This window comes from Phoenix dactylifera, chromosome 12 (genome assembly GCF_009389715.1).
Source record: "Phoenix dactylifera cultivar Barhee BC4 chromosome 12, palm_55x_up_171113_PBpolish2nd_filt_p, whole genome shotgun sequence".
In the NCBI taxonomy this organism is placed as follows: domain Eukaryota; kingdom Viridiplantae; phylum Streptophyta; class Magnoliopsida; order Arecales; family Arecaceae; genus Phoenix; species Phoenix dactylifera.
In genome coordinates this window covers 2920996-3058641 of record NC_052403.1, presented here as the reverse complement: position 1 = coordinate 3058641, position 137646 = coordinate 2920996, and the positions used below count along the sequence as shown (strand labels likewise).

At 39.6% G+C, this 137646-nt stretch overlaps 9 protein-coding genes, 1 non-coding gene and 4 pseudogenes across 15 annotated transcripts; 9 read left to right on the top strand and 5 right to left on the bottom strand.

Moving 5' to 3' along the window:
• Nucleotides 1-5382: 5382 nt before the first annotated feature.
• LOC103705042 lies at nucleotides 5383-10269 on the bottom strand (annotated as a pseudogene).
• A 3399-nt stretch (nucleotides 10270-13668) lies between these two features.
• On the bottom strand, nucleotides 13669-18961 carry LOC103705043 (annotated as a pseudogene).
• Nucleotides 18962-26624: 7663 nt separating this feature from the next.
• On the top strand, nucleotides 26625-36990 carry LOC103705044 (hydroxymethylglutaryl-CoA lyase, mitochondrial-like). 3 transcript variants are annotated; one of them, XM_026803849.2, is made up of 10 exons: nucleotides 26625-27037; nucleotides 28232-28265; nucleotides 28383-28556; nucleotides 30606-30783; nucleotides 32157-32336; nucleotides 34510-34590; nucleotides 34683-34846; nucleotides 35197-35333; nucleotides 36281-36396; nucleotides 36480-36990. In XM_026803849.2, the coding sequence occupies exons 3-10, from the start codon at nucleotides 28390-28392 to the stop codon at nucleotides 36726-36728; spliced, it is 1272 nt and encodes a 423-aa protein (XP_026659650.1). In that variant the 5' UTR covers nucleotides 26625-27037; nucleotides 28232-28265; nucleotides 28383-28389; the 3' UTR covers nucleotides 36729-36990. The 3 variants fall into 3 exon arrangements, with proteins under 3 accessions (XP_026659650.1, XP_026659649.1, XP_026659647.1); XM_026803848.2 differs by lacking the exon at nucleotides 28232-28265; XM_026803846.2 differs by lacking the exons at nucleotides 26625-27037; nucleotides 28232-28265 and having other exon boundaries at nucleotides 28279-28556.
• A 1779-nt stretch (nucleotides 36991-38769) lies between these two features.
• On the top strand, nucleotides 38770-44076 carry LOC103705046 (10 kDa chaperonin, mitochondrial-like). Its single transcript, XM_008788637.3, has 3 exons — nucleotides 38770-39023; nucleotides 42754-42893; nucleotides 43631-44076. Exons 1-3 carry the CDS (start codon nucleotides 38919-38921, stop codon nucleotides 43677-43679), a joined length of 294 nt encoding a protein of 97 aa, XP_008786859.1. The 5' UTR covers nucleotides 38770-38918; the 3' UTR covers nucleotides 43680-44076.
• Nucleotides 44077-47565: 3489 nt separating this feature from the next.
• Nucleotides 47566-59540, top strand: LOC103705047 (stomatal closure-related actin-binding protein 1-like). 3 transcript variants are annotated; one of them, XM_008788639.4, is made up of 13 exons: nucleotides 47566-47750; nucleotides 48655-48957; nucleotides 49281-49409; nucleotides 50187-50279; nucleotides 50844-50984; nucleotides 51236-51304; nucleotides 51529-51612; nucleotides 52135-52309; nucleotides 55309-55425; nucleotides 55806-55864; nucleotides 57764-57898; nucleotides 58887-59036; nucleotides 59256-59540. In XM_008788639.4, the coding sequence occupies exons 2-13, from the start codon at nucleotides 48676-48678 to the stop codon at nucleotides 59301-59303; spliced, it is 1482 nt and encodes a 493-aa protein (XP_008786861.2). In that variant the 5' UTR covers nucleotides 47566-47750; nucleotides 48655-48675; the 3' UTR covers nucleotides 59304-59540. The 3 variants fall into 3 exon arrangements, with proteins under 3 accessions (XP_008786861.2, XP_026659651.2, XP_008786860.2); XM_008788638.4 differs by lacking the exon at nucleotides 47566-47750 and adding an exon at nucleotides 47762-48128; XM_026803850.2 differs by lacking the exons at nucleotides 47566-47750; nucleotides 58887-59036 and adding an exon at nucleotides 47758-48128.
• A 1716-nt stretch (nucleotides 59541-61256) lies between these two features.
• Nucleotides 61257-73994, bottom strand: LOC103705048 (gamma carbonic anhydrase 1, mitochondrial-like). The gene is made up of 5 exons (XM_008788640.4): nucleotides 73763-73994; nucleotides 68658-68801; nucleotides 63166-63291; nucleotides 62719-62870; nucleotides 61257-61893 (listed from the first exon to the last, which is right to left on the bottom strand). Exons 1-5 carry the CDS (start codon nucleotides 73875-73877, stop codon nucleotides 61612-61614), a joined length of 819 nt encoding a protein of 272 aa, XP_008786862.1. The 5' UTR covers nucleotides 73878-73994; the 3' UTR covers nucleotides 61257-61611.
• A 3211-nt stretch (nucleotides 73995-77205) lies between these two features.
• LOC103705102 (G2/mitotic-specific cyclin S13-7-like) lies at nucleotides 77206-80435 on the top strand. 2 transcript variants are annotated; one of them, XM_039132304.1, is made up of 10 exons: nucleotides 77206-77479; nucleotides 78096-78204; nucleotides 78290-78325; nucleotides 78421-78475; nucleotides 78571-78798; nucleotides 78889-79017; nucleotides 79134-79382; nucleotides 79475-79633; nucleotides 79731-79909; nucleotides 79998-80435. In XM_039132304.1, the coding sequence occupies exons 1-10, from the start codon at nucleotides 77437-77439 to the stop codon at nucleotides 80152-80154; spliced, it is 1344 nt and encodes a 447-aa protein (XP_038988232.1). In that variant the 5' UTR covers nucleotides 77206-77436; the 3' UTR covers nucleotides 80155-80435. The 2 variants fall into 2 exon arrangements, with proteins under 2 accessions (XP_038988232.1, XP_038988230.1); XM_039132302.1 differs by having other exon boundaries at nucleotides 77207-77479; nucleotides 78418-78475.
• A 1072-nt stretch (nucleotides 80436-81507) lies between these two features.
• On the top strand, nucleotides 81508-81579 carry TRNAQ-UUG. The gene has a single exon. It is a non-coding gene; the product is annotated as a tRNA-Gln (tRNA).
• Nucleotides 81580-86170: 4591 nt separating this feature from the next.
• Nucleotides 86171-88298, top strand: LOC120112779 (alanine and glycine-rich protein-like). Its single transcript, XM_039132664.1, has 2 exons — nucleotides 86171-86590; nucleotides 88206-88298. The coding sequence occupies exons 1-2, from the start codon at nucleotides 86171-86173 to the stop codon at nucleotides 88296-88298; spliced, it is 513 nt and encodes a 170-aa protein (XP_038988592.1).
• Nucleotides 88299-88987: 689 nt separating this feature from the next.
• LOC103705103 (UDP-glycosyltransferase 87A2-like) lies at nucleotides 88988-98936 on the bottom strand. Its single transcript, XM_039132668.1, has 2 exons — nucleotides 98217-98936; nucleotides 88988-89986 (listed from the first exon to the last, which is right to left on the bottom strand). The coding sequence occupies exons 1-2, from the start codon at nucleotides 98245-98247 to the stop codon at nucleotides 89109-89111; spliced, it is 909 nt and encodes a 302-aa protein (XP_038988596.1). The 5' UTR covers nucleotides 98248-98936; the 3' UTR covers nucleotides 88988-89108.
• A 4523-nt stretch (nucleotides 98937-103459) lies between these two features.
• On the top strand, nucleotides 103460-105187 carry LOC120112711 (annotated as a pseudogene).
• A 6882-nt stretch (nucleotides 105188-112069) lies between these two features.
• Nucleotides 112070-116966, bottom strand: LOC103705051 (annotated as a pseudogene).
• Nucleotides 116967-120838: 3872 nt separating this feature from the next.
• LOC103705052 (F-box/kelch-repeat protein At5g26960-like) lies at nucleotides 120839-122759 on the top strand. The gene is given in 3 exon segments (XM_008788644.4): nucleotides 120839-121215; nucleotides 121218-121462; nucleotides 121465-122759. Coding segments are annotated over 3 exon segments (1215 nt in total). The 5' UTR covers nucleotides 120839-121064; the 3' UTR covers nucleotides 122284-122759.
• Nucleotides 122760-133760: 11001 nt separating this feature from the next.
• LOC103705104 (putative RING-H2 finger protein ATL69) lies at nucleotides 133761-136654 on the top strand. Its single transcript, XM_008788718.4, has one exon. The coding sequence runs from the start codon at nucleotides 133819-133821 to the stop codon at nucleotides 134347-134349; it is 531 nt and encodes a 176-aa protein (XP_008786940.1). The 5' UTR covers nucleotides 133761-133818; the 3' UTR covers nucleotides 134350-136654.
• The last annotated feature ends 992 nt before the right edge of the window (nucleotides 136655-137646 follow it).

Below are 137646 nucleotides of genomic sequence, written 5' to 3'. Positions count from 1 at the left end.
AATTTTTTTTCTCATGGACATATAACAATGCACACGGGACTGATTTATTTATCTTTCTGGAAACCTGTATGCAACAAGATGATGTGCTCTGCCATTGTCATTTATCTATAGTTAACTAAATATGTAAAAATTATTTTTTCAAACATATATCTAAGCATCAGCTTTTTTTTTTTTTTTAAGGTATGTACAAGTAGGTAGCCTAAGGTCCGCACCATGAGAGAATACCAGCTTTGGTTTTGGACCTCTGCAGGTAGTGGCCTACATGGGCCATAAGCTTAGTACAAATTGCATATGGTTGGTGGCAGGCTGCTGTGTGATCCTATTGAAACTTTTGAATATCCTTAGCTCAGTCTAGGTCATGTTGCATCTCTATTCGCAGAGCATCCTCACGATTTTGAAAGGGTGGTGCAATTTGGCAGGTCTGGAGTAAACTGGGCACGAGTAGTCCAAGGTTCAACATGGTTCAAGAGCAGTTTTCGCTTGAGGCCAGCTGGTTTAGCCTACATGGCATGATATGAGTTCTTGGCTTGTGCAAATGGTATAAAGCTACGGAGTCACAACCATATGCTGATACAAAATGTGCAAGGTTATCAGTTGGTTATCTGTATTGCCATCCTATCCTATCCTGGTAGCTCTCTTCCTAGCTTGGACGGCCTAAGAAGGAGGATTTTTACTCTTGGGACGTTCAGAGCTGCACATATTTTCAGAGAGGCAAACAAGTCCGCGGATTAGGTAGCTTTCTTCGTGGCCAAACACTTGGGTTGTATTATTTGTTATTCGGCCTAGTCAGTTCTTTCCCGGTTACGTGATGTATTATATTATATGCTGATGCTAATGATTATATTTATGCTAGGGCTATGCTGCCTAAACTTGAGAGAGAGAGAAAGAGAGAGATGCTTGCTGATCATCATGATGCTTTAACAAGACAATGTGATCCTCTATGACTAATGTCAGGTGTTTGCTATGTCACTAAAATATGCATGCTTGCTAAGAAAACGATGCCGTGAGATCCATTCTTGGATGGATGATTAAAGGAGTCAGTTTTTTAATCGCAGTACATCGAAATCGTACTGAAAATTTTGTTAATATCTCAAATATCACTTGCTCCAGTCGCGCCATTTTCTTCTTTTGCCAAACATTTGGACATGTCCACTGTCAAGCTTGATCTGCTGCAATTCACCATCTTCTGATGATCGTAAACTTCGTAAGTTTCAGTTAAGAAATGCAGTGCAGCTCTCTGTAGACAACATAGACTCTCGCACACAACAATTTAGGCATAACAATTTAGGCTAAATGGGCAAGAGCAGGCCCACCTCAGGCCTTAGGTAAGGCCTGGTTCAGTTTTCGGTTTTTTTTCTTCTCCATCTTTCTTCTTCTTCTTCTTCTTCTTCTTCTTCTTCTTCTTCTTCATATTTTTACTCTTGCACTGGTGAAGCCCTAGGGGGATAGTAGGATTGAACCAGATCTCTTGCTTGTTTTATTATTAAAAGTATCTGATGCCATATTACTAAAAGTATGAATGCCTAGAGACATTTTGGGCCTGAATTCGGCTTCTGAGAATTGGTTTCAAACCAGGAGGGGGCACAGCCTTGAGTTGTAAATTCCGGCCCAGATAGGCTTTGAACAGATAGGAACATTGCTGGTGCGGCTCGGCTCGGCCCAAGACAGCGCATAACCAAATCTTGTATTGCCAACATTAAAACGATTTCTAGGGAATTTTATTAAGGATATTTCAAAATGTCAAACAGATTGTGTCAAATAGATTATATATAATCACGTTGACTAGTTCCACAAGCAAACAAGTATACACATATAATCCAGTTCAATTCTCCTTAATTAGGCTTCTCTACAAGTGATCAATATAAAGGCAGGCCTAAGGGCGCCGAAGGATTGTTCCAAGTGATTGTTTTTCGCTTGACCGTAGTTTTGAAACTATACAATTAGGCTTTCTATAAGCAATTTTCATATATGATTTGCTTAAATATTTCAAAATAATGTTTTATATGCACCAATTTCTAGCTATGATGTCCCCCAAGATAGTATCTTTCTAGATTACGATAAAGTTGGTACAAATTTTCCTACCAGTAGTCTAGTGCAAAGTTTCATGCTAATAGCCCCTTGATTGCAAAAACTTGTTTGGTTAGGGACGTAAACCGAAAGCTGCAAGGATTGAGATTGCAATCCTTATTACTTGATCTTCACACTGATTTTAAAAGAAATGAGGCAATCCCTTGATCCCAACACTAGTTGAGAGCACAATTTTACTGCATGGTGCCTCTTTTTGATGACATTAATTTTCACACAATTACAAACAAGCAGTTAGGGTAGATGATTTGGTGGCCAAGTTTAGTATACCTCAGGGTGAATTTTCTCATGAGCCCATAGCTATCCTAGTGAACCAGTGATATCAGCCTATCTTTTTCAGTTTTAGTCCCTTTTTTATTTTTTTTGGGTGCGCGAGAGAAATGTTAACTTATTTTCGGAGAAATGGAAAGTTGGTGAAGCTTTTAAAAGACGATATATGATTTGTCCAGAATTTACCCAATATTCAGTAAATAAGAGACCAGAATATCAACTTATCCGGTGGCCATACAATTAAGTCCTACTGCCTTAAGAATTAGTTAAGTTTATGAATATAATTAATAAGTCCATGTAAGATATTAAAATAAAGTTCCCAATAACTCGGAACAACGCAGTATGTATCCACAAGTATGTTAGAATAAATCATTTCATATTGGCCAATTTCAGACCAGATGGACTTGAGCATTAATCTTAGTTTCCAGACATTTGGACCTTGACTGGTCTTATTCCGTGACTGGTCTTATTCCCCAATATTTTTGACCCTGCTACAATCTCTTCAATAAAATCTTTGGTCCATGTCTCTCGTGCCGGTCCATATATTTTTTTTTCTTTTTTTTCTTTTTGCTAAAGAAAAGCGATAGGGGGGGAGGAAGGGACAAGCCCACCCCCGCGTAGCAGCCCCACTGGGCCCCCACCCCGCCAGGAGAATGTTCGATGTGGGCAGAAATGGCCGTATATTAGAATAAATCATTTCATATTGGCCAATTTCAGACCAGATGGACTTGAGCATTAATCTTAGTTTCCAGATATTTGGACCTTGACTGGTCTTATTCCCCAATATTTTTGACCCTGCTACAATCTCTTCAATAAAACCTTTGGTCCATGTCTCTCGTACCGGTCCATATATTTTTTTTTCTTCTCCTATGAAATGAGATTTCCCTCCTGTATCTTAAATAATAATAACAACAACAACAACAACAACAAAGCAGGAGCCAACAATAATATTAATAATAATAACAAAATTGAAAAAAAAATCAGGTTAAGTTTGAGCTCAGTGCCATTCTTGGACTGATTTGGACAGAGATAGCTCATGAGACTTACTGAGCTCACGGCAACGGACCCCCATTGGCCACCCTATAAGCATTACGCGATGCTGACATTATCATAAAGAGAAGGACAAAAAGCTTGGCACGAGACATAGCTCGAACTCAAAGGAGGACAAAGCAGCTTTAACCACCCACCACCACACACCCCACTGTAGCGACCAACAAACATCCCTCCATGAAACTGTGCTCGATCTCCTCTTCTTTCATCCTTCTGCCTTCTTCCTCCCACGCAGATAATCATTGCTCTCAAGCGTGCACGTCAAAAAGCCTCGGCTCTTTTTAGATTTCACCCTCCCCTTCCCTACCTTGGATAAAAAGTGAAAAACTATGATAAAAGCTAGCTAAAAAGAATATTATGAATGCGTAAAAGGAGGGGGAGAAGGACTGCAGAAGGAATGGAAAAAGAAGTGCCCACGCCTGGGGGCACACACGGCCAAATGGAGGAAAGCCTCCATCTTTTGTCTGGCTTTCTCTGGCTCACGCATGATTGCGGCCTCTGACACCGGTCCGGCACGCGCGCCGGGCCCGTTGCACGCCTTCGTCCGGCGGGCTCGGGGGAAGGGAGGTGGTCCCTCGCAAATAGAGGAGAGATGGTCGCCATTGGTGCACTACGTGTTCATCACAAGACACTCCCCCATGAGGGTCTCATGATCACCCGAAACCTCCTTGTATATACTAATATATTGTTCATAAGTCCCTTATTTTTTCGTCTGTGCACTGCTTCATAAGTTACAAACTGCATGGTTTTTCTACAAGTCGTTCATTCTTGTAAATATTTGGATTTTCTTTGGACAAATATATTTGGAGATTTAAAATACTATCACAGCTGTGATCTCTTCCATGCCTACTGGCCATTTCTATAGTTCCATTACTTTAATACTCCTAGCTACCTTGCTTTTTTAGTGTGTGCGCGTTTGTATTGTGTGTTTAACCGAGCTAAACATGAGCTATAATCACATGGACAGCTTAGGAGTAGAGGAGTCGGAATATAATTAGATTTCTCTTTCTACCACCAGCTGAGAACCCATGGTTTTGTTGGGATGCTGTTCTTGAAGGCTGCCGGTATCAGGTTTCCAGTGGTGGAAGAATCTTAAAGGAGAAAATTGTATGGGAGAATGAGAATATCCACCAAGCAAAAGCTATCAAAAGCCAAGCCAATCCACTGTTTGCTGCACGCCCGAATCGTTGGTTGCAGCTCTAGCTCCTGTTACTGCACTAGTGCCGATCTCTTCCCCTCAGCAAGTCCTTTTACTGTACCGAAATCTTTTTACACAGATTACAAGCAGTATTGTTGTGGAAATCAGCCATACGAAGCTTGCCTTGCCATCCATCCAAAGAGCCCAGAATACCATAGAAAACCAGCTTTAGGACCATCCGGAATATCCTATACTCTAAAGTTAAAAACTTAATTAACCACAGCTTCTCTTCCATCCCTATTCTTAAGTCTCTCCCTCACTTCCTTTGCAACCTAAATGGATGCTACCAAGAACTCAAAAAGCTCCTCCTTATACCCGTAATATTTCAAGATAGTCTAAACAAACAATTTGAGAAATCGAGGTGGATAAGATCCTTTCCACCAAAATGTTCGTGGGACTTGCCGTCATCCAACTCTCAAATATTTTGCATCGATCACACTCTTCTGATGTGATATACATTTCAAATCCCTCCTCTTTCTTATGAAAGAGCAAAAAGTAAGGAGAACATAGATCAGTATCAAAAACAATAAGTACTCCATGCGGATATAAAAAGCTAGCAATACATGCGCATGGCCATGTGATGATAGACTATATTATCTCCCATTTGTGTAGTTTCCGAAAACTAATCTTTAATCTACATACTCTTGCTTGATCAACTACTAGCGGCAGTTTCTCTGCATATCTGTTATTACAGTAAATTGAATAGGGTATAGCGGAAGTCATTCCTTCCTTCGCACCTGCTCCAAAACGTGACACTCCACAACAAACCCTAAGAGTCAGCCAGCCAGTCAGAGAGGGCGGAAGGCTCCAAATCCAAACACAAAGCCAAAAAAACAAAATATCACCACCACAGGGAAGAAGGAGGGTCCTCAGGCCAAACTCCGGTCCTGGACACGCCGCCGTTTGGACCTGTCGTCGGAGACTGGCTGGTCCACCAGAGCCTTGAGAGCATCCCTCAGGAAGGCACCACCGGAACCCTCGCCATCCTCCGCCTCCTCCTCGTCATACTCTTCTTTCTCTCTGGCAACGACCAGCACGTTGCGCACCCTCCCACCAAGCGTCGCAATCTCAGCTCTCAGAGTCTTGAGGCGGAGGGACCGAAGGGTCTCTATGAGCTCAGGCAGCAGATCAGACCGGTCCTCGCAGCACAGCGAGGCCTCGAACACTGACCCTTGACCATTGGAGCTGGAGGAGGGTAAGAACAACGATCTCGTCGTTTTCAGTGGGGAAGAGCTGGTTTCTCTGTGATTTCGGCTGTCTGCTGCTTTAAATCTCTAACGCGTTCTACTGCCTTTGCCAAAAGGGACGCTTTGTCTGTCTATGGAGGAAGCATAAAACATAATTGAAGACAAACAGAAGGAATGGAACATAACCCTAACCTTAAATAAAGAAAAGTAGAAGGGTAAAGCAACTTCAAATAGTTCACAGTAAAGAACTCATAGGCTCCATCAAACCCCACTTATCCCTATTAAGCTAGTTCGCTTCAAAAACCCTAATCCCTTGTCAACTGGTTCTGATGCAAAAGGAAAAAGTTTGTTCCGCCTTGGAATCAATCCTAAAATCACATTATAGTTAAAAGGAATTATATGAAACCCTAGCAAGCGACTTTCCCAAACCCTAACCCTAGAAAGTTCTTCATCAATCCTTAACAAGTAAGAAGGCCATAGTTCTACCACGACAAACTCTATCAAGTGTCAGTGTATGACAACTTCTCCAGATACGAAAACAAACTGAATATCATGTCACTGCACGAAATCCATCCAAATGTTTTCTTTACAAGATACTGCGTATTTTTAGAAGCTAAGCATGAGTTAAATAAAAACAAGTAGAAATTAATTTGTATCCCTAAGTCTAACCAGCCTTAATAAATTCTGAAGGAGGAGAGAGAGAGGAACAGTCTGGTGCAATTTCTAGAACAACCTTGGGGTCGCAGGCAAGAATGGTCCGAAGACGATCGAGGTGGGGACTTGATCCTCTCCCTCGCCGCTTCTCGGCCTCACCGGTGGTTCCGGGACTGCGTGAGGCCCGATCCGATGATGCATCACCAGCCGCTGCCAGCTGCCCATCTCCATGGGGTAGAACGAGCCCATGAAAGTAACCCGGGCATGGCCACGGGGCCCGCCGCTCTCCTCCGGGGTTGCCGCCCGTCCCGGGCTAACCGACCAAGCTCCGGTACATGCTGGAGCGTCTCCTCCCCGATCAAAAGTGGACACAGCGAGGGAATCCTAGGGAGGGCATGTGGTCTGACCGAGAAGGGAATATGTGCCGTGAGTGCGGGTGTCCCACTTTGCTGTGTTTCTTCGGCACGAGAGAGGACGAGTGGACCGCTATTAGAAGCGCACTCGAACGAAGAAAGAGATAGGCGAATGGGATGCCGCTGGATGAATGCTTTGTATGGGGGACACTGAATGTGGTGTGGATTTAGTGTGGAATCTGGACATGAAAGTTGTTCGCATTGAAGTGGTGTCTGCCGTTTGGTGTGGGCTGACGTGGCATACATGTGAGGGTAGTGATAGGTTGTACACGATTGACGAATTGCTACATGAGTGTATGAGCTAATGTACTGTAGTGGAGAGTTGTTGAGTTCATATATTCGCTGCGGTTGGTCTCGGCACTGGATTGTGGTTATTGGCTGTGTTACAAAGTTAAAGCTGGCTGGACAAGTTAGGCAAGATTCGTCAAATTGGTCCAAGAATCTTATACCGGCCAACAATCGAATTGATATAATAGCAGATATACTATGCCATTCCGGGTATACCGAAATAAGAATTGGGAGGGTGGGAAGGAGAAGGAGAGGAATGGAGGGGAGAGGAGAAAGAGGAAGAGAGATAGAGGGAAGAGAGAGAGAGAGAGAGAGAGAGAGAGGGAGGGGAGTAGAGGGTGAGTAGCTCAGCCGTCGATGGGGGACCTTCGACGATCTCAGGATCTAGCGAATGGAACTGAGAGAGAGTAGAAGTGAGAGGAGAGAGAGAGACTGAAATTTTTAAAGGCGTTGATGGTGAAGATTGAAGAGCTCCGGATTATCAATGGAAATGAGAGAGGGAGAAGGGAGATAGGGAAGAGAGACTCACTGTAAGAAAGGTCATTATTATTGGCATCATATGTCATTGTCATCGTCAAATTATTGAGGATGCTTGGCTTCAAACAAGGAGTTTTGAACAAGGTTTGAACGACTAAGAGAATATTAGGGCTTTGAAGAGCGCCTCTTATAACCCAATCAACTGTTGACTGTACTAGTATCCAATTAGTCTAGTTCGATACCTAGAAGATATATTGGGCATTAGCATATTACAATTAATTAATGTGGTAGATTACGGGTAGTTTGGTGCTACTGTGAGTGGTCATTCAAGTTTTCTCTTTTGATATTTGTGGTATAAAATTTAGACATATATTTTCCTAATTCATGACATTTAAATCTGAATGGTAAAATTGTATGGGACTTACCCAAGTTGATAGTTTCTTTTTTTTTCTTTCTTTTCTCTTATGGGTTGCTAGACAAATTTTTATGAATGTTTTTCATAACATCACTTAAAGAAAAATATTTATCAATTTTATGAGTTTTACTTAAATACAATAATTTTGCACAATATTATCTATCATAACTTATGTAGTGACCAAAATTTTGTGAAGCTGAAGTCTAACTTTGCTTGGTTGTGTTGATAGGCTCTGTAAGTCAATATCTAGTAGGGATTCTCATTATGTAACCATGTATTGTACATATGCGTATGTGTGTACAGAATTATAATAAAAAAGTAAGAAGAAAATAAAAAGAACGGTTCCCAAAACTATCAAATTTAAATGAAAGTTGCAAAAAAAAAGGGAAAAAATTAAGTTCATCTACTAAAAAAAAGGTTGTACTTTTTCCCCTGATCACCATTTTTTTTTCAAAATATTGTATTTTGCCAATAAGATTATTAATTTGGCATGATGCACAGGAGACAACTTTCAAGCATACTTCTTTTTTTATGTTTTAAACTTGTAGATTTTTTTTTGATAATATGATGGGATTGCCATGATCGGGGTTTTAGTCTTAGATGTACATATGGAGAGAAATATCAAAATTGAGATAGGGCTAGATCCTATTAGATTGTATTCAATGGTTTAATATCTCATCCAACAATTTGAAATTTGAATTTCATATGTCTAAAATTCTTTTATCCCACATGTATGATTACAAGTCTATAGGAAAGAATTTACAAAAAGTGATTTTTCATGAGATTTGTTAATGATTTATTTGAAATTAGTGAAAGGAACATGACTCAATTAAACCTAAACGATGAATAACAATGAATGCGCTTATAATGCATATGAGAGAAGTGGAAGGCATATGGACTTTATCAATCTCATTAGAGCAACAACAATGGAGGAGGTGAAGTGTAACATAGTACTCTATGGTTGCATCAGATTAGAGAATTGCATCCAGCTTTCACCATTAAACTAGGACGCGCTTCTTCTTATTACATCTTGATATTTACTTATCATTTTAATTGACAATATCACCCCACCTTTAACCATAGTAAACTAAGAGAATCTCTATGCATGCACAAAAAAATCCTCATTAGAAGCTGGTACATGGCATGTACATCACTTCAAGACTAATAACAGCTCAGACTTACCTCTTTCTAAGGAGGCTAGATCGAAATATAATTGAATGTCGCATACTCGGATGCTGGGATATTTTAGGGCTCAGAATGTTACCGCCGGCCGCCCACATGAGCCTCGTTCGCCATATACGTACCCGTATATATCCCTAGCTTTGAGAACTCTCATCTCCTAATAAGGATGCTCCGGATTTTAATCCCCTGAGATGATTTCAGAGATTCCAGATGATGGTCAATGTCAATGAAGCTATGTTGCATACAAACATGCATTAGATGGTGTAGATGCCGACAATAATTGAAAGGATGCATGTGTAGATGACATCACGATCAAAAATATGCTGATGTGCTGGCCATCTGATTATTTAGCTCATGAGCTGATTATGGTGTCTAAAACTGTAACCCTTTATTAAAAATTTATTTTTTTTAAAAAACAAACTTTTGGTATACTCTTTAGAGCATAATTTGCATGGGTATTGAAAAGGCTTACCGACTACTTCTATGCAACCATCACAAGACAATTTCTCATGCAAACTTTGTTTTAATACAAGATGATTATAAATTTGTAAGAATTGTCATCAATTTCAATACATCAAACTATATAGGACAATCCATAATTATCAAAGATTATACCATTAGATATGCTGTGAGCCTGTGACTACCTTAAAAGCACCTTCTATAGCAATGGCCCATGACAGCTTTTATCCAAAAATTTACCATAAAATCTTCATCTATGTGTATGCACGTGAACTTTTTAAATATTATAAAGTTTGGCACTAAATCATTGTTGTTAGAATGATAGCCATTTTATCAATTTTAACTTTAAACATATTATCCTGTACTTTTAAGTTTAAAATTGTACATTTATATTTATTGTAATGACCTACAAAGATTTCAATTGATGGCTGCCAGCATGAGCAACTTTTAAATTCTATCTCAAATTTGCTCAACCATTCATGATTTCAATTTAGAAATTTGTAGATCCTTCCATTTAATGTGGTTCATTTTGGAGAGCTTAACGGTAACAGATGCAGTGGAAATGGTTTCATCCTGAAATTCCATCGCCATGTTTTTCATGAATTTTTTAAACTAATATATATGATATATTTTAGCACTACGGAGGGTTCAAATTCTTCGAGCATTCATTGGTCAAGTGCTTCCAAATAACCATGCTTGGCCATCTACTGAAGCTTCCAAATATGATATATTAGATTCTTTTGAACACATCTCGACATGAGGGAATTTTTGACATGCATCAAGACTACTTTGGTATCTGGCATGAGGTAAAAAAAAAAAAAAGAGGATTAGGAACTCCTTGCTTTTTTTTTTCTTTCGCTTTGTTTCCTTAAATGAACAGTTACGTGGCGCCCCCGCTCCCCATTATATAACTTACTTATAAGGCATATATGCTAGTTTATTTCTAACATCTCATTTCTGCAGCAAGCACTTCATAGAGGTGATTCAAGAGGATCGTCCGATGTGGACTACTTTGCCCACTACGAGTAAGGCTAACTAGAGTCCAGGAGCAAAATCCACCCCATCGAAAAATTGAATTGTAGGTTAAACTTTCGGAGACCATAACTTGGTCATATGACGTTCAAATGAGCTGAATTTTTTCTAAATCAGATTTTTTTTGAGATCTACGACATGATCGTTTGAGCCATAAAACGGGTCGATCAAATCGAAAGTTTTCTTTTTGGATAAGATTTTGATCTTACATAACTCTTTATTCGAGAAGAATTAGGCGAAATGACAGAAGGTAGAGTTGATGTAAAAGTGACTTTATTTTAGAAAAGAGAATCTTAGGATTAGGAATAGGAATCTGCCCAAATTGTGTAAGGACGGATCTCATCATTATAAATAGAGGCTATGTACATCGATTTTTTTTTATGATCGATGAAAGAAAATGGGACTTAAGTCCTACTTTCGAAATTTTTTCTATCTTCTTCCTGTTCTCTTTCAAGAGATTCGAGTTAAGCTGACTGAAGGAAACCTTTCTTCTTTCCTGTCAGATTAAGAGGAGCCTATGCAGATGATGCATTCTGCCATTCACGGAGCAGGAGGTGGTTACCAAAAAAATAAAAAGGAGCTGGCATTGGGTGTCAGGAAACATTTTTCTGTCATTCAAGGAGCCCAGCTTGCTCTATTAAACAAGAATCAACATGAACAATTAGAATATATTAATTAGAGTAATTGTCCATTTTATGAATAAAAAGTGGTGATATTTGTTGGTGTTAATTTTGTTGTTTCTTGAAGAATAAAATTAAAACGATTGTTACGGTTTTACTACAATAAACGAGTTAAACAGGTTGGATCATAACCCATCCATAAACTACCCCCTCGTTGCTAGATCTTGTATAAAATGAATGTTTGGCCAACAATAAGAAGGAATCTCTCTCTCTCTCTCTCTCTCTCTCTCTCTCTATGGACGAAGACATGACAGGCACGCATGCATAGATTTTGCAAATGCCACATAGCTATCAAATTTGGAACAAGCATGCTCAACGACACTTACGACAGATTGAGATACTACAGTTGCTAAATTTGTACATTCCAGATAAAGTTTTTAGGGTGAATCTATCTTGTAATCTTTGGTATTGTCCAATTGCAATTGATAAAACGTTGGTCTTGATTGAAGACAGGGTTCCGCTCTGCTATGAGTGCAATAACTTTTTTGAGGAAAGATGTTATCCAATGCACCTGAGCCTGCCCAACTGTGGTCTGTTCTCAGTTGTCAGCAGTTTGTGAGACATGTTGGATTGTATGAGGTGAGGTTTGCTTGGTCCAAAGTGTTGCATGCTGATGCTGAGATCTCTCACCTCGCATTTCAGGGATTCCAAATGATCTCTTGTGGACATGCATTGATATATAGCGTAGCTGGTGTAGAAGTTGGCAGAAATTGAAAGGATTCATGTCTTTATAGATGGCAAAGAACTGAATGGATTCGTGTGTGGATGGCATGATGATGCAAAATATGGCTCAAGGGCTGGTTTTAGCTTCTCAAACTGCAAGCCTTTTCCAAAGATATCAAATGCTTAACAACAAGGCCTCTAAGTAATTCCATGCAGCCACAAGTGGATCCCTGCACCATTTTGCTCAAAAAGGCCAGTTCTACATAACCAATACAAGATAATGGATAACTTCTCATATATTTAACTTCATAAGGAGAATATGCTTTTTGTTAGTATGGTAATGCCACGGCTGCCTTAATGACACTTTCAGCAGCCATGGCCCATGCTGGCTTCTACATGAAAATTTACTATGTTTTCAAACTTACAGCTTTATTTTTTGGTAGGAGAAACTCCAAGATTCTTAGTGCAACATTTTATACTGAAATATGCATGTTTGTAGGTATATATGTTTGTATGTAAACTAATCTGGATATTAAACAAATTGATATTAAATCATTGTTATTCTTTTGGTAAAAAAGATCATTATTATTTAAAAACAATATTCCTCTGCACCTTTTAGCTTTACAACTGTCCATTATATTCACTATGATGACCTACAATGATTTCAATCTATAGCTGTCAGCCTGGGCTACTTTCATATTCAGTTTCAAACTGATTCAACTATTCATGATTTCAGTTTAGAAATTTGTAGACCCCTCTAGTACAAGGATTTCATTTCCACTCAAGCGTCCTTCAATGATATTCTATCTATAGCTTCCTGTGGATATTCTCCTGGAAAGCCCTCCATGTCATTGTTTATTGAATCCTAAAATGCGCCGCAGATGGATAGAAGTCCCCCAGTTTGATCTTCATAGAATCCAGATACGCCATCTCGATATCGGGCTTCATGCCGGAAAATATTTCTCCTTTCTCTGACCCCCGGGTCAGACAATACCTTTGTGAACGGTCTATTCATCTGATAGACCTGCATATACTTCAGTTACAGCAGATATAATAGATTCAGAGATTGGTCGGAACTAAGAAAACTCAAAGTTATGGGAACTTGGTGCTGGTGTTTACACATGGCTACTCAAATTATCAAAGAAACTGTTTCCTGCCTCTGTTTAAGATGCAGGCTTCGGCATCAGTTGGTCTGGTAACTATCACAACAATTCAGGTGGTCCAGTTCTAAAAGTATTCTCGACACGAATCAATGGACACATATAACTAAAGCTTACATCACCTTCGAGCAGTGAAAATTCCAGGGTGAAATTCATATTGGATCAAAACAATGATCAGTTACTAATATGGCCTTTTTACATTCTTATTCATATAGAAGACTGAAACACAAGCTGCTTTCAAATAAAATAAATTCAGGGGTTCAAAGCCTGATCGTGTAAACTATGTAAGCCACTAGTCCCTAAATTGAAACTTATTTTTCGCCAAAAAATTTAGATACCAAAACCTCATCTATCCCAGTCAGACTAGGGAATGCTAAACTACAAAATGGTCAAAAATCTTTACAGAATCCTTTTGAACTTGGTTGTCTCGAAAAATACAGCAAGTCTTTTGAGTTCTAGAGTCCCAGCAATATGTAGTAAACTAGCGTGATGGGGATTGCGATCAGCATTCCAAAGATAACCCTGAAAGCATTAAGCATTGTATCAGAACTAAATATTATTGAGTATTGACATTCAGAGACATGCTGGTGGGGACACCAATGAGCCAGCATCACTTTGGCTTGACTGCTAGTCCACATTTCTTGAGTCGTCCAGTTTTTTTTTTTTCTCTAGTTATTTATTTAAGTCAGTTCCATCAGTGCATGTCAGTCCAATCACCCAATGTGAGTCCAGTCAAAAAATTTATGTCAAGTCCAAAAGGCCATGTCTTCATTAAAATCCATCACAAGATGTGCAACTAGCTTCTTCCCAAGGTATTCTTCCACAGGTGGTTCTTCCCAACACTTCAAAGCATTGATTCCTCCGAAGCAGCAAACCAGCTGAAGGAAGTTTCCTGATCTTCTTCCTTTCCGATGCCATCCTGCGATCTCTTGGAAACTGGCCACAGGTCCACCTCTTTCCAAAGATTTCCAAGGTTCCAACATCAAAGAACTCCCAAGCAAGCTGATTCCAAGGACTACTCTTCCCCTTTCCGAGGCACTTCCAGCAAGTCACCCATCCCATTGAGTTCTCCCATGCAACGCTGCCAACTATGCTTTGAAAACCAAAGAGTAATCTAGGAATTGAATCCCGAATGAATGCTGTAAAAATCAAAAATGAGTCCTTGTAATGCCTATAAAAAGGGCTTGATATTATGAATGAAGGACAGAAGCTGTTTGACGAATTGCCTGAGAGAGTTTGGTTTCCAAACCCAAGAACCTACCTTCCTTCCTTCTCTAAAAATCTTTCTCTTCTAAGTGAACGCGTCCTCCCCTGACTTCCGCGATTTCCTCCAGCGCAGGCGGCGCTCATCCTCCGGCTCCCCATTCTCTCTTCCGGACTCCTTCCCGATCCGACGATTCGTCGTCCGGATTATTTATCCTTTAAATAGATTATCCTTTTTTTTTTCCTTACATCCTACCACCTCAATTAACCCAGGTCTTCTGTTTCAGATCCTGTCGGTTTCCTCATCCGTCTCGACGAAGGACGACCCGTCCGCGAACTAGGACCCTGGACTTGCCTCCCTCTTCCAGGACCTTTCTCAAGCATCGTGTCCGTGTGATCCTTCCACCAAAATTCTAAGCAAGTCGTTATTGGGTTCAGTTTAAGTTTCCAAATTTTTATGCTTAACACGGGAAATTAAAAGTAGATCAACGTGCCCTAATCACGTGTTGATTTCCTAATCAACACCGATCCTTCTTTTAAAATTATTAAAGGAACTGATCAATCGTCGGTAGTTTCTTTCAGTCAATTCGATTTTAATATAATCATCTGATAGCTGGTAGATTTGAGTTTGCTAATAGTTTATGAATTGGATTGCTGAAATCTAATTAAAAAAAAAGAAATTTTTAGATCGCATGCATTGATCCTGTTCCGCATCACATGCCAATTACAGAGTGCTTCAACAAGTAGTCGCTGTTCAAGCAGTTTAAGAACTGTGATTCAAAACTCAGACTGGCGAATGAATTTCTCATGCATGAAACGATCAGATCTAATAAGGCCAGCGCCACCAACCAATGCCGCTCAATTAAGACAGGAGTCTGTAGACAGCACAAGAGTGCATTGACTTCATGTCCTTAAAAAGCTCATTTGGCATTGTCTCGTTTCTTGTATTTCCTTGTTGAAAATGGACAGAAGTAGTAGAACATTGTGTGGAAGGAATTGTTAAATCATAGAACCGAGGAAGCATTTCAGCTCTGCCATCAAATAAGTAAGCCTCCGAATTGGATGATAGTTTAGGAAATGGAATAAGTTTATACAAAGTTCCAATGGTTTGCTCCATACATTTGATATTTTCAAGTGTATCATGATAGTGTATTCTTAAGCATGTTCCTAAGAAAAAACCCTTAAATACATGAGAAGGTAAACAAAGAATCGAAGGTAGAGTCTGTACCCTGTGCTTATAATATCAGGATGCACGTTGTACTCCTTGGCAAACACGAATGGAACAATTCCTAGAGGAAGAGCTGCCTGTGATTAAAAATGACAATTTTATTAGAGCAGCAACCATCTTTAATCAAGTCACTAGTACCAACTACAGCCAACCAAATAGCTAGAAGCATGTAAAGAAAATTTTAACCAGTCAAAATTTCTTGGTTAGTCTCTGCCGCTTAGCAGCGAAATGTTAAAAGTCACTTCCATGCTCATCTTAGTTTCTTTCGCACCAAAGAATACAAAGACAAAGGACACGATTGAGTTAGACCAGACCTCTAACATTACTTTGATGTTTTCCGACTCAATGCTTCGCTCTTCAAATATGCAATGTTTGTGTTGATTTTGTTTACCTGTACAATTGCGATATGTAAGAGCACCCCTCTAAGTCCAACAGAAACTGAGGCTGCAGCCATGACAGCCGGGCCAGCAACAAATCTGACAGCCATTGCAAATGCGGCAACTGACTTGCCACAGGCAATAATCCTTGGTTGCAATGCCATAAATAAACCTGCAGTAATAAAACCAAGTTCCTTAATACAAGTTTCAGAATAAAGAGGTGGATTGGAAATTGAACAGATATCTTCAGTCATTAAGGATCATGGTTAGGGATAAAACTGAAGTTAGCATACTACAAGTTAGAAACTTGACATACCAAGACTGAACATGGCCATTCCAAGCCCTGCATCGGAGAGTATGGAGATTGAACGAGCAATAACTGCAGGCATTTCAATATACCACCTGCAAAATGTAACAATGAGATTCTAAGATTCCTGCATGATCTCTCTCTCTATTTCTCGCTTTTTGAGGTTACGCTATTTTGGAATGACCAAACCTGAAAGAGACTAGGGACCAGATGAGACCAATAAGGCTGGGGTAGATGTTTGGATTTCTAATTAACTTTCGCCAGACCATGATCAAAATAAGCCTGGTCATCGCAGTGGCAGGTGGCATGGAAGTCGGTTTGATTTCAACATCAGCCTCAGATTCTGGGAGGAGCTCAGTAGGCCCATCCTCATCTAAGGTCAGAGAAATGAAGATTAGTAGCCAGCATAAGGTGGCCAAATAGAAATTGTAAAGTCTATAGAGATAAAAATTGCCACCACGCTGCTTTAGGCAATGAAAATAAGCAACATTGGCGGGGATGCCTTTTTATCTTTTTGTTGGGTGAAGTGCTCAAGCCTTTACAAATTTACAACCATTTTCAGTGTTGTCAGGTTCAGAAGGTAACATACATCATGGTTATTGAGAAACCACATCTAATATACAGTAAATAGTGAGATGGATTCAACAGTATGGTAATTTCCGAGATAAACATAGAGCAAATTTTATGTAACTTTGAATGCAGATATTTATGTCCACCTTGAAAAATAACCAAGAAGCAGCACTACATACATTGTGGCTTCCTTTACTATAGAAAATAACAAGATATCCTATTACCATCATAACAGAACAACATAATACCAACACACCAAAACACACAAGGATATCTATCTACTTTACCACGTAACAGAAGGCCAAGGGTAATGCATACTAATAAACCAAAAGAAATCATATCTATCTATCCATCTATCTATTTACCAGATGATCTTACTAATAACCATAAACCATGATCTATATATCTATCTATTTTATCAATCAGTAACAGCAGGAAGGTCTATGCAATACCAATTAACCAGATGATCTATCTATCTATCTATCTAATCTATTTATCATATGATCTTACTAAAAACTAGATGATAGATTAATCGAATCTACTGCAATCAATGCATCTAAACTAAGAAGCAAAACTACATACATGTTGATTCCATTTCTACAGAAATAAACATGACATTTATCATCAGCAACAAAAAGGAAGGGTCCACAGATGAAAGAGAAAGCACCATGCATGCATGCATGTACGTCTATATCTTCAACAGGATAAAACATAAAAGTAGAACATAAACCAGAACCAGCAAGTACTCGCCTTTTGGGTGAGCAGCTCCTCCGTGCTCATTTCCAAATCTACCCCTCTAAACACACATGAATCCCTCCATTCGACGCCGGCGAGGCGCTGGAGCTCCAAACAAACATGCTGCAAATCCTTGCCCCCTTCCGCGCCGTTCACCTTCTTCTTTGCAACCCCCCGGCGAGAGGCTGCTCGGCGTCCGGCACCCCATTCCCGTTCGGAATGCCCGCCGCCGATGCTCTGCTCGTCGAAAGCCCCACTCCCAAAATTAGAATGCCCTGAGCTCACTCCACCGGCATTCCTCCCGTTCACCATTGAATAGAAATCAGTGTGATCCAACCTAGACCCCCCGGCGTCGGAATTGTCGATGACTGAAGCGAACTATATATCGGCATTTGATAGATTCGGACGGCCAGCGTGTGATGGGCACGCTGGAATTCGTCCCGCCGGGAGCATATCTCCGAGCGCGAGCTGGCGGACTTCCTCACCGTGACGTGGAGCTTGCATCGTCTCCGACCTCGGCCTCGGTCTGCAGCAGCTCCTTGCCGTCGAGCGAGATGACGTCGGAGGCCACCCGGAAGAAAACTATGGACCCGGCGGTGTGGGAACTCCTCAATGATCAGAAGCTTAGCTCCCCTGTACTCGAACAAGAAGAGCATCAATGTGTACCAAATTATGCATTGGAGAACAACGCATTTGGACCATTAGGGTCCCCGAGGCCGGGCCGTACATTGCTTCCAATAAGGGAATGCCCACCACCAGAGTGTTTGGAAGTGTGGGCAAGCGAGAACAGAGTCACGGCCCACTCCAAGCAGCCCCGGAGCTAGTTCTAGTCCAAATGGTCAAGACGTGGGACGATGAGCTTCTGGAGGATGTCGGCGACCATGAAGCGGTAGTTCATGGCGTAGGCGTCGTTGGTGGAGATAACGTGGAACGAGAGGAGGGGGACGGCAAAGAGCGCGACGAAGCGGTTGATGCCGGAGCACTGGTCTGGGCTAAAGATCCTCCACCACTTGACAGAACATAGGCCAGGACCATGGCGACGTGCGAACAGAGCGGGACTATCGCTTTGAGGATGTCGTGGAGATCGGCAGTTGTGATCATCTTGGAAGAGGAGTTGGAGAAGAGAATGAGCTCTTTATTTGGCTTTGGAAAACAGAGCAAACAGAGCAAAACAGCAGCAACAGAGGCAAATGCAAATGAGAGCTATCTCAAATGGGTTCTGATATCAAAAGAAGAAGAAGACGACGAAGAGAGGAGCAACAGAGCTGGGTTTGCTTCACAAGTCCCTCGAGGCCCGGAAGAGAGCGAGGGAGAAAAGGCAAAAACCTAGGACGAGGCCCGCCGGTCTGAATTGGAATGAAAGGCGGCTTTTCCAATGGCATTAACACCAGTGAGTTGGTGGTCAATGTGAATGAAAAGAGAAACAAAAATCAGCTTGAAGGCTGCACCAAGCCACCTAATATCCAGCAAAAAAGATCAGAGAAATGAGTTTGCTTTGCGATAACGAGGGACACAGTTTTCTGATGTATGAGATGGATGGCTATTAATAAAAAGAAACTTTATTCCATTCTACGTAATAGTTTTTTTTTTTTTAAAAAAAAAATCAACTCTAACAGGTAGGAATTAAACATTTGTGTATCCCACATAATTTTTTTTTTATAAAATATGGAGATATCATTCTCATGAAAAAGTCATGTTTTTATTTTTTTTTTAAAAAATCCAACTAAATATGAAGTTTTTTCTGTTTTTTATTAACTTTTTTTTTCCCGCAAACTAAATAAGTCCCTTGGTCCTTGAGGGCAAAATTAATGGGAACTATATCCAATATTTTGAAGACCGAATTCAGATAATTCTAGCTTTTAAGATCGGAATGAGTCCGAATTAGGTTTTTTTGGTTAGCATGAGGTTTAGTAAAACAATTTGCTCCTCGATAAATAATTAGGATTGAGTGCTTTAATGGCTAAAGATATGAGCCATCTTGTGTAATTCTTTGCCTACAACTCGTTTTCCATTAAAAATATCTCAAATTAAGTAGCAAATAGATATCTCCATTTTTGATAATGTGTTTATACCGAAATTCACAAACAATCACCTCCAGCAGGGAAATGGTAGAGGTCACAACATGTTGTTACCAAACCCAACTACACCCTGAATCCCACACAAACACTTATAGGTTTCGAGAGAAATAAAAAACTATGTTTTTGTCTTGTTGAAAAAAGTTAAATATAGTTGGATTTTTCATGGTTATGTTTCCTTAAAATTGTTAGGATAAATCTCATTTCCTATCGGATGCTTCGCCTTTCTTGTTAGTATTGACCGTACTTAAAAAGATCAAAGTAGATCTTGAAACATTTGACGTATGTGAGATGATCGATAGCTGTGACCCCATGAGAGCATATGTAATGCATGTAAGAGAACTCTAATCCCCATCTAATTAGAGATTCTTACTAATGCTTTGATGAATACACTCTCATGGCCGCTGTAACTCTTCTTTCTTTAAAAGAAGCTTAAGAATTTAGGTGTTCTTTACATGAGTGGTGGAATAGATGTCCAATAGCTAGAGAAGATCCAAACTCAAAAATTTAACCTAGATCCTTGCCATGATGAGTTGTTCTTGTTTCATGATATAACATGACTCATATTTGCATTAAAAATAATACAAGATAGTCTTGCATAATTAAGATGAACTAATCTATGTCATTTATAACCACCAACTTACATTCCATTGTCAATGTTACCGATCATTATAGCACAGAGTTACAAGGGGTTTGGTTTGGCTACAAGCTTGAATTGATATGGATCATACACAAACCATCTTTTGGTGTATATAGATCAACCAATTTATTCTTAGCAGACGTAGTTTTTGAATTCATTCGTGTCATTTCTAATCAAGTTCGGCGGATCTAATTGGATTGATTATTTTCACTAGATGTCAAGATCCATACATGACTAAGATGAAGCTTTGAAACCTATATTGCGCTGGTACTCGAATCAAATTTGATAGAGGTCAGGTCAAGGTCCCACTTGCATCTCCAATCTATTAGACGTGTAATGCCAATCTGAATTCATCATACAGATAATGCATGCAACATGAATGCTTAATGTTCATCATTACTTGATGAAAGCCCAACTGCTCTATCATGTTTCCAAGTGGCCCATCCAAGCCTACCCTTAATGTGTTTGACTCACCATAGTCTAAATCCAACCCTTAATAATCAAGGCTAATAAAGCCAAGGACTATTAACATTTGACAGCCCTAGCTAGGGGGCAGTACATGCCTGAAAGAATGTAACCATGCTTGCATGCTTCAAACTTCAAGACAGAGAGCTTGCATGTATCCGTTGGATCCAGACTCCAACCACAACTTACTCCCCCAACTCCTCACACAAATGGAAAAGAAAAAGAGAAAGTCGGGGGTCTCCAAACCATCCACTCTCAGAGGACGTCCGATGGTTACTGCAGAAGTGTGACATCTTTCAGATTGTGCATATATTTCGGAAGACGAACAGAGCTGTTGATGATCGCCTCCTTCGCTGCTCATCATTCTAGCAGATATTATCTGTATCCGATGTGTACATGTCCCTCATTGCTGTGGAGTATTTTGTCCTTTAATTCAGTAGGCAACACTCACACGAGACTAGTGTGAGCTGCCGGTGTAAATAAAAAAATTAAATCTCCTTTTCAATCTTTTCTATCTTTTAATTATGAGGTGACTGCTGGAATGGGAGAGGATGGAAGCCATTATTTTTGGGTGCCTTTTTTTTTGATGAAAAATTAGTTTTTTTTATACCATAAATAAAATATAAATAAAAGAATAGAAGAAAATAATTAATTTTTTTCCTTTAAATGGTTTGCTGCAGCTGTTTCTTTCCTGTAGTCTCAACAAATAAAACGAAAACCCTCCATCGAATGTAACCTTTCCGCCTTCTCCCAATCGCAAGGTTTTGTATCATTAATAACTTTAACCAAGGACATATAACTCCTTAATACATTAAAATGGTATAAATTAAATTTTTAAAGAAATTATTAAGATTAGATATTAAAATGGTCTAAATTAACGAGGGCATAACAGCTTGAGTTAAAGATGGAGGCTATATTATCGTTTAGACTTTTTAAAAATGTTTTTTTTTTTGTTAAACTTTTTTAAAATGTTTGATATACTGATATGGAAGCCCACAAAAAATAGTCTTTACACTGCAAAGCCTTATCATAAATTCATTAATAATGGTGGGGCTATGTGCCATTTCTACATTCCAATTTGACCTGGAAAGGGAAAGATATTTTTTTGGCTAGCTCTGAAGGCAAACTTCATGCACAGAAAGTACTTGCTAAAAAAGGGCTGGGCAATATATAGTTCAGAAAAATCAACAAGACTGCATGTAGTTTAAAACTAATCCATCATCTATAACAACACTATCATGACAGCAGGAGCAACTTATGCAGATTTTTTTTTTTTTTTTTGGCTAAAACGGAAGTATCATACATAATGTGTATGGATACACCTAAAAAAATCAAAAAGTAATACATCACGAAGAGCACTAAGTAACTCCGCCTCGCCCACCCATAGGTGGTCTCCAAAGTGATCAGCAACAAATAAAGCCATCCAATTCGTGGCCCCATTAGCCTTCCTGAACACATACCTCGCATGGATCACCATCTCGTCACAAACCATGGTCCGGATGTCTCTCAGCAGCGGGTGGTAATCGCCAACCTACCCAATGCCTGTAGGATCCACCTAATGACTGTCGTAGAGTCAACCTTCAAGAGGACCTCTCACCTCAGCAAAGCATGCCGAAATATAGCTTAATCCAACCAAGCTGCTCTCAACTTCGCCGCTGGCACAGTGGTGTCGAACAAGTGGCAGCCCCTGGCCGCAATTACTTTAGAATCCGGGCTCCTGATAACGAAGCCCACACTCCACACCTATCATCCTGTAAGATGCATCGGTCGAAGTTGACCTTATGAACTTTTCTTTTGTTTTTTTTCAAGAAACAAACCATGTGGCAGTGGATATGTGCAATCCAACTTCTGGCATATTTAAAAAAAATGGTGGGTAAAACACCAATTACTTGCCAAAATTTTGTTTTCCGTTTCCTTCCATCGTGGTGCCTAGAAAGATGCTGAGGATCCTGAAGGACAGCAATATCCGCATCTTGGTCAGGAATGCTCTCTGTGGCATCACCAAAAGGTGGAATGCTCCTTGCATCTATGGAGAACTGCATGATAGTAAAAGCAAGACAAAATTTTCTGTCAAATAATGACAAGAATCAAAAAGCAAGTATCTAAAGGAATGCTTGTGGCTTGAATCCTAACTTGGAGAAATTCCATCAGCAACTTTCTGGCTACTGCTGTCGATTATTGATGATCTTTTAATCCTGATGTCTAATGCATAACTTTTACCTTTGTGTAGACGCTCTCAAAACTAACAAGTGAATTAAGTGAGAAGACATTCGATCTTGAGGTACGTGCAAATTCTGCCTTCTAGTAAATGCACTGTTTTTTCTTTACATTCATTGCTGATATTCATTTCACTTTTTATGGGTTTGTTTTTAAAAGATCATGTCTGCACTACAGGTGAAGGTGAGATTGGATAATGGCATTACCGATTTTGTTTCTTTTCAGGGTTAAGATGCCTCATTCTTACAAGCTTGATCAACTTTATGCAGATATCTGAAATTGCTGAACTTCAGGATGCTATTTCAATGCTAAGACAGCAACTCAGTTCTTTATCAGACAAAGGCTACAGAAGAGAGAATAGTGCGATTAGTGCATCTTTGGTTGAATCGTCTAAGTGGTGGATCCTTGACTGCAGTACCCGCCGGCCTTGGGGTCGGCCCCTCCCGAGAACTCCGTCGCCCTCCCTTGATTGCGGGAGAAGATGGGGAAGGGAAAGCTTCGGGAAGGAGATGAAAAGAAGGAGAAGAAGTTTCGGGAAGAAAAAAGAAGAAGAAGAGAAGGAAAAGAGAGAGAAATGGTGAACTGGTCAGTGGAACTAACTCATCCAAAGAAACTTGTTTTGATGAAAATACTCCAAGTACCACAGGCTTGTCTCATGTGTTTTCTAATGAGGTACATGAGGAAAGTAATAAAGAGTCATCCCTAAACAGTGGAATAAGGAATTTTTATGTATAAGTGATTTCCAAAGGCACGTACGTGTTCGAGCCCTCTTATTTTCAGATTCTTGGCATGATCAACGAAGTTTGAGATTTAACCAGTTCATTTTTCTTAATACTAGTGATTTATTACTACCTAATTTAGTTAATTCATCCGATGAAGCAGGTTAAAAAAGCAGTAGCAGTAAGATTCTATTTAGAGCATATATGTTTGAATATTTCTATAGAATTTGGCTAAAAATTCTGAAGGATTCGTAGGTTGGACTGCTTATTTAATTATGCTTCTATCAACCAAACACTTTCCATCCCAAATCTTATGGAAAGAAAAAAATCTTTATGGATCTCCTTTTTTCATGCAGTCCAAAGGATGGAATTTAGATAGGCTCTTAAAAGATGCAAGGCATATGGGTCATAGGTTCGACTTATGCAAGATTTTTAATATAGTTCTATAGAAACATCCAAACAGATACTCAGATATATTTTATTTTTTTTAATTTATCAGAAATTAATAATAGCATTGGTTATCTTGAAGATAGAATTATTATACATCGAAACTTAATATAAAATCAGTCGCCATCATATTACCACGTCATGGGACACGAACACCTTGATAAGAAGTTTGATGCACTGCTGCACTTATAAAATGAGATTATGGACCATTAGAAGACAATATCCTCAAGAATTCATGGTACTTTTGACTAGAATGTGACTAGATGCAGTTAGTAGAATAATATCTAAATAATTAATTAACATTAAAAAAAATGCAGAATATGAGTGGAAGTCCGAGTCACCCATTGCACTAACCAAAAAGAGTCTATATACATCATTCTTGCAACTCATTTGGTGAAAGTTTAACACTCCTACATGCCCTCATAGATGAGAGTGGTTCTTATTCTTTTTGTTAGAGCAAAAAAATGGGCTGCATTCCGTCACGAGGTATTATCCGTTTTAGAGAGTCCTCCCAATCTTTTTAGGATGGAAGATACCTCTCACGACTTTGTCCAAAAGGCATTTTGCGAGGAAAAAAAAATGAAGACCCTTTATAAGCATAATTCTTTTCACTACTCAAGCGGTATGGGACAAAAGATTTGTGGCCCCTTTACACCCTTAATATTTTTTTTATTTCAAAAATTTGGCTTATTATTACCCTTTATGCTACCCAAATGTTTTCATTAGTTGTAAGTGTTGCTCTTGTCTATTTTAATGCCAAGTCACTGCCTAATGTTTTCAGCGAGCACTTATGATGTCATTCAAGTTTTCCCTCAATGACCCACCAGCTCATCCGACCCGAGACAAACAGGTACGGATTTAGTATAAATAAATTTTGGTCATAATCGCCGGACTTGCTTTGATCTATTTACTAAATGGGCTGACTTCAGGTTTAGAGTCCACATCATAAAATACTGAAATATATTATTCATGTTAAGGTTAGTAGTATTTTTTTTTGGGAATCTGTGACATCACAGGATGTATAAGTGTATAAAAGATAAAATCATTATAATAATATAACGTTTGACTCACGTGTATGACAATTTATTTTTTTGGCAATGCGGTGATATATTAGATGATGAAATAATCTAATAAGTTAGCATGATCCAATCTATTTATATTCGAAACGATGAATCAATTCCAAAACAGAATGTATCTTTCTTATATTTATCCATCAATTATATTAAGGAAAACCATTTTGAATTATGTATAATATAAAATATAAAAAATAAAATAGAAAGAGAAAAAGTTAAGGGGTAGAAAATATTGTAGAACTTTCGTGGTACAGCAAAGATGATGCAGGCATGGCATGATTTAATCGCTGGGCAATGTTAGTTTACCAAACACACCTAATAATTAGATATTCTTTGATGCATGGATTATCTAATCATTAAATAATCAATGTAAGTTTAGTTTTAAGAGTTGTTTAGTTTGTGGCTCATGTTATGTTATATGTCCCAATTGGATGGGATTAGTTGTCACTAGACTTTTCCTTTTTGGTTGCCTGGCCCATGTCTATCACTTAGTCTTGACCAAAATCTAGCCTCCGCTAACAAGAAATTGAGCATCGGTCCAAAGTTAGGTCTATTGTAAATTTTGGATTACACATAGTTTGAGATCTTTTAGACCTCTTCCAACTATTCCCAACTAATTCTCTAGCTTATTTGTATACATGTACCGTATCAACTTTCGTTGTACATCCTTCAATTTCTAAATTCATGTTATATAAATATTTTTAACTTAATAGATAAAATAAAAATAATTATATATTAAAATATGCTTGCCTATTGAAACTTGACTCTAAATGAAGTAAAACTTTTCAATTACCAGTTCTCGCTGCATTCAGTTGAATTGTCTTACACGAACTCTTCAAATAATAAAAAAAAAAGTCCCATGTGTGTTATGACTGATCTTCACATGTTGTGACTGAATGGTATCTCTTTCTTTCTTATTATCGAGAAATTATTGCCTACATTACGTGCACTAGCATGCTATACATGTAATCAATAGTGATAGGCAATTTATATAATAGTGCATTGAGATATGTGTTTGGTGATCTGAGGCTTACAAAAATTAGCATTGTAGGTGTAGGTAATAATTTCTCCACGTTGTCCAGTTTCAGGTCTCTTTTGGCCCATTAATAATACTCCACGTGTGCCCACTCCAGGCGTATCAACTACGTCAATCAGTAGCCGTCCATCGGTCAGATCAAACGATTCCATAGCTCCATCAGATAAACGGTTGGATTGGGCATCCCAGATTAAATTAATTAAATTAAAATCGGGAGGGTCCCAATTCCTCGTCATGTTCCGAGGCACGCGATCACCGACGCGGCTGCCCACCCAACTGTAAAATACGTGCCAACCCCACGCGTCTCCGTCTTTCTTTTGTGGTGGCGATTTTTTCTTTTAGGCGGCCGAACGCAGGGAAAAACGATCAAAGGAAAGGCACCTGTATCTCTCCCTCTCTCTTTGTGGTGGCGATTTTTTTATTTTATTCGGACAAACGCCGCGAAAACAGGAAAAAGGGAAAGACGACGGACCGCTCAGCTAACTTCCTTCGTTTGCGCGTTTACGCCACCTTCCCCTCTCCCCAACCAACCCACCCATTCAGACCCATCCAATCCCAAACACTCGCTTTGATTCCAAGAAATTCAAAATCAACTGGTCGGTCAATTTCTGTTGGTCTTCTGGATCCCTAATTTGAATTTGGGGGAAAAAAATTAAAACCCCAGATCTCCTCCCCTGTATTCATTCCCATTCGGATCGATCGGTTTGTTTGTAGAGCTCCTCTCGATTTCAGGTCGGCTGATTTTTTTTTTTTTTTTCCGTTTTCTTTTTCTCTTTTGGTTTTGATCGCCTTTTGTTGAATTGAGTTTTGAGGGTTAGCCCTCTTCTGTCGATGTTTTCGAACTTGATTATAGGGCTTGTCATGTTTCTTGGCTAATAATTTCAGCTTTTATCGCATGTTTGTTGTTTTCTTTTCTTAATCGATCACTATTACCTGTTAATTTAAGTTGATTGCTGGGAATATCATGGGAGGATGTATTTAGCTCATTTTCTGCTGAAATGGCTGATTGTGCAGTGCCTTCCTTCTTTTGCTGAGTTATGTTTTAAGTTCCCTTCGGTTCTTGATGTCGGTTCGGATGAGCATGTTCGTGTAATTAGATCTGTGGAAGTTAAGTTGTTGGACCAATGCATGTGATCTGTTTGGGTTACTGAATTCTCATATTTCACTTGTGTCTTTGCCGACTTCATTACTTGTGTTCTTTGTAATTAGTGGTAGCTTTGAATTGTAAGTTTAGCACATCGTTGTTCAATGTGTAGAATAGGCAAATTAATCTTGTACTAGCAAATTTGGCCATAAGATATCATGTGTGTTCAATGTTTGTATATAGTGTAACTTAAACTGACAATAAGGAGTAAATCGGTGTGTAGTGGTACCGAGCTGTATGAACTTTTGCACAAGTCAGTGCCTTGTGATATGCAGGATATTGCAGCATACATGCGTGCCCAATTTCAGACTAAAGTGACTCAACTTGTATTACTCTTTATGAGTCGTGATGTCGTTGAATACACTTAACTGGCCTATAATAATAGCCATAACAGTTTCCTTCAAAGAGATGAGATTGACTGTAGTAAAAGTGGCTGTTGAGTTGTTCATCGAACTTTACATTGTGGGCATCAAACTCAAAGTATTATAATCAAGCCTAAATATGAAAATGTGGTCATGCTTTATCTTCTTAATGTTCTCCGGTTATATGTTGTAGTAATGTGTCTTGCATCTCTCTTTGAGAAACTTCAGCTAGGATTAACATAGTTTCTTAAGATGCCTTATTTTTCCGTGTCAGTGAGGACCAATCCATTGATTTGTGAACCATCTAGTTTGATATATATACTGCTGTCACTTTTATGGGTGCTATCACATTTTTGTTTGTGCATGTAAAAGTTGGAAATAGTTGTTACTTCTCATGTGATCTGTTTGCACGATGATCAGGTACTTGAACTTTTGCATATTGCTAATTACTGAGGTGTGTTTCTCTGTACTGCACTGATATAATGCGGACATCAAGCATTTTGTCAAAATATTCATGGTGGACTACCTGCTTATCACGTGCATTTATTCCAATTTCCTTTTCGATATCCAGTTCCAGAATGTCCAGCTTAGAGGAGCCGATAGGTCTCGACAACCTGCCAAACTTGAACTATGTTGGAAGGCTTCAAAGGTGCAGTTCTAGTGGTTGCAGGCCTATATTAGATGAAACAGAAATTGGTAATTGCTTGAGTGAAGGCAGAGAATGCAGCTCTTCTAACAGCTGCGAGTAAGTTTTTCTTCTTTGTGCTTGAATTTGTCATTGATCATCTAGTAATATCTTTTGAGTTTTTTTGATTGTTAATATTTCCATTATTAGCTATTTTGTGAGCAATTTAATGCTTCTATAGTAAAATCTTTATTTTCTTATCATGCCTGCCTATTTATCTGCTTTCATTTCTATACCACAACCCGTCCTCCTCTCCCCCCCCCCCCACCACAATCATTGACATTATAAATTCCAATAATCAGATGATCTTCATGGTTTAATCTTCCATTTTTCTGGCATTCAAGCCTATCGTATGGATATAACTTGTTGAAATAATGCCCGAATGGTTCAAGAAACTCTCGAACAAGATTGATTTATGTTGCCTTAATAGCTGATGATGATCTAGCAATCAGTGGAAGTGGAAAAGACATGATCTACACCTGGACATGTGAAAAAAAAAAGAGAGACAAGATGAACAAGTAAGTTGCCAAGAGAAATATACGTTTCTTTTCATTTAGAAAAGATCTTCTTTAGTGTAATTGTTTGCACTAAAATCATTTCTAATATTGTGTAATAAGGTTGTCGTCCTAAAAATGACCTGGTCTTCTTACACATGAACCTTCGTTCAGGAGGCTTCTGGCTTCGTGCATAGATAAATTTGAAATTCAATTCTAGAGAAACAAAATATGAAGGATCAAAATCTTTGGCATTTCGTTAACTGTTTGATTATATAAATTTGTAGTAACACTACAATTCAAGTTTTCATAGCTGAATAGTTGGCAAAAGGTTTGATGGTTTTTGTTTATGGTTATGGTTGATTAATCTTCCTACAATTGGGTTCAATCTTTAATTTCAGTGCTATCCTCAGTGATAGGTGAGGAGCAAGTGTTAGAATATAACACTAAAAGGTAATCCACTAGTGAAAGTGTACCTAAATTATGCACTGTAGTAGACTATAGCCCTCGCTTATAATTTAACATGACCCACTCTATGAAATTTGTATTTATTCAACACAAGTAGTACAACAAATATTTCAATACCTCCCTTCTCAAAAATAAGAAAATAATACTCATATTAGAAGTAGTTAGAAGTGCAAAGTTTGTGAATTGTGATCTAACTAAAAGACTAGATGCATGACAAGAAAATAAAGATAGTTCAGCAAGAGTGGCAGGTGAATTGCTTATTGGTCTCCACGTGCTTTACATACTTGTATATATAATTTTTAATTCTCATCGATTTGGATAGTTCTTTGGTCGCCATGACAGAATTATGGGACCAGATGATGTAATGCCCCAAATTGGAGAGATCAAGTAAATAAAAGGATTTATTACAGGGCAAGAGTTTCACCATACATGTTCTTGAAATTGTACGTTATGATAATTTGTTTCCTGCTTTTTTAGGAGATCAGATTGTCTCTGTAAAAGATGCAGAATCAAGTAGTAAATGCCAACTTACTGAATCTTTTAGCCAATTGCTTCTGGTAAAGTCACAGAACTCTAACTAGGATTTGGATAAGAAGTTAACAAAGTGATGGTGCCGCAGAATTCGTGATCAATCTATTAGAGAAGTAAAGTCTGTGAACTGGGGAATGTGGCTTTTCATACAATGGTCTGGAATAAAGAGATGCTCAGTGGAACTTGACCCTGTGACCAACTCCTAGGAAATGTAATGGAGATAACTTGTTCTCAAGGAGGGTTCCCACTTGGCAATCCATTAGAAGATCGGTGTTACCAGATATTCATGTTATTTCTCTCTCTCGATGGTTACTACAACTTGTTTGTTCTTGATTCTAACTTAGCTTCTGATCAAGTCACATTGGTGCTGTAAAAACACCTAAAACAGATGAAACATCGAATAGCTTGATTGTTTTTTTTGACAATATTGATGTTGCAGTTTTTATATGGTCATTTTTAGTAAAACTTGTTAATATTATCTGTTTTACTCTTTCAGTACCATAATTTGCATTTTTGTTTATTTATTTTTTGATTCCTGCTTTCCATATATTTGGTTCCATTTTAGCTTATGTTTCTAAAAAGGTCATATGTTGTATGTTTTTCATTCTCCTTGCAGGGAAGAATATGCCTGGAGAAGGCAGCCAAAGGATAAGTTTTGCAGAGATCCCTTAATTTTGAAAGCCACACGTAGAAGTCGAATAGTCTTTGACTCTGTTTGTGATTCATGGCATATGCAAGATCATTGCTATTGTTCATCTTGCAATGACACGCAAATAAGAGGTCTAGCAAACAAGGTGACTTATAATATTCCTTTTCTTTTGACTGTCAAAAGGTTCAATTGATTTCGAGCTTTTTATCAATATATTAATTAATAATTATTCTGTAGTTGCTGGGAAGTGTTATGATTCAGAAAACATGGGCACACTTGCACGCACATGACACATGAAAGGCGTGTACTAATATTGGTGAAGTTGTAACATACATAGGGTGTAAAGAGAGGACCTTATGTCTACTGCAAATTCAATGTTAAAGTTTGAAAAATGTACATTTGAACGATTGGATGTGAGATACATACACATGCACAGGGTGCAATTGTAGTAAGGGTTGAAACATGTAAATCTAAATCATTGGATGTGATTGAGGCCCACAATGTACAAAAAGTCACATTGTCTGGAGACTTCTACCCTATGCATCAAATCAATAAAAAATCAACATGCATAATTATGATAGTAAGACTATATATGAGAGGTCTTGATGCATGGGCAAGAGGCCTCCAAAATGTGTGATTTTTCGTGCATAGGCATTTTAGGCCTTACACAAGACATCCAGTGGTTTCATGCAATTTACAACCCACAAAACTAAATTCTGTAGTTGGGTGTAAAGTTATCTCTTTATCCAGTGTGTCAGCCATATCATTCTACTTACCGCTGTTAAAAAAGTTGCCCCTTCCATACTTGAGTTGTTCGAGTATATTTCTGCTGTTGTGCTAAACTTTCTATGATGTCTTTTCAAGATATATTCTTGAATTCTTCTTCCCATTAATAGTAGTTAAGTAATAGAGTGACAATGAATAAGCTTCTATAAATTGTAGAAGATGCAATTTTCTGACCTTATGTCTTTCTAAGTGTTCCTCTTGAGATTTATTAAATGAGATGTCTGGCAATTGATAGCAACAAGACTTCAGACGTGATTCATTACCAATAAGAAATTGCCTTTGGCTACTATGATGGGAAATCTAGAATTGCTATGTTTATTTTTTTTTTTGGATGGAACCGTTGAACTAACTACCTTTGGGGAAGATGTATAAAAAATTTATGTGAATCTCAAGAAATAAAACTTTAAGTGTACTGCTTATTATTGACCATGGTTTGGATAATACCTACAAAAAATAAATTTGAGAAAATGTTATACTTTTCAAATTGGTTCAAACAATCTGCATTTATAAAAAACTTGTCCTTGCTTCAGAATTTTATTTTTTCCCTCTATTTTGTATATTCTTCTTTATTTATTTATTTATGTATTTGTTTATATGTTTTTGTAATGCAGCTGCAATGTTTTCACTATGTAATGTGGAAATTTTTGATATTGATTTTATCTTCATGCTTGCTTGTTATTTCTAATTTTATACAATGGGGCATCATTTGATTGTTTAAGATGGCACCTGCAGTTTTTAAGAGGTCTGCCAAAATTTGTAAAGATAGTGGAAGTTGGCCCAAGAGATGGTTTACAAAATGAAAAGACCATTATACCCACGTCTGTCAAGATTGAACTGATACAGAGGTTGGTGTCCTCTGGATTATCTGTCGTAGAGGCTACAAGTTTTGTCTCTCCAAAATGGGTACCACAGGTAATTTCAGTTCTTGTCTCGTCATTACGTGGGCTGCTTTTTATATTCCTTGAAATCCAGTATATTCATTTGCTTATCCTCTCCTATAGAATAATGTTGTTGAATAAGTTAAAATAAAATTCTTTGAGTTTGTTATATGTTTGGACCTACAGTTCACTGAATTTCAGTGGGGGAGGTGTCGGTGGTTGAGGCCTTGAGAGTTTGAGGTTACTGAAGAAACCAGCAAAGTTGGGGAAAGTTTGTTGGGTAGTGATTTGAAGGAAGAAGGTGGAATGAACCATAGAAATAGGGATGGCATCAATTACCAAAGTGCGTGAATATCAGAAGTTAGACCTCAATCAACGGCTTAAGTTAGTAAATGTTTCACCAGTTAGATGTCTTGGTTAAGATACATTTGCTTGTACATCAAATTGTTTATAACTTAGTATTAAATAAATAAATAGATACAAATGATAGATTTTCTTTTATAAACACTAAATAATAACTAGTTATATGTGTGTGTATATTATTGAGCTCAGTTGAGTTGAATAGAGAGTTTTGTGTTGCAAGCTAAATTCCCAGGCTGGAGCTTGTCTTATTTCCTTGTTGAGGAAAATTTTGTGCTGAACCCAAACTGGTTACAGATACCTTGCTTGAATCAGTCCTAAATATTTGGAAGTGCTCTAAGTGATTGCAGATTTACATACTCTTTGGAAATTGTTGCGTGGGATAGAGGAATAATTTGATCCATTTTCTGTTGCTGTCAACAGGGGCTATATTTCTCTATATAACTTAGATGAGCAAGAAAGATGCCTCTTTTACATGGGAATTTTGGGAGCCAAGTGGTAGAATGCTGTCAATTGTGCATTGTTTCTCCACTAACATGACAAATAGTCCTATATAAACAATTACGGTTGGTCAATAAGTCTAATTCATGAAAAAACAATGTTTAATCATGAGAGACTAAATTTTGGACTAATGTTACACCTTGTTTTCAATTTCATTGCTGATCAAACATGTAAATTTTTGAATAATAAAGGCATTTTATTGCAGGAGTCTACATCAAGAAAGTTGCAGGTTGCTTGTTAGACTGTATATAAGGAAGTGACAGAGTAGCGGGATAAATATGGCTTTGGCTATTCTAGTTTTAACTTGGGTGGCTATTTAGTGATAGATGAGCAATATTGCTATGTAACAGGCAAACCTTGGCAACTCAACAGGATGTTCACAATCCAATGCGGCAACCCAACAATGAAGATTTGCCACAATATGTCCTCATCTTCCATAATTGTACTTTGAAATCATGTAAGGACCATAAACATGTAAACCATACAGCAATTCAATATTTCACATCCCACACCCTCCACCACATATACTAGGATCTTCATTAGCACTTTGCAAATTCTGTTTGGTGATCTCTTCAAGCAGGATATATCTTAAGCCAATACAGGCCTCAGCCTTTGATGCATGAAGATATCAAGACATGTATTTTTGGGGTCGAGTGTTTATGGTAGCATTAACAAGAACCTAAACTTTGGCATGTGGAAAATGGAATTTTGTGCTGAACCTGAAGCTGCCTTTAACTTGAAATATGAAGATTAGAGTTCTGTGACAAAGTTAACGTGGGAGGTTGGAGGCTGATATAGGGAGTAGATCAATTCTGATTTGTGTTTGAATGATCCAGCATCACCCTTTGGGTTGCATGCCAACAGCCAAAGTTTGTTAAGTCTGCCACCAAACAATTATGGAGAAGTGCATTGTCTAACTTATCCGCATGCTATGCCTAAGAAGATGATTTTGCGATGGCATTTATCAAACTTTTCATAAAAGCAATGAGGAACCACTTAAACACTTAAGCATTGATTGCTTAACTAGCAATCCATCAGTTAAAATCCAAACTGCCCACTATAGTTTTTTGCTAATTGTAATATTGAGATGGACTCCTAAGCTGAGAATCCAAAATAGTAAATTAAACTTTATGTCCTTTTTGTCCGGGGGGGGCAGGGGGGTGGTGAGGGCTAGCATGAGCTACTTTACAATATACAAAACTCAGGCTTTTCTTGTAAGTGTTTTTGGGGAGTTCTGAATAGCATGTTTGGCTGTTCTAATAACCTCGGTCGAATTATTTGTCAACTTCAATTGCAAATTCTACCTCTTGGATAATTGTGTTATTAATTTAATTTTTGACTTATAGCTGGCAGATTCAAAGGATGTCATGAAAGCAATTCAAGATGTAGAAGGTGCACAACTTCCTGTTTTAACTCCCAACCTTAAAGTAAGTCTTATTGTTAAAAATCTGAATCTAATAATATACTTGCTCGGTCATTATCAGTGGAAAAGTTGATGGTTATGTATCATATGTTTCAGGGATTTGAGGCAGCTGTTGCATCAGGTGCAAAGGAAGTAGCTATTTTTGCATCAGCTTCCGAGTCCTTTTCATTGTCAAACATCAATTGTAGCATAGAAGAGAGCCTTAACCGTTATCGCGATGTCACCCTCGCTGCAAGAAGACTTTCAATTCCTGTTCGTGGGTAGGTTTTACTTACTAATTTACTATGGTTCCATGTTAAATAATGAGGCATGGATGTAAATCAATATGGATTGCGGTGTCAGATCATGATTTTAAGCATAAGAATTCTGTCCAATCAGTTTGCTTAATCAAAATCAATATTTATTGGTCTTTTGAGCTACACAAATGTCAAAAAGGTGTCCAATCTATTCTATAATGCTACATATCTTATTCTGCAAAATTTTTGCAATTAAATTCATGTATCTATACTGCAAATTATTGTTTAAACATCTAACTAAAAGTAGTAGCACCTGAAGACTATAAATTTTAGTACAATTACCGACTTTTAAGTAATCAATTTTAAATTGATAGGTATGTGTCATGTGTTATCGGATGTCCAGTAGAAGGATCTGTGCTTCCATCAAAGGTGGCATATGTGGCGAAAGAGCTTTATGACATGGGCTGCTACGAGATTTCACTTGGTGATACAATTGGAGTTGGTACTCCAGGTAAGACTTGGGCTTTCGCTCAATCATAATTGTGCGCACATTGCAACCATGACAAAGATCTATAAATAATATTGGTAGTCTAGTAGTATGAGTGCATTTCGGTGTGCAGAATTGTTAGTACCATTCTATCTCAACTCATTCTATAAATAATGGATGATTTTTTGGTTATTTTTGTGTTTTTTTTTTTTTGAGTTGTGGGGTGGGGCTAGGTCCCCTAGGTCCAAATTTTAGGGAAAACACCATATTAAGAACTGAACCCAGGACTTCCTCCGTTTGGAGGAGGGGTGCGACCATTGTGCCATTGCCCACTTCACTTGGAAAAATTCTATATTAACAACATAACGTAAATGATCACACAAAAATGGAAATTTGGAGAGCTTCAACAGATTTGGAGCATATAAACATATGTAATTCCTTGTGAGAAGGTAGATGCCATAATGAGAACAACAAAAGTGAGTGAAAGTTTCATAACAAGAAATAGGTCAGTCTCTCCAATAGCATGATTAAGGAGTTATCGGAGGAGATTGTGTGCAAAGCAATAGCATTCTATTCAGAATGCTCATGCACAGAATATGATAGTTATGATCTCCACTTTAGCACTTGAGATTGAGGCCTAACATATATGTAACATAGTGCAGATTTGCTGTTAGCAATATTAAAGGCTCTAGTGTGGCCTGGGCCCCATTTCTTATGAGTTACGACAAAAGAAACTTTATGAAAAAGAATTTTGCAGATCAATTACGTCAGATCTCTATATAGTTTACCTCTATACAGTCTTGGACCAATTAGATACTGATTTTGAAAAATCAAACGATTCTCTCGTGCCTCCAGTCTCCACAAGAAAAATCATTACCAGAGATGGTCGCTGATTAGGTGTTGCTAGTGAGACATTATTGTTTGTATCTTTTAACTTTCCTATAATAACACTATTCCCTTTTGTTGTGTAGGCACTGTAGTTCCAATGCTTGAGGCTGTCATGTCTGTCATTCCTGTAGAGAAGCTTGCTGTCCATTTTCATGATACATATGGCCAGTCTCTCCCAAATATTCTGGTCTCCCTCCAAGTAGGTGACTTCTTTCGATGCTTAGCCATAAAACCAGGTTTAATTGGCTCTTCATTTGAGCAGCTTACCTTTCATTCTTACAGATGGGTATCAGCACAGTGGATTCATCGGTTGCGGGGCTGGGAGGTTGCCCCTATGCAAAGGGTGCTTCGGGAAATGTCGCTACTGAGGACGTCGTCTACATGCTCCATGGGCTAGGCATAAAGACCAATGTGGACCTGAGCAAACTAATGGCTGCTGGTGACTTCATCTGCAAGCATTTGGGGCGTCAGTCTGGGTCGAAAACTGCCATTGCTCTGAGCCGGATTACTGCAGATGCATCTAAGATATAATGTAGAATGGTACAGGAGGATCCATCAATTATCTAATTTAATATGGTCTCTATGTTCTTAGTAAAATAAAGTCGAGTCATCTCATGGGCAGGCAAGCTTCATTTAATATGTTCTGTATACAAATTAAAATAAATGCAACTCGAGATCTGAAGGTTCCTGTTGTTGATAGCAGGATACTTCTATGCATCTTCAGCTTGCAAACTTTGGGTTGAAATGCTTGCTAGAATCACAGAATGGGAGTCAAAATATACTACTGTTTCCAGAATGACCTGTTTCGGAAAAATTAGGATTCAGGTTATGAATTTCTCATTAGCAACATAAATTTTGGAATCTTCAAGATAAGGGTCCCGAGAATGAGTAAATGCATGTGTTGGGTGTGTTATGCAATCCAACTGGTTTTTCAAGTGTAATATGCAAATTCATCAGATCATATCTGTTCATATCTGTTGCCTTGATGCAAGTACTTTGTTGATCAACTAAAAGCCCATCTAGTGGAAGGCAGCCATCAGCAAGCTGAGGTTCTAATGAGGAACAAATTGTGATTATAGTTAAAAGCCATCATACGTGTTTCATCATCCATGAGAAGGCCAAAATTTGGATACCAAGCTAACAACCATCATTCTCCTTAGAATTTATCACAACCCATGTTCTTCTTTAAAAAGACTAGCTAGAATGTGTTATTTGAGTTTCTTGACCCTATATAAATATTTAAGATTTACTCAGTACATAGTCAATGTGGGACTAAACATATGCTTACATGGATCCTCGTAGAATTCATATTATATATTTGCCCGATGCTTCTCAAGGGACTACATGTTTCATGTTTTCATGAAGAGAATGCCTAAGCCATTGGGCAAATATGTTCTATTGTATATCAATTTTATTTCTTTTGATAACCTCTCTAATTTTTTGTTTAAAAATTTTATTTAACATATCAAATTCAATAAGTTTTCTGTTCATCTTCTACCAAGCTAGTTTAGAAAAGCTCTTCCTTATCTTTATGCTGTCATATAAGCCAAACTCGGGTTGTTTGTGAGTTGCTCTCTTTGAACTACCTGTGCATATGTATAATCTTAATCCTAGCACTATAATTTTTTTTTTAATTTATGATATCTCCATTTAGAATTCTTCAATGGATGATACCCACTATTGGATCTCAACAAGATCTACAACACTTCGCTCAAAGTATCTATTTTTCAAAAAATAGTAATCAACTAATTTTAATTTTTTTAGATAAAAATTGTTTAAATTTTTCTATATCCGAAAATATTTAGCGGCCATGTTTTATGACTAGTAATAAAAAATATCTCGATAAGTCATGTTCAAAGGTAATCACAAGAAATTAGAAAAGTAAAACTCAATCATGTTGCTCCCAAGTGCCCTTTTTTTACTCTCTTCCTAAGATGCCTGCCAATTATACATAATAAATTATTAAAAATAATTTCAATACTAATAAGTAGAAGATAAGTGTACAAATATAAATATTTCACTTGTGTGCATCCATCCACACATACGATGAGTAATGCCCACTAATTAGGGGTTGCAATTGAATCAGTTCAAATTAGATAAGGATCAGATCAAAAATTCGTTAACTCGAATCTGAACTATTTATTGAACAGATTAAAAATTCAGATCTGAATCTAATATGTTTATTAAACATATAATCTGATTCATTTATTAAACATGCCAGGTTCGATTAAATAGTTTAAACACATTAAGTAGATCAAATGAAATAAAATAATAAATAGATTTTAACTAGTTTAAACAAATTAAACATGTTTTAAATAGGTTAAATGAGTAGTGTTTTCACCCGATGAAATCATTAAATAGATCAAAATAAGTTAAATAGGGTAAAAAAAATGGGCGTAGATGGTTCATCATTTATAATCTAAATGTCTTTATATTAAATCTGGATCTGTTTAAAGCAGATCGTTTTTTTTTTTTTTTCCCACAAAAGCAGATCGTTCGTGGGTACTTACTTTACCGAGTTTTAGCCCCGGTCGCCGAAATCAGCAATTGTTCGAGAATGTTCCTCTTTTCCGATTTCTAATTCTAATGAGGCCTTTCCAGAACCTTCTTAAAACCCCTTCCTCGCCCAAAAAACCTCTCCTCAAGCCCTAAACGTCCCCCATCGCCGTACCCCAGGGCCATCCACACTTCAAGAAACCACCGCTCGATCCTCCATTGCCCATGGCCAAGCGTCTCATTCCTTCCCTTAATCGCGTTCTTGTTGAGAAGATCGTTCCCCCTTCCAAGACTAATGCTGGAATTCTTCTCCCTGAGAAGACCACCAAGGTGTCATTTTTGGACCCTTTTCTTCTCGTAAAGAATCAGATAATCTATCTTTTCTGCCTCTGGATCTTGTTTGAACTGATTTTTTTGGGGATTTTTCATGCGATTTGTGGTGAATTACACCCTTGGAGCCCTAGTTTGTGCTCCAATAGTGAACAGGCCACTCTTTTATGTTTATCCTGTGCTGTTTCTATTTTCAGTAATTGATTCTGTGTTGGTTGGCTTGCTTGGCACTTCAATAGCATTTGATTAGTTTTTCGTGTGCTCTATGGATCGGTTTATGGCTCCTACCTGTGGTTTATGGGGTTGTAACATTAAAGGGCAATTCTTTACTTTTCATGGTGAGCACATGAGGATGTGGTAGGGAATCCAACGGTCCTATGTTTGCAACCTTGTCAAGAATGCTCGAATCGGCTGCTACTGAATTTGGCACCGTGACAATATGGTGCTTATTGTCACTCAGTTGCAATTGTATCTGGATGTTGGTTTGAAGGTTTCAGCATTTTCTTTTTTTAGGTACACTGTGTTAGTTGGTTGTTACGCATAGGCAATTGCTAGTTCATGGTTTTATTATCCTCCCTTTATTTTCTTTTCTATTTTTTCCTTATTGTTATTTCTTTTGAAAGCTGGGCGCTTTCTACTTTGCTAAATGGGTATTTTAGATTGCTTTGCTCGACACGTAAAACACTTGAATACTCTCTGAAAATCCCAATACTTATTCTTTTAAATTCTTACTAGATAACCATTTGGCATATCAAAATCTTGGTTTCTTGATGATTTAAGAAACATCGACACCATGACAAATCACAATTCTTGTTGGTATATCATATTCTGGTGCTTCGCACTTCTATCAAAAGATGTCAAGCCCAACAAGATTTTCAATCAAGAAACTGGAGAATGGAAAACTATACACATGTAAAATTTTCAACAATATTATCACGCCATTTTTTCAATGGTTGCACATTGTTGGTCTGGACTCTGGAGGCCTTGGCCTTGACTCCTACATTGAAGCAATCAACTGGTGCGTGTTTTGAAAAAAAGTCAATGGTAGCAGATATGTTCAATAATTTCTTGTCAGTTTTTAATGTTTAACTTTTATTTCTTAATTGACATTTCATAATTTTTTGAGGTGATAAAAATACCTTTCTAACTTAAAGGATGTCTTCAACCACCTCTAAATTGTTGGTTCTTTGGTTTCTTATTTATTTAATAATGATCTTTTCTTCTGTAGATGCCTTAAAGCTGTGTTGGTTTGTGGTTCCGAAGGGTGATACAGTAAGGATAAGATATTTGTAATATAATCATACTGTCTTGGCTGCTGCTTGCTTTATAGTCCATTGTATAGCTTTGAGATAGGGATCCTGGTGCATGATTATTATAGTTGGGGAGATTTTTAGAAAATGAGAATTTTGAGGGGATTGCTTCCCTGTAGGATCTACTGTGGGTTATCTAACTCCTTGAAGGTTGACTTGATTTTTTGATACTTATTCTTCGTATCAACCAGTACAGTTACCAAGCCTCAGTCATGCCTTTATAAGATGCTTTGGATGATTGTTGATATAACATTCCTAAAATACCCTGAGTGGGTTGTAGTGGAAAATCCTGGAATTTTAGAAGCACCTTCTTTTTTTTTTTCCTTTTAAAATTTCATGAGAATCGAGTCTGTAGGATTTGATTGAGAGCATTGTTATAGTGGTGGGCATGCATGGAGAGGGATATTTTTTTAAAAAAATATTAGTTATGAGGTTAGCAAATTTGGATAGTCAGATGCTGCTTTATGTCATTTGTTCCTTTCTTTTGGGATGTGTGCACATGTGCATGCATGCTTTTTGGGGAGCTTATTTCATGTTGGAAGATACTGCAGGTGTTGGGATTGGAGGATCCTAAGAGCCATGGCAAAAGGGTAATGGCATTGGGAACCTTTTGGCACTCAAAACCCCTTCCTCAACATACATATGCACAAATAGAATGTGCTTCTGAGAATTGCCAATACTTTTATCTTTTGGGAGCATTATTCTTGTTTCTCTCTCAATAGAGAGACAAGAGAGTCAATTGAGTTTTCTTACAGATGATTGCATGCCATCCTTTCCATCAAGGTTCTAAAAGCTGGTTTTGTTCTCTTCATAGAATTTCAATTTTGGCAATTTTCTTGGTTTTGGCAGTTTGACTTCGCGATTTGTAATTTTGGTCAGAAAAGTTAATAGAGATAAAAATAGAAAAAATAAGAAAAAAGTTAAGGAAAGTTATTTCATAGCCAAGAAAAGTTATTGCACATTATTTTATTATGTTTTAGTTATCTAGGATTATTATTTGTGTAGTTTGGTAGTTTCAGACTAAGTTAATTTAAAGTTTGATGCATTAGATATCTTATGCTTTAATAATTTCCTATGTTTTCCCCATTTTTTAAAATTTCATCCTATAAGCGTATTTCTATATTTCATTTTAATAACCATGTAAGAAAGAAAAAAAATTCTGTCTAAGCACATCTTATTCTATTTCATTTTATTAACACATCTGAGCAAGAAAAGCATCATTTAAGCATGTCTTATTCGAAGCCATTTGCCATGTAATCATTTTTCATTCTATTTTTATTTCAAGAATCTAAGCTTGAAAAAGAATCAGAGTAAAAACCCATTTTATTTCATTATCTCATTTAATGTATCAATTTTTTCATAGGAAAGAGAAAAAAAAACTCATCTAAGCAAGAAAAGGAAGAGTTACAGGAACACGCATTGCTTTCTAATTTGTTAAAGCACATCATGATTATACCACTATAATAACAACGATTGGCCAAAAATAATGTAGATCAGATTATTAGAGCCTTTCGGTATATGCTATTACATACTATCGACAAATTTTAGAAAATGTTGTATGATATTAAGCATATATAGTTGTTAAAAAAAGTAAGTTCAGTCAGTTCTGGCCAAAATTGACAGAAACAAAAATTTCAAATACCATCAAATAAATTATAAAGTTTGGAGAGTGTCCCTTGCCCTAATTTTAACACTGTTTAATACTCCAAAGGTCTATACTACCACCAAAATGCCAACAAGAATCTGATTTTATGCACCTGCTGTCTTAGCTTCTTCTACCCTACTGTGTGGCCCATAACTCCGAGAATTTAGATAAGTATTTTATAAAGAATCAAACCAGGCTTAAAAAATGCTGCTAGACTCTCAATTTGCTTGTTTTTCTGCAGTGACCCAACTCTAGTGTTCCCTAGAACATGACCTACATTGGAAATGAGAAACCCTTACAAGATAGTATGAGGTGCATCAAGGAAGACTCAACCACATCCCAGATGCACTTCTCTTGCAGTTCTTCCCTGCATTCCCTAAGCTGACTTACAGCTGCTTTCCCTGATGCAAAGAACTATCTTGAATGCAGGTTAATCTTGTTTGATGATGAAAGTGCCTTCTTATTAAGGTCCTTCTAACCATCCTATTTAAGTTGGTTCCATTATTGTCTGACACGGCTAGGCTATTGGGTAAATATGCTATTTTTGGTTAATATGAATTCAATTAGGCTGTCATATCATCATCTGTGAAAATGTAATTTATTGTAGTCTTGCTATTACGGAACATATATCCTGAACTTGTTTTTGTCAATGTTTTTTTTTTTTTTTAAATTGCAACATTTTTCATCATTTTCTCAATGTAGATTTGAATGGACATGCTCACTATTATTTAATTGATCATTTTTAATTTGTTTATCTTTTTACCTTTTGTTTTAGTTGAATTCTGGAAAAGTTGTAGCAGTAGGCCCTGGTGCACGTGATAGGGATGGGAATGTTATCCCTGTTTCCGTGAAGGAAGGAGACATGGTCCTTTTACCTGAGTATGGAGGAACTGAAGTAAAACTGGGCGACAAGGAGTAAGCTCGTTTTTTTTTCTCCATCCTTTTCTTTTACATTTTAATCCCAAGCAGATGTATATATCAGAAATGTGGCTTCATATTAGTTACAAGATTTATCTGTGATTGGTTGATGGATTTGTGTTTTGTTGGGTTACACACATAGATCAATCATATCGGCAGTTTTGGAGACTATGGGCACCATCCTTCTGTATTGGTTTTTGGGCAGGGCTTGCAGTCTTTTTCATTTTTTTCTTCTCGGTCCTCCTCTCTCTCTTAATCCCTCCGTGAATGTTTATTGAAGTTTTTCTTCACTATTGATCAATAAAATATAGAAATATGTTTGTATATTTAATTTTCTGCTGCTATGATGAGAGAAACCCACTTTTGCTTTTAACTTTATGTTCGTGAAGACAAAGGCTTTTTGCGAGTTTGCTTAGGCCCTTTTTTTCACACAATTGTATTATACACAATTGTGTTTTTTCCCTGCAAACTTACTGTATATCTTTTTCTTTGTTTAAGGTTTAAGACATTGCATTGATTCATAATGCATAGTGTAAGCTGAACTAATTGCTAAACAACTTTACAATTTGGTTTCTCCCAGTTATATTAGCTTTTGAAGTAATAATGCATTTGGCTAGTTCTTAGATTTCTTTTCTTCTTTTCCTGTCTTTATTTATGCTGCAATGAAAATTGTAGCCTACTATAACTCTTCATTCCGATGCCAATGACCACTAATTTTGTTTATTTCATTTCAGGTATCATCTGTTCAGGGATGACGACATACTGGGAACACTCCATGAATGATTCATATTATTAGCTTTATATTCTAGCTGTCAAAGTGAGTGAGATGTATCATGCTTGGACCAGGAAAAGGCCTCTTAAAAGCAAAATTTTGAGAATGTTCTCAGTCATTCGTGTCATTTTGATGCACAAAACTAAATGCATGCATTGAGAGAATTAATAAGGAATTGCCAGTCGAAGTGGATCTTTGTTATCTACATTAACTTTAATATTAGAATCAGCTACCTATGGAAAGTAGTAGTAGTTCATATTGTTGGTAAATGTGTGCAGTTGGATGAACTTTTTCAATGCCTGGGGAGGATTTGACCCTCTTATCTGTATTCTGTAGTTTGTTGACATGCATGAACCTGGCTAAGTCTATCATTTGAATTAAGATTCGCCGTCTTGGTATTGGATTTCATACTGTTGTCATACTTGCATAGTATTGATATGGTATAATATGGATTTTTTTGACGTATTGATATTCGATATGCCGTCCGTATTGGATATTGATATCGAATCATTATGGTTTGTGTATGTTTTGTACCATCTGTTTTGGGCCGGTATGGCATATTTTAATTTGAATGTTTTTTTAGAACTGTGAATTGCTATTAGCATTGCCTTTGCGCATCGGTATCAAGGTGTCATTTTCAAAGTAGCACGGCTTTAGGAGGTTCTGCTGTCCGCATCCTGCATGAATTTCCTTTAGCCTGTGTTTGAGAGTATTGCTGTTTTGATGATTCCTTGTTTTGCGTTACCATCGATTTGCTGTCTGCCTAGCTGTGTCTTGCCCTTCAAATATGTCAATGATTCTTTATCTCCACAAGGTGTTGGCCATAATGTCGCAGTGAACTAGGGCTCTATCACAAGGTCGCACACCTTGGCTTGGACATGAGATATTTCCAGTTTTAGTCATGTATCTTGTTGTGCGAGATAATTATTGGTGGGTGTATGTGGGGGTGTGATTGAGCTGTGCTAGACGAAACATGGGCCTGATCAATCGTGTTTGAAACTAATATCGAGCTTGAACTTTGAGTTCAAGTGAGCTCATTTTGAGCTAAAATTTAAATTAAATGGGACATGAGTTTGGGTGCCGCCTTGATGTGAGCTTGGATCAAGTTTGACTCAAGAATCCAAGCCAATGGAACTTTTTCCCTGTCTTAGGTAAATCACGTTGGCCCATAAATCATTCGAGAACGTTATCGCATGGCAGCATCATGCTCTGAGACTCTGAGTCATGCTGGCTGCAACCTAGCTCTTGCTGGTCCATGCCATTATAAGTGTTTTAACTTTTAGATTCGCAAGATTTTTTCTTATCCATTGAAATAGTTTTTTTGGAAGCTAATTTTTGAGAATATGTTGCTCGAAAAAATAATTTTAGTATATTTGATTGACCATCATTTCAAAATGGTTTATATTTAGTTGAGCATTTATTTTTTTAAAAAAATTATACAAAATATCTATTATACACATAATAAGAGAAAAATGTTATTTCTGAATTTTGAAGACTTAAAAGTAGTTTTGAAAAAAAAAATCTCAATTTCTAACCGGCAGAAAAATAGATTTTTTATATTTTTAATGAATTTTTTTATAAAATATGAGAATTTTATTTGTATGAAAAAAAGTTTTTTTAAATTCTTTTGTTGACCATTTTTTTATTTATTTTTTCGTTGCTTATGTCAGTTGTGGTAAAGTTGTCTTCTTCCCTGTGGCCAAGGTGGGGGCTTATGATCAGGTCCTACTGCTTGAGTATCCTAGAAGTCTAATAACTAGGAGTCCTGCCTCTGATCCATGCATCTCATCAAACTCTCGGACCATATATCTTATTGCCTGGTCTCATCACCAGAATATGGGACCATATCTAGCTCTCATGAATCCTAACTCCACACAGTTGCACTCTTTTTTTTTTTTTTTGGTACAATCAGTTGCACTCCTTGGGGGGTTCAATTGACCTAAGGCTTTAAACAAATGTTGCTAACATCAAATATCATTCTCATGTATCAAAAAAATTTAAAAAATAACATACTTGGAGCATCTTCTTCTAAGTAATTTGCTAAGGACTAGCTACTTCGAAGCTTGAAGCCATCCCGGAATCTAGAAAAGTAGTCTAGTTGATTCTCCGCTATCTTTCAATTATGGCCAAGATGAGGACGAGCCCATCTGCAGTGCGGCAAAAAGCAGCAACTATTCATTTGGATTGCGAACAAACAAACATGCTTGTGATGCCATAATATGAGAAGGTGATGCAAGGATTCCATGGGGAAAAAGATTGAGCTAGAGGCAACTGCAAAAAAAGATATGACTTCGTTAATAATTTAGGGAGAAGTTAATCATTGCTATCCTTGGGTTTGAACCAAGGATAGCAATGATCTGACTAAAAGGTTAATAATTTTTGAAAAATCTATTAGATTTGAAATGACTTGGTTTACTAGCTAGGTTAGTTGGCATTTGGTACCATCTTAAATATTACGCATGTACTTTTTTTTTTTCAAATAAAGAGAGATTATTTAGCGGGAAGTTATCCTTTACACCACATTGACAACATCGCGGTGCACCTTGTCAATCATCTATCTTGAATTATTTTTCTGCTCACCTCATTTTCGATTATGCTTATCGTATATTGCTGATATGGTGCATGCGGTGCAGGATATAATTTTTCTCATTTAGAGATGCATTTAAACAAAAAAAAGTCTCTTTTATTTATTTATTAAATTAGAATGCGTGCTCGAAAAAACTATGCGGCAGGCGAAGCGGGCCAAGTGGCTCGGCCGTGGGTGGCGCCGCCAGGACCCCATTTGTGGTCTTATTCTGGTTCTACACGGATGGCCACCGAAAGGCAGTTTGGTAGTTGTCATGAGACCAAAAAGCATACATGGCTCGGTTCACTGTCCATCTCCATGGTGAATGAGTTCCCAAAATTGTCCTCGCCCTGTTTGAGTTGAACTTCGAAGCGTGGAATCGGCATCTCCCTCTATTCCAGCCACTAGCTAATAATTGGGAGAATAGCACGTATGGCCACTTTTATGTGCATGAAACGTCCTCAAATACAAATGGCCATTCTCCTTGCATGAATTCATGTCACACCTAGCCTTGGTTTAATATAGTGTACGTTACAAATTCCCCTTTTTTTCACATTTTTATGGGCCTTGGATGTTATAAACCTATGACAATCATTGTAGCAAATTTACAGATTCCTAATCCTTATATATTTATTTTTATTTTTTTGTTATTTTCTACTATATATATAAATATATATCCTTTGCTTGTTTCCACCCTCCTCAAAAAAATACCACTCAAGGGAGACCCTGTGCCTAGAAGAGAGGGAATTATCTAGTACACTTCAGAATTTATTATTCTTTGATTTTTTTATATGTATTCGTGCCCAATATATATAATATATCCATTTCAGCACAAAAAAAAAATACAAAGAAAAAAATTCTTCTTAATGCCTACACGTGTAAGAAAAATTCAAAAATCAACTATATTGAACTATTAACTATTGTTCTGATATTTTCACCCCTCAATCAATTAAAATATTATTTTAATTTATAAATAGCAATAATATTTTTTATTTTTTAAATAGTCGTACAATCATTTTTTATTTTTTAATCAACATTGATTGTCAAAATAAGCAGCAATTAATTCGCCCCGAGATATAGAAAAATAGGTATAGATATAGGTAATTTATCCAATACAAGGACATAATAGTGTAAGACCAAAAAAAAAAAAATCCAGGTGTCTGAAAATCAAAATCTATATATAAAATAAATAATAAAAAATATATTTACTCAAATATCTTAGAAGACATCCAAGTAGATGAGACATGTGGATTTGAGCTGAGAAAGAATACAAATAAGCCGGAGTTGTAATAAATCCAAAACTCAACCAGGCCGGCAACCAACCTGATCCGGTCGGCCGTAACTGAAACGGCATATCCCGCCGCCACTTCAAACTCCGCCGTACGATCAAGATCGCAGCCCTGTCGACGACCAACCGTACACGTTGGGGAACCCTAATGGCATCCCCCGCAGTACAGGGAAACCAGGAGGGCATTCAATTCCTGTCCGACTCCAGCGAATCCAAACGCGTTGCTAGGTCGGCCCCGCCCCAAAGATGCGAAAAGAATTAAGCGAAGCTTCTTTTCCTTCTCTCTCTGACCTCTTGATTTGAAAAGTGCAGTCCACCCCACCGAACTCACCAAAGAAAGAAAAAGAAAAAAAAAAAATCTCCTTTCTCGTTTGTCGAATTCCCTCGCAACCCTTTCGATTCCTTCTTTGATTCAAAGTGGAAGGAAAGAAAGTGGAATCAGGAGCAAAAGGAGAAAAATTTGAACTTTTGAAGCGTCTTGAGGATTCTTGTTTTCTTTCTTTCTTTCTTTTTTTAAATATTGCGAGCTAGGGTTTCTTCTCGTAGTTTTTGATTCCAATCCGTGTTTGGTTCGAGTTTGCTCCACTCTTCTGGCGCTTCTAATCGGTAAGTTTGAGCTGCGATCGAGCTCGATTGGTGCACCTTTTTCTTCATGATCTCATTTAAAATTAATTGGTTTTTGAGCGTTTCGGGAGGCGTTGACACGTTGTAGTTGAAGGATTATTAAGTTTTGGTTTGAATTTATGTTTACCGAAATTAATTTATTAGATGAGTTCGATTAATCTTGACGTGTAGAAGTAAAACTTTTAACGCAATTCGTTAAAATTTGCATTTTTTTATTCATGTTTGTTGTTATTTTGCACGAACATCTTCTTGTTCTTCTGGGTTCGTTTAATCGTTTTTACTGCCAGAAACAGAAGGAATTGCTATTGGATTAATTAAGTGGAGAGGGTTTTGATTCTTTTTGATATTTTATGGATTATGAGTGGAAATGGTTTTGATTTCATTTTGATGTTGTATGGTGTCTTAGTTTTAACACAGAGAGGTAGAACTTGGAGATTGACAGGATCTTTTTCACTTACTTATTGCTGGAAATAGAATTTTATTGTATGTTTATTTTGTTGGAAAACAGAGCTGGAGGAGTTTGATACCGATGACGAGGGTGACGCGCGATTTTGGAGACTCAATGCAGAAGGAGGCAATTCATTTGGTATCATCCGATGTTAATTTTGTTTCGGGACGGTTCCCGGATTATCAGATAGGAGCCGACAACATAATTATTGAGCCAGAGAATAATCCTCGGGTGCCCTCCCTCAAAGAGATTGTTGCAAAGGAGACAACCCAGCTGCTGGAGCAGCAGAAGCGTCTCTCCGTTCGTGACCTTGCAGATAAATTTGAGAAGGGTCTGTCTGCTGCTGCCAAATTGTCAGATGAGGTTTCATTCCCATTCTTCATTTGCATTTACAAATTACTGCTATTTGTAACATAGATCTGTCGGCCAGACGATATGTTATGTTAACTCTTCAGTTCTTTAGTCATGTCACAATAAATCCAGTATACGCCTAACCGTCACATGGAATTATTATCTTAATGTTCTTCTTCTTCTTCTTCTTACAAATTAAGTATAATTAACGAGTAGTTAAACAATGTGAAAATGTCCTATTATCTGTCATATCTCCTCTTATAGTCCTATTATGCTTTATATTGAAAACAAATCATAGATAGCAACTATGCTTAAATTCTTGCTTGGCATTTCAGTCAAAGTGGAGAGAAGTGGCTTCCTTGGATAGACATGTCCTTTTGAAAAAACTCAGGGATGTACTGGATCAACTCAGAGGCCGAGTGGCAGGTCGGAATAAGGATGATGCTGAGGAGGCTGTTTCTATGGTCAGTTCACTTTCTTCTCGTATGTTTCTCGTATGCATGCATTCAGTTGTCTGCACATGTATGCATCACATTTTCAAATCAGACTGCTGTCCCGTGGCCTTTTTCCCTTGAGCATTTTTAACAGTTTAGAATCAACAAAAGCATATAATTTTGGAATTCTTTTGTGCAGTCTGTGTCATATGGACACAGTTTTGCTGCATATCTTCTTTATATATAAAAAAACATTCTTAAAATTGGGCACATGAGACTGGATTCCATAACTTTAAAACATCTGGATGCTTTATTTAATTAATAAAAAAATTCTGCAGTAGTCTGCATGCCTTTCAATCTTCCTCCCCCCCCCCCCCCCCCCCCCCACACACACACACACCTGAAAAAAGAACATCACACACTTTTTCTAAGGAGGCACGCGCTGTGCGTGGCATGTAAGTCCGATGCAGCATGCAGCACCCATTCTGAATTGACATGTAACATTTCAAGCCAATGCATAGAGCCAAATTGTATTGAAGAAAGTATATTGATAAGGAACTACATGGGCTTCCAAGCAGAATGCATTGGAGGAAGTATTATGAAAAATCTCAGAGTGTAGAACTACGTGGGCTTCCAAACAAGGTGTATCCCATAAGGTTACTTAGATCAATGCATTGGTTTTAGCAAAAACAACTTCTGGCGATCTTTTATCACTTTCCCAGTTTTATATACTTAGATTCACCTTCTGTTCATGCTAACTTTGAATAAGTTGAAGTCAAATGTGACAAGATGGTATGCTTCTTGCAGGTGGAAGCTTTAGCCGTTCAACTGACTCAAAGAGAAGGAGAGTTGCTTCATGAGAAAGCAGAAGTGAAAAAATTAGCTACTTTTCTTAAACAGGTAATGCCAAAGCACTTAAAATTGCATAGTGAAATATAACTTGCATTTATTAAATTCATTATTTCCATTTTCTTAATTGCTTGCTGTGTTTGATGTCATGACTTCATAGCTAGCTAAATCACATATAATTATATGAACTTTCTATTTTTTTCGCCTTTTCCTTCAATCCGATCAAAAGAGCTAATCTTTGTCACCTGCTTCATTCATATCTACAAACAATGCACTCCGTCAACTTTCTGTCGGCCAAAATTTTAGTAATCACTGGAAAGAAATAAAGTAAATGAAAGTTCTATACAATGAATTTCTCTCTACTTAGATGTTAAAAACTTCTATCGACAGAAAGGCAGAAAAAAAAATATTACAAACAAATGCTCCCACAAGAGCAGATGCTACTTCAACTCATTAGTCACCAATGGGGATATAATAATATTCAGCACTTCAGAGCAGATAGAAACTAATAAACAGATATCTTTTATATTTGTGTTACAGAGTGCTTTTATGACCATTAAATTATTTTCTTCTTTTAAGATTACACTGAGTTCCTGTCTTTCTTGTTGCTTCCAGGCTATTGAGGATGCAAAAAAGGTGATTGAAGAAGAAAGGGCTTTTGCTCGTGCAGAAATTGAAAGTGCCAGAGCAGCAGTGCGGAGAGTTGAAGAGGCCCTTCAGGAACAAGAACAAATGTCCAGAAGTGCCGAAAAGCAGGTTGGTATGAAAAGTTCCTAATAAATTGGTCTTTTTGCTTGCCATGGACCAACAGCGAACTAACAAGACAACATTTAGAAAGTGGAGACACATTTACTAGCTGCTGGATTAATTTCATGAGGGGCCTTTTAGCCTTGGAGTTATGGATTCGATCATGCTTGCTACTCTTTAATCAGACTCCGTTGTTTGTTTAATATAATTTTTATTTATCTGTTCTCTTTGTATAAAAGGTTACATATTAATTTTTCTAGGAGTTGGAAGAATTGAAGAAAGAGGTTCAAGAGGCCAGAAGAATCAAAATGCTGCATCAGCCAAGCAAGGTACTTTTCATTTTTATTTTTATTTTTCATTTTTGTAAATGTTCAACTTAGACTATAAATGGCACACTAACCTTGGTTGGTTTTGTTTCTGCTTTGTTGTGTTAAAGATGTTGTTTAAGCTGTTCTTTTATTAGCTCCAATGACATTCTTTCTTTAAGTGTCGGCCATATTTGTACTCCCCATGCCTATATGTTGCTAATAAGATAACTATACACTGTCAATAGGTAATGGGCATGGAACATGAACTTCAGGCCCTGCGAATTCAGATTGCAGAGAAGTCGGCGCATTGCATTCAGCTAAAGAAAGAGGTTTCTTTTTTATCATATTGATTTATGTTCTAATATAATGAAAGTAATCATTGATTTTGTGACATCCGACTCTATTTATTTCGTTATATGCTTCTGTCACTCATCATTTATGTTGTCTGTGTTGACCTTTCATATGCTTTGTTGCTTGCAACATGATTCTTCAACTCCTACACTTGCTTTGTACACGTCCAGAGTTATGGAGATCATAATCTCACTGACTTCTTGTGAAGTAATCATGCTGAATTATATTGGTTTTCATATACTGTGTCTCTCAACTTTGATACTTACCTCTTTTCCCATACTTCCTCTTTCTGTAGTAAGTGGATGCTAGCCAATACTGATATTCAGATTTCTGTTTAGTTAATGTAATTATAACTGCATTTAACTCAATCATGTTGGTATTCACAAGTTTCTAATGAAAAGTGTGTCAGGAATATAGATCCTTCTCTGTGTGTATGCTACTAACAGGAAGAAATATATTGACAATGGATGAATGTTTATTAAATCTTTAAACTTTACCAGCTTGCAATATTGAGAAAGCTCGAGGAGAACAAATCAAACTTGTATGAGCTTGAGGGTTCTGAAAGTCTAGGGTCATGTCTACGTATTGTTCCTCGAACGGATCCTGCTCCAGACATCTCTAATTGCTCTATTCAGTGGTACCGAACTGAAGGAAGCAAGAAGGAATTAATATCAGGTATATGAATTTATTTATTTTTTTCCTCTTAACTGATATTTCTACAAGTTAAGTTTTGCATGACCAATTATTATAAGTGAAGCAGTTTTTACCTTGTTCAGCTATTCTCTCAATGTGCATCTCTTTCCTTATGGCCTTTCAACAGAAGATGCATCTTTTGCGACCTTGCATACTAGAGATGCATCATCATGTCAAGAGGCTGTAAGATTAACCTGAAACATTAAAAGGAAGACAAAAAGGCAAGGAGATTAGAAGATGAGAATGCTGTCGATAGAGGATCCTGGATGCCAAACAATAAAAGGCAAGCAGACAATCTTTAATGGATGTAATATTATATCAAAGTGGTATCACAGGGACAGAAAAGATGAGTAAGATTGTTCCAATGCATTATATATCTCGAAGAGGATAAAACAGTTAGATGCTATGTAATAAAAGATATATCAGCAAAATGAGCATGATCTTTGCTATGTAATAAGATTGTTCTGGGGTAAAATCATTGGCTGAAAAACACAGAAAGGTAAGGAATGAAGCTTGGGCCGGAAAAGATGTTTCGTGGAAGACTGAAGTCCCATAAGACCTGAGAACTCAAACTTCTCGATATCAAGCTTCCTGTGCCAAGAATTTTGGTTTCTGAAAGTGTCTGACACCTCAACCTCCAAAAATCCTAATGTGGGGATACTTCTCTGCACAATGCAATATATATAAAGTAAAAAATAGAGCTATATCAAAATATGTTGGTTAAATTCACTAGTATGAATAGAATTTTTAATTAAAAAGGAATTTACATTTATGCCATAATAGCATCAAAGAAAAATAAAGAAATAGGTATGATGCTTCAATAGAAGAGTTTGGACATTGCAGGCTAATACTATTTGTTTAAATAGTTTAGAGTTCAGGTATCATCAATTGCAATGAGGCCACTTTTGACATGACACTCCAAAAAGCCATGACTAATGCGTCCACTTCTAGCTGATGTAAATGGGGCATTCAATTTTTAGAGTGTCGTGTAGCATCGTGCCGTATCCAAGTGTCCAAAAGTGTCAATACTCCAAAATTCTGAAAAACTGAAATGTCTGGGTAAAATGAATGCTTCCACACCATGGTGGTGGCTTAAGTAGGTAAAATTAAGATAGGGTCTTTTTGCTGATCCGAACTTAATTAAGGAAAGAAAAAAAAGTATAGGATAAGAGAGAAGAAAGAAGAAGGGCAGAAATGATGCTGGAGGGATTCTACCTGAAGAACATTTTTCAGATCTTCCTCTGGTCTGACTTACTGCTGTAATCTGCAAGAGGTACAGACATATAGGGCTAATAACAGACCCAATTGCAATCAAAGTTCTGCCTGTATCTGTGTTGCATAAACAGGATTAAATCTGTTTTTACTCTTTACTCTTAACTGGAAATGTTGATCTTGTAGCAGCATAGAACAAGAAGGGAGAGAAGTTCTAGAGAGAGGAGTAACCAGAAGGGCTGGGCTGGCACCTTCCTTTGTTCTCACATGCAAACACAAGGAACTGTGTAGGATTTCCTGGTTCGCATACATCCATTGTGCCCATGCCCTTGGGCAGCAACTCTTCCCTAAACTAGTGTCTTTAGGGGTCAAACTAACTGTAAGAGACAACCACAAATGCCGAAAAATCTAAAGAAAACCATTAGTGAAAGGGACATCCAGCACTAATTCCCATATAGATATGAAACTAAATCTATGCTATACTGAAAACTTGTATGGGGTTTTCGGGTCTGCCAATTTTACTTCCTAAAATACTGTTAGTTTGTGTTTAGTATATCTCATTAAGAAATCTGTTTCACAATTTCTTTTTGTTGCAAATATGAGAAAATACCCATTATGATCTTCCCAATACACATCCTTTTTTATCCTGAATCCCCAAACTACCATCCTCTCTCTCTGGTCCTAATCCCCACCCCCCTCCTCGTCCTCTAATTCTAATCTTGCTCTTCCATGTTTATCTCCCCCACTACCCGTCCTCCCCCTACCCATCTCTTAATGATCCCCCTTCTAATATGCTCATCTCATCATCCCTATTCTCTCTTCCTCCCCACTTATAATTGATTTTAAAAGGTTTGGCATGTGATCTCTCCATCTTTCTCCTTAAACAACCATCCTCTATTGTTTAGGAAATCTTATTAGGAAAGAATTGAAGATTTAATTGCTGAAGCAATATTGCTATTGTATTTCTTAAATACGTAAAAGAAAGCAATGAGAAGATAGAAAATAAAAATTTAATTTTGTTTTTTATTGTTGCTATAACTTTTCAAAGTTATGTTACAGATTTTTGCTTATTAATCTTTGCAGTTCCCTTTAATTTTATTTATTTATTTATTTATGTTTATTTAACATGCAAATACACATGCCTATATAGTAGACTAACCAAAATAGGATTAAACTAAAGCACCTGGGCTGGGCTTTTTTTTTTGTTCAGCATGTTCTGGCCAAAGGCTTCAATCATGCTAGTCCTCAGCTGATTTCCAGTCACACAAGTGTAGGTGCATGAACCATGGAGAAGAAAGAAAGGGAAGAAAATAGGAAAAAGAAGCAAGGACATGTGGGTAGACTGACATGCCTGAGAGATATTTCTTCTTTAAAAAAGTATCTTCCATTGGCCATATCTGAAGTATATCTTGAAATTGTTGATTTCCCTTTTTCCCTAACATAGAAGAACCTAAACCTCCAGAATAGGTGACTTGCCTTGGGGCAAAATTTTGTAGTGAAACTTTAAACAATCAGTTGGTTTTTAATGGTGTTCCAGAATTTTCTATTGTTTTGTGAGATAATGAATAATCAAGTACATGTAATCTACAACCATTACTGATACTCTCTTCTTTTGTTCTAATTCTTATCTACAATTCTATTAACAAGCATATTTACCCTCTTTATATAATTCTTACTTATAGTTCTATAAAGCACATTCTGCAATCATTTCTGTTTGTTCCCATGCTAATTATGGCCTATTATTGTTTCAACTTTTTTTTAATTTGCAGGGGCAACAAAGACATTGTATGCTCCAGAACCTTTTGATGTTGGACGATTTTTGCAAGCAGAGATCGTTTTAAATGATGAAAGGTTCATGGTGACAACAACCAGTCCGATAGATCCTGGTTTGTCCCTTTTAATTTTTGATATTATATTGTCCACTATAATATACTGTTTGTTAGGTAATTGTCTTTTTATCATAAGTATTACCATAGCTCTATGAAAATTTCTGAAGATATGTGTTGCAAGTTCTGGTTCTTCGAGCATTTAGCTTTACAAATTCCTTTGTCCAAGAAAGTGTTTGGAAATAAAATTAGTGATGATATTTCATTTAAGTATGTGGATGCACTATATTTCAAGATAATACTATGCAAAAATTTTGTTGAATTGATTTTTGATACTCATACACAAGCATATACATACATGCATCCATACATACATATAAATGACCTATTTATTTTGTGGAAGTCTGATAAAATTATCCAAACTTCGTTATTCTAAACAGCTGCAGGATTGGGAAGCTATGTGGAGGCACTTGCAAGAAGGCCAGAAACTGAGTTTAATGTAAGTTCTCATGCTTCTTCTATCACCTTGTATTAAGCTATGCTTATCTGTCCTGATTATAGAAGTTAACTTTCTAGTGCACATCAGTCCTGTCAAATGTTATCTGTTTGCTCTTTCTTATTTCTGATTTTATTGTTTTTTCTCCTCTCTAATTTTATTGTTTTTTTTTAAATTGTGTATTTACTGAATGGTCCTCATGTTACCCTTCAAAAAGAAAAGTGTTCACTAACAGATATGTATTTAATGAATTAATTAACTGGATAATTTCTTTATCTTTAACCAGCCTTTACTCACCATAAAGAACTCAATAGTCGTAGTTGGGTTTCAATGCAGCAGGCTCACCTTGCTGTATCTTGTTTAACTTTGCCTCCCAATAATGCTGTTAATTTCTTTCCACAGTCATACATACAAAGTAATTTTCCAACTTTTACCACTTACATCCAGGTCATTTTAAATTTATCTATTCTCTTCAACCCAGATTAATTCTCTAATGTGCTCTGACACAATTCCTGTCTTTTAATGCTTATGGAGACACCATCTTTAACTGTTTCTTTGCTTCCTTCTGGTAGTCCTGGGGCTATTTGGATCTTCCCATTTATGAAAATGTGAGCTATTTAGACCAGATGTACGAATCAATGTCCTTATCACACAAGTCCTTATGTATTTATGGCTTTTATATGACCTAAAACATTGTTGAAATATGGGGGGTGATATTTTATCTTGACAGCCATCCAGGTTTTCTCCTCTAATATCCTTCAAGCTTTCTAGGCTTAGATGGAAGTAATAAGAGGTACCTCCCTTTCAGGGAATCTAGCTGTGGATGAGAACAAAAGGGAAGTAGGATTTACACGTGGAAGCTAAGTAGTTGGGACCTTTTGAGAGCTCCCTAATTCATTGTCATGCTGAAATTTAATTTCTTTAACATTTCTATAACAAACACTCTAAACAACATTATCAGTATTTCTAAAGTCAGTCAAGCATTTAGATCTTTCATTGGAATGGATCAAGCATTTAAGGATAACCTATAACATCTTTCACATTGAATTTATTCACAAATCCATGGGCTAGTCTGAGGTCCTTGCCTGGTGTGTCTTCTTCTTCTTCTTCTTCTTCTTAGATCAAAATTCACATGTTCTTACGTTTGTTGTCAAGAGAGATACTATTGAAAGAAACACTCAAATAGTCAAGATGTTGATTCAGCCGCATGCTTTGGAGATCCATTTTTAACCCCCAAATACTTTTCCAATGACCAAGTTCCTGAGCCATCGACAATGATGTCTTATGATGGTCATTTTGATATTGTCGGTCTTAATGTCCTCCTCAAAAGAAACAGAAATGATAGAAATTGAAACAGAATTCCCTGGAGAATGAATACTCCAGCCTTTCCAGTTGTCCACTATATAGTTTCAATGATATTTTCTTCTTTTTTTGCTATTTTCTTAAAATGCCATACAAACCAAAGTAAACAGTAAAATAGTTCATCATTCATACATACATACATACACATATGTACGTATGTATATATGTACTTAGGTATGTACATATGTACGTACACACGTATGTATGTACCTAGTGAGTAACAGCCTTCTGTTTACTGGATTTTGAAGCAGTGTGGTGCTACTTGTTTCAAAAAATTCAAGAGTCTTAATATGTTACATTCGTCTGGCTGCTTTCTACATGATGAAGGCTGCTTTAGAAAGGATAAATATGTTTTGTTTATCATGTGTTAACAATATATGATGCTTGTGTTCTGTTGGTTTCTGGGGCTGGCTCAATTTTTATGATTGCTTTGATAGAAAAGGAAGCATCGATATGCAAATGGATTTGTAACTGACACTTGTTAGAATGCATTTGGTGTTTTCAAACAGATACTTAGATGTTTATTATGTTGTTTTTCAGGTGGTTGTCACCCAAATGAACGGTCGTGATTACCTATCACAGTCTATTCATGTGTTTCATGTGGGAAAGATGAGGATAAAACTTCGTAAAGGGAGGAGTACGAAAGCGAAAGAATCATATTCTGCTTCCATGCAGGTAGCAACCTGTCCCGGAGTATGAATCCTTTGCATTAGGAAGCTAAATGATGCACTTAACTTTAAAATATTCAATTTTTTCTTTTAATCCAACTACATGGACATGCATGCCATGTCTTTACTTTTTGACTGGGCAACTATGTTTAGATTTCTGCTTGTGGGGGAACTTTTTCTTTCTACTGATACCCAAATGGAACTTGCAATAGGTGCAGCTGGTACCATTATCACAAGTATGTATGATAAAGCAGTCTATTATTGCTTTGATATACTTAGATACATGTTCCCTCCCTGCCATAGAATTCGTGATACAAAGTGATACACAATTAGATATGCATTATTTAGAAGCCAAATGGATACCTTATGCATGTGTCCGAATGATCATTCACAAACAGCTGGAAAGTGGCTTACTGGCATGGGGGAAGCAATGAGAAAGGGATGGGTTAGTTGTTGATCCTGTAAGCCCAAAATTTCTAGGATTCTGAAAATTACTTTTCAAGTGGATCCTGTAAAACTGAAAATCTGGAATTGCAGCCATTTTCCATCTGTACTATAAATATTATACAAATAGGGTAACATGGCATCCCCTTGATTATATGAAATTGGTGGCTTATGATGGTTTGCAGATTTTCCTTTCATGAGATTCATGTTCCCCTTGCCTATTGCAATTTACATATCAACATATACATGATTTGGATTTTATGGACATGACTGAATTTTGTTGATCAAATTTTAAAATTAACATAGAAATTAAAAACGACTGGGTATGCCAGTGACCTGTTTGAGTCTCACTTTCACCTGATATTGGCTGGGCTTCTTCCCATTCTAGTTCTCGGAAAAAGAAGTGGCAAGGATGGATGTGCAAGCTAGGCTTGCACGAACATATCTTTAGACCATTGGCAAAGCTGACTTTGGGTTGACTTTGCCCTCTCTTTTTCAGTGATAAATTGTCGAGCATATCTAATTTTTAACTTTCTGTGTTCAATCTCCAGCTTTGTGGGATTAGAGGCTGTGGAAATGCTGCAGCTAAGTCAATCTTTTGGCAAGCTAAGAAAGGTCTCTCCTTCATATTAGCTTTTGAATCAGAGAGGGAGAGGAATGCAGCAATCATGCTTGCCCGAAGATTTGCTTTTGACTGTAATGTAAGCGTCCAATTCCTTACCAATAGTTTGTCTGTTTTGCTTTCGTAGTGCATATTAAGTTCATGTTGGAAACTCATTCGATCTCTGTCTGCCTGATTTAGCTCATTTTGTAGTATATTAACTCTGAAACCTATGTACTCCCATTTTCACAGTTTTCTCCTTTGCTGGCAAGCGCCAAATGTTACACTAAATTTCTTGTCTTTATGCGATGACTACCAGATCATTCTTGCTGGACCTGATGATCGAGCTCCCACCGGGACCTCATAAAACTGATGACTTCTGTATGATTGCAAGTATGATGAGGCTGTGCAAATGTGTTTTTGTATGATTGTTATAGGTGAAAGATGATAAACTGATTGTAACTGAGGTTTCTTTTGTTCTGGTTGTGTTCAGCACCAAGGCATCCTTTTATTTGCCTTAGCACCAAATTGTAACCATTTATTTACAGATATCGTATAAGTGGCTTCCATCATTCTGATGCATCCAATATCGAAGCATCCTTTATATTCTCTCTTCATTCGGACCACATTCTAGGCAGAGGACAAGCATTTTATTTACAGTAGTTTTCCTTTTCCCTCATTGTAAGATGCCACTCATTTCAAAAGGCGAGTGAAGCACTGCAAACCCTTCATATCATTTTTTTTTTGTTTTTTATCCCCGTGTATATATTAAGTACAGGTAGACATAATTAATTACTGTGTTTAAGACTTGGGCTGTGGCAAAAAAAATTACAGAAAATTGATCAAACTGTTTCTTCTATACGCTTAAAAATCAAACTTTACCTCAGTAACATGATACCAGCATACATAACACGTGCTTGATTCCTGCTTAGAGCAATAGATCCAAGGGTCAAAGTAGAGAAAGCAGGGATGAGATGGCAGTTTATATAGGTTTCTGGGGTGATCTTGTTGCAGCTAACAGAGCAAGACGTCTCTTTTTATCGGACAACACTATCCAACTCTGATTGCAGAGAAATTCGGTGTCAGCCAGCGACAAGATGCACCCATGGTTGACAGACTCCAGTAACAGAGCTAGCACCAAAAGTCGTTGTCGTGGCATAATACTATGGGTAGAGTTAGTTAAAAGACAGCCATTGCAAACATTGGAAAGATCGTGGAATGGTGAATGACTTTGATTGGAAGCTATTGAGATCAGTTGAACTCTCTAGTTACTAGTGGTCCGGCATGGCCGTAGTGCTTCCAATCTTATTGCTGTAGGATAGAGGACTTTTCACATCATTCTTCTTCAGGGCCGGCAGAACATTCCAAACTGGCCGGTTCCGGCCGTTCTGAAACCAGTACCACTTCAGCAACAAAAATGAAATATGTTGCCAAAGCCGAAAATGGAGAAGAAAAAAAAGGGTTAGCAGGGAAGGGAAGGAGAGAGAGCAAGACGCCGGCCTCTTCCGGCACTTTCTCTCCCACTTGTTTTTTCTTTTTCTTTTCCTTTCTGCACGATTCCTTTTTCGGTATAGGTCCGGCTCAGCCTGTACCGAGTCGTTCCACTGAAAAACTGGTACGGTGCTTGATACCGGTTTCTTCGATCTAATTTCTCTTGCAAAGTCTGCTATTGCTAAGAGAAGCTTCCACAATTCCATCCTTAAAATTCACATTCATCTGCATACTCTGAGACATTAATTTTCGTTGCTTTTTCACCCGGTTCATGAGATAATAATGGGATTTTAAGCAAATTTTCTGCATTGTGTCCCTCCCGACCACAGAGCATATGTTTTTTTCTAGGAAAAAATAGTGGGATACCTCATCAATTCGTTTCATGTGATCATCGAATGCAGATTACAGGACAATGGCATTAACTAAGATATAATGATTACGCAACCAAAAAGACAAAAAAAAATAATGATTGAAAAATATATCTTTTTATACTTAACAAACATTAAAAGTTTGGGCACCATGCCAAGGGTTTGTTTGGAAGGCTAATCATCTTATCTGCATGCTTCCTCTCATGTAAATGAGATGTGCGATACAATCAGCAGCTGGGCATTCACATCACTGAACATTAGTTCGGATACCATCTCTTGCCACTTTAGGCAAAAGAGTCACTAAATAATTTAGAATAACTGTCTCGATAAACGTCTAAGATTGAAGACTTTTCGACACGTGGTACAGCAATGGAATTCAAGAGATTCCATGCTCATGGTGGTGCAGCGATCACTGGGGCATGCTGTTGTTCTAGATCACATAGCTTATATGCACGTCAAAATATGAAGAAAATTACAATAACTTTGTCTATTGTGCTGAATTTTCTGCTGCTAAGATAGCACACCCTAAATCTCATGAATAACTTCAGAATCCTAAACCATGTTGGAACTTCAAAGGCCATTCGAAGTTCTTACATTGCATCAAATCTTCGAACAACATGAATGGTCTCAGATAAAATCTGAGCAAGAAAATCTGATAATCCAGAAAGTATTTGGCTGACCTTGGAACAGCACAACCTAAAGATTATTGAGAAGGTGACAAGAAACAAAGACCATTACATTCCCTGGACATTCCCATCTGAAAACAGTATCCACAAAAACAATGTGGTAAAGATGGTCGATTATGTCAAACATCACTCATTGAGAAGGCTTGGGAGACTTGTTGGGTAGGATGTTGTCTGGAAGAATAAGCTCTGGTGGCACTTCTCGAACAACTCCAAGCATCGAATCATATTCCTCATCCCGGCGAGCATACTTCTTGCGTAGCACCTTCTCAAACTCAATCTCATCGAATGTCTTAGCATTCTCAGCAGCATGCACCTGAGCCAAATTGGAATAGTTGGCCGCTGATTGGGAAATGAAAGCAATCTCTTCTTCTGTGAGCTTCCTCAGGAACTTTGCTGGATTACCTCCCCACACCTGTCATTTGATTTTAGATTTTATTAACCAGTCAACACAATTGCAACTAGACAGAATTAATAAAGAAGCCGAATTACTTCCTGATTCCAGAACTCTTTTTACATGTCAGGACCCAAACTTTTCTAGAATTGGTGTGTTGAGTGAGAGCACTAATCAATAGGATGAAGATGGAGATTTTTGAGTACTCAGCATTTTTGATTTACTGAATCTGGTTTAAGATGATAAAGCGGAGAATTTTAATCAGTAACCTTGTGTAAGTGGACAATGGATATAAGGCAAGTACCATAGCCTTTCCAAATACCATACACGCTGAAGCGTTATATCCCCAAAACTGTGCTGATTTCTTTAAAAAAAAGAGAGCTATTAATTAGTGAATTTGTTATTACCACAAGAATTGTGAACATAAAAAGTAAAGCACAAAATATGCAGTTTGATTATCCAGTTAAATTAGTATATGAGCTCATGGTATGCTGTACCGGTTGGTACTGGACGTACCGTATCCATACCGATCGGTACCGGTATCGGTACGCCAATGTCGGTACGTCTGGCGTACCGCATACCATACCGTACCGATACTCGGTATGCCTATACTAGTGTGGCACCGGTATGAAGTTCGGTACCGGTACGGCGAACCTTGTATGAGCTAAAAGTCATTGAAGAGGGGCTAATCTATGCATATCCCATCTTGCATACACTATGACAGTTCTGCAGAAGCCATTCTTCAAAACTATCGAATTTGTAGGAGCTTAAGCTTTAAACTAAGGCAAATGCAATTTTCTTTAAAAGCAAAGAAAGTAAGTTTCACAGAACAGGGGTGAAGGCTACCTCCCCACATGGGATCTTTGCATTTTGCCTTACAAGGGATCCAGCAGCAACCATGCCATGTTTTTCCACAACCACCCCATCAAGCAGGATCGCACCCATACCCACAAAAGCCTCGTCCTCAACAGTGCATCCATGTAAGACAGCACTATGTCCTGTCATATTCAAGCTCTTAAACATCACAATGGTTAATTAGCTTAAAAGACATTTTCTTTTGCAGTTTGTGATAGCAATTGGCTAGTAAAGAGAAAAGGCCCTCTCTTCATCTTGTATCATGATCAGCCTGAATGTTTTAAGTTTTATTAAGATTTACTAGGTGCATGATCCATCAATTTTTACAGCAAATATATATGAAACAGAGGAACCAAAATGAAATCGCATGGCTTGAAGAATATCTTGATGGCACAACTGAATCAGTCGACAAGAATAATAGAATATTCAAATACTTACCTATAGTGACATTATCCCCAATGATGGTTGGTAAGACCTTCCCACTTAAATTAGACTTTGCTACATGCACAAGTGAATTATCTTGTATATTAGTTCCAGTTCCCACCCGGATACTGTTCACATCACCTGGACAAGGAAAGATGAGAGATTAAAATTCTTAGATATGAATGACCATTAGACAATTAAAGAAAAGAGAGATTGCTAAACACAATTATAATTATGCACCAAGTTTGTCACTATACATTCTTTGGAGATGTCATTTACTGGAGGATAATATGGATGCCATCACAGATCAGTCAAAAAAATATATCATGGCCAGCTCTGTAAACCCATTTAGAGAGCAATTGATGCACGAAGACAATGATATGAAAAGGGCAGTGATATCATCTAGCATTGCATGGACATAGATATGAGAAATAGATTTGCATGTGTATCCAAATGTCCGACTCGGCAAGAGGTAAAAAGGAGATACAGGGAAACAGAGGATAAATTATAATTTACCTAAATTATATATATTTATACCTTTAATATTGTTTGTTAAATATTAAATGTAAGTATTAAGAAGATATTGTTTGTTAAGATATTTCAATATACATGTTTCTTATTGAAACTTCCTAATTAGCTTAAAGATATAGGAAAAATAATATTCTGCAAAGTTATTTCAATGCCTAAATCCTTGGCCGATCACTAAAAGAATGAATACTCGCTTCTAACATGAAAGTAAAGGTTTAAAATTCATTGTTCACCGAGTTCAGCTCTCTACTAATCTTTCAAAGTGGCAACCATGGAATATCACAAGTATCCAAGTGTCTAATATTTATCTGACTTGGATATGTATCTCTATAGATTTTCGGAGCTAGACGAAAGTGTCCAGGTAACACAGCTCCCACCACATCATAGTCGTACACCAATTTATGATTCACAAAATGTCTCTTCTCCGATGACTGGTCCAAAGCACTCAATAAGAGAGCATAACTGTTCAAAAAGCCCTATTTCTAGTGGTACTAATCATCACAAATTAGATCATTTATATATGCATCACATCATTGGATTTAGAATCGATGATATGGGATGATGCCATTAGTACTGTATCGTTCTGACACAAAATTGGCATCAGAACATCTGCCAAGACATCGAAACATCACAGGATCAGGACATACAAACTGTCCCAACGAGCACACCGATACCAAAGCCTGTACAAATCCCATCCCCATCAGGACAAATTTGTTTTTTAAAAGCATAGAAACGGGGCAAATCGGCTTTCCTGACTGGTACGTGCTGGTACCAAGGCCGGTTTGGTTAATACCAAGTCTGTCTTGATTAGGATGACAAATTTTCTTAAAAGAAGGTAGAAGGCCAATTTCGCCGACGTGGCTTAAAGTATGAAAGACAAGTTGATCAAGCATTAAAATCGTACAAAATCATACTCAAAATAGAATTATCTGATTTAATAATAAAAGGGAAATGCTAAAATTATTCAACCACAGAAATATGAAAATCCAGTAAAAACTAATGCTAGCCTAATGGAAAATCTGACTACTTTTAACCAAAAACCTTTCAATCCCATTTGCTCACATGCTTGCTTTCTAGATGGACATAAAAATAGAATATTAAATTGTTGAAGTTCCCGACCATGAATCCTCTGGACTTTGCATCCATCTATCTAAATAGTTACAAGGGAACAAAATTTATTTCTTGTGCTAGAGGCAACTCACTCCCATTATTGATTGTTATACAAGACAACGAATGCCAATCAGATCAATACGGGAGGCAATAGAATGAACTTCAATTCAATTCATATCCATATTGCACATAAAAAAAGAGTTTTATACCATCTTACACACCAGAAAAAAATATCTCAAATTTTCATATTGGTATGGTATTGATCCGCACAAAATCTCGAGAGCTGGAACAGTACCAATGAGTACCATACAAGAACAAAGAACAAGCTACAAATACTTAGAAAATCAAAAAAAAAGTATGAAGGTAGCAGATAAGCCAATTGTAGTTCTACAACAAATATATGTTAAGAAAGACCATATTGAGCTTTAAAGAAAGTGAGGATATAAGGGAAAGGGAAACTAGGTGGGAAAAGAATTACACTAGGAATCTTAAGAACAAGGATATTTTAGATGAATGAGAGTACAATTATGAAAAATTGGAGTAGGTACTTCCAGAATTTGTTAAGCGAAAACACCACAAGAAAAATAAATTTGGGAGAAGCATACTTTGGATTGCCAATTTACGGCCATTCGATCAAGAAAGCAAGAAGCTCCTAAAGTCATGTGCATGAGTAAAGCAACAGCATCTCACAAAATACAAATAAGAATACATTGAAGTGGTTTAGTTAACTATTTTTATCAATGAGAGCAATGGAAACACCAGACGATTTGAGAAGTATTTCTGTTACAAATAGAAAATGTTATGTATTTAAGTAGATGATCCAGTACCTACATAACCAATCCTCTTGTGTATTACTGGAAGCAAGGAGCTCCTTCCCTTCTCTTGGCCGCGACAAACTAGTGATACCTTTGCAACATGGTATCATCTTATACCATCTACAATGGAATTTAGGTATGGCCGATCAAAGTTTAACAACATTTTATTATCGGTTGTCAACCTGAACTCGATCCTTATAATATAATGCCTAATGTCTGATCATGGCAGCTTTTGGCAGGAGAGAGGTTTTCCATGAAACCCAGGAAGCATATTGGCCCGCAATTTACTGCCTTTAGACAACAGACAGATGTTAGCTCATATAACTAGGCTTAACTCTCTTATAGATTCACCTATACTGAGAAAAACCAAAACAAGAAAAAGGATATATCAAAAAGCACATAAAAATCCACTAATCAATAAAGCACAAATCACAGGTCAATAAATCAAATAGAAACACAATCAATATGATATGAAACTCCAAATGTTTTCTAACATAGAAGCAGAAAACTTATATTCAACTGATGGAATGTCATTAGAAAACATAAAAGTAACATTTAAACATTACTTTTAGAAAGGAAACCAAGAATTTCCCCTTTAAGTTTTAAACAACAATTTTTATTTATTAAAAAAGTGATTTTAATGGGAAACTGATATAGCAGACAAGAAAACAAATTAATCTGGTTTTATGAATAAATCAACTAAATGAAATCATAAGCATTAAAGAAATGCTAGATGAATGGAGATAAACACACTGATACAAACTCATAAGATTTAAGAGGACTATGGGACAATAGATGCGTGGGAGAGGGAATAATTTTAATTTTTTTGGGTGAAAAATTTAAGATGAGTAACAAGGATAATGAAAACCAAACTCAGTTCCATGCCTAGATAAACTGTTGAGGGCAATGTTACAAGTAAAAAGACAATCTCAAAAAAATAGGAAGAATCCACACAAGGTCTTATAAATCTGGAAAAGGTTATGATATAACAATTATTGCTTAATTGGTGCATGATGAGAAAGACATGTTCATTGTATATTTGGACAGTGTTGAAGACTTGAAGTGCTTTGGGAGAGCAAGGACTTGTGTAGAATTTGCGCTCATTTGGAAGTGGGTGTAGAAACAGGGAAGTGGGGCTTTCATATATAAGGAAACTTTCAGGTAGGAGGTGAATACATGAGATTCCAAGTTTCCAAAGTGGTGGGAGTGAGAATCAGAAGACTTCTAGAGCAAATGATACACCACATAGAAGTTTTTGACCGTTAAGGAACTACAGAAGGGGAGACTATCAGGTTTTAGTAAGCCACCACTTTTTAAAATTGTTATACATGTAATAGGGAGCAATGACTACAGCATGTACAACCAAAGATTTCAACAGCTGCCTTGTGCCATGCCAATTCCAGAACCTGGCACGGGTAAGCAACATACCTTTAATTCAACTTTTAAAATAATTTAATCAAATTTTATATGAAATCTTTTATAATATTTTCAATTTTGGCACAGCAAAGTTCATGTATGGTGGTATGACGCAGCATGTGCCTTACTGGCCGATGGCTAGCACACCCACCTGCAGTAGAAACTGAAACCCTGGTACCACCATAGGAGAGAATGGGAATCCCCAATAGCCATGAGCCTGTATCTAGGTTAGGCCTAAATTTTTTCTTATTTTGTACTTCTAAAAAATGCATAAACTGCACAAATACAGAAGGTTTGTTTCAAGTATTATTTGCATATGACGATGTTGGTTGATGATTAAATTGGGATAATGAGGAATAGTTCTACAAGAACAGAGGTATTTAAGTCAAATCAATATAGAATGCATGAACTGCAAGGTTATTGATAATAGAGGTAATGAGTGCATATTCTTGTATTTCTAAGGTTTTAGAGTCCAGTATTACTTGAAAAAAATTAAGAGTCACTCCCAATAGAAGCAAGACTTCAAATATTGGAACTCAAAAAAGATTAATCCAAAATGTAGTTTTGGAACAGCCATTGCCCGAAATATGCCCATACTTAAGAAAAAAATCATTACGCACAACCACTCTAAAACACAAGATGCCTGCAACATGGTGCATGAAATTATCATGTTATACGTAAATGAAAATCAAACCAAAAGTACAAGAAAAGATCGAAATTTTTTACCGCAATGCCTTGAGGCATAGGTATGAATAGCAAAATTATCAAATCATTGTTCCACAGTAAGTATACTATGCAATCAGGATTCAGAGAAAGCATCTCAAAAGTTCAACTAATCAAAGTTTCTTTTAAGAAGGTCATATAACTAAACCAATATATTGCTTTATACATAAAAATTGTTCACGATAAAAACTATAGATAGGTTGACATTTGGATTAGATCCAAATGTCAAATTATCTACAGTGTGTATCCGGAATAATTTAGCATAAATTTCCTATTCTGAACAAATGATTGCATTTGCTTGTATTTCAAAGGTTTTAGAGATCTAATTTTGCTAAATTAAGAGTCACTCCAAATAGAAGCAAGGCTTAAAATACTGGAACTAAAACAAGATTAATCCATTCATAACCAGCTACAATCATTCAACCAAAATGTAGTTTTGGAAGAGCCACTGCACGAAATATGCCCCTACAAAAGACTCATTACGCACAACACACTCTAAAATACAAGAAGCCTGTAAACATGTTACATGAAACTATCATGTTATACCTAACTGAAAGTCAAACCAAAAGTACAAGAAAAGATCAAAATTTTACACCACAATGCCTAGAGGCATAGGTATGTTTAGCAAAAGTAACAAATCATTGTTCCACAATACCTATACTATGCAATCCGGATTCAGAGAAACCATCTCAAAATTCAACTTATCAAAGTTTCTTTTAGGCAGATCATATAGCTAAATTTATATATTGTTTTTCTACATAAAAATTGTTCAGGATAAAAACTATAGATAAGTGGATGTTTTGAATAGACCAAAATGTCAAATTATCTACAGTGTGTATCCTGAATAATTTAGCATAAATCTTAAGCACATCAGCATCACTAAATCATGTCCAGAATACTTGATAAGAAGTATACCTCTCAATACGCATCCATACCAAATTGAGGATCCTCCACCCACTTGAACATCACCAATGACAGATGCACTTGGAGCCACAAAGGCATCCTTGTCAACTTTGGGTAATTTGTCAAAAATATTCATCAACGTACGATGCCTTGACACTGAAATAATGGGAACAATTATTGCATGTCAACAACCATTAACTCAAAAAATGAATAGGTTTGTTGTATTTTATATACAAATGCACTTAAAATATATGATACTATGATAGTAATCTGTGAATACTTAGCTAAAAAATTAATATGTTCAGAAAAAAATTTTACAAGGGAGGTGTTTGACATCACAAAATTAATCACAACAACTTAGCACACGTTACAATATCTTAGAAAAGTCCATCGAATGCAAATATGCAGATAATGAAGAACGCAAGAACCCTGACCTTATACCATCAAAGCAATTATAAATTATTTCAAAATGAGTGTAATCATGATTTTTTTTGAATGATTGTATTACAAGAACAATGTAAATGCATGCAGATTCGGAGTGGGAATGAGCTTAATAAGCATTTGGTTGATGCAAATAAGGCCACTTTAAAATAGTTGGAATCAAGGTATGCCATATCATACCGAACTAGACGGTACAGAGCATATAGTATCATGCCAGTACTTAACCGATTTGTGATATAAGAGGTGTACCGACACTCAATACAACGAACCGGCCTCGATACTAGGTGTACCAACATAATAACAAGATGGCACTAATACGGAGCCCGGTACCGAGACGAACGTACCTTGATTGGAATTGCTCGATTCTCCTAGTAGTAGCTGTGATACCTATCTCATTGTTCAGTTTTCCAGATTAAACCTGATAGTGTCATGGCTATCAAAATAGCAATTCTTTGATGTCCGCTATACCATCATTATTTTCTAAAGAAATTTGGTTGATTTAAAGTAGTTGTGATTGATGAAGCAAGAAAAAACCATCTTCAGATATTGGATGGACATATATTGCATACAACAGTTTGCATGTACCGCTGGAAAGGACCAATTTACCCTTTCATGGTCCAATACAACATAAGACAAAGGAGGATATTTTGTCCTTGAACTTCATGCTAAATAAATCTAGACTAGCAGACCATGTTCACTCGCATAGGCAAACGACAATAATGCACCTCTTTGTGTTCCAACAAGGGATCAAAAAAAGTGATGATATAATAATTTCACATAGTATAAGCAAACCAACTAAAGCAACTTGGCATAGTTCTTGGGTTTCTTATGTCTTATACTTTTAAGTAAGATAGGAAAATTTTATTGGTTCCCTCTAATTCTAGAGCTTTATACAGACATCCAAGCATGCATGCAGACATAAACATCATATATATGTTTGTATGAATGTATGTCTATATGTACAAAAAAGCTCCAAGATCATCAAAATTATGATGCAAGAAACATGAAAGATGATCGAGTTTTAAGGTTGACTATATTGGTAACCCAGAGGAACAACCAAATTAAAAGGAAGCAAATTAACAAAATATTGGATATCACCTACTAGCACTATACTTCAAGTAGATTGAACAATTTTTGCTTTTATAGCACTGGTACCACACGTGATCAGTCTTATGATATGAAGGTGTATGTATAGTTAACAATTCATTTCAAAGAACAACTATGGTCTAATAACCTACTTTAGGGACTGTTTGGATGCCCGCACAAGATATGCATAAATTACTCTTTTTACAGCTAATAGAAGGAATGGCTTATCAGGGTGGAAGTGTTTCTTTTCCCCCAATTAGGGAACCTTCAGCCTCTCAAATCCCTATATTTTAAAGATTATGTGAATCTCCTTTCTGGTGTTTGTTATCTCGAGGACTCAGAGATCATGAGTGTGCAGTAGCCTCCCACAGGTGGTCCAGCCATTTGTACTTTCCTCTTCTTCAAATTGCAAAAAATGCCGATAAGAAGTTATCAAGGATGAGGAATCCAGGCATTGAATAACCCCTTATCGAACGTGCTAGTTGGGTAATCATAGTAATTCTGATAACAGTAATATCAGTAACATCCGGTAGCTAGAGTATGAATAATCAGATAAATTAACAGATTTGTCATCATAAGTCGAGCATAGTGAACTATCACGAAAAATTAGGCCTCATTTGATATATTTTTTTTATTATTATTTTTAAAAGCGAAAATACAAAATCCAATGCAAGAACGATGTTTGGTTCCCTTATTTTTTTTATTTTTAAATGTAACTTCTATAACTTAAGGAAAAAGTGCAAGTGAAAACTTTTTATATCTACCATTTTTTAAAATAACATTTTGAGACAAGAAATCAAATCTAGTCTCAGCTCCCATGATTTATTTCTCTTAGGCTCTCGACAACTACTACCTCGCCGCCTCCAACCCCACCCACTTCACCAAAATGGTCCTCTGTCTTTTCTCCCTCCCACCTGTTCCATTCCTCCAGCATTTGCCTTGTCCTCCATTCCTTTGCCTCCTCCCACCCCCTCCTCTCCCTTCGCCACCTCCTGTATCTCTCCTTCCATCCCGATACCATCCCTTCCCTCCAATACCCCCACCGCCTCCTCCCTCCTCGATGCCCTCACCCATCCCTAGGCCTGGCAGAAACCTCGAGAAGGGTCCACCATATGATTTCGAGGCAGCCCTAGTGGAAGAGGTCCCTCCCCTGCCTCTTCTCTCTTGCCTGTCTCTTCCACCCCACCTGTGTCTGCCTCATCCTCCAATGCCTCACCTCCTCCCAGCCCCTCCTCTCTCCTCTACCTTCACTATCTCTCCTTCCACCCCAAAGCCACCCCTCCCCTAGATGCCCTCACTTATGCTTGGACCTGTGGAGACTATGAGAAAGGTCTGAAGACGGTCTTGAGGTGGCCCTGCTTGGAAAGCTCCCTCCCCTCCCTCTTCCCTCCCTTCCACCTCTTCTACCCTCTGCCTCCATCTCGTCCTTTGACCCCTCGCCTCCTTCTGCCCCTTCATTTCCCTCCACTAACTCGTCCGACTCTCCTCCCACCATAAGTTCCCTTCACCCATCCAAATGAAACCATCCTCCCCATCAACAATGACTTCTTTGCCAACAATGAAAATAACATCATCATCAACAACAACAAAATCCCACATCATGGTGGTGCGAGGGACTAAGAAGTATGTGAATAAGCCAAGGTCTATGCCCCCTCGCCAACATTTGTTTACCAGATATCCATGAGACGGATGACACGGAATCATTACTGCAATTCATGATGTATCTCACATATACTCCATGATTGTCACTGGCAGTTGCATGCCTAACATCTACTGTGGGAAAAGCATTGTAAAGGGATTTCCTATTTTTGTCTTACCAAACATGTTTTTCTTTTTTTCGGAAAAAAAGGAAAAAACATTAATGACCACAAAACAGATTTTTTCCATCAAAATTTAGAAAAAATAGAGACAGATGTCCTGTTTTAAAGTTTTTTTAAAAAACAAAAGTGAAGATGATGTCATATGCAGCCTTAATGAAACTATAATATCTAATATGAATATTTCAAATGCATTTGAATAAGGGGTTATGCAAATAGTAAAATGAATGAAGAAGTCGTACACCTAACATTAAAAGCAAGGCCAAATGTGGGCTAAACATTCTAAAGATAACAAAACTAAGCAATTCGGTACATGACAAGGAAAGTTGAACCAAGCCGAACCGGTCGGTTCAGCCTGAACCGAGCCGACCCGGTCTCCAACTAGGTCGGTTCAACAGTAGAAAACGGTTCATTCGCTCTAGCTGGAACTGGCTAGAGTCCGGTTCTGTCTGGTTCGACTCGGTTCGAACTGGTACCAACTTGTACCGGACATCGACCGGTACAGGTCTCAATACCGGTTCGGACAATCTTGGTATATGCAAAGAAATTTCTAGTGAACCAATCAACCCATCTCAGCTCCCTATGGGATAAGCATAATTATTTGAGATAGTTCCAATTTTCCTAGGATTTCTATGATAATATTCTAGAAGAGTTTGAAAAAATTTCATATGCATAGTTTGCATGCGGTCCAATCAATCGGAAGAGATATACTAGCCATTCTTTACGAACAGAAAGAGTATTGGCATGCTGTACTACTGGTAGAGGCCCCTCAAATATTTCCTATTCCTTTTGTCATAAAATCCCTCCCATTAATATACCTTCGTCTCCCTCACACCTTCTCAAGTATTTCATCATTCTCCTTTGATATCAATGCACAATTCTGAGGTTTCAAGTAACAATATTCACCTGTTCTATGCTCTCATGCAACCAAAAATAAAACACCTTTTCCATGGCAGTCATCTGTACCTGAACAAGGAACCATTTTGGGTTGACCTCCAATGGTTAACAAGCTAGCAATAGTGCCATATACAGCATCCCAATAATGAGATGCTCTCAGAAACACAGCACAAGATGATTACATCTTGATTTAGGCCATGATGATCGAATGGTTTTCAAACTTCTTAAACACTACTACCTATAACACCTTCATTTTCAAAAAAGCCAATACTCCTGCAATTGGCAGGCATTGCATCTAGCCATGGCTTGGATCAATTAGTAGAACACCAAGAAAATTGATAACTACCCATCATGTGACAATCTTGATTGGTAAATAAGTAGGAAAAATGACAAAATAGGACAACATCTGCTGCCTTAAAACCCTAGTTACCCTACTAGATTTCATTCGCTCCTACCATGTTTAGAAGAGATCAAAACGAGAAATCCCAAAAGTAGAACAAGCGCAAAAATTGCACATCCCACGAATTATTCCACGTCGAAAATGCCATAAAAAATACACCTTTATATCAAGAAAACTCCAAAATCTCATGATCTTGGCTGAAAAACCACAGAAGAAAAAAAAAAGAAAAAAAGAAGAGTAGTGGGTAACAAAGGCCTAAACATGCTTTCCAGAGACCAGATCCACATGCGATCAAAACCCGCCCAAACCTTGAATCTTGACTTTTGTATTACTATCAGATTGAGTAATATAAGCGACACGCAAAAACACTCAGTAAAAATGGGAAATTGGTCTGAGAGGAAAAATCAAAATCGCCAGAATGGATTCAAATTGGAGATTTCTTTTTTATCTTGCACGAGAGAGAGGGAATAGCTTACATTGTTCTTGGAAGTAGTAGTTGCCCTGAAGGCGGCATCCGAGCCGATCGATGGCCTGGCCAGTCTCCCGAATCCAGAATCCGACTGTGTAGATCGCTTTCCCCAGCGTCCCCATGCTCGCGCCGATGAGAGTAGAGTTTCGGGATTTAGGGTTTTGCGAAGAGCTCGGAGAGAGCGAAAGAGGGAAGAAGAGGAGGCGAAGGTGATCCCAAAGCCCAGAGGAGGAGGTTGGAATTGGCTCTCCTCAGACTGGAATCTAGACGGGCTGGGCCCTTGCCTCAGCCCAACATTTTTAGGCCACAAGATTTTCTCAGAAAAGTTCTGGCCAACACAGTAGTTCCGAGAACAGTGCTTATGAGGATTGAGCGGCTACTTCGGAGCTTCCTGTGGGGGTCGTATGGAGGGGGTCACGGGGTGCATCTAGTGGCATGGGAGAGCGTTTCCCTACCAGTGCGAGAGGGTGGCCTCGGGGTCTCGTCTCTGGTGGAGCGACGTGAGGCGCTGATTGCCCGACATGCAGCTCGATTCACGCTGGAGCCACAGGGATTCTGGAGTCAGACTATGGCTACCAGATATGGCCGCACTGGCACTGCAGGGGCGGTCCGCAGTGGGCGTCGCTGCTCATTCATGTGGCGAGAGATTGCCAGATACCTTCCCATGGTTAAGGAGAACACTAGATGGTTGATAGGAGATGGGCAGAGTATTGATGTGGTTGGTGACTCATGGGTGGGTACCCTACCCTTGAGACGTTGGCCGACTATGGTTGACACCGAGGCAGTGGAGGGACTGCGGGTTTGTGACCTCCTTGTCCCGGGCGGGGCTGCCTGGGATGAGGAGAGGGTGGGTTACATGTTTGGGGCACGCTTGGCTGAGAGGGTTAGGTCCCTTCCGATCCCGGGGCATGCGGGTCCGGATACCCGGGTGTGGAGCATGTCGTGCAGGACCGGAGTGAGGGTGGGGGACCTCTCCCGTGTGCTCCGGCCAGAGCATGAGCCAGGGCCGGATTGTGCCTGGATCTGGCGCCTAGGCCTCCATCCGAGGGTCGCACTGTTCTTATGGAAGGTCGCTTGGGTTCGGCTTCCGACAAGAGCAGTATTGAGTGAGCGGGGCTTGAGGTTGTCCCCAGAGTGCGTGGCATGCGGAGCTGAGGAGTCGGTGGACCATGTACTGTTTCAGTGCAGATGGGCGAGGGCGGCGTGGTGTACGGCGGGGCTGCCATGGGATGGTTGGACCCAGGGGGACCAGTTCTCACGAACTATCCGCTGGTGGTCGAGTAACCCATTGACTCGCCAAGAGGCGGTTAGAGCGACCTGCACAGCATACCAGATATGGCTGGCTAGGAATGCTCGAACCTTTGGTGAGCAGAGCAAGTTGCCAAGGCTCGTGGCGGAGAGCGCCCGGGCGCAGGCGGCAGAGTTTAGTTGTCCCTTCTCCTTAGACGGACTTTTGATAGCTCGGGATATCTGGGGTTCCCCTTCTGCCTCGGCAGCTTCTCACACGGTGTTTTTCACCTGGGAGCCCCCACCCCCAAGCTTCCTCAAAGTCAATTTTGATGGGTCCGTGTTGGATGGTGGCACGATAGGTGGAGCGGGTTTTGTTATTCGGGACCCTACCTCCAGGGTTGTGGCGGCAGGAGGCTGTCAGGTATTTGACTGTACGGTCCCTGGAGCGGAGCTGAGAGCTGCCTGGGCGGGTCTTCGACACGCTCAGCATGTGCTCTCAGCTAGATCTGTCATCTTGGAGGGTGACTCGGCTACGGTCATTAGTTGGATCCAGGGGGGTCTGAGAGCTGGTGCTACCGACCATCCCTTAGTCCGCGATATCGGGTTGATGATGAGGGACGGAGGGGTGGTCCAGGCGAAGCATGTGTTCCGAGAAGCCAATGGGGCTGCGGATTGGGTGGCCACGTATGTGGCCAACCATGCCGGAAGCACCTTATGGGCTGGGGACGGGGAGCTGCCTCGGGAGCTCCGGGATGTCTTGTTTTCCGATTTTATTGGGTGTATCCGTACACGTGTTGTATAGATCACCCGGTTTAGCAAAAAAAAAAAAAAAAAAAAAAGTTCTGGCCCGAGCGAGACCTGACGTATGATGTATTCTGATGGTCTTGAGAGAACAGGACGCTACCACTCTCAAATTAATATTGAAGTATCTAAATCAAAGATCCATTACATCAATCATGATATAAAAATATCTAGAAATTAAAATTCAGATATTTTCATAATATCTAGTCTATACATCAAATGGACAAAAACATAATTTTATAATATTAGTATATTGAAAATATGTGATAAAATATTTAAATTAAGAATCTAGCTTATTTATCATGATCTATACCTGCTTATATATATATATACATACATGCATACCCACACATACATATATATTATATTAAAAATTAATAAATTTAATTTTAAATAATTAAAAATGGTCTTGCATAATTTTAACTATTCATTTTTGCACCTTTTGGTGCACAAGATGGAAATTATCAAAATATATAAATTTTAGTTTCTATGTATTTTTATCATTGGTATAAATCTTTGTTTTGGATGTTCCATTATCGATATGAAATCGAGAAAAGTATATATCCTCTCTTTTAGGGAGGGGCATAGTCCATCTCTATAAAATATATTCTATGCCTAGAAGTTAAGTGCTCGAGGCAATTAAAATTCGATTGACATACTTTTTTTTTCTTAGTTGTTGAAGATGTATATTAGCATACCATCAAAGATAGTGGAAGGTTTGACATGGAAGATGCTACGCAGATAACCTAGACACTCTAGAGTTGCAAAAGTTTTGCTAGTTTAACTAAAGGTAGCCAATCAAATGGATACCAGCATACCAAGGATCTTTGCTGGGTACAAGTTTAGCACAAATATTGCCAAAATGGAAGCTATGTAACATGCTGCAAATTAGCATTCCTACTAATAATTTATATTTTCAAATAAATACTATGCATAACATACTATTTTATGCAAGTAGTAATCATCTATTTGTTATTTAATCTGCTATGAGTTTTCTCCCTTTTTTTCTTTTTCTTTTTTGATGCAAAACAATTGGTTAAAACATGGGCATGTTATATAACTGATATAAAGGAAACATGCAGTTCCTTGTTTGAATATGAAGCGATGCTAATTCAAAGTCCGGATAAGGCTTGGGTTGATCCAACCCAATTGCGCCCAATGTTTTAGACTTCTGTTATTCCTTGCGGGTTTCTGATGCCTTGAGAGGTTAAGTTCATCGAACGGCATTAATTAATTCAAGATGGGAATCTCTTTAATCCCCATCCGCTCCCCAACGGCTACTTTTTGCAGGAGCACTTTGCCCCCTCCCAGCCGTGGGATTTCACAGATCGGACCGTTGAGATTTTCAAAAAATTCGACCGTTGGAAGGCACCCCCTCCCCTCAAAGGAAAGCCCCTTCCCCACCCCTTCCCCTCCGCCCTTTTTTTATGCGAGAGACCAACGAGCCGTGGAGAACCAAATGAGAGAGAGAGAAAGAAGAAGGGAAGAGACTCGTCATTGTTCTTCTTCTGTCGGAGCTGAATCCAGGCCGTGGTGGTGAATCCGAACGTAGGGGAGGCGGAATCAAGGACCTGCTCGCCGCCACTCGTCCCTCTCGTCGGCGTTCTCGGGTCTCTCTTTTGGAAGAACCAAGAAAGAGAAGAAGAGTCGATGGCTACAAGGCATCAGGCTGTGGTTTCCCAGCAGCAGAAAGGTGATTCCACGGGAGAACCCGTTTCTAATCTATGAATCCTTTTCTTTGATGGGTGTCTTGAGATAGCTACAATAAGCGATCGTTTCTTTTCTTGGCTTCATCTCTCTTTTGGAGTTTCCTTTCTTTTGTGTTTTATCTTGATCGTATCTATTTTGGTTTTTCTTTCTTTCTTTCCTCCAGAAATTTGTATCTCTTAAAGATTCGATCTTTGTTCTTTTGGTTTTGTGGGTAATAATGGACTGTATCCCCTTTTCTTTCGCTTCTTTTGGGGAGGGAAAGGTCGGTTCTTTAAGTCCGTTTACCCTGTGTTCCTCTGTGGCTCTGGCTTAGCAAGACATGTTTCTTTTGGTTTGATGATTGGTTCCTAATTTTTCTTATATATTGTGAGATTTTCTTTTTCCCTGTTTCTTTTTTATCATGATTTTTCCCCCAACCTTCTTGTCCTCTCTGTTGTTTCCTCGTTCATGGATTCTTGTTCTATTAATGGCTGTTAAAGGAATAGGTTTCTGTGGCTCTGGGTTTCTTTCCTATAATCTTCTTGTGGATATTCCGTCGAGCATCTGAGTCTGGGGTGGTCAATAGCAAATATCATCAATATATCTTCTAAAATCATCAGGTGGGGTTGCTCCTGCGGGCAAGCAGAAAGCTGCTGCTGGAGCAGCTGGGAAGAACCGACGAGCCCTCGGAGATATTGGTAATGTGGTCAATGTCCAAGTTGTTGAAGGGTAAGAACACCAAACTTATTTCTACTCCAGAATCCATAAATTTGTTTCTTTTAAATAACTTTCTGTTATACTTTCTTTTATTCAGGAAGCCGCTTCCCCCGATCAATCGGCCCATTACTAGGTTTGTCCATCTTTGTTCCTGTGTCTTATGGTTCTGATCCCTTCTCTGTCCTCTTTTGTTCAATTCATCTCTTACCCCTTGGTTTGTGTCAGAAGTTTTGGTGCTCAACTCCTTGCAAATGCGCAAGCCGCCGCCGCCGCCGCCAATAAGGTTCATTAATAGCCTCAAATAATTTATTTTGCTATATTCATTGGTAGTATGGATTGAATGAATGATTTTCTATATGCCTCGTTATGACATTGCAGAAACCTGTAGCTATTCCTGCTCATGGAGCAGCAGTGGCTACAGGAGCTGCAAAAGCAGCTAAGAAGGTTACTGTTAAGCCGAAGCCTGAGAAGCCTGAGAAAGTCATTGAGATCAGCCCTGACACCGAGGAGAAAACAAAGGAAAAACCTGAGAGTAGTAGTTCCCGCAGCAGGCCTTCAAAAAAGAAGGTCCATACACTTACTAAAGTACTTACAGCTCGAAGCAAGGTATAATTTTTTTTCCACTACATTATAACCTGCCTGTTTCGATTTATATGTGATGAGTTATCCTAAATATTTCTCTCCATTCCATGTCAGGCAGCCTGTGGAGTCGCTGCCAACAAAACTAAAGAGTTGGTTCTTGATATTGATGCATCGGATGCCAATGATCAGTTGGCTGTTGTGGATTACGTTGAAGATATCTATAAGTTCTATAAACTTGCTGAGGTACGTGTTTCATGAAACTCTGCCATATGAGATGTTTCTTTTTTTTTTAAATCATTATCTGCTAACCTCTGTATAACTTCCAATGCTGAAATTGTTTGATTCAACTGGCAATGCAGAACTCTTCCCGGCCGCATGACTACATGGACTCGCAGGTGGAGATCAATGCAAAGATGAGAGCAATTCTGGTTGACTGGCTGATAGAAGTGCATCACAAGTTCGAGCTACAGCCCGAGACTCTATACCTCACTATGTACGTTATTGATCGGTACCTTTCAGAGGAAATAGTCCTGAGGAGAGAACTGCAGCTTGTGGGAGTCTCTGCCATGCTAATTGCGTGCAAGTATGAGGAGATATGGGCTCCCGAGGTATGCTATATTTACAGCTATCCGTACCTTTTTTATGCTTCTAATTTCTCCATGAATTGTTTAATCAATAAGCTGGAAATCATCTGGTGCAGGTTAATGATTTCATTTGCATATCGGATAGGGCCTATACCAGAGAACAAATACTGGTCATGGAGAAAGGAATTCTGAACAAGCTGGGATGGAGCCTAACTGTTCCCACGCCTTACGTATTTCTTGTGAGATTTTTGAAGGCCGCGTTAAGCGACAAAGAGGTAAGAATGAGAGGTTTTCTGGTTTATTTTCTGCTGCCCATTCCCTCCACTAGTCTCAGATACAGTTCTTACTCAGTTTCTTCTGATTAAATTGCAGATGGAGCACATGGTTTTCTTCTTCTCTGAGTTGGCACTGATGCAGTACTCTATGATCATGTTCTGCCCATCAATGGTTGCTGCTTCTGCTGTTTATGCAGCTCGATGCACTCTTAACAAGAGCCCACTCTGGACCGAAACACTAAGGCGGCACACTGGGTTCTCCGAGCCACAGCTATTGTATGTTGTTTTACCTGAATATTACTCAAAAATATGTGTCAAGAATGTAGCATGCTTACTGAAAAAATTTTGGTTCTGGATCCTGCAGAGACTGCACTCAAATGCTAGTGAACTCTCATTCAGCGGCACCAGAGAGTAAGCTGAAGATTGTGTACAAGAAGTATTCAGGTGCGCAATTTGGAGCAGTGGCTTTGCAACCTCCGGCAACGAAATTGTTAGAAGAGTTGAATGCTTTGAGGAAGTGATCTGGGAGAACTGCTTTGAGTTGCAAGAGTTGTGTGGCATTTCAACTGGTAATTAATATGTGTTCTTTTGTTTCCAGAGAGGGATGGGTACATCTGAAACTAAATCATCCTAGTGATAATAGAGAGGGATTTGTTTTTCTGTTTATGATCAATACTCTTCACTCGGGAGTAGTACTTTGAAGGAAGCAAACATCAGATTGTCTGGCAATATAGTGATTTGCTACATTTGATTATATGCATTCTTTAAAATGAGTATATACTTTGATTTGAGGGATTCTTTACGTTTGATTACATCTGATTTTTATGAAGCAGCTTTTTATGGATGCATCAGTAATGTATTTTGAGACACATATATATGGAGGAGGACTACAAAGACCTTCAGCCATCTATATCAATCAAACAGGATCAAACTCTCAGAATTCCTCTGGATACCTAGACTTTACTCATTGGCTGGTCGGGGCTAAGAGATTTTTGATCATGCGAATTTTAATAATTTTATTTATAATGACAAGCAGGATGACAGCCTTCTTCGGCATAATTGGGGAATCCCTGTGAAAAGATGCCACAAGTGTATCTTTTGTACGAAAGAAGGATCACCTTTCTTTGTGCGAATCCACTGTTGGATCATCCACCGATCGCCGGTGCCCACCTTGGCACATTGACAGCAACATATTTTGTCTTTCGAGCCGGTGATCCTTAATTTTCTTTCAATGCAACCCACCAATGATTCAAATGGTTCTCTTAATTTCCTTTTACAATGCCCCTTGCTTTCTTCATACAGTCAGCTTTACAGCAGGGACTTAGGTTTTGAAATGATGACTCAACTTCACCCACCAGAGAATTCAAATGGTTCTCATAGTGAGGAATTGAGAGAGGTTTTGAAATGATGACTCAACCTCCAACTTTTTGGTGCTTTTATGATGTTTGAGCATGGGATTATTTTAGTTCTGCTAAGAATTTCCCACTCAGAAGATCAAATATATGGAGATGTGCAGGATTCAAATGTAGTTCTGCTAAGAATTGATGAGAATTTATCCATGATTGAATCAAGTTATCAGCTGTTAGGAAGGGTCTTTACCATTTTGGGTAAAAGATCTGTCCCTTGGCTTTTCTTCTTCAGCACAGGTGATTTAAGCTTAAGTAAATCTTAGATCAGCTTCTAGTGGTTCATTTTAATGGCTAGATATCATAAGTTAGCAATTATGTTGTACACCCAACTACTCAGGCTTTTAGTTTCAATCATTTGACACGTGTCAGCATTATGAAGCTCGCATTTCCTGGTAGCCAAAGAGAAGAATCCCTAAATTTAGTTAAACATTCAGATATATTTTGCTTGTCCATCTTTATACAATCGGTTCTATGGTGTAGTGGTTAGCACTCTGGACTTTGAATCCAGCGACCTGGGTTCGACTCCCGGTAGGACCTTTTTTTTCCTCCTCAAAAAAAAAAAAAAAAAATCTTCAGAAAAAATTAGGTCAGAAGTAAATGCCTACATTTTTATTTTACCTAAATTACAAGTCCTCCATTGAACTTGCTAACTACTGGAAACTAGTAGCAATATAAACATATTCACTAGGGCTTCACCAACTTCTGGATAAAGAGCTGGCTATTATCCCAATAAATGGATCATCGATATTTATCAGATTGCGCAATATTATCCTTTGTTGTGCTTCATATACTTGAGATGGATCTACACAACTGCAACGCAACATAAAGAATAATTCGAGAGTAACAGCTCAAAAACATGGGCCAATTTTTTTTCACTATAGCAAACCTCTAGGTGCATTGAGACTCCAAATGAAATAGTCAAGTCTCCAAGTGTCACAACTAAATACAATCTTATGATCAAGCTTTTTCATTTCTCATGTTAATCAGATCTTGAATAAAAGCATCGAGGTCTGTGGCTTCTAATCCATCTCCTTTAGTTCCTTGGCCCTCCTTGATTCTCTTCCGTCTTCCAGATTCAAGTCCATCATGCCCTTCTTTCTTGACAACCTTTCCTGGTGACTTCATAGCTAGCAACCTGATGAGACCAACCTCCCACCATGGCATCATAGTTGAATTCCAACCACAATGTGTGAGGAAAACCTCGACGGAAGAGTGGCACAGCATCCTTAGTCACCACACCACTAAGCCCTTGTCTCCGGTCAGTTCCTGAATGTTCTCTGAATCTCCATGCACAGCCCATAGGAACTGGATGCTGCTTGCATGAAGCCCTGCTGCAATCTCTTCCACCTGCATGCATGCCTGCAGAGATTGGCATGAAGCTGCCTGAAGAGATGTAGAGCGTTTCAGCTTCTAGGCTGAGGGTGCAACCACCTGCTTGTGGAGTTGGCATTGACGTGAGGGTCAAGTGTCATGGAGGGAATGGTACAGCCTCTTGGGTAGATAGTGAGGGGAAACTTGGACCTGAGGGTGTCTATGGCATGACTTTCAAGCTCATAAAAGGCGGTGAGGAGGCGGCTTTGAGCTGTTTGGGGAACCACAAGCAGACTTGCATGTATTCCCTTGTAGTTTTTTGGCTGGAGGTGTTAGTTAACAAGTCCCAAAAATGTGGAGGAGACGAGCTGGGAAACTAATGTAGGTCAGCCCTTTATCTCCTTAATTTGCCTGTCAAGATGAAGGAACTTATTTCAGCTCTGGGATTGCTTTTGTCCCCAAACCAAAAGGAAAACAACTTAAACATAGGATAGATTAGAGTTTCTCAATCCAAGTGGAGAGCTTGGGTGTTGGCAACTCTAGAAAGAGTGGGACATGAGGATCTTCTCCAACAAATGTTCTTCGGCCATATTGATTTTGTTTGCTGCTTCATTGAGATTATAGGATCCACTCAAATCCGGTCGGATTTAGATTAGACGATAGAAGTTCCAGATCGATGATCTAAGCTATTGGATGTGATCTACTATCTCTATACTCCTTATATATATCAAAAATCATATGATCTAGAGACTCCTAGCTTATGCTCAGCTCGTTTCGCTTCAGAAAAAAGATCGCTTTTTAACTCTCTAGAGCCTATAAACTCAAGACACTAATTCAACAAAGAGTCTTAAGCAAAGCTAAAAAAAATTAAGATGATACAAACTACATGGCTAAACAGAAATTCTTTCGATGAATAGTTAACAGACACCACCAAGGTGGAAAGGGCTATAATACAAATATTCACAGCTTTTAACATGAGATTGGTTGCTTGCTGTAGGCAGCAAAACAACCATTCCTCTGTCTATACTAAGAATTCAGCGAGTTACATTTGTGATGCCGCACCAACTTAAATGGAGGCAGGAGAAGAGGGGAAGGGAAGGAGGAAGAAGAAGAGAAGAAGGAGAAGGGAGGAGAAGAGAAGAAGAGGAAACGTGGGGAAAAGAAGTCTTTTAATTCTGCATTAAACCCTAATCATGAAAATAGTTCCCTATATATAGGGCCCAGATACACAATTTGCATAAACCCCCTTACACAGAAATAAATCCTAATAAACCCACAAATAACACAAATAAACCACAACTAAGCCCTAAAATGCAAATAAGCCTATAAATAAAATAAACCACAATAAACCCTAAAATGCAAATAAGCCCAGAAATAAAATAATAAAATAAATATGCAAATAAACGGGTCTGACTCAATCCGGGGGCTCAGGATCATCTGGATGAAGGGCTCTGATGTCCCCATCAACTCCTCCCGGGTGAGAAAAACTCGACCCCGTCGAGTACAGGTCTGGCCGGCTGTCATACTGCTCCAGAAGATCGGGGTCAAGGCGCTGCAACTGTGCTCTGGAAATCCACGTCACATCAGACTTTGGTCGACCTTTCCACCGAACAAGGTAACGTTGGTAACCACCGTTCCTGGTTGAAATAACCTGCTCATCCAATATATGTTCTATTTGTTCTCTGCGTGCATGAACTTTGGAAAGTGGTGGCTCAACAGCAGGTAATTGGTCAGGGTGTCCAACATGGGCAGGTATATCAATAAAGGGGTCAGAAGGCATGAATATTATCTTTTTGTATGGGACCAAATCTTCAATATTAAATGTCGCACTAATCCCATAGTCATCAGGAAGATCCACAATATATGCATTCGAACTGATTTTCTTTAAGATTTTGAACGGTTCTGCACTACAAGTTTGCAATTTCTTAAACGTATCTGAAGAAAATCGTTCAAGCCTAATTCTTATCATGACGTAATCTTTTTCACTTAACTCTTTATAACGTCTATGTAAATCAGCAAGAAATTTATATTTTAAATTATTAAAATGACTACAATGGCTGATTTCTTGATGCAATGAATGTGGATGTGAAGCAATTAATTGTGCAGACTCATAGACTCTATACTGATGAGACATGAAAAACAGGTCTATGGGTTGCCTAGGTTTATAATCATGCACCACTTCGAATGGATTTATACCTATGGACTTATGAACCGAACTATTATATGCAAACTCAACTGTCGGTAAAATTAAATTTCAGGTCCTAGCATATGCATTCGGTCTGAGCCTATGATGTAGAAGGTTGGGCAGAGATGCTCCGGGAACTAGATCGATTGCGCGTTGGATATCATGCATTGGAGAAAGTGCATCCGGAAGATCATCAGGGAGTGCATCATGAAACTCCTCTAGAAGGGAAACTACTACCGGGGAATGTTCAAGGTTGGACTCTGCATGGGTAACTTTAGCTACAAGTGCCAATTCAGATGATTGGCTCTCAATATCTGTCACTACCTCTTCCACAGTTGTGATGTGAAGTGGCTTGGTTGTACTTAGATCACTAGTCTCCCTTTGGGAATCATTTTGGACAAAGTCTAATTCTGTAAGTTCGTTTTCAAAGTCTTCTTCATAGTCTTCTATATTTGGTTCATAGACTTCTTCGACATATTCGGCCTCTTGGTTCCTAACTTCTGGTTCAGTAATCGAGTAGGTTTTAGTGGAACATTGGGGCGCTATGTGGCCGAATTGTTGACACCTAGAGTATTGGGTTTGGTGCCTAGGAGAGTGGGGAAGGACTACAGGTGGTGCGACCAAACTGATTTTAGGTTGGGCTGTAACAGGGGTTGGCGATTTAGGGGTCCTAGAATTTTGCACGAGCTCACGGATCTCTTGTCTGAATTCCTTGTATCCAGCCCGTATGGCAACGATCTGTTCCTTGATAGACCTCAAAATGTCGGAATTCATGGTAGCTACAGGGGTTTTAGGTTGACTGAGATAGTACTCCATATCACTACAGGTTGGCATGCAATGATGACACTGGGTGATGATGTGAAATGCAGTGTCACTAATGAAACCTTAATAACTATAATGTAGGACCAAAGTTGATGCTGGACAACCTACTAATGCAATCTGTTATGACTTCAGAAATCAGCAAGTCTTCACAATAATAACTTAAAATTTAAATGTTGCTGATTTTTACTTCGGTTATTCAGAATTAAGGATTAAGATTATTCAATTTAAGAAGTTAGATTGCAATCAAGTAGTACAGTTGTTCTGATCCTAAATCAATATGATCGAAGAATGTTGAGAAGCATCCAGTTGTTAGGGTGTGCTAATTTAATATTTAGATTTTAACAGGGCAAATAGGATGGGTTTGAAAGTAGGGGTTCTATGTTCTGAATTTTGACAACAATATAAATTTTCAAGTATATGGCTATCATGCAAGAGAACTAGAACATAATTAAATGAACAAATCCAAGAAAAATGGAAACCTATCACCTGTGGCGGATGCAGTCAACCAGAATGGTGCGTTCGAGGTCTGGGGCGACTATCAGAAGCGAAGTGCAGCTGATGGGCTTGAAAAGGGAGGAGGGAGGGGGTGGTGTGGCCCCCCTGGAGAAGAAAAGGCCCGTTGAAAGGGGCTCTGCAGTGGCTCGGCCTGCTGACTTGGGCTCGTGAGAGAGGGTCGGGGTAGGCTCCTGCTGCGTGGGCCTGGGGTCGGCCCGTGTTGACTTTAGAAGGAGGGTGGGAGGCGCGTGGGATCGGCCAGATAGGAAGGGGTTTGAGGGGAAGAGGGGCGGCGGAAGGTGACAGGGGTTCGAGATGGGGACGGCCGGCGGCGGAGCAGAGGAGGCGGCAGGCAGGTGGCGGCGGTCTGGTGCAGCGGCAAACGGAGGGCAAGCCGGAGGCGGCGAGGGGCTTTGGTGGAGGGGACGACGATGGGAGTTCGGAAGGTTGCGGCGAGGCGGAGGCAGCAGTGGGCGGCGTGCGATCGGAGAAGAAGCGGTGGGGGTGGCGAAGGCGGCCAGGCGGAGCGGCGTGGTGGAAAAAATGCTCGGACCGGCGGTTGCGAGGGCGGCAAGACGAAGGCGGCGCTGCGGTGGAACGGCGACGGCGGTCGCGGCAAGGACGGGCGGCGCTGTGGACGGCCGCGGTGACGAAGGCGGTGGCAAGGCGGCGAGGCGGGCGGCGACGGCGGACGAAGGCGGTGGCGAGAGTGCTCACGGTGAGGAAGATGAACAGGTACCTTTTTTTTTTCCTTTTTTTTTTCTTTTTTTTTTCTTTTTTTTTTCTTTTTTTTTTTTACTTTTTTTAACTCAGACCCGTTAGGATTCGGGTTAACGGGTTTGACCCGATCCGATACCCTTTACGGACCCGTCACGTGTGGGTCACGTGAAACTTTTTTTTTTTTTTTTGGACCCGGGTTACGGGTTGTGGGTTAACGGGTTGAGAACTCGCCGTTACCCTGATTCTTTCTTCAACCTCCCGACGGATTCGGGAGGGCGTCGATCTTCGCGGCGGCGGCTGCGGGCCGGGACAGGGATCACGACGGCGGCTCCACGACCTGCGGTGGCAGCGAGATCACGGCCACGGCTTCGTGGCCTGCGGCGAAGGTCGGCGGTGGTCCCCTCTATGGACCCGATGCAGGCGGTTGGCGGCAGACGCGGGCGACCCGGGTTGCAGCGGCGGAGGGAGGCGTTAGGGCGGCGACGGAGAAGGAGAGCGGTGTCCCACTTCTGGATCTGGCCACGGACGGTGGCCACAGGGGTCGCGGCCGAGAGCTTCCTCCGTCAGGACGGTTGCCGCGCGGTTGATATCAGGACGGCGGGCTTCCGTGGGGTCACGGCGACCTCCGGCAGCGAGTCGAAGCGGCGGCGCTGGTGTTGTCGTCGGTGAGGGATGGAAGCGGTGGCCGCGATCGCGGTGACGGGTGGTCACGGGAACAGGGAACCTGCAAAGGTTTGTTTTTTTTTTTTTTTTTTGGAAGGCTTGATGATGGAAGCGGGTGGTAGTGGGCAGTGGGAAGTCAAAGGAGAAAGGCGGAGGCGGAGGCGGTGGGGTGAAGCTGTGCAGCGGGCGTGGGGGTGACTATTCAAATGGCAGCAAAGAAGAAAGGCGCTGTGTAGGATCTGGGGCTTTGGCACAGGGGCAAAACCAGCCTTGCTCTGATACCAAGTTGATGCCGCACCAACTTAAATGGAGGCAGGAGAAGAGGGGAAGGGAAGGAGGAAGAAGAAGAGAAGAAGGAGAAGGGAGGAGAAGAGAAGAAGAGAAAACGTGGGGAAAAGAAGTCTTTTAATTCTGCATTAAACCCTAATCATGAAAATAGTTCCCTATATATAGGGCCCAGATACACAATTTGCATAAACCCCCTTACACAGAAATAAATCCTAATAAACCCACAAATAACACAAATAAACCACAACTAAGCCCTAAAATGCAAATAAGCCTATAAATAAAATAAACCACAATAAACCCTAAAATGCAAATAAGCCCAGAAATAAAATAATAAAATAAATATGCAAATAAACGGGTCTGACTCAATCCGGGGGCTCAGGATCATCTGGATGAAGGGCTCTGATGTCCCCATCAATTTGCAAGCAACATGTGACTAGTTTACATGAAATCAATTGAACATATAATCCCATGATCACTTAGCATGCATATATGATCAACAAGCACACTCCACCGCTACATGAAGAAATAACAAGCCACGTCTTAACGTTCATAAAGTCTCAAACTTATCCCTTGTAGATGCTAAAGTGAATTGGGTGCAATGAATAGTAATGGAAACAAAACCCAACTGGGAATTAAGTTTAAAAGGGACTCATAATTTAATTGATGGTCCTGAATACAGAGTAAAGGAAATAAAATGGAACGACTAGCCTTAAATGCTACATATGGACTTCCAAAACAAGCCATAGAAAATATAGATCACTTCTCGTATTAGTCTTTTTCAAGTGGCAAGTCATTAACTTCCTGAACAAATAATACTTAACAGAATTCAATGAGCAAACAATTACCTTCATTGGCTTCCAACATTCACCAAAGGCTCATTGAATATTGATAAAATAACTTGTGACCATCTTAGAACCACAGCAAGTTCGAGGCATTAATCTAAACCAAACATCTTTAATTATCATATAACCATTCTGATGCCAAGCATAAATTCACATCTTCCCCATAACAAAATGTGATCTACGGTAGGTTACGGTCCATGGCTCTTCTGGAGTAAACATATGTTTGAGAGGAGGCTTAAGCATGATCTACAGCTTAATTAAATTTCAAAATCAAACCTGAATTTCAATAACAGCGAACTAGCAAAGTAATCCTAAAAAATAAAAAATCGGTAATGGATCACAAGCATCTAGCTTAAGATTTAGGGAAAATTTATAGGTTTTCGTCCGAGCAACGTTACAAGCAGACATAGGGCATCATCACGCTTCGAGTGCGCTTCGCAAGCACTCTTGGCAAGTTTGTTTCGTATGCAAATCCTTGAGTTAATCCACTTCATGTGGCAAACAAACAACTAACAAGCATTGTGCTACAGATAGGTCTAATGCAGTGTGAATACATAACCACAAGCTAGGTTGATGAAATGAAAGAACCATTTATTTTTCAAAAGAAGCAGCAGAAGAACATTTCGGATAGAGAAGCATTGCTCAGACAACAAAGGTTGGTTTTCTCTCATCTTAGCAAAGCATCTAGGTATGGTAAGCCTCCAAACATGAGTACTTCAGTCATACAAGTCAATATAGTGTCATGCTGTTTGAGCATTGCCACAGTTTTTGTCTAAAATTTCTTGTACAAAGGCATCAAGGTTGATGGCTGATGAGCCAGCATCTCCCAATGCCCTGCGACACTTCTCCTTGAGCTCCTTGGCCCTTCTCCTTGGTTCCTTGCTCTCCAACGCATCCAAGTTCATCATGTAATGCACCACCTTCGCAATCTCTTCCCTCCCTACAACCTGCTCTTCTGACTCCTTTACCCTGACACCAACCTTCCAAACATCCACAATTAGCTTACTGTTTGGGAATTGATCCCATATCAAAGGGAAGGTAAGCATTGGCACGCCGGCAAACACACCCTCCATCGTCGAACTCCAGCCACAATGCGTCAAGAAACCACCGACGGAAGGGTGGCACAGCACCCTTAGTTGGTCACACCATGGCACCACCAAGGCCATCTCTGCACTCAGGTCTTGAAGAAGCTTACACTCTTCTCGCACGATCCATAGGAAGCGAACGCCACTTGCTTGCAGCCCTGATGCCATCTCTTCCATCTGAGTGCCAGAGATGGGCCAGAAGCTGCCTAAAGAAATGTAGAGAACCGAGCTTCTTGGTTGAGAATCCAACCACTTGACGACGTAGTCGCTCGTGGAGTTGGTGTCGCAGTGTGGATTGTCGAGCGTCATGTAGGGAATGGAGGGGCCTATTGGATAGATGGGGAGAGGGAGCTTGGACTTGAGAGTATCTATTGCATAGCTTTCAAGATCATAAAAAGTGGGGAGGAGGAGACCTCGAGCTACGTTGAACCAAGAGAATGATTGTATGAATGCCTTTAAGCTGTCTTGGGCAGACTTAATAGACATGATGGGCTTTGAAATAGGCATGTAGCTCAGAGCTTCCTCTTCTCTGCCTGTCAACATGGAAGAAACCAAAAGATGAGTTAAATGGTCAGCGTACATGTAGCATTGCTATCTTTGATTGATCTTTTTGCCACATTAACCTCGATTACTTTGCTCGTTCATTGCCCCTTCTTTTGTTGAGTGAGGAGAATATATAATTGTTGCCCCTTGATCCTAAGCAATTGCGGGGCAACCATGGATCAAGCCTCGGGTTTAAAATTTTTAATTGGGTTTCAGGCCAAATCTATGTAAAATTTGATCTTTTTTGTGCCCAAATCCGACCTATGATCAGTTTTAGCCATTGCATTGAGGAAGCATTTTTATATCTTTTAGAAAAACTCACTGTTACATATGTTAAAAAAAAAAAATGATGTTTTCCAACTTTGAGAATTAAGACTGTGTTTTAGGGTTTTAGATTTCCACCGAAAGAAAAGGGCTTAGACTTAAATTTTCTAATGAATTTAAAATTTTTAAATTTGAAAAACTTATTTGGTTTGCGAGAAGATTTTTTTTTTTACTAGAATGTTTTTTTTTCTAAAAAGCTGATAACTGGATATATGATGCTTGGAAAAGTAGTTTTTTCATATTTGGTTGACCATAGAAAAATGGCACATTATAGAATCGCTTATGTTTGGTTGAGCATATATTTTTCTAGAAAAGTTATATAAAATACTTGTTATGCTCTTAATAAAGAAAAAGACCTCACTCCATTCTATCTACTCTATCTAAAAGCTTAATGGCGTATTTGAAAAACAAATACCCCAATTCTTAACCGGTGAGAATCGGATATTCCTATATCTCAAATAGGTTTTCTTTTCCTATAAAATATAAAAAAATTATTTCTATGAGAAAGCTACGTTTTAATCTCTCTTTTAAAAACTTTAACCAAATATAAGATTTTCCTCCATCTTTTCGTTAACCATACTTTTTCTCCCCCTCTCCTTGCGAATCAAATGAACCTAAGGTTGTCCATTTTACGTTATCATATTAAAAATATGTTACATATCTAGAACATGATATTTTTTTCTTTAAAAGTTGCATTATTAATAATTTTGAGAATCCAATGCATCATTAGTATTCGCTCAATTTGAATTCATATAAAAAATATGCCATTTAATCGGGCAAAGTGGTTGGTGAAAGTGACTTTTCTGAGTTGTTTTCTCTATTTTTTTAAAAAAAAAACTCTCGTTGGTTAAGGCGGCAAAGACATTTTAATTTTTTTTATTATCTCATTCGGTAGCCAGTACTCACGGACCCTTCTTTTTCTATTTTTGCACATCACGCTCTAAAGATACAAATGGGTCAGGTCGGGTCGCGTTATGAGTGGCCCCGACCTAACCCAATAGAAGATCAGGCTTTGACCTAATAGGTCATTAGAGTCGAGTCGAGCTATGTATTACCTAGCCTTAATCCAAAAAATTTGGGTCCGAATCAGCTCAAAACTTTATATATACTTGTCATTTCTTGTACTTGGTTTCTTTTGCAATGAGTAAAAACTACATAAAGCATGTTATGCAGGACCATAAAAGTGAAAGTGCCTAAGCATCAAGATCAATGTCATTACAAACTAATCTAATAAAGATAGCCTCAATCTTATTAGCTACCAAAAAAATTTTCTGTTCATGTATATAATACTTTTCTTTGAGTGGAAAAGAATTGCATCTATACTAATTCTTTTTACTCAACAATAATATCTCATAAATTTATTAGAGTGCATCTATTACTATTTTTTCTAAACATACTACTAAAAAAGCATGCATGGGCTAAAATGAGGAATATAGTTTTGATAATGACGTATAACAAAGTTCAACCGCTGCAAAGAACTCATCATGAATCCATCTTTTTTCACATAACAAAATTGTAATCTATTTTGCCTTCATTAATCTGAATTTTCTTCTTAGGAAAATAGTCTTCCCATTTAATATAACTAACTTTGTCACGCCCCGGACCCGGATCCGTGACACGGCCGTACTATTGCCGACTACCGCCCACAATAGCACGCAATCTCGTACAGGGGTAACAGGTAACCAATAGATTTCAAACTTTCATATATTAAAATATTTGTATTACAACCTTGAAGATTGATACCAAAAATACAGAACTTCTATGATGTTCAAATGTACAAAAGTGTATATGCTTCTCCAAAAATAACGAAGCTCTGTAACAAAATAAAAATATATCTGATGGCGATCACTGGTGAGGATCTGAAAGAAAACGAAAAATAAACAGACATTAGCTACACGGCTCAGTAAGTAATCCTGCATAATCCTATCGGATCGACTAGTAGGCTAAACATGTTTATCAGGGTTTGAGAAGCTGATATGCATGTTAATCCAACAATTTATCATGGCATAATATATATGCGAATTAAACAGGGCAGTATTGCAAGTCACAAAATTTTCACCAAAATATGCATATCTAACCGTGCCCCCGGCATGCCGTGGTCCATTCTCTCGGATGCTACTGCGAAGTCCATTCGGCCACTGGCGGGGCCAGCTAGTCATTCTCGGCCACTGGCGGGGCCAGCTAAGTCATTCTCGGCCACTAGCAAGGCCAGCTCAGTTGCATTCGATCAGTAGCATCTTTGAGCCCATTATAGTGCCTCTTGGCTAGCTAAGACTATACAAACATACATGCATGATTAAAATATCAGCATAATCATGTTGCATACATGGCCATAGCTTCTGAGATCAGGCAAGTTACTTATGCATCGTAACATATCATGCATGAAACATATATACTTAAAAAAAATGCTGAGAAAACATTAATAACATGACATGATCTATAACAGAATTAGAACAGGTTACTTACAATAAGTTGTTATCAATTCTTTGAGTCCGGACGATGAGTCTTTAATTCCTAGAACCATATTATAAGACTCATATTATCCTCTATTTATCATAAGTTTTAGCCCAATTGAAGTAAATTTGAGTCTACCAGGCCTAATCGGGCCTCTATGGGAAAGGTTGAGCCTGATTTGTGGTTAAGTCCATTTTTTCCTAGCCAATTTGGCCTTCTGCCAATTTAATTGGGCCTGATTTAGAGCTAATTGGGCCTGCTGGGGTCAACCTGTTATGAACATGGTTCGGACCCAGCTGAATTGAGTTTAATTGGGTTCAAATTTAGCCCAATTTGCTTAATTTGGGTTCATTCAGGCTTGGTCGGGTTCAGACCCAATATCAATTAGGCTTAATTGACCCGTTTAATTCGATTGGGCTTGGATCAACCCTACATTGGGCTCACCCAAACCGATTTGAATCATTTGGGCCTAACGGGTTTCGGATCCGGACTCGGATCCGACCCGCTAGGCAACCCGTTAAGGCCCCTCTTTTTTTTCTTCTTCCGGGAGCTTCCGGAGGCTTCGGCCCCTTTCCACCCGTGGCTTTCTCTCTCCTTCGGTTCCCTCGTCTTCCTCGTTCTCCCTTCGTCTCCACCGAAACCCACCTGCTCCGGCCAAAACCCTCCTCGGCCTCCTCCTCTTCCGTTGCCCTTCTTCTTCCCTTGCCGCCTTCTGGTTCTCCCCCTCCTCTCGCAGGCGATCGGGGAGACGAGGCTCCCGATCCACCGGCCGGAGTGGTGCTCCCCTTTCGGGGCGGCGGCGGTGGGAGGCCGACTCTTTCCTCCTTCTCCGAAGTGATGCCGGAGGAGAGGAGAAGAGCCAGGAGGTGGGATCGAGGCCGATCTCCTCCGGGAGGACCTCACCGGCTCCGACCATGGCGAGGTAAGGCCGTGGTCCGAGGTAAGTACTTGTTCTCTTCTCTTTTTTTTTGTTCTTCTTCCTCTTTTGTTTTCTTCTTCTCCCTTTTTCCCCCTTTTTCTTGTGAAAGTCGCGCCACCACCTCTCGGCCGGCAGAGAGGTGGGGCTCGGCTGAGGCTGGCAGCCTTGAGGCCGCGTCGGTCGCCGGCACGGCAGACCCGGCGGCCCTTGGCTGCCCCTCAGCCCTCGGGCAGCCACGGCCGGGGCCTGTCACCCGCAGGCCGAGTCCGGCTGGGCTCGGCCTGGGTGGCGTTGGGCTCGGCTTGCGCCGTTCTCAAGCCAGCCCGCGGCCTGTGGGTCCGGCCGCAGTGGCCCTCCTCCTGTCTCTCTCGTGCCGGTTTCCTCCCCTCTGTGCCGGTCTCCTCCCCTCTGTTTCATCAATGAAACAGAGCGGAGAATACCCCACAGAGGGGTGTCTCCACCCTTTCCTTGCCTAAAAACCTACTTACAGGGCCCTTACCTTGTTGTGGCCGGTCGAACTTGTGTAGTAACACTTTGGTGTGCTCCCTCCTTCCTCTCCTAGGGCTGCGGGGTACCTTCTCCCTCCAGCTCCAGGGCCTAGCTCTCTAGTATAGAAATTTCAGGAGGTTAGAGGTTTAGGAGGGTATAGTCAAAAACCAGCGGGCTTTAGGGGTTTACAAACTTGGCTTAGGATTTGACCCTGAAGGAGAGGTGGCATCCTCTCCTTTCTCAGTGCCCCAGGAGCCACCAGCTGCCCCTCCCCTTCAGGCCAGCTCAGGGCTCAGCTGCCGAGGGAGGAGGAGGTGGCGGGCTCTGGTTGTGCATGCCTGTGGGGGTCTCTCCGTTAGCCATCTGGTGGTCCTGTCCTTTCAGCCCTCGGGGAAGATGGCAGACTGCTCTTCTTGGGCCTGCAAGGCCTGTTAACCCCTTACCCTGGCTCAATACCCTTCAACTAGGCCCTACAGTATTGGGCCCGGTCTGTATTGGACCTGTTGGTGGAAAAATGGACCACCCCACAAATGTAATTATAGCACCCAAATCCATCAGCAAGCTCGAGCTCATCCTAAGTGATGGAGCTCTTCCGCTCTCGAGCTCATAGACCAGAGAGCTGAGACCAGAGAGCCGAGACCAGAAGGCCGAGACCAGAAGGCCGAGACCAGAGAGCCGAGACCAGAGAGGCGAGACCAGAAGGCCGAGACCAGAAGGCCGAGACCAGCAGGCCGAGCCCATGCCTTAGCCAAATATCCAATTTCCACCTAACCCTCTAAGGGACCTGACAACTCCACTATAACCTGCCACTATCTCCAAGCCATCAAGGCATAAGATCTTCGCAGGTATTCGGCACGACCTGCCATTAATGCACGAGACTCTCTCAAGTCTCCGATGCACTCAGTCATTTAATGAACACGGCCCAAGACGATCTCCGGATCACTGAACCATCAGAACGTATGGCCTCTCCTGACCGCCGGTTCATTTGGTAATAAATGCACTTACCATCCACAGACCCCAGGCCCGCTACGGCCGGCGGTTCAACCACTCCAACAGGTCCGATCGACCCGTGACAACTCCCTGGTTCCGGTCTGATTCGGCCCCGTTTTCCACTACGCCATAAATGGGCCAAATCGTGCCCAATTATTACAAACAGGGACAAACCTCCTGTCACCTCCCAGGTAACAAAAATCCTCCTATAAAAGGAAACCTGGGGGGAAAAGGGAGGGGGGACCAAAAACAAGAGGACAACAAAAAACGAAAACAGATCCCGGGACTGAACCCGCCGGGAAGCACAGACACAATTGAGGACATCATTCCCTTCGTCTTCTTGATCTGATAAAATACTGTGTCTTCTCCATATACTCTCTTCCCTGCTCTCTCCACATACTTGCCCCCACTGACTTAGGTATCGGAGGGCCGGCGCCGGGGAGCCCGGCCACCGGTTTTCCTTGGCCCCCTCTGACTTAGGCATCGGAGGGCCGGTGCCGGGGAGCCCGGCCACCGGTTTTCCTTGCAGGACTTGCACACCCCCCCGCAGCGGAGGACGCAGCCAGCCGGCGCACCGCCGTCCACCCCCTGCAGCAGCGGAGCTCCTCCTTCTCCGGCTTCACGGCGGCCCCCGGGTCCAATTTCCAGCAACAGTTGGCGCTAGAGGAAGGGACCGAGTTCGCTGCTATGAAGCTAAGAAGCAAAGGGGCTTCCAATGCCTCTCGACGTCCTCCACCCAGTCCTGAGTATTCCGTCCGGAACTCACCACCTCCGGTTGAGTCAGTTCATCAAGTTCGACGACACTTCGACGCCATTCGACGCCATTCGACGACATCCAACGCCATTCGACGCCATTCGACGACACTTCGACGACATTCGATGCCATTCGACGCCATTCGACGACATCCAACGCCATTCGACGACACTTCGACGACATTCGACGCCATTTCGACGCCATTCGACGATATTCGACGACATTTAACGCCACTTCGACGACATTCAACGACATTCAACGCCATTTCGACGACATTCGACGTCTTCTACGACAACACGCCCCGATCTGAGTGGGGGCACCCTGCTGAGTCGACCTGAAGCACTTAACTCCAACTGCATGAGAGGTACCCATTTACTTAATGTTTCTACATTAATGTCTCTACATTGTCTATCCTATTCTTTGGACTTTTCTCTGCCGACGTCCCCAAAGAACGGAGTCCGAGCAGAGAAGCGTCTTCAGTCGCCTCGGCGCAAGGACGCACACGGTACAAGGTACCCATTCATTTAATGTCTTTACATTATTTTATTCTTGGACTTTTCTCTGCCGACGTCCCCAAAGAACGGAGTCCGAGCAGAGAAGCGTCTTCGGTCGCCTCGGCGCAAGGACGCACACGGTACAAGGTACCATTCATTTAATGTCTTTACATTCTCATTTATCTTACTTGGATTCTTCTCTGCCGACGTCCCCAAAGAACGGACTCCGAGCAGAAAAAGCGTCTTCAGTCGCCTTGGTGGTAAGAACGCTCACAGCACCAGGACGATCGATGACTGAACTACTTCCTTCGCCCGAGCCAAAAAGCAGCTCGGACTCGGAAGTCGGGGGGTAGTGTTGGTGGAAAAATGGACCACCCCACAAATGTAATTATAGCACCCAAATCCATCAGCAAGCTCGAGCTCATCCTAAGTGATGGAGCTCTTCCGCTCTCGAGCTCATAGACCAGAGAGCGAGACCAGAGAGCCGAGACCAGAAGGCGAGACCAGAAGGCCGAGCACAGCAGGCCGAGCCATGCCTTAGCCAAATATCCAATTCCACCTAACCCTCTAAGGGACCTGACAACTCCACTATAACCTGCCACTATTCCAAGCATCAAGGCATAAGATCTTCGCAGGTATTCGGCACGACCTGCCATTAATGCACGAGACTCTCTCAAGGTCTCCGGATGCACTCAGTCATTTAATGAACACGGCCCAAGACGATCTCCGGATCACTGAAACCATCAGAACGTATGGCTCTCCCTGACCGCCGGTTCATTTGGTAATAAATGCACTTACCATCCACAGACCCCAGGCCCGCTACGGCCGGCGGTTCAACCACTCCAACAGGTCCGATCGACCGTGACAACTCCCTGGTTCCGGTCTGATTCGGCCCCGTTTTCCACTACGCCATAAATGGGCCAAATCGTGCCCAATTATTACAAACAGGGACAACCTCCTGTCACCTCCCAGGTAACAAAATCTCCTATAAAAGGAAACCTGGGGGAAAAGGGAGGGGGGCCAAAAACAAGAGGGACAACAAAAACGGGAAACAGATCCCCGGGACTGAACCCGCGGGAAGCACAGACACAATGAGGACATCATTCCCTCGTCTTCTTGATCTGATAAAATACTGTGTCTTCTCCATATACTCTCTTCCCTGCTCTCCCACATACTTGCCCCCACTAACTTAGGGGGCATCGGGGGCCGCGCCGGGGAGCCCGGCCACCGGTTTTCCTTGGCCCCCTCTAACTTAGGCATCGGAGGGCCGGCGCCGGGGAGCCCGGCCACCGGTTTTCCTTGCAGGACTTGCACACCCCCCGCACGGAGGACGCAGCCAGCCGGCGCACCGCCGTCCGCCGCCCCTGCAGCAGCGGAGCTCCTCCTTCCCGGCTTCACGGCGGCCCCGGTCCAATTTCCAGCAACAGGACCCAGACATTACAAACTTAATCCTTAATACAGCATTCATGCCATTGACAATCATAAAAGACAATCTCTTCTATTTCTCTCGTCCAAAATCAAACGGGTCGGGTTGAACTGGGTGAGAATTTTGTAAACCTAGACTTGACCTAGCAAATAAAAGCAGTCCAATTTTAAAAACCCAACTTGGCCCCACGGATTCTTTAAATCAGGTCGGATTGGATTAAGGTCAACCCAACCCATTTAAAGCGTTATTAGGCTCCATAATCATTCCATTAATGAATGAAGATCAAAGAATAATAAAACATGAGCATTAATTGTTCCCTGCCGCCTAACTCCGCCGGACGCATCCGCCGTATATTATATGATGGACGTACCTGATAAGTCGACAGGCGTTTGGGGCCCCATCGTCGAGCTCGCCAAAACGACACAAGGCTAAAAGCACGGAAGCCGCTTCCGTCCAAAACGACGTCACCGGAATACTCCTCCGCCTCCCGATCTCGGCCGCCCACACGAGGTTAGCGTCCACTACGATGGAGTTCAACCGGCGGCTCGAAGCCGCTCGAGGAGCCGCTCGACGGGCTCCTCCATCCTGGTGTAGACGGCCTGGACCGAAGCCTCTCAAATCGGCTCCGCGGCTCCGTTCGGAGGGGATGACGTTGGGGATGGAGACGAGCCGGAGGTTGGGCGGCCGGTGGCGAGGCGGAGCCGGAGCCGAGCAAGCCGAGCCACTCCTCGGTGAGGACGACGGAGACGAGGGAGGCCACGGGAGGCGAGGAGCCGGCACAGGCTCATCATGGGATTGATGTGGCCTCGGCCGGGGTACGGGATGGCAGCCACGTGGCACCAGGGTAAGATCTGGTCCGCTCGATTGGGTTCCATAGGGTGGGAAACGGAACAGCGGCAACTTCTATTCTGGGGAGGCTTCAATGATTTATGGGTAGGATTAATGTATACAGGCCGTGGGAACCGGGAGGCTCGAAGTTTCTGCGCACGCGTTGCAGACTTCTTCAAATTTATATTAGAATATAAGAATGTGGGATTGGTGAATGCACCTCTACTTTTGATTGCTATGTCATTTTTAATTAAAAAAAATGAAACAGAGGGACAGAGACTTAGCATGATGCCAAACAAACTAGGCTTGCAATGGTGATAGTTGGATTTACTGTACAGTACACATTTGGCTGATATGGAAGCTCCTATTTATTCACTCTAATGGGTGAACCTACAATTGGGTGATAGTTGATTCCTACTATTTAGTGAACCTCGATTGCAGTCCTAAATCAAGATGGGTGCATTTTTCCAGTTTGCTGGTTTATGACCTTTGTTTTAGATTTCAAGCAGCTTGAAAGTCTTCTAACAAAAAAAAACAAGCAACTTGCAGGATCAATTCGATACGGGCGCCTACCTCTTGGGAATGTACTCTATGTTTGAACAAATGGACTGATTCTAAGTTTCTCCTTGTAAAGTGGTACTTTTGTTTGCATTCTCCCAACCACTTAATTTGTGAGCGACAAGCTGATTCTAAAGGCATATTTGTTAGAAGAAGTTAGACTCTAGAATGGGAATGAGTCACTCAGTTCCAGCCATGTTAGTTGAGAGAGTCCCACATCAATTTTGATCCCAAGAGAAATAGAAGTGTTGTAATCCTGCAAAATCCACATCACAACTCTCTCTTAAACATTTAAATCTCATTACAATTTCGATTCCAATTTCAATCACAAATAAAATGCATCAAGAATGATGGCCATTCCAATTTAGTCCGACCCTAATTTGGTCGTGAACCAAAATGCATCCCAAGTTCATAAAATATGCTTTTGTTTGAACTATGGACCGATTCTAAGTTTCTCCAACCACTAATCTTTGATCAAACGACACAAGGATTAATTCTAAGTTAGCCTTACTAATGTACTTTGGGTTGAACAATAGACTAATTCTATATCTTTCTCCAACCACGTGTATCACGGGCAAATGACGCATTAGGATAGGCTACGGGAGTATATTTAGTTGGAAGAACTGAGGTTTTAGATTAAAAATAAATAACTTTTATTTTAACATTTGGTTGGGAAAGAGCTATTTTATTTGATTTTAGAAAAGAATAAAAATATTCAATCACTCTAAAATTTAATTTTAATTTTTTTAATATTTAAATTTTATGCTGATTTTGATTCTGATTTCAAGGATGAACAAATACATCGTAAAATATAGGTCATCCGTAAACCAAATGCACTATCCTAGACGTAGATGTAGGCAAGCATTTACGAATGTGGCATGAATGACTTGTTTAAATGTGCATATGACCCGGTTGTTTGAAGCTGCTCTGGGGCGTCATAATGGCGTCATGTCAAAAAACGAAGGAGTTTTTTTTTTTTTTTTTTTTTTTTTTTTGGGTCAAAAATAGGAGGGGAGGGGGAGGGACCAGCCCACCCGCGTAGCAGCCCCATTACTGGGGCCCCCCTTCCACTAGGGAATGTTCGATACAGGTCGCAGGTTTCGCGTGCCTTCCCCGACCCGTGGGCTCACCCCACTGGGTTCACCGCCTCACGTGGTGGGTACGTCACCCCAGCGCCACCTTGGTACAAGAGGAAGGAAAAGCATAACCGCCAACAAGCCAGCCGGGCGTGGGCATCCGGTCCCTAATTAATCGACGCCCGGCGCGTTTTCGAACCCGGGCAACTTGGCGGAATTATCGCCCCCTTACCACCAGGCTACTACCTTGGTGGCAACGAAGGAGTTTTTTTGGTCCATAAAATAGGAAGGAGTTGACCCGAGCATTTCAAAGGGTCTCTTTGGTGCGTTGGGGTCATCCTTCTTACACATTGAAAACCTTTGGCCTGTGTCCTACCAACATTCTCTTTTATTTAATCTTTAATCTCTTTAAAGGAGACAATTCAACAAAGTATAAACTCACAAAGGTGATCGAACATAGCAATTAATTTCAGTTTAAGCTTAGGGTTGACAGTGGGGTCGGGATCATATCCAACCGTATCTATTTTTGTATCCCAATTCAGATCAAATTTAGATACTATTTTTTCGAGTCTGCTTTGATCCAGATCCGGATTTGGGAATAGATAGTTCAAAATCTTTCAAATCACGAATACTGGCTACACATAATTTTTCTAGATTTGGATCCGGATTTGGATATTATATAACAAGAGGTAAGTGAAAAGAAGAAGTTTAAATTAAACTAAAACCAGAAAACAATTAAGTAATTAGCTAAACCTAAATTAAAAAAAATAGATATAGGATGACTATCACTTATGATAGTAACTCAAATACGAGAATATTCGTTTTGAATAAAATTCGTCGAATCGCCCCTGCACGACTGAAAGACTCTCATTCATAGTTTAGTCTCTCTTTCCTCTTTGTGCTCTTCAAGCAACTAGGATTTCGAAGGGTTCCGTCTATTTTCTAGTTTTCATCCGCGATTGCAACCGACTACAGCCATGAGATACTTTGGGAGGCACCATCGATCCCGTCAACTTTGGTGATAAGCAACCTTTGAGCACTGCATCCTTTCTAAAATTGTTAGTTTTTATTATTGATAAAAGATTATATAAAATATATTTTTTAATTGAATTCTTTCTTTATGATCATGTCTTAATACTTGTTTCATCATTGAATTTGCCATCAAGTAATATGAGGCAAAAGAATAGGCAAAATTCAGGTTGCACATGGGTAGATCTTAGTTCTCGAACAAGGTGGTGCTACATGGCAAATCAATGTAAGGCCTTGAGATATGGCGTTGCCGGCTATTGTTGCCACCCTTTCGGTCCTATTTCGAATGAGCTAGAAAACTCAGAATTACCAAGGAACTCCATTGGTCGAGGCATAGGGTGTATCCTCAAGCTTACTTGAGCAAGGCTTGCATCGGGCATGCCACCGACATTAAGTTAGTCAGAAAGATATGGATCGAAAGAGAATAGAGAGTAGTGTGGTCTAGATATCTTGATCTTCAAGAACTTTCGCCACCGTTATACTATCATTTGAAGAAGATGGAAATGGATGGAGGGATAGCATAGGATTATAGTAGAAAGGTGTAAAACAAGGCTACGACAGGGATGCAGTATTAGACTAAGTAAGAATATAGGGTTGGACTATAGTAGATAATTTAAGTTATGCCTATTTTAAAATAAATGTCTAAGATAAAGATAATAAGAAAATATTTTTGATTGGATTGATTGTCGAAGGATCCATACAAAGTATAATTTTATTTATTTAAACCTGCTAATCAGTCAAGCTCCACCGCATTCTGTTCTTCCAGTTAATCGGAAAAAAAAAAAATCAAATACAGGCCTCAACTTGGTCCACTCAATGCTGAACCTTTCGATGATGTCCAATCAATGGCACAACCATTCGCATTGATGCTTCAAGATTTGATGCGATGTTTCACGTGGACACTATGGGTGATAAGATGAGCATCCAAACATCTGTGGCTGACTACCAAGTTGGTAGCATGATGGGAACGAAACTTTGATTTCAACGGAGTGGCCCAGATTCAAAACGTGCGGGCGTTAATTAAATGCAGAGACCGAATGCCCCCGGTCTAGTTCGTCTGGTGGAGTCGCTATATAGTCTGTCGTTATTTAGGTGGTGCTGCTCTGCTACAGATGGGAAGGATATGAGTAAAAAATGTTCTACCCGCATCGAACACTCTCTAGCGGGAAGAGGGCCAGTGGAGGTTACTACGCGGTGAGATTCTCCTTAGCCTCCTCTACCCTTTTGTCCTAGAAAAAAAAAACATCTGTGGCTGGGCCCTGATGAATTGGAGATTGGGAAAGGAACGTCTTTCTAATGGAAGCACAAAAATCTTTGCTCGTGCTATTTTTTTCCCTCTTTCAACTAAACACATCAATCTACTAATTAAGTTTATTATCATTGGGTTTTGCTTTTCTGTGGGCTTCATGCTACACTTAACTAGATGAGTCCACAGAGAGCTAGCGTTGTGGCAAAATCCAGGGACAATGTTCATCACTCAACCACACTTAACATGCATGATGGAATGCCCAGAGCTTGTGCTTTGCATTCTCACTCATATGATCGAAATGCATCATTCATGCCAATAATTGAGGCAGAAAGATTAAATATTTTTATGTTATACTCTTGCACTGTAATTTAGAAAAGATTCTTAACAGCTAATTCTCTGAATTCCACCAAACATTTGTTAAAGATCGGACTGGAAAGTAGGATTCGTGGATAAACTTCACTGAGGGTAGTTCCATTGCACCTTAACCTCACCTGAAAAATAGTTAAAGAAGGAACAAAAAAGAAACTCTATATAAGGCTAATTATTTCCATGCAACGGATGCCCCTTGCACTAGTATTATTACAGTGCCAAGTCTGCGACGAGATGGTCTCGCACGGGAAGCATGTATATAAAAAAGTCAATGAAGCAGCATATTGGATCGCCTTCTATATAGCTATGAAGGAGTAAGAGTTATTTGGTGCGCTTTGAACATGTTATTTTTTGACTTTTTAGCCTGTATGGTGCATCCCTTCAAGCAAAATAAAATAAAATAAAATAAAAAATAAACGCCATACTATTATACCACCCTCGCACAACAGCAAATATCTCCACACGTGCCAAAGGAAATTAACCATAAATCTCACGCGATAAATCAGGAGAGACGAAGAAACCCAAAGCAAGCAAACAAAAAGAAAGAAGAGCAGACGGAGAAGACGAGGAAGATATCCACCGCGAATCCCTCTTTCTCTCTCTCCCCAAATTCCATCAACCAAGAGAGAAGAATAAATGGTAGAGATATCAAGAATGGTAGGGATGAGAGAAGGAACGGAGGAGGAGGAGGAGGAGGAGGAGGAGGAGTCGAATATCAATAGCAACAACAACTGGTTCGCCAGCTGGGAGGATGAGCTGCCGAAGCCGGAAGAGCTGATGCCCCTTTCACAAACTCTGATCACCGCCGACCTCGCACTCGCCTTCGACCTCCCCTCCCCGTTCACGCCGCGGCCGCCCCCCGCCCCGACCCAGACTCCGGCGGCGGCGGAGGCGGTGCCGGAGACGAGGGGGCGGCGGCGCGGACGCTGAAGCGGCCGCGGCTGGTGTGGACGCCGCAGCTCCACAAGCGGTTCGTGGACGCGGTGGCCCACCTGGGGATCAAGAACGCCGTCCCCAAGACCATCATGCAGCTGATGGGCGTCGAGGGCCTCACCCGGGAGAACGTCGCCAGCCACCTCCAGAAGTACCGCCTCTACCTCAAACGCATGCAGCAGTCCTCCTCCTCCTCCTCCTCCGCCTCTGCCGCCCTCGCCGGAGGCCACATCTCGGCCGCGGACCACCAGCTCTTCGCCAGCGGCCCTGTCCCCCACCACTTCCTCAGCCCCCGCGGCGCCACCGGACCCGACCCGTCCTTCGTGCCGCTTGTCCCCGTAAACCCACTCCACCACCATCATCATCACCACCAGATCGGGCAGCAGTACTACTATCAGAGGCAGATGGGGCATTTCGGATCGGTGGCGAGCGGCGGCGTCGGTGGTGGTGGGGGTTTCGATCACCGGTTCCTGTCGCCACCGCTGATTGGGATGCAACATATGGGAGTGGAAATAGGGATGGGTTTCCCGCCGGCGGCTTCTTCATATGGGGTGGAGGAATTGGACTCGGGAGAGAGGGGAGGCGGAAGGAGGGAGCTGACTCTTTTTCCCACAGGTGATGATTAAGCGAGTCTCCCAGGTAGTCTTCGCTCATTCTACATCTAATCATAAGTAGTCGGGATATGGGGAAGGTTGAGGTTTTGAGGGAGGGAGTATAAAGGATACAAAAGAAAAGTGTTCTGGGATTCGTGGAGGGTTTCTTTTTCCATTTTTCCATTGTGATTGCCATCTCTATTGTCGTTGTTTCTGTTCGTGTTTTTATTTTTGTTCTTGTTGTTGTTCTTCTTCTTGTTATTGTGATCAGTAGGTAGTTATAACTAATATTGCCTCGAAATTGAATGGACTTACGTATTGGAGCTCCAGTGTAGTTTCTTATCTCCAATCTAATGTTGGCTATCATAATTGGGGATAGTATCAGAATTAGGGTTTTGATTGAAACTGGTTGCTTCATTCTGTGGATAGTTAAGGAAAAAGCGATGGTAGTCTTCTTGGCCAAGTAAGGTTACATTCCTCGTTGAAACACATCGAAGACAGGGGAATGCTTAATTAGTGTTTATTTGGTTGGTCTACACAGACTTGTGCACCTTTGATTCATTCTTAAGCTTTTGCCTTGTAGAGTTAACATTGTAAAGTTGAACGGTGTTAGCTTCCATTTACTTAGTGTTTTCCATTGCTCTGAATTGCTTGACTTGAAAATTCTGTTGGGAAATTATGAATATTGTCTGAATGTTTTACCGTACAGGTGGCTTTTGCTCTTTTTATTTGAATGTGATAGTGAAGTCCTACCGGGGTAGTTCCTCCTACTTTTAGGTGCTTTCAACGGTTCAAAAATACAAATTTGTAAATTTAATTTTGTTTAGCTCAAGAATTTCCATGCCATTTATCCTTTACATATCTATATTGAAATCTATGATATAAACTTCCATAACGCAATAGTTGTCAGTCAAACAATTCATTGGTGGTCTTCTATGGAATTTTCCAGTGAATTCTTAGGAATAGATATGGATTTGAAGAGACAGTGCAACAGATTCGACCAGAAGCATATGACAGAGTTTGGTTGTGCTCAAGGTGTATTGTTGATGATGCTGATATCATTAATTCATAACGTAGATGTTACATTCTGATACAGGTAAAGCATATGCGAACAACACCCATGCCAAAATGTTCATCTAGGCCAATTGATCCTTTTATCGAGAATTATTCTGCATACGCTTGATTTTCGGTGATGTTTGAATTTATTTAGAACTTTGCATAGTCTTCATGAAGTTGGTTTTCACTTGTCTTGACTTTTCATTTCATTTCTTGTTTTGTATTTTAACATTTGAATATTTCTCTACTTCATGGTCAGCTATTATTCTCTGTGTTAAACATGTACTCTCAGGATGGAAGATATATGAACTAGGATGTTCCTGTCGATCTTCAATGTTATGTACCCTTTCCTCTGTTTTCTTGCCATAAAATTGAAGCACAGTATAGCAGAACATTTATAACAAACATACAGAGTATAGGATCAATTTCATAGCATCTCAGATAACATTTAGGTTATACTTCCTTCCATTGCAGCCTTACAAAACTCTAAAAACATGGCATCAATAACAGTTGTTTGGGGCGTTACCAGTCTCAGTGTTTCGACATTTTTTCCCTAAAATCTGTAACCTCAATTTTCAGGTGTGTAGCCCAGATTTTATGTTGTTCGGTTGACATTTTAGTCACTAGAGCAAGAACAGATACTAGAAAGTAGTCTAGGTTATATGCTGTCCACTTATGCTATTGCAAGCAAATAAGAATAGGTTTATTGACCTTCAAATAATATTCTTCAATGCATATGTGCAATTACAAGTTAGATCGACTAGCTTTCTTGCTCAAAATTGAGTTCAAGCAGTAAATAGTTATCCATCTTGTTAAGTGCTCATTTGAGATTTGATATATAAACCAGCATTTGCACAAGCATGAAACAGAAGTATACTTTATTAAAATAAAATATATTGTGTCAAAAATTAAATGACATAATGTCCAACTTGATGGATTTTTGTCCTTGATCTCAATTTTTACATAAGATCCTGACTTGCATTAACCAAATGTCAAACCAATGGGATAATGCTTGTTTCCTATTATGCTTTTTCTTAGTTCCCGAGAAATTATCTTGCTTAAATATGTTACTTCCAAGTTTTAAGTAAAGGAGTTTAAGTGATTTCAGTGTGGCCTAACTAGCGGCGGATGTGGGTCTCTATAAGCACAGCACTAATGGTCAAAAGAGGTAGAGTGTTTTAATTATCGCTACTAAACAAATGGAGCTTGACAGCTTGGTAGTTGTAGGTTCAAGGTTACTTGATCTAATTATAATTCTTGGAAAAAATAGAGAGTTCTTTCAGTCTTGGAGATTCATTTAGGAAATGAAGGGTTGCATGTGGCAACCGTCACTCAGTATGCTCTAAGTCACTGTTATATATTTGGTATCAGTTGCTCATGATCGTGACAGTTGGATATTTTATCACTAATTAAATCGTTATATATGACCTATTGGAGTATTATTTAATTATCAATATTCAGATATTAAAATTTTGGATGATGGTGTGGGTTTGAAAGCAACCACATACAGTTTGCCTAGTATGGCTTCTTCCAATGCATTGTGGTAGAGTCAAAGGTGCATTTTGACTATCAATACTCAAACAGTGGAATTCATCTAGTTACATTGTGAAAAACTGGTTCTGATCACTATGCTTGCTAACATGTAGGAGCACAAAGCATTCTTGTTTTTAAATTTGGAAACAGAGGAATCTATAAATACAAGTATGTGGAACACTCAAGAGACTTAAACATTATGCCAGCTATTTGAGATACTGGAAGAATCTAACCGATACCAATGATTCTAAGGCATAAGATGTTTACTGTGTGTGCAAATGAGAACAGTTTAGGAACATACAAGTGATTTAATGCCTGCCAATTTGCATCATCCTAAACCTGAACTACTATTTCAGAGCAAGTAGCCTTTGTAAGAGGTGACACCCTTATTTTTAGCTATGAGATTCCATGGAGCTTGCAAGAGCAACCAAAGATTCTTAATGTAGATTATCTGCCTCTTGTGCATGTTAGTGTGCTGGAGACCAAGTGTGCCAGGGATGTGTCTTCGTACGTAGCACTAGGAAAGCTGAGCCATGCACTAGGAACTGGTGTGCAAATGACATTCAGCATGTAGTTGAATAAAATTGGACCATACTTCGTGCTCGGGTGCTTGGAGCTAAAGACACTAGGAAATAAGTTAGTGAGTTTTTGCTTCTCTTTCTTAGAGAAGCAAGTGATGGATGTTAACTACCAGCTTGTTGATTAGTTAAATCACCAAACCTCAATGCAATTCTAACTTCCATGAACTTCTGTATCATTGATGATTGGATAATTCATCTTGGTCTTGTCAGTGTATACTCATATCTATTTAATTTTTATTAAGCAGGAAATATACAATTAATTACTTTGATCTTCTACCCTTATTTAGTGATTTTTTTAAAGCTCATTTAGCAAGATTTCCATCTTAACCAACTTGGACAGTATCATAAGAAACCAACTATGCATTAATGTCTGCTTATTGAAGACCAATTTTTCTTTTTTGCACTGAATATTGATGCCAGTCATCGATAGGCAAGTCGATCCACATATTCAAGATCAATCTTGAAATGTATTTCAGAAAAAGATTTTCTGGACCAATATGAAGAAGACATGAGTTTTTATTTCTGATGCTTTCCATTGTCATGCCCACCCTAAATGTTTAGATAAAGTTTGATAGTTATGATTATGATTCTCTCCATATGTTTGCTACATATTAACCTATCCAACGAGTCATGGATGAATGTACCCATGTCGAAAATGTCACTTAAACCAGGTAAGAACTGTTTTGTATTTAAGAGCAGACAATAACAAATCTCACCTTTTAGATCCTTTTAACTAAAATGTTTTTACTAATGGAAAGAACAATAGAGTAGACATGTTTCCTGCGCTTTGGATTTATGCATTTTTCATGTAAACTGCTCTACTATGGGCAGCTTAAATGGATCAATGTGAGCTCTGATGAATTCCAAATTTAGAGGTGGAAGTTAGTAGAAGCAGGATTAAATATAAGATTTCATTATGAACAATACAGGATAAGAAGCAGGAACAAGCTCAGATTGAGGTGGATTCAGCAACACAAGTTAATGATCTTGTTCTTATATTTACTTGATAATATGAGAAGGAGAGAGGGGCACTGATTTAAGGGGAGGTTGCAGGATTTATAGAAAAGATCAAATTTAGCTGGAATGGGCATGACATATAACCTAGCGCTGCTTTTGCAAGATTGTGAACAACTGTTGTCGAACGAAAGCATCAGGTGTATATAATAACTTATTTGTCGGCAAACTATAGACATAAGGATGAGGTTGCACATAACTTTAGCGGAGAGCATTGCCTTGTCCTAAGTGTAGATCAACAGCTGACCTAGCTGAAACCATTGGAAAGGTCTGCATTGGGAATAGATAGCACAATTATCAGGTCAGTATTTTCATTATATAAACTATCAAATTCAAATAACCTCTTATTGAATGAATAATAATTGAACGTATGTGGCACATCTATTTTCCATTCTTCCTCTCTTGATATGTATCTCTATAATAAAATGTTAAATTCCAATCAGAAACAAAAATAAAAAATAAAAAGCCTTGCAAAATGAGAAGTTAAATTGAGCTGAACTCTCTTGATTTAGCTCAATAAGAGCAAAGAAGGGTTCAAGAAATTCAGTCAGTTTAGCAACAGCTGCTTTCATGGAGCAGTTAGCAACAGTTGCCTTTCATGACTCATTGAACTGTAGGTTCCCAAATTGTCAAAAATTAGGCTCTACATGTTTAAAGGTGGGCATCTCTTGGATGCATGATAAATCTCCAAATATGCTGGACTGAAATTTCTTTTATTCATTTTACATGAGGAGAAATATATATTCCATGAAACTCTAGTGCTGATATCTTTAAGCCTTTGTAGCTTTTACACTGATCAAATTATATTGTTCGTCAAATTCTATTGGAAACTATCACTCAATTAACTTGTTATTGCTCATTGGATTCACTTTTGAAACCATCTTCATGTGTCATTTATCAGTACCCAGACGACGTATGAAACATAGTTGATAACGATAGTAATATGTGAGTGCATGATAAGAATTAGTGGTCTGTGTTAAGCTTGTATAGATCCACTAGATGAGCTCTTACTTTTGGTAGCAAATGAGCTCTTTATGTCGCAATTTCGAAGCCCTTGAAATCAAATTTCTGCATATTGGATGAGATAGTTATAATATTCTGTAACTTTGAAAAATAATCGAAGTAACATTTTACCGTTTGCCCCATGTGTACTGTTCCAGTGTGGTAAAATGACCTGAACCATTCAGTATTATTACTTTTCATGCCTTACAAAGCAAATGCATCTCATTACCTCGGCTGTGCATGTTTTCTCGTATGCAAGTATATAACGATTCCAAGTTTTTAACTTACTTCCGAACTTTTGATGAACTCAACGTTAACACTCTCCCTGATTCTTCCCCCAGTTAAAACCCTGAATGCAGAACTTGTGATCATCGGATGTGGGTGCTGCGATGTCGTCAAGGCCCCAATGTCATGATTGTTGGATGTGAGTGTTCGAAAATTATGGGTGTGCAGTACTAGTTCAGTATTCCAATTGGTTTCGTTCTGGTCATGGAACCTTTTGGGAACAGTAGAATAAATAGCAATAATGTGTCCCCTTTCCCGTTACAGTTTCATATAGATGCATATTGCCTCCCGGCTTCAGAGACTTTCTATCTTCTCAGCTTAAAGAACCAGAGCTTCGCCAGTGGTCAATGTGCTCCTGATCTTCTGCTCGCAGCCCGCAACTGCTGCTTGCCGGTATTTTTGCAAGGCCATCATATGGCATATTTGATGCGAAGAATAGAGTGGCAGGCGTCGTTAAAATGCGTTCATAAGAGTAATATTATTTGTGGGCGAGAGTCTAAGGCAAAGTCATTTTAAGTAACCTGCAGACTTTGTGGTCAATCTGCAGCGGGCTGTACCCAGCGGCCCTCCGAGATTCACATCCTCGAGCAGCAAAGATCGAGTCGATGCCTTGGTTATATTTTACTCGGCTCAAAACCGATCTTTTAGGAAACGAGCGATCCCTTGAATCACCCGATAAGAAGCATAAAGGGTTGCTTGAGTTGAGATTCATCCTTTAAATCCTCCAATAAGAAACATCCAAGAGTTAATTATATCTATAAATCCATATAGGTAGCACTACTTGTCGAGTAGCATCGAAATAAATGCCGTACGCCTACGACATTGAACCTTAGGACACTGACAATGTGGCGTCTTCTCGAATAGCGCACCTGGAGTTATTGATACAATTCTATACTATCATTAAATCTAATCACCAACCTCTGCCCATCATTCCTCTACTAGATATGAGAGCTTTAACCAATTTTAGGCGGAGATCCCAGAAACGATAATCCTTTCGTTATTCTGGATTCGATCGTAGGTAATTTTTTTTCATCTATAATGCCCATCAACCGTGCCGTCATTTGTGCATACCACCACAACCGGTGAAGGTAGACAAACCACAGCCATTACAACACAGAGAGATGACATCAACAGTCAAATAACCAATTATTATCTGACATTTGCATTAAATAATTAGGACACTTTTACCAAAACAAATTATAAGCAAAATATGCTCTAGTTTCATCTGCTTGGCAGCAAGATGTGCAAGTGGCAAGCGGTTTCTGGACCTGTCGGAACTCACCAATAACAGAGATATCTGCATGGAACCACGATTTAGATAACATTGATCAATGCTAAACATACAAATTTATCAACAGGCACGGCTTGACCTCTCCATGCTAATGACCTCATCCAGCAAATGCATGACAAATGCAACAAATCAGTAACCATCAAGTGTATCTCCAGATTCTCAACTAGTTCTAGCAACATATCATGTCATTGTAGCATCATTCTGCTTCCTTGCAACTTTCAAGTTCTTCACAGAATCCCCTGCTGTAAACATTTTTGCACCGCAGATTGTTGTACAACCTCCAAAGGCCGCCACATCATTCATCTCACAGACCGATGGCTGTGACTCATCTTGGAAATAGAGATTGCTGCCATGGGCAGCAAACACAACACTTGCTGAGGATAAGTCACAACCATCCATCTCCGATATAAATGATGTGGTAGCCATCTGGGGCTGTACAACAAGCGCTCTCCGGTGCAAAACACGCACCTCAGAGGATCATGATTCAACAGAATTTCCTCTCCTTGTCAAACCCCTTCAAGTTCCACTAAGATCATTGCTATAATCTTATACCGAGCATTCCAGTTCTGGTTGCAAACTTCTACGAGCATGCTCGAAGAGTTCACGAGGACACTGAGTTAACAGTATCTAGTGTTCTATGTTTCCCTTATTACAGCGAATCATTAAAATAGTCATGACATCACCTGTTTCTTCCCTTCTAATCTCAACCATTTAATTTGTCAAAAGCTAAAGCCACGCATCTTTCCTTGTTCACGTCTAATACGGCCTCTAAATTTATATGGCAAACAATTGCAAAAACTCACAAAAGAATAATAGAATAGCGCCATAAATCCAAAGAATGCATGCTCCATGAAAATTAATCAGAATGATAGTAATTGAGTCAATTTCATGCACCACATACAAAATATATATAACCTAGAGTTGAAAAGAAAACAGTTTCAACAGTCTTGAACAATATCTCTACTATATCTAAAGAAACACATCTGTCACACAACTTCCCTGTCTGCTAGCAGTTCTGTGTATGCTCAAAGCTCAGAGGTTGCTGGTAAGATGGAACCTGCACATGCAAAACATCATTATTAGAAACTGACAGTAAACTCAAAATGATCAAGGAAAAAGAAGCAAAAAACTACCTGGAAAACAGCATGTCTGAAATGCTCGTAGGAGTTCGCATACATCATAGCAGGGCCACTGCATATAGACACCCTCGGTGATGGTTTGATTGCATCCAAAAGAACAATACGGGTTCATAGTTGGGCTAGACAGGTTGTAATTCATAGGGATTTGGTTCCTTGGCAATTGACCAAACTGAGAAATCCCTGCCTCATACTGCAGGAATGGAGGTTGAAGAACATCACAACATGTCCCCAAGCCAAAATCCTGGCCAAGTCTGAGACCTCTAACATACCTGCAAAGTTTCAAGTGCCACTCTCAGAATGGCTGATAGCTGGGACTAAGAAGAAGATCTATTGATTGAGATGAAATAAATGAAATGCTCAGTTCTTGTGTAGGCCCTATACCTTTCATATCTCCGATCATAATCTGGATCACTACGGTCCTTTTCCCTGTCTCTAAAAATGGCAACTCTAGAAGCACTATCTTTTATATTGGTCTTTTCATTTTCTTCTAAAATCCTATGACATTCATGCTCATCCTTACTTGAACACATGCTTCTCCCATCAGCTGAAGATGATGACCCTTCTACTTCTGGACTGCTCAAAACATTGAATATACGGGCCCGAGCTTTGTCATATTCCTCCTTCCGCTCTTCCACAGTTCTCGTTGCACATCTTTTAATTCCTAGCTCAACTGCATCACTTGGGGAAGCTTTGCTGGACCTCGGACGAATAGCAATCTTAACTTGTTCAGTCATCTCCTTTTCAGGCTGTTTTACAGGAACTTCTGATAAATAGACAGCTGGAAATCTACTGTCAGGTGTCTTCCTTGCTATTACTCTGCTACCCAAACCATCTATAATGCTGTCAAGTGACATAGTCTGTAAACCATAGTGTTGAGCAACACGATGGGCAACACGCCTAAGATATGAAGTTGGAAGATGCTGAAACTCAAATTGATACTGATCAGAGTTCTGTATGAACCTCTGAATATCCAACTCCATCCGTAGAACTACAGTTCAAAAACAAATAATCAGCCAGAGTACATCGATATATAAAAAAGACACGGCAAGAAAAAGAACTTAATGCCATCCCCCCCACCTCCAACCATTCAGCTAAAACTCAGGTTCTCCCCAAATGTCGGAGTGTGAACCCAGAATGCAACCACATCAAGAGGTGCAACAGTGTAGATTCATAGTTCGTTAACTAAAATTTCCACAGAGATGTGTCCGAGGGGAAGCATCATGCAAACATGTGTCAATAGCAATCACGAATCTTGCAAAATTTTGATGAAGTTACAAATAGAAGCAAACATTTTGGGTCTATGGTACTAGTGCATTTAGCCCTCTTTCTTTCCATCAATGGGAATTACTAGAGAAAAAGAAAAGTAGCAATAAAAACAGCAAGAATGACTCAAACTAATCAGACTCTTGCCTTGCAAGTCATCCATACAGCAGGAAAAATATACAGTACAAGATTAAAATACAATCACTAAAGTATAGCTGGTTTGCTATCATCCAACATGCCAATTTTTTTTTGAACCATGGCACAGCACAATAGGATAGATATCCTGCCAGCTATGACCAGCGTGCAACATCAGTACTTTAATACTTAAGGAATAGCAATCTAACTATAGTAGCTTAGAATGGGTTTAACTAGCCAATGGATAGAATGGAAAAGTAAGCTCGATGAAAATTGATGTGATGATAATTCAGTATATTTGGGAACAAGAAATCAGGATCATTTTAGCAGGTACAAATACCTGTATTGAAGAAAATAAAATCTTATCTGGGGCTGCCATCTTAATTAGGAGTGCAGTGTCTCACTTCACTAATCCTGAAAAGCTCTCAACAAGGAGCTCACAATCTAACACAAAAAAATATATTCATCCTAAAAAATATATATATACATGTCATCAATGCACCTATGGGTGTCGCTGACATATGCCACAAAGCTAGAGCAATTCACAACCTTGGTTTCTTGTAATTAGTGAAAAATAGAATACTTGTACAAATCAATGATGTGGCCCCATGTCTGAAGGTCAAAAAATAGTAATCATAGGAATACTTGAACCATTTATGAACACATTACAGCATATATGTTTAAAATGCAAAAATATCAAGCTAGAGATCCATCAGTAGATATGTCTGTAAGATAATTTCTAGCTGGTATCATTACATACTCCATCATCTCAACATAAATGTGATTTCCCTAATAACAATGGTCTACTCTTAATTAAATAGACAATAAATTAATAAAAAACAAAATAAATACCTCAACAAACCTATATTCTCCCTTTTTGTTGAAACATAGCATAGAGGAGAAAAAAAATGACAACAAAGTTAAAACTTCTGTACACTTTATTCACTCCACCACCACCTGAAGTTCAGACTAACTGAACAATCAATACATTCAGAACATAGAAATTCACAGTAGATTCAGAAGGAAACAGTTTTAAGTAGTCCAAAGAACATCCACTATTTCAAACCATATTTCTCATTTGTACTGTATTGCTGAAGTGTCCCAATCCACAAAAAGAACATATGGAAAAAAAATAGAATAGGAATATACCTACTCAGAAGCGATCATCAAATGTGATGCTTATGTACTAGTATAAGTATAATGAAGAACGTTATAATCCACTGAAAAGCTATGATTTATATAATTCTTGATATAATAGTCCGTGCATATGTATCTTTCTTATATTACATTACTATTCAGAGTAAACAACTATTTAATTCACCACTTTTAAAACACATAGTCAAGATAAAAAGGATGCAGACAAATGAGAGAAATCACACAGAAATTCATGTAATAACAATTGAAGCAACCTGAAAGATCCAAACAACATGGTCAGCTTGATAAGTCAAAGGAGATTGAACAATATCTTCATTTGTGATGCACATTGTAATAAAAAATAAACTAATATAGTAAGTGGGAGAAACATTAAAAAAAATATTATAATATGAAATTCACTCCATTATTCTCCTACAAAGCTTCCAAGATCACCTCTGCTGCAAAAACCAAAGACTTATCTCCCACCGCCATAACTCTAGTAATGGACATTGAAACTGCCATGACTCACCTCAAGATACATAGTTCTTAAAACAAATGAAGGAATACAATAGAAAGCATCACTCTTTAACTAACAGCATCTAAAAACTTGTTCCCACCAAAGCATATTACTTGTCCGAAAATGACCAGTACAAGATGCTCACTCATAAGGTTCTTCAACCACCATAATCAAGTAAAGTAATTCCTCAGCTAAAGTGCTCATAATCTTATTATGACTCAAATAATGGTAATTCTCAGCCAGAGGATGGGGTCCACACATCCAAGAAGGCAAAAACAATACCTAGAGATGTGCTCGGCTCTGCCTATGTGCAGCGTCAGCAACAAACAAGCCTCGTGCCTCCATGCTGAAGTTGGCCTCACATAATACAAGTGGAGCCCAAATTTAAAGAGATGATTATGATCTTGCCTAAACAAATAGGTTTAGCATTGTTACCATACTATCTGTGACCTCTTAAATGAAGCCCAATCCAGAAATAAATCCATCCAAGTATGGCCCGTCCACATAAATCCTTGTTCTCCACTAGAAGTCCTCTCAGTTAAAATGGCACAGCATAAACTTAACCAGACCTAGAACTTATGCACTTTAAAACCAATCCATCTTATGGCAGATGTTTCTTCATGAAACAGATGATAGAGAATCCACTTTTTCCTCTCATCTTTTCCGAGAAACTTTTATCTTCAGGAATGAATGAAGATAAGTTATATCAAGCATTAAATAAGATCCATACGGTTTACACCACAGAAGATGTCTTAAAGCACGAATTTTTGAAATCTAACTCCCAATTTCAAACAGGACACACGAAGAAGCAATCCCAGCAATCACCAGCAACAAAGACAATACACGTCCGATGCAATTCAATGCATTCAACAACAAACCCAAACAACTTGAAGCCCCAACCACGAAATTTCCCCATAAAGAATCCAATATTCGGCAATCTCACCCCTAGGAGAATAAAGGCAAAAGAAAAGGAAAAAGGAAAAAAAAAACCAGAGACCCCATCTATCGAACCCGCCTCAGATCGCACCAAATCATCAAGAAGATCCGACAAACGGAGACCCTAAAATCCTAAAATCCTAAACATAAGAAGAGATGGCATGAATAACAAGTAAAGATGGTGATGTGCAAGAATAAAAACATATCCAAAGAAACCAAGCCAAGAACCGAAATTAAGGCATCAAATCCCTTAGAATCCAAACCTTAACCACCAAGTTTCTCAAAGAAACAAGAATCGAACCAAGAAACAAGGATAGGATCAGGATCACAAAACCGGAAAGCCGATGGCGAGGATTCTCGAGGGGACTCCACAAGGAATGGATCCACCAGGTCAAAAACCACCTCCTTCTCCCTCTGGGCGCCGGCCGAGCAGCTCGCCGGAGACTCCATCTCCCTCCACCGGCCATAACAAAGAAAGAGAGCAGAGATGCGAGGGAGAGAAAGAGACCGACTTCTCCTTCCCTTCTCTCCCTCTCCCCCCCTCTTTCTCGCTCGCCTCTCTCTTTTTCTTCCCTTCCTCTCTCCTCTCCTTCTGGCGAAAGGGCTAAAGCGGAGAACGGGAGACTTGCTCCCACCTTAAAACGGAGAAGCCGACAAAGATTAGCAAAGCGAAAGCGCTTTTGTTTTATTATTTTATTTTTAATTTTGATTCGGGTTTAGGAAAAGTGGCAAGCATCACCCGTCACTGTCACAGTCCTTGTACCTATCCTACGTGGCAATAGAGGATTCGCCTATCGCTAATGGCGGTCAATTACCAACTGCCCACGTAAGACAGGTACGCGAACGGTGAAACGAAGGGTGATAAGTAGGAGTACTTTCTTATTTGGAAGAGATCGCGACCGTTCGCTGGCATCAATGGAGATGGCACTCGCAACGTTCTAGAACGTTAAGTCTGGGTTTGATGATGGAGAGATCTCGGCCGTCCAAAAGTGGGATGGCCGCAGGACAAACTTTTGGACGGTGGGGAAAGAATATGGAGGCGTTGACCATACATGGTGGGATGGTCAAGTTTTCAGTTGAGTGAAATTAATGGATTACGTTTGTTTCAGTTGAGTGAAATTAATTGGATTGCGTTTTTAAGCTAATTTTTTATGAAAAGGACAAGGTTTATCTTGCTGGCAAACGTGCTTCTTTTAGTATTATTACCAGCTTGCACCATGCACTTGCATACCAAAAAAAAAAACTTGAGGGTAGGGAATAAATAATAGAACTCTGATTTGATATTTAAAATCAAAAATATTAAATATGTGGTCGTATTAGGAGAGAGTCAAAATCTCCCAATTTTCTGTTGTAATAAAAAGATAATCTCATACAAGATTGATGAGGCTCCCTGACTAATGTATTGCGAGGTGAATTGCTTATAATAAATAAATGAGGCATAAATTGTACTGAAAATAGTAATACAAGTTTAAAACTGCTAGAATTTAGCAGTATTGTAGTGAAATCCTTTTCATTTTACCTCCTTTTAGTAATAGTATATGCAAGGCACTTGGAGAATTGAGAATAATCTACTCCGAAAAGAGAGTGATAGGATGTGATTCATTTGATGCACCTTTTAAGAGAGTTTTGATTCACAGTTATCTCACTAAAACTTCTTATCCAGGGCATCCCTACTTTCCCACAATCATGAGGATACTTAACAAGTGACTGTAATGATTAAAACAATGAAGCCAAATATTTTGCTGATGAGTGCTATTAACCCACCAGGTTCCATATTTGGTATTTTATGTATTTTTCCTTAGAACCTTGTAGTTCCTCAATTTGTAAATGAACCATCACCATATTCAAAGAGGGTCTTCATGGAAATAAATTTAGTAAAGTATAGTTGTCAAACTTTTGATTGCTAGCCCATCATTTAACCCTTAGGTGGTATCTATCTTTATACATCAATCTCACATGCTGCATTGTGCAATTCAATGGTCTTCTAATATTTCTATCTTCGCTAGTTTTTAGTCAATTTTTCTTATATTTTGCTTTCTGATCTTTAACAAGCTAGGAATAATTTATTTACCACTCTCCGCTGGGTTGTACATAACTATATAAACATGAAAATAATGCCTCCATTCTTGATATGGTCGATAAAAATCTACATCCTTTAAGAAACAACATAACATTGTCGACAAATTATAATATGGAGAATAAATCTACAACCAAACTCATCCATCAATTGATCACCAAAGAATAATTCCTATCATCCATACTTTCGATCATTCTACCACCAAATATGAACACCTAAGTGACATCAACTATCTCATGTAACCAAAAAATCGGTGGAGTTAAATGGGAAATCGAGATATCCTAAGATACAAGCTAGGAGAGCTCTATATCAACCATCCAGACCAACTACAGATTAGCAATTCAACCATTGATCGACCTTCGACTAACTCATCAAGTTACAATATTATAAATAACTAGGATTGAAAACTACAAAAAAAAAACTATAGCAATAATTTTATTGCAAACGTAACATCTATATTACAATTGAATTTTGCAAATGAGATAAGATCTGTATTCATCATCCAACAAAATATAAATTTGAATCTTTAGAAAAGAGATACCCATCAGCTCCTCATGTGCATTGCCAGATGCTCGGTGCTGCAAACTGTAAAATGAGTCCATCCAGAACTTTATCATATGAGATTTGGGTCTCAATATGGGGCTTTTATATAACATTTTATTTAAAAAAGAGAATAAATCTTGGCCTTCATTGAAAAAGATATTTTAATTATCTATTATTAAATGATCTGATTATCAAACGATTAAAGAAAAATCTCACGCTCTTGTCTTGATTGCCTTCCTTCTCCATGCACCACCTCATCCCCTTCCCTACCTGCACCTCCTCCCCTTTGACTCCGCCCTTGGTCGCTTGCCTTCCTCCACCTCCCCATGTCCCTCATCACAAGCTCCCCCTCTCTCCTTCACCTTTAGGTCAGCACACTCGCCACCTCCTTCGCCTGCCCGCTGTTGGAATGTCAAGAAAAAGGTAGAGCCAAAGGAACAGGGTATTAATTTAGATTTAATTAAAAACTGGTTTTAAGTATCCCAGTCATCCAACCATTCATCTATATCCAAAATTCATCGCCTGAGTGGTCGGATTCCATATTGGTACCATAAAGAGATATAGTATCGATACACCCGGTGTAGGTATGGGGTCGGTTCGGGATACCAAAATTCGGGTATGCCTCCTATACAGTATCTTTTGTGCGAAAGAAGGATTTACCTTTCTTCGCTCAAATCTATCATTGAATCCCATTAATTATTTTGAGATCTGTACAGAAGGATAAAGGATAGTTTGGAGTGCCTTGATATTTGTGCAATGGATTATCCAACAACGGATTCATGCAAAAAGAGGTGAATTTTTCTTCTTTTTTTTTTGCTAAAAAAAAAAGAAAAAAAAAAGGGAGCAGGGGGGAGGAAGGGACAAGCCCAACCCCGCGTAGCAGCCCCCACTGGGCCCCCCACCCCGCCAGGAGAATATTCGATGCGGGCAAACCAGATCGTGTGTTGGGCACGCCGACCTATTTTACTTATACCCTCCCCACCCGTGAGCCGGCTCGGTTATCCGACCCGACCCTCCGTGTGAGTACGTCACACCTGGCACCACCCAGGCTATCAGCCGACCAGTAGTACTTCCAGACCCCGTGTCCAGGCGTGGAGCATTCGGTCCCCAAATTTAATCGACGCCCGCGCGTTTCGAACCTGGAACCACTTGGTTGGAAGTAAACGCTCCGTTCCAACTGAGCTACCACCTTGGTGGCAGGTGAATTTTTCTTTCACACGAAAGATACGACCCATTTCCTATTAGCTGTCATGATGTCACCTGTTAAGTAGAGCTAATCATGGGCCAATCTCAGGCTTAAACTTAATTTATTTTTAATCAGGCTTCAGATCGAGCCTAGTAAAATTTGACATTTTTTCTATGCTCGAGCCTGTTCCATAATCAGCTTTCTTATCGAGAAATAAAGACTTCGTAGCATGTAATAATAATTAATAGGGGACATCATGACAGCTATGCAAGTCTGGTCAAAAATTCAATCCAAAACTATCTATTTATTACATAAGTCAATATTTTTGAATCCAACCTATTTATAAAATAGGTGATCCGATCCGATCGGCTCCGCGTAACTTGTTTAAATAAATCAAACGGGGCTAAACTGATTAAATTGGTTAAATGAGTTTTAATGAGTTAAATATATTAAATGCATTAAATTAGTTAAGCAAGTGTGGTTAAATGAAATAAATAAATTAAGCAGATTTTAAATGAATTAAAGATCTTAAATAAGTCAAATATGTCCGGTCATTATCTGATTTAACTATTAAAAGAATCAAAATGAGTTTAACGAAAGATCTAAATCTAAATCAAACCCATTTAATAAAAAAATAATTTAATTTATTTATGATACAGATCTGCTTATATTAAATTCGAACCTATCGTTAATGGATGGGGCCATAATTTGTCATCCCTACGACCAATCCAAACAAAACCTTTCAACCTCGGCATCATTAGAGCATTGAATAAATCCTTGGAGAATAACTAATCACAATCAATTCCAGGTGCAAAGCAACTAATAAACAGTACCATCTCTCACTGACAAATTTCAAAAGACAGCCAGGATTTTCTCTCTCTAATCGGCGCCATGGCCGAGACCTGCAACTCTCGAACCTTCTCTTGGCTCGTGAAGTCCTGCCTCCCCGACCCCCGCCGCGAGATCGCCAGATCACCGCCGGAAAACCAGCACTTCCGGCCGTCCTCTTCCGTCGCCGCCGCCGCCGCGTCCCCCATCTCTTCCCTCCCGACGATCTCCTTCTGGAGTGTTTGTCTAGGGTTCCGCTCTCCTCTCTCCCTTCTCTTCCCCTCGTCTGCCGCCGCTTTTCCCTCCTCCTTGATTCCCCCGCCTTCCTCGAACTCCGCCGCTCCCACGGCCGCCTCCGCCGCACCCTCCATGCAGTCTCCTTCTCCAACCTCGGCCTCCTAGTATCCGCCTCCCTCCCCGTCGACGAGCCCGCCGCTGCAGCCTGGGAGCCCTCCGCCTCCCCCTCCCCCTCCCCCCTCAGATTCTCGACGGATCCTTCTCCTACGCTCGACTTGCCGCTGTCGGCCGCTCGATCTACGTCATTGGTCACGGCGCGACCCTCCGGTACGACACGTGGACGGGCGCGATCACCTCCCGCGCACCGACCCTCTTCCCCCGCAAGAAGTTCGCCACCGCCGCGATCTGCGGCAAGATCTACGTCGCCGGTGGCTCCGCCCGGACTTCCGCAGTGGAGGAGTACGATCCGGCCGCCGACTTGTGGCGGGTGGTGGCGGAGGCCCCTAGGCGGCGGTACGGGTGCGTTGGCGCCGCCGCCGATGGCGTGTTCTACGTCCTCGGGGGGCTTAGGGTCGGCGGCCGGGAGGCGGCCGGGAGCCTGGATCCGCACGTGTGCGCGGGGTCGATGGACGCGTACCACGTGGGGGTGGGGGCGTTGGTGAGGGGGCGGGAGGCGGCGACGGTGCCGGGCGGCGGGTGCGTGGTGGGGGCGTGCGGAGTGGGAGCGCACGTGTATGTGCTGGCGAGCCACGCGGTGGAGGTGTCGTTCTGGCGGTGGGAGGCGGGGCGGGGACGGAGGGGCGGAGAGTGGACGCGTCTCGAGCCACCGCCGGTGACGGGCCGGGCCCGGTTGGGCGGGACTGTCCGGTTCAGCTGCGCCACCGTGGGGGAGGACAAGGTGGTGGCGCTGGCCCACGTCTCCTCCGCCAGCGGCGCGGTGGAGGGGGCGGTGCTGGTCTACAACATCGTCGGCGGCGAGTGGACCCGCGGTCTGGGCATCCCGCGGGGCCTCCGCCGCGCCGCGTTCGCTTGCGTCGAGGGCTAGACGGCGCACACTCCAAGGCATCGGTAACCGGCCGGTAGAATGCGAGGACGGACCGGTCGCTCGATTCCGGAAGGTGCCATCGAGGGATTCGAGCGCGTCGAGACGTGATACGTGGAGGATTCTGGTTGGTGAATGTGCTTGCGGTTCTCGTAGTGAGGTGTCGGGCTATGCCTCGTGTCCGGGGAGAGTGGTACGGGTATGCCTTTCTCCGCCTCGGATCGAGATGGGGATATCACGACCGTAGATTATGACCGTAGATCGAGGTGACGATTCTGATTGTGGATCTTGCGACCGGGGTTGTTGATTTGATTTATTTTCAGAAATTGCCTCTTTTGGAGTAGTTTAGAAGTTTAATGAAATTCGCAACAATAAAATTCATATTAAAACACATTCTCAAACTCGAAATTGAAAAATGGCAAGTGTAAGTGGGCGACACTGATGTCGGTTTTTCTTCTAGTAAAAAGAAAGCTTTAGAAGATTGCATGTGCCATCATTGGATTGTTGTGATTATTTTCTTTTGAATATAAAAAGGTAAGCCTTTTTATTATAACAGGAAGCAGGGAGCAAACTTCTAAAAGGCCACCGTCTGATAAAACGGATCCCGTGGGCATCCGCACCTGCCTTAAAGGTGCCTCCGGAAGAAGGGGACTTCGCAGTCCAAAAGAGTAGTGAGCCTCTCTCTCTCTCTCTCTCTCTCTCTCTCTCTCTCTCTCTCTCTTTCTCTCACATTTGGTGAAATATTAAAATTTATATTTATATTTATTTTAAATTTACAGTATAAACATAAATATAAATATAAAAATATGTTAAAATTATCACTTATCTCTCTTAAACAGGATATTAAGATATAGTCAAATACTTAAATTTATGTCTATATTTAAATATATTCAAATATTGAAAAAATCTAGACATCTGGTTCACTATCATCTCTATTGGTATACTATAGATGCCAAGTCATCAGCTAGTTGATTTCCTTCATGATACATAATGGATGCTCGGATCATAATCTCCTCACTCTGAATAGGTAAGATGTTGGAGAGATAGGGACGATTACTACTTCCCTTCCCTTCCCTTCCCTTCCCTTCCCTTTCAACCACTTGATCATAGTCATGAGTCACCTTTCATCCCATGTAAATGGGTTTTGAGATATAATGATTCCATCCATGTACATGATAAGTAAACTATGGAGATACAAATCGATCCAATTATACTATTTTAGCTGCTAGCAAGCCTTCTAGAGTTAGAATCAGTAGCACCGGGAGTAATAGATTAACAGGATGGCTATAGCGTTATGAAGCTGTTGACTCGATGCGAAGTGCATATTTGGATAGCCAATCCACCAAAGGGTTGTCTTCTCAACACATACACTCATATCAATTGAAGGAGTTTTTGAGGATATCGGCAGCATTTATCATTAATGTTGAAAGATCACATCTTCTCTTTAGTGCAATATTAATCATCACTATCAAATCCCCTTTCAACCTGCGAGTCCACTGTACCAAGCCTAGCATGCCATATTCTAAATCTTTGCAAAAACTCCTAAGTTCTACTGCTTAAGCTAGTGTTCTTCAATTTGATTGATTTCTTTTTTTAATATCTTATAAAAATAAATAAATGTATTTTCAATTTTGGGAGGTACACTTTTCTTATTTTTAATCCGTATAATAAGAATTGAATTAACTAGAATATATCTAGGATTCATTAGTTATAATTGCGCAAAGGCGAATAATCTGGAGCCTCACAAACATAGAACAACTTTGGAATTATAATTTAATGGTATAATACATATGGTCCAACTCTCAAATAGGATCAACATGAGGTGATATCTACTTCCGGAGAAGGTAAGGAGGTTTATTTTAGAGAAACTTATTGTTTTGCCTCTCTTTTTTTCGGGCCTAGATCTATACTCGATTCTTCTCCATTTTGATGATGGGATTGGTGTGATGTATCATGGTTTTTTTTTTTTTTTGGTATACCAGCAGCTCACACTAGTCTCTCGTGAGCATGTTGTATCATGTTTCATTTAAATATATAGAGCAAACTAATGGAATATTTCTTTGGAGAAATTTACACACGGCTTCAAGTGGTTTTGATCTTGGGATGATAATTTGTATATAGTGAGATAAGACACAATAGTAATGCAAATACAAGAATAGATTTTCTAAATTGCCACTCGTCTATTATTCATTACCTCTCAAATATTTGCATATTGGAAGGATCATCGATGGAGACTTAAGCATGTGAAATGTCATGCACCATTATAAGGTAAATAAATGGACATCATGCACACAAACTGTTAAAGTATTCGAGCTAAGCTTGGCCAAGCCTATTTTGGAATCCACTCTAATCAAGTTTGGATTGATGATTGAGTTTGACCAAGTCTAATTTTGAGCAAGCTGAAAAAGGTTTACTTTGAAGAGCTTGATACCCTTGAATTTTGCTAGACTTAGACCATGATTAACCAAAAGCTCAAATAAATTTAAGCTTGGTTCAAAGATTGAAATTCAAAGTCTTATGCAAACAAATATTGCCCTCAATCCATTAAACCAACAATCAAAATATTAGGTCTTATGCCTATTTGACCTATCAAACATAGTATAAGAGCACAATAAAGCCATCAAATTGCTTGGTTCATGCCAGCTAAAGTTCCATACTAGTTTTTTAGTGCTTTCATTGGGAAGAGGCGATGAGATTGATCCAGGAGAATGGAAAGTTTTCTTCTCCTTGCCTAGCATATTTATTTATATCCACAATTCAATAACTGATTAAATTTATGCAGATCATATTATATAACTCGTATAGTGTTTTGAAAGGAATAATCATTCAAAAAATTTTGAACTATTTACATATTTTCAATTTTCTTCTGGACTTAAATTTAGTACAATTAGATTATCAAATTTTTAAATCCATTCAATTCAGATCCGAGCTATAAATTCTCTTTGGCTGCCACGACATAATTGTGATATTATATCATATGAGGGATCATCCTTTTCTGATCATGCGACAAATTCTTTATGGCAGCGTGATGGAATTCATAGCCAGAGCTCTAATTGAGCAAATTTAAAAATTAGATGATCTAATTATACTAAATTAAAATTTTTAAAAATAAATTTTTTTAAGGAATTTAGAATTTTTTTTCGCATGATTATTTCTTTTTGAAATGGCTCTAATGATCCGGACCGCCTAATGCGAAATGAACCCTCACGGCCTTATCCTGAGGTCTCGGCAAAAGGTACATACTACGTAGAGCTCCGCTCTCGGTAGTCGGTAGCAGAAATGACGATATCAATCGTAGCTCCTCCCATCGCTTCCCTCCCCCTTCTCGCCGGCCGGAGCGGCATTGACCGGAGCTCTCTCGGTCTCTCGAACCCCCCGGAAACGTGTTCTTCCTCGCTGCTCCAAACTTCTTTCGTTTCCTCCCCTTCGGCATCTCTTTTCTTCCCTTCTTCTTTCTCTGATAAACCAAACCCACCAGCTTTCGCATTCCTCTCCCTCTTTGTTTATGTTCCTCCTGTTTTATTTGATGAGTGGTGATGTTTTGTAGGGTCTCTGCTTTAATATAATATTTGGTGATTATGACCAAATCCATTGCAATGTTGGACTTTTGTGCTGCGTTTTGTGGATTTGTGAAGTAGGAAGAGAGGGAAAGATACAATTTTGGATTTAACTTCACTCAAATTTCAGATACGTGTTATTTTTTTAATTTGTTCTAGCTACACTAAATTGGTTCGACCAAATATACAATGCTCTTTTTGTTTTTGCATATTTCATGGTAGTAATCGTACTCAAAATCTTGATCTTTTGGATTAATAAAGCTCCTGATTTTTCGGCTCCACCAGTTTTTTAGATGAACTTTTGGGTGTATTATATTGTCCTGTAATCGAGCATCGAATTTCCATTTTCTATTAACTGTTGACGAAAATACAATGTATTTATCATATTAAAAGTGCTCCATAACAGAGTTTGTTTGGAAATCTCAGGATTGCGATGATGCTAAGGAAAGTCTGTCCCATTCTAGCTGTTTTGACAAGTATTGTTGTAAAAGAGTAAAGGTTTTATAGATTTTACGGGCATCAAGAAATAATTCATAAACCAGTTTGATGCCTTAGTGAGAACCATATTTCACAAATATCCACTCATTATAGCATTGCAGTGGTTCACGATTTGATGCTTTGGTGATTGGTAATGGTTAAGGGTTAAAACTGGTGTCTTGTTAAGTAAATAAGGATAAGATGACAACTATGTATTGCATAGACTTATTTAAGCTTTCTTGTTTGTTAGATACTTTTTTTAATTAGTATTTTTGAATGAAACAATTGTGAGGTAAGTTTTGTAATGCAATTGATTTGGGGGCTTGCTGATGCTTAAAAAGAAAAAAAAGAAAAGAAAATACATATTTTACGCTACTCTTATTAAGGCATTTGAAGCTTTTGTACTTATCAGTTGAGTCCAAGTGTCATCATTTACTACTTTAGTTACAAAAAGTTCATAGATTGTACTATCTGTTCTATAAGCAGTCAACCTGACATCAATCCACCGTTTCGTTGATTTGTTCTTAGAATTGATGCAGATAATATTGTCATAGTAAGGTTGATTATCGTGATTAATGAAAAACGAGGCTAAAATTTCTGTATGTCTTCAAACCAGGATTTTTAAATGGCATAAGCCTTTCAGGATATCCATAGTCAGGGAAAAATTTGCAGATATGCTTCTTCAAAGCAAGGGTTTCAAATGCTAAGGGTGAGGCATTAGGTTCAACCAGAATTTGCAGTGAGAGTAGTAACTACCATGTTTAACAAATTTTATCATATCGATATGAGTTATGTAGATGGGCTTACAAAAACCTTTGAAAAAACCAGCCAGCTTATTATCTTGCTCAGGTCATTGATGAAAGTGTCTAGAGGAAAGAGGAGTATACGATGAGAAATGAATTTTCCAATCTTCGATAAGGCACGTGATATGGTCATTACAAGTAGTTCATTGGTATTAAAGTGACTGACTCAAGTTAAAGAAACTTTAAACAAGTTCTGATAAAATTATTGAATATTCAGTTGCACCTCCATATCAAGAATTTGTGGTTCATTCACCTCTTTACACTTGTGAAAGTCTAGTGCATTGTTTAATGAATTTGTCTTGCGCAAATGAATTTGTCCAATACATTCTCTTTAGAACTCGCGCTGCATTGTGAACATCTTAAGCAATATTATACTATTATAGCTTTTCTACATATGGGACCAGCCAGTGTTAACCTATAAGGCAGTGTGCCACTTTCTAAATCCGTTTTCAAGTCAGTATGCCTAAAGTGCCATTTTCTATCTCTTTGATGCGTGGGATCATTTACAGAAATCTGTGCATAGCAGCAGTTATTGCAACTGTGGTCTACTACTAGCTATTGAATTATGATTGTTTGAGGACTCTTGTTGGTGTAAGGCTCTTAATAAAATGTTGTAAACAATTTAAAATCAGGCATTTTACCAATAATATATAGTTTAAAAGTCCAGCAGCAGATATCTTGGTACTACAGATTAATGATGTGTTTCTATAAATTTACAGTGTGAGAATGTTATTCTTTTATCTTGTAATTGATTTTCCCTCTTTCATTCTTATAGGAATTGTAAGTATGCGGCTGTTTTAACATATAATTAATTTTTTTTAAAATCGTTCAGTACTCTATCACTTTAAATCTGTTTTTTAGAAGGCTATTTGACTGAAATTTGATGATTCTTTCATTTTTTTTTTTTTGGATCCAAAATTTTGAAAGTTATTATTTAGATTTTACTTGTGAAAGTTATTTGGTTGTTTACATGCTAAAGCTATAATAATTTTGCTACCAAAAGGCTATAAGCATTTAGAGAAAATGGAAGAGGAAAGCAGAAAAGTAAAAAGAATTTGAAATCTGTGATTTTAGGGATGTTCTGAATTTTGAAAGCAGCCCCATCATATGCTTGTAGAAAAATCATACTTCTAATCACCCAATGCAATATCACAAATTATGATGCTTTTCCTGGTACGTTTATATGCACCTGATATTCCTGCATAATGCAGTTTTATAATATCTAATTATGAACCAAGTATCCCTCCATTGGCCTGTTAATCTTATTATTGATTTATTATACTTCCAATTAAAATTTCTTTCTTTATAGTTATATCAATGGCCATCTTATTATGACAGACATCGAAAAACTGACCAATACAAGCACAAACCTGTAAAGGTAGAAATGATATTGATTGATATTTTTTTCCTGTGGCAATTGTAGGGCTACTGAGGTCACCTATGTGATCACCTCGATTAGTTTTACATTGATCCAGAAGATGATAGTAGTTTCTTTTCCCCCTTCTTTCTTGATAGGTATGAATGTGGGTAGGCACTATTAGCTATTATTGGAACATTACAGTGCACAGCTCCCTGACTATGGGGGTAAACAGACGATGCTATCTTCTGCACTGGTTCATGTTTGCATGTGTATCTTTTTGTCTAAATTTTTATCCATTTCAATTACTGCCACTATTTCTTTTTCAATTCTTTAAGAGTGTGAATTATAGTTTACTTGTGTTAATATTGCTTTTTTACTTTGTATACCATGTCTGTTAGTCTGTCATTCGACTCATGGTGGGTCGGTCAGCAGGTGATCATAAAAGTCCTCTGCATTTGGTATTGCTCATGCAACTGGGATCATACTGATGTAAATTGTTGAACTGTGAACATTGGCTAAATATTACTAGAATTAATTTTCCATGGATAATACAATCTAACCATGTCCTTTTGTTTCAGATGGACTGGGTTCAACCTAAACCATTGTTATTTTGATTAGATTGCATTGCAGAAATAAGTGGTTTTTAGAAACCCTCTTGTGTTCTTCTATTTCCTCTTTGTTCTAATTCTCTCTCCCTCATCGATACTGTCATCCTGGATTCCTCCCTCCTTTGCAGGATCCTAACTTTTTCATCTCATTTTCATTAGTAGGTACATAAAGAAATAGATTAGGTTTGCAGTGCAGAAATAAACGATTTTAGAAAACCTCTTGTCCTCTTCTATTTCCTCTTTTCTTCTAATTCATCTTCCTCAGTGCTCTCATCCAGAATCCCTCCCTTCTTTGTAGGCTCCTAATTCTATTGTCAACCACCGACTCTCAAAAAGAGCTCATTTTTTTCCTTGCCTGCGCCCCCCGCCCCCCCCCCCCCCCCAAAAAAAAAAAAAACCCTGAAAAAAAAAAAATCCTAGTCCTTCCATGAGGTATTATATTCCTTTTTTGTTTCTGAAGTCTAGACCATTATCTCTAGCCAGTGGAGTTTTCATTTGATTGTTGCTACTGCATGAAATGTATGAAGGAAGCAATATACAGGAAGTGAAGGCTAGAAAACCCAAATTAGGAAATGGCAATTTAAGTCACTGCAGAAAATTGTCTTTTTCAGGAAGGGAGGGGGATCAATATGCAGGAACTGAAGGTTAGAATACCCAAATTAGGAAACAGCAAATTAACTCACTGAAGGACAGTATCTCTTTCAGGGGAGAGGAGGGGGATCCACTTGCACTATAATTATCGAGACCTAAATTTTCAGGATGCATTATTTAGGAGTCGAATATAAAATTTCTAGCTGCTAAGCATAGAGGTGTGACCACTGAAGGAAAACCTTTTATATCTATGTTGGATAAACTGCTGAAAAACTGGCATGCTGTGGTCTACAACTTGGCAAAACCAATGTGAAAACTTCAACCTGGTAATGAGAGTATTTACATGAGTTATGTTTGGCTTTGCTCTCTCTTTCTCTCTGTCTCTCCAGCCATTAGGGTGGTTTGTGGATGACTCGGTGTCCAAGAAGATGGTCGAGATGTGATTTGGTTCATAGAGAATTTTTCGAGCGGAGGATAGGGCGTGAGCAGCGGCATGTTCCCTTCTTTGTAGCAGATTGGTGTTTGTGTTCAAGTTTAAAAATCAATTTAGAGTCAACAGCAAGCAACTGTCGTGCATGTGGTTTCTCAATTCTAAACATAGTTTTAGATGTCTCGAAGTTTGAAACAATATTAGAATCCAGAGCTGTATGCATGCCTTGTTGGAGTCTTTTTAACTCTACCTAAAGTTCAGCATAACAGGGGTAAATAATGCATTATATGAAAAGATAATGGAGAAGGGTATGACCTCACAGATATTTGCACTTCCATTCTTAATCATTGCATTGCTCTTGTGTTTGTTATCATCAAGCCATTAAGTATATTAGTGACAAAGTCAGGTAAATTCAACATTTTTGTAACACAATCATGCCAAGATTTTGAAATGTCCTTGGGCAGTGATCGCATGTAGGTCGAACGCACTTGGAAATTTACATTATTATGCATCATTATACAAAGGGGTAAGAGAGAAATGGTTCCAGAATCTACTGCATGATAGAATGTCTATTTTAATTGCAAGAAAAAAAAAACACAATGCATGGTGAATTTGAGAAATTATATTTGGAGCATGCTGCTAATATAACTATTCATTTTTGAAGGAATTCTTAATGTCATTTGTTTTAGGATTCATTTCCAAACAATGGTGCCAATGTGATTGTGTATCAATAATGATTCAGTTCAACAAGCTAATGTGCCTCACAGTTAGATCTATTCAGGAGATCCAAATTGATGTCACACAATGGGCCACTAGACTCCAGTTAAGTTATTCACGATGCCCTCTTCCCTCATGCATTTTCTTCTTGAATTGTAGCTAGTAATGTTTTGTGTTCCTAGACCCAGCTATAATCTTAGTTGCCAAATGGAAGAGTTACTGATGGATTGGCAAATCTAGCTTCTGAATTGAGTGACAATGTTGTTTAAGTTCAAACTCCCCTGCTGCCCCATGTGCACGATGGCGGTTTCAAACCACTCTAGCATGAATATATTCAAGAGAGTCATAAAGCAATAAATTCCTAAAAGCTCTCAAAGCAAGCATCACATCGACTTAGAGCATCCTACCAAAGTGATCAGCCAGAAAGGAGACCATCCAATCCGCTGCTCCATTCGTCTTCCAGTAGATATGTCTCGTCCTAAAGGAGATACATCTTCTCTCCTAACTCCATATGTCCTGATGTATATACACCTCTCTAGCTCGTCTCTGAATCTAGCCAATCACCTCGGCAAAGTCACCTTTAATCAAGATGGCGCCAGCTCTCAAAGTCACCCTCAATCAAGATGATGCCAGCTCTCAAAGTCACCCTCATCTTTCCCTTAGAGATCTGTTTGAAGACCCACGCAGATGCTAGATCTGTTAGCTTGCAACTGGACTTCCCCATTACTGTCATCAAAAAAAAAAGGGGAAGTTTAGGACAATTGGCTTCAGTTGATACAACATTGAGTGGCAAGTCTTAGCAATCAAAACAGAGCCATTAGTTCGACTCAATCTTGCAGTTAGCCACCAACATATAATCTTAGTGATATAACTGTGAGGACCCGTGCGGGCATGTGTTTAGTCCCACATCGGTTATTCGCTAGGTAGATCTTGGGTACTTATACAGGATCAAGGAACCCAAATAATACCTTTCGGCTAGCCATTTTGGATGAGGTCCTGGGTTGTTACAATAACCTATCTAGCGGACAGCCCTATGCATATGGATTGAACTCATTAAAGCACCAAATGGATGTCCCAGTATGCTACTGCCATGGTAAACCATCTTTATAGGATCAAATGATCTGCTATAAGTGGCCTTCAAAGTTTTAAACTCCTTAAATATAACCCTCTTTAGACTAAATTGAGCAACAAAGCTTTACCTTCTCACTACTCTATTTTCATCTCCTTGCTATCTGACATGGCATTTGATGAGCACTGCTATATCAGCAGAGCTGCTATCTGGCTCTATCTGCCAAGAAGGGTCGGAATGATCAAAAACCCCTCTCTAATGTGGTAAAAACAAGGGAGGTGACATATAAATCAGCATATGAGAGTTGTAAGTAAAATTATGCAACATCTTCTCTTTTTCTTAGCTTAATTTCAATCTGGATCTTTCTGAGTTCTAGCCAAGTAGACATAACTCCTTCAGTTTTGGGTTATGAATTGTTCATCTGAAACACTAGATGGTTAAAATCCTCACCCCCATCCCTTAAAAAAAAAAAAAACAAAAGAAAAATTAAATGGAAATCCATCGAATTGGCTCCTCTAATAGGGAAAAGATTCTAACTATTCATAGCAATCACCAAATATCATAGCCTATTGGATGATTTATGGAAATTTGCCCTCGACCGATGAAGCACTCTCTCTTTTAAAATTTTTTCAGATTATTTACACTCAAAAATTTAATGGTCATGACTAATTATAATAAATGGTCAAGAATATTAGATCGGCTAGATTAGTTGTATCGTGACACTTGAAAGGTTCATATTTGGCTTGCATCCAAAATACTAACGATTTGCAGCTGAAATTAACTTTGGTAAAAGGAGTTATTAAGATATAAGATGTTTATTTATGAAAACAACGGCCGAAAGAAAGTTATTTCTATAAAAAAAAAAAAGAGTATTAATAATCATCAAAAAAATGAGTTACCAAGATAAGAAACTATCTACTAAAGGAACTCATTGCTAAAAGCAATTTCCAACCTGTATTATAAAAACAGAAAAATAGATATATTTAGAATCCGTTCAATATACTCAATATACAACTCTACCACCAGGCATCGGTCGTTTTCTATCCAACATTCTCATGGAATACCTGGGTTGGCGGCATCCTCCTAGGATTCTAGGATTCAAAATCCTTCTTGATGGTAAACAAACCTTCCAACCATCAGAGTATGCGTCTTCAATTCTGCTCCAATAGCAAAGGTTCAATCCAATGCCCACGAAAGGGAAGAGCTACTACCGTTGCTTCGAGGAAAGGAGAATCTAAGTCCATCTCCAGTAATAATAATAAAAAAAAAATCTTCCCAAGAAATTTTATTTTGAACCGATGGTGTACAAGGGCCGTGGACAGGGCCACCTCTTACTTCGGAACATTCGAACTATGATGAGTGGTGGTATGGTCTTTCAGGCCAAGCATGTTTTTAGAGAAGGGGTGGCTTCATATATAGCCAGTCACTCCGGAGGTATTCTATGGGTTGAAAAGGGGAGTTACCTAGAGTGTTTCGGAACTTATTGTTTTTTTTGATCGTATTAGATGTATTCGTACTAAAATAATATAAATCATCCATTTCGGAGGAAAAAAAAATGATGATGTACGTACGCATATATCAAATGCTTTCATATATGTTAACATATATAAAAAAATAGTATATTATTCGGTAATCAAGCATCTAGAAGTGGAGAGAAGAACAATAAATGTCTTGCCTTCACGAGAACAAGATCTCCAATGTCAAAACCTGATAATACTCTATACCAACCTTAAATTAAACTCTATCACTTCATTATTCTAATGACCGAGCTAATCTCATCCAGGGGCACCGTGGGAACAAAAACCTCCCTCCCATTTAATACGCGAGACACAGCCTTAAATATTTTCCCGAGCCCTGCACCTCCTCCACCACCAACTTAAAGCCCTCTCCCCCTCCCCACCACCTCCCACCAACCTTTACGCCTCCATGTCGGCAGATTCCCACTCTTCCCCTCTCCCCTCCTCCACGGCCGCCGGCGTTGGCCTTGGCTACGGCATCGCCATCGCCGTCGGCCTCCTCGTTTTAGTCTCCACCATCATGCTCGCCTCCTACGTCTGCGTCCGCGCCAAGGGAAATAACAGCAGCCCCCGCTCCACCGCCGCCGCCGCCCCCTCCTCCACCGTCGCCGGAGGAACCCCTCCCGACGCCGCCGCCTTCGTGGTGGTGGGCCTGGACAGGCCCGCCATCGAGGCCTACTATCCCAAGTTCGTCTATAAAGCGGGCATGGCGGCGGCGCCGGGGCCGTGCCCGATATGCCTGGCGGAGTACGAGGGCGAGGAGGCGCTGCGGCGGGTGCCGGAGTGCGGGCACTGCTTCCACGCCGACTGCGTCGACGAGTGGCTCCGCGTGAGCGCCACGTGCCCGCTCTGCCGGAGCTCGCCGGTGCCGTCCCCCGCAGCGACGCCGGTGGCCACGCCGCTCTCGGAGCTCATCCCGCTGGCGGTGCACGCCAGGTGATCTGCCGCTTGGGTTGGCTGGGAGATGGTTTTAGTCTGATGCTCTGTTATTCTTTCTTTATACTTTAGTTTCTTTCTTTTTTAAAAAAAAAAAAAAATCTTGGTCACGGTGTTAACCTTACAGATAGTCGGCTTATAGTTAGCTCAAAAATTTTGTTCGCACATTAAATTAGAGATCTACATCTACAATAATGAGTTCGATCACTTCAGTGCCTTGTTTGAATCAAGGCAGTGAAAAAACTAATGAAAAACAAATGGTACACATAGAGATGGGCTCTATTTGCTGGTTAAAAATGAGTGAATAGCTATAACAAGTGTGGGAACAACATTTGTGTGATATTTTTATTTTATTTTATTTTTTTTCTAAAATAGATGATTCATATAGTTCTAGTACGAATACATTCAATAGGATCAAAAAAAACAACAAGTCACAGAGCATTTTAGGCAACTCTCCTTCCCCAACCCATAGAATGCCTCCACAGTGTCTGGCCACATACAAAACCATCCAGTCCAGAACTTCGTTAGCCTTTCTGAACACGTGCTTAACTTGAAAGGCCACATCGCCACTGATCATAGTGACCGGTAAAGCTGGAAAAATGCGCTATTCAGTTCAAGTAGCAAGGGATTAAGTAATTAATTCATGATCGGCCTAAGTCGAGTGCACATTGCATAAATAGACCTGCCAGCTGCTCCCTTTACATCACTGTATGCTGCACATGTTCGCCGAGAGCTAAAAGCTCTCCCAAACAAGCAGCGTTTTAAACCAATCTCCACAAGCACAGCCTGGCTCAAGCAACCCAACGTAATTCTTGGCCTCACCTACAAAGCTTTTTTTGTAAAAGTTGCTTTCCCTTTCCTGACTTTCTGCTCAAACGTTCCTGCATTATTTATTGCACGTATCACCGTCTCATTGATAAGCTCATTTGCTGATCAGAGTAGATAATTTCAGTCCCCAAATGGATCAAGGATAGCAAATGGCGAATGCGTGCCCACATCAAGCAGATTTCCGTCCCTATCTGATGCATTCCATCTAATTAAATCACCACATTCTCTTATTTCTAACAAATGACATCCATTAGATTCTCCTACGCACTTACATCGCACCTTTCATCAAAACCCCTAGACAGTTGTCTTGTGCCTGTCATTGAGTTGTTAACCCATGGTTAGCCTGCTAAATATACCATCATGCCAAGTCAGCTGGGGTAATAAAATCTCTCGTGCTTTGTTAGCTAATGCAACCAGCAAAGATATTGTATCCCATATGACGAGCCCCTTTGAAACCTGGAGGTAAGCGTGGAGCCGAATGCAGCAACAACTACGTCAGGGGTTCCCAGAACTGAGTCTCCTCGCATAATGGAACACCAGACTGGGCCTCTCGAGAACCTTTTTATTGGAATGACGACTCTGATGCTGCCCTCGCTTTTGGCCCATGGACAGCAACATAGCCAGGATATCCCATGGAAACCAACATAAAAACTGGCCCGACAGGAGAGAAGGGGAAGGCCGCCCTCCCCACCAAATTGCCATACGCCCAAGTTTATATGCGCTCTTAAAACATTCCTTCACTTGCGATCTTTATTCCTATCACATGATCGCGCTGAAAGTTTATATCCTGGCGCCAAATAGCAAGCCATGCAAACACAACACCACTTCAGAAGCATAAACCTGCATAAATACAGAAGCTGCAGTAGGAGCCCAAGACTATCAATGGATGAGCCATTCTTCACTCTAAATTGACACAGTCAAACGCAATATAATACGAAACGAAGAGGACTCATGTATGAGTTGATCCTCCAGGCACAAATTAGTTCTCAGTAATTCTACACTTCTGAAAAGTCTTTGTTCTGATCTTTTGACAGATAAGCATGAGAAATATGGTTTTGTTCTCATTCTTAACACAGAGACAGACTGACACCATATCCGTGCAGGAGAGGCATACCACGCACGCACTTGCTACGAAGAAAGAGGCTGCCGGTTGTGTGCAAAAAATTAACTCCGCTGCACTGCACACCATCAGAAACCGATAGCATCACCAGCCACTCCTTTGGCATGCGAACCAGAGACAGGCTCACTATCTGAGATGCTACATCTTGCAAGGAATGCATTCTACCTCTTGGGTTCCTGTTAACTCTTCTGCTCCATTGAACTAGCCAACCGGTTGATGCAGCAGTTAGTCTGAACTCACTTCTATCCACCCTTCCCCATTAGCTGCTTCCATTAATATTGATGCCGGTCTTCCTATGCCACAGTGGTCAGACAAATGGACGAGCCAATATTCCATTAATGTCCCATCTTGAAGCATTAAATTTGGCTGAACAAAAAAGGGAAACAAGGAGTCCAATATGAAGTTTCAGAGAACCCGTAGTCCAATATGAAGTTTTCGCCATCTTGACCACCAAGGCATAGGTCTCACAACTTCCAAGAACTTGGAGCACTACAAATCACCCTTGACCGAGTCGGTTCATACCATATTTGGATGTATCCACAGTGTTTTCCAACTGCAAAACTTTGTTGCATCTCTGCCTATCTTACCACACTAATTTTCTCACCCACATGAGATACCCCATGGCAATCATAGAATGCAATAAGACAGCCATTTAAGGATCAGTGAAAATCTTCTTCTCTGAGATACTACTGCACTTGTTTTGCTTCCTAATTCTCTCCTGATTTTTTTCAATGAGATCTAATTCCTGTCCCCTCAAGGAGAGAAGGCATGCTCGGTCCTTCCAATGTATGGGTAGCCTTTACCCTGCAAGAGAATAAAAATTGATCAGGGAGATGATGATAGAAACCAATAAATTTTTGTCAACAGGTTCCATAACACAATAACATGAAAATATTAATACTCAATTACACAGAAACAAATATAATCAACAGCTTCGATAGGCTTGGCAACCTATCAAGAAATGTTGAAAAACATATATGTATGTATCACAACACAACTCTACAAGCAAAGAGCTATTAAGCCATTTCAAAGCCTACATTTTGGCCTTTGAAGACAACCGAGGGCTTAACTGTGACTCATATCTAATACTAGTTTCAACAAGGTTCATTGGCAAAGTTATTGAAACCCAAAACAAAACATGACAGCTTCACTTATAAGCAATAATAGGAATAGCTTATCTTCTTCATGGCAAATAATTTCAAAATCTTAAGCAAATAACTGATAACATACGATTTACCAAAAGAACATTTTAGTAGTCACTAAGAGTTTATTAAATTAAATTGCATAATCAGTACCATCCATGTGGAAGAGAAGAACATACAATTAGTAAACTTCATAAGGGAACATAAGGCT

Bases quoted from the DNA above. Each gene is read 5' to 3' on its own strand.
- LOC103705102 (XM_039132302.1), top strand. From the start codon at position 77,437: ATGGCTACAAGGCATCAGGCTGTGGTTTCCCAGCAGCAGAAAG. The intron at 78,476-78,570 runs GTTCATTAATAG...ATGACATTGCAG, and splicing joins CCGCCGCCGCCGCCAATAAG to AAACCTGTAGCTATTCCTGC. The intron at 78,799-78,888 runs GTATAATTTTTT...ATTCCATGTCAG, and splicing joins TACTTACAGCTCGAAGCAAG to GCAGCCTGTGGAGTCGCTGC.
- LOC103705044 (XM_026803846.2), top strand. From the start codon at position 28,294: ATGCGGACATCAAGCATTTTGTCAAAATATTCATGGTGGACTACCTGC. The intron at 28,557-30,605 runs GTAAGTTTTTCT...TTCTCCTTGCAG, and splicing joins AGCTCTTCTAACAGCTGCGA to GGAAGAATATGCCTGGAGAA. The intron at 34,591-34,682 runs GTAAGTCTTATT...CATATGTTTCAG, and splicing joins TTTTAACTCCCAACCTTAAA to GGATTTGAGGCAGCTGTTGC.
- LOC103705047 (XM_008788639.4), top strand. From the start codon at position 48,676: ATGACGAGGGTGACGCGCGATTTTGGAGACTCAATGCAGAAGGAGGCA. The intron at 51,305-51,528 runs GTACTTTTCATT...CACTGTCAATAG, and splicing joins TGCTGCATCAGCCAAGCAAG to GTAATGGGCATGGAACATGA. The intron at 55,865-57,763 runs GTAAGTTCTCAT...GTTGTTTTTCAG, and splicing joins GGCCAGAAACTGAGTTTAAT to GTGGTTGTCACCCAAATGAA.
- LOC103705048 (XM_008788640.4), bottom strand. From the start codon at position 73,877: ATGGGGACGCTGGGGAAAGCGATCTACACAGTCGGATTCTGGATTCGG. The intron at 68,802-73,762 runs GTAAGCTATTCC...CCATTATTTCAG, and splicing joins CTACTACTTCCAAGAACAAT to TGTCAAGGCATCGTACGTTG. The intron at 63,292-68,657 runs GTATACTTCTTA...TTCCTTGTCCAG, and splicing joins GTATGGATGCGTATTGAGAG to GTGATGTGAACAGTATCCGG.
- LOC103705104 (XM_008788718.4), top strand. From the start codon at position 133,819: ATGTCGGCAGATTCCCACTCTTCCCCTCTCCCCTCCTCCACGGCCGCC.
- LOC103705046 (XM_008788637.3), top strand. From the start codon at position 38,919: ATGGCCAAGCGTCTCATTCCTTCCCTTAATCGCGTTCTTGTTGAGAAG. The intron at 39,024-42,753 runs GTGTCATTTTTG...CTTTTGTTTTAG, and splicing joins TCCCTGAGAAGACCACCAAG to TTGAATTCTGGAAAAGTTGT. The intron at 42,894-43,630 runs GTAAGCTCGTTT...ATTTCATTTCAG, and splicing joins GTAAAACTGGGCGACAAGGA to GTATCATCTGTTCAGGGATG.
- LOC103705103 (XM_039132668.1), bottom strand. From the start codon at position 98,247: ATGGGGCCCCAAACGCCTGTCGACTTATCAG. The intron at 89,987-98,216 runs GTACGTCCATCA...CCATGTTGACAG, and splicing joins AACGCCTGTCGACTTATCAG to GCAGAGAAGAGGAAGCTCTG.
- LOC120112779 (XM_039132664.1), top strand. From the start codon at position 86,171: ATGGGGACGGCCGGCGGCGGAGCAGAGGAGGCGGCAGGCAGGTGGCGG. The intron at 86,591-88,205 runs GTACCTTTTTTT...TCCTGAATACAG, and splicing joins ACGGTGAGGAAGATGAACAG to AGTAAAGGAAATAAAATGGA.